Source organism: Haliotis rufescens, unplaced genomic scaffold, assembly GCF_023055435.1.
Source record: "Haliotis rufescens isolate VD_foot unplaced genomic scaffold, xgHalRufe1.0.p SCAF_12, whole genome shotgun sequence".
Classification (NCBI taxonomy): Eukaryota; Metazoa; Mollusca; class Gastropoda; order Lepetellida; family Haliotidae; genus Haliotis; species Haliotis rufescens.
In genome coordinates this window covers 5504002-5648180 of record NW_025963802.1, presented here as the reverse complement: position 1 = coordinate 5648180, position 144179 = coordinate 5504002, and the positions used below count along the sequence as shown (strand labels likewise).

Genomic DNA, 144179 nt, shown 5'->3' with positions numbered 1-144179 from the left:
GTTTCCCATTTCCCAAATAATTTCTTAAATGTCAATCAGATCTCTTCATTTTGATTTCATCCACTGATTCATATGAGCTTCGTTCCTGATAAATGATAGTTTGTCATTCTTTACATCTGCATATTTTTCCTGCCTGGAGAGAAACTATTCTCGAATATGAGATCATTCTTGTTCATCTGTCTCATCTTTCATAAGTTTATGTTTTTCAGGTTTTGTTGTAGGTTTTATTATTCATTCTGACGTCAGTGCCTAAACCTTTTCATATCGATCGCAACAACCGAATACTGTTTTTTTGTGAGTGAGCGATTGCCTTAAGAAAAATAGTTATAGCAATAATCCTGTATAATTGGTTTCAGAATTGGAAAGTATCTTATAACTCGTGCACCGCCTAAAATACTCATATCAATTTGTACTTTATCTTCCAATTGAGTCACCTGTACAGCAACGTTACTCAAACTGTATGATAATACCTTAGCTGTAAATCCGTTACTTGGGGCTAGAAGGCTATCGTTCAAATCTGTTGTAATGTTTACCAAATAATTATTTCAGATATTAGTTTTCTATTTCTGTAGCCATAACCGACATCGACTATTGCACGTTTACAAATTACACAATGAGGGTTCGTATTTTTTCCGATAAAATTTGAAATTTGAAATATTTCACTTAAGTGTCAAACAATAGAGTTCCGCCAATTCAAGTGTACATGAAGTGGAAAGTGGTTTAAAGATAAACGAATGCTTGACAACCATTGTTCAGCTGGAACAATAGGGTGACGTCACAGTGTTTGAAGTTCATGTGTTTGTCTGCACATATAGTACCCTGCAGGAAATTAAACTCGGGACTGAGGAAATCTAACGAAAACTCTCACAACCAACGCTCATAGTGTGTATAAAAAAGCAATTTACGTTACACGAACACGACCTGATTGCCCTTGGTATCTGGAGATATCAGCGACGCCACACACCCTTTGCGTGAGTGAAAGAGTACGGTTAAACGCCGTTTTAGTAATATTCCAGCCATAACAAGGCGGTTGACACCAGAATGGGCTTCTCATATGTAGGATCGAACCCGGGCTTACGGTGTGACGAATGAACCCTTTATCTACCTGGCTACCCCACCCCCCTTATTGTCCGTGATATCTGAACACATTGATTCATCCATGATTAATGTATCGAAGCGTATCCAGATATACAAGGATACAAGGACAGAGATACAATACATTCCATTATTGAATCCAAATAATCAGAAACAAACTAACATCAGCATCGCATAAAAGTACTGTCTAGCAAACATCCTTTTGTTTGTTTGGAATACACGTGTTATGGCATCTGTCCAAACTCTCTGCACCGTTAAATGCCACAAGCGGTGATAAGGCAAGCCTGTGTGATTCCCATCTTCAAGGGTCACGATGCACAGCATAATGTCATCACGAATGCGAGCAAGTTATGTTTTCAGCAACCACCTTTGAAGCCTAGGTTCAAGGCTGTGGCAAACTCATCTTTTCCTAATGTCTCAGAGGTAGCGATATGATATGCGGTGGACGCGACACTGACACTATGCGATCTTGTCCATTATTCACGTTCTGTTTCCATAAGGAATCAAGATTTGGACATAAACATGTACCAGATGGAGCTATTCACAAGAATCGTCAGCGAATATTACCATAACATGTTGCTTCCAGAGCTTTCTATGACTATACAAAGATCACGACAGTGTGTTTGTAGGCACGGTGCCAATTACCTGGCCTCCATTACTTCCTTCCGGCGTGGTGAAGGGAGGTTGCCATTTCGGAGCGGCCCTCAAGTAGAATGGCGCACTTGAGTGCCGTTACGGTGAGATATACTTCACTCGAAGAATGTGACGTCACGTTGATAAACACAACAGTCCGCGCATAACGTCATATACATCTGTGTACATCAGACAGCATCACCGCGCCAGATCTCACATGTCATTTGTAGGTGTAACGGGAGATGACGTCACCTTGCCCTCCTATATGACGTCAGATGGAATTATTTGATACGTAGCTCATGTGACGTCCTTCTGTGAAATATTTATAGAGGACTTTCAACTAATGGTTATTTGATGATACAGTGAGGATGAAGTCACAGCTGTCATTATTTATGAGACCAAACCTTTCTTGCGCTGCAACCCTACCTGTTATTATTTATTATTTCAAAACGCATGGTGTAATATCTGGTATGAACTTACTGAGGAAGAAAAACATGTTTCCTGTAACCAACTTTCTTAATTTACAGTGTCATCGCGGGATACGGAATTCCGTTCTCTACCGGGTGTTCCCATGCCAGGTGTGTGTGTGCGGCAGTACGTGATGTAACGAGTCGTGCCTTTATCGCTCCCTCCTCTAGACAGGGGTCTTAAGTCTGTCTTCCAAGACCCTAAAAAATAAAGAAAAATGAATCAAACTAAAGCTTTGAATGTTAAAGCGAGTCTGGATTGCCTCAGCTCTGAAATTGGAATAGGTCTTCAGAATCCTATGCTCAGGATCAGGTGGTCAGGCTATCTGAATGTCATCGCATCATGATGTCAATCGCTGGATTGTCTGGTCCAGACTCGGATTATTTACAAACCGCCGCCTTATAGCTCGAATATTGCTGAGTGCGGCGTTAAACAACAAACAAACAATAAAAAGGCTTCAAGGAGACGGAAACACAACAGCTGTGGATATTGCGATAACAGACAACTTTGAGAAGTTAATAAATGTTTCATTACCGTTATCATCACTAATTTATAAACCCGCGAAAATCCGGGTTTGAATAGGTCTTCAGCAACCCATGCTTGCCGTATGAGGCGACTAACGGGATCGGATGGTCAGGCTCGCCGACTTGATTGATGCATGTCATCGTATCTCATTTGCGTGGATCCAGACATGATTATTTACAGACCGCCATCATATAGCTGGAATATTGCTGAGTGCGGCGCTAAACAACAAACAAACAAACAAACAATGAAAAGGCTTCCAGGAGACGGAAACACAACAGCTGTGTATATTGCGATAACACCCAACTTTGAGAAGTTAATAAATGTTTCATTACCGTTATCATCACTAATTTATACGCGAAGATCCGGGTTTGAATAGGCGACTAACGGGATCAGGTGGTCAGGCTCGCTGACTTGATTGATGAATATCATCGTATCTCATTTGCGTGGATCCAGACACGATTATTTACAGACCGCCATCATATAGCTGGACTATTGCTGAGAGAGGCGTTAAACAACAAATAAATAAACACATGATTGTGATACAGTCGGAATGAGACAATGGACTCTGCTTGTAGCAGAGATTTCTTATTTTTATGGACAGGATATTTTCGCTTTAATTGACAAAGCTGCCATTGTACATTTTCTATTTAATGCATGTAAAACGCCAAGAAAATCCAACCTTTTTGCTTGGGTTGCCAGGGTTTTGAACTTGAATGGAAGCATTTACCATTTCTTTCTTATATCAGTCTGCACGTGAGACAAGCCTGTAGTAATAGGCACTTATTCTGTCTTAAAAAAGAGAGATTTAGCACTGGATTTGTTTTATGATACTCCAAAAATGTAGAACAAGCCAGCTTGAAGACTTAAAATATGAATAGATAATAATTAATAATAAATAATCTTAGACCACAATTTGTTTAGATTTACGGATATTTAGCTAATCTATTAGCTTGGGTCAACCAATATATATATATATACATATATACATACATAAATATCGTTTTGAGACATGACGTTGTTTTGGTCGATCGGTTTTGTGTGACGTATTCAAAATAATAATTTCTTAAAGACAAAACGGGAAAATAAAGAAAAATGCCTCGGGTTTAGGACATGACCTCTGGATCTGCTGCTTGACCTGAATACATGTGTTGTGAAAATAAAACTCAATTCTTGGACTCAGATTTCAGAGAAAACAATAAAACAATTGAAGCAAATATGAATTATACAACAACACACCTAATGTTAACGGTCACAAATAATTCAAGATTTTTTTATATTTGTGGCCGAGTGAGCGGAACTAGTTTAACGCCACAAGAAGTGTACATATATGTATGATGGAAGCAGGCCAAAGGTTGCAATCGAGGAGAATCTTGAATTCGGCAAGGGACTGGCACGGGAAAGGGGCACAGATCTGCACAACACCCTTTCCGGCGTCCTTAGTAAATCCGATGGGATCAAAGATTTGATCATGTTCAGTTATTTCCGAAAATCTCTAAAATCAGCCATTTGGACACATTTTAGCCTAACGAGAACATCTGTGTTGGTATAAGATCAACAGATATACGTGTTTCAATAAACAAAGTGTACATCTCATATATGAATTTATGAATACATCTGTTAATGTTAATAATTCTGTCAAACGTATTGCTCATTTCTTAAATTTCGCAGATGGTGTCAACCCAAAAGGGTCCTACAATTCTGTTCAGGCCTTGTTCTTTGTGCCATGGAATACAAGTGAATTAGGGCATTTAGTCATTTGAATGGGTGCATTAAGTCAGTGTGTTAGCGTCTGTGTGCTGCTGCGTCATGCTGTGTCGAGTATTTGTGACGGCTTTAGATTACACGGACCACGTCGTTCAACGCCGTCAATATGCATAGCAATAAGCAATGTACCAGTTACCACAGTGCGGCTCCGTTGAAGTCGATGTTGCGACAAGGATATAGATTAACCAGCGTCATCGATTATCGTATGTGTCAAGTGACCATATATTTGTGTTTTGTTTGTTGTTTGTTGTATTCAGCAACATTCCAGCTATATGACGGTGGTCTGTAAAAAATCGAGTCCGGACAAGACAAACCAGTGATCGATATAATGAGCATGACCATATGTCATGCCTTCAGTGCAGGTGAGGTCATGGTCTGGGTTGGGGCGGGGTGGGGTGGGGTGGGGTGGGGTGGGGTGGGGTTGGGTGGGGTGGAGGCAAGGATGGGGCTATGGGGCGGTAGTAGTATGACACATGTTTGATAGATTATCATTATGTGATAAGAGTTGATTTGTATTCCGTTTTTCTGCAGTGGATATTATGTTTGAAGCCATTAATTACCCCGATCAATGTATCAGTCTGCACAACGGACGTATCACGTCATACACAACTGTCTCAGACATAGTTGGTAAACCCCTACACGTATGCCTGGTCGTTGCTTGACGTAGCAGTCAGCTATAATCCAGCTATAATCCAGCAAATTCACCGAAGCATGTAAGCAATTGAATCTAGAACAAACGAACCGTAACTAAAAGCAAGCGCTGGTATCCACGCCGACGGGGTCCGATGAAAGCCTTGTATCGTCGTTTTTGATATAGCATGCATTAACCAATATGTATTTACTGCTTACTGTAAAAATACTAATACTAATTTAAAAGTGTGTATATAGTAAGTTTTACTCATCTTCGTCTCATATATCTCCGTATTGAGTGGTCCGTCTTCCATTTTTTTTTTGTAATTGGGATGAAAAATAAATAAACGATCTGACAGTTTGTCTGTAATCAGCCAAGTCACCTAGCTGAGGATCAATTCTTCCCGGAACCCCTATATCGTCACGAATTCAGCATTAATAATCTATAATAGACTCGTCACTGTAATACATTAATTATAAGATAACGTACAAACCATTCCTGACGCTAACTCACGAGTATTAAAGGAGCCCTCAAGTTTTATTTTCCTTGAATTGAAAAGGGGATAAGAATAAAGGCTGCTAGAGCTGAGAAAGGGATGAGAGTGAGATGGGGTGTGAATATACACTCCGCGGTCTGCAGGAGAGACTACTGCAAAGAAGCAATTCCATTAAATTTTCAAGAAAGACATGAGTGAGCGTGATGAGAATTTCCAAGATTTTAATCACAAATATTTGCATATACCAACTGAAACGAACCGCATAATGCACATTAAAAATAGATTCAGTTCTTCAATCCTTATATTATGCACTGTGCCATCGAGTTTACAGTAGACAAGTCAAAATCAATCACTAAGTTGTTGATTAATATACAACTGACGACTATCATCATTCTTACTTGGCTACAATCACATATAACATAATATCAGCTCTGTCTAGCATACGCGAAACATGCCACATCGATATGCGACTGAAGAAGTTTAACGATATTTTCATCTGAACTGCCGGATAAAAGAAAGTATACACTTGAACATTCACACTTCCCTCTGCTCATTACCGTGTACTGTGAATTAAGTACCCTCAGCTCGTGTGTAAAGTAAAGAAAAAACTGTGAATATTTTATACAGGAAACTATTTTGTAAATTTCCTCAGAAAAGGGTAGACGGGTAATGCCTTGAGGTCGTCGTATTTTTTATACCATCATCTCGATCTGTAATGTTATCCCACTAAAATTCGGAAACATATTTGACGAGAATTCGATTAAGCAACTACAGACCCCCCCCCCCCCCCCCCCCCCACCTCGCACGCGCACACACACACACACACACACACACACACACACACACACACACACACACACACACACACACACACACACACACACACACACACACACACACCAAGTAACACTTGTATCTTTGTGATGGTCGTGGCCATCATTAAGCTCCCAGACGTTGGTAAATCGTCACTGTCATTAATACTACCAGGAAGTTCGCGGTTCGCGGAAATCTCGTAGCTTCGATTCTCTGATCCCTAATATGTCCTGCCTGTTGTTGATAGTTACGCAATCGGCTTAACATGGTGATTTGAACACATAGCCATAATTACGATTCATTTACTCTTTGTATGTATCTGTGACCCTTTGAAACAAATGCTCGTACGCGTGAATAATGCATTTGATTAAATAAAAGCTACAAAATCTATTCCATTATCATAAGAAATCTCTGCTAGAAGCAGAGTTTAATAAACAATTTTGATTATATCATAAGCATGTGTTTATGAATCGCTGTCAATAAGTGATGATACCAGGTGTTCGCGAAAAGGAGAGCCTATCCTGCCCAACCAGTAGCACCCGTCACAAACACATGCAAAGGCAAGTTAATTGTTTACTTGAAAAAAAACCCATGGAAACATATAGTACAAGTCAAAATAGGGACTTGCATCATACATCTATTTTGTCACTGACGATTCAAATTTGGAAATGCCCTTCATATGCCCAAATTTGGAAATGCCTTATAAGTTGTAAGACTGATTAAACAACTTTTGAGCAACAGTCATATGACGCCCTAAGAAAGTTACATGGGTACAATGTGTGAAACCCATTTCTGGTGTCCCCCACCTTTATATTGCTGGAATATTGTTACAAAAGCGGCGTAAAACCATACTCACTCACTCACTCAGCCACCCACACACCCACACACCAACCCACCCACCCATCCACTCACTCACTCACTCACTTACTCAAAGAAAGAGAAAGAGTTGTAAATGTAGACACCAAAGGCTGGAGCTACTGGAATGTTGCTCCACATAAAGGGAAAATTGACTATCGAATGTCATACAGTCACAGGACAGATTTTGTCACTCTGTATCGTGAAGCATAGATCTAAATAAAAAACCGATGATGCGGTCTCACTGGTAGCTTTTATTTCTAGCTTAGGTGTGCGAATCAGAGGAAGAGAACCGTCCATTAGACCATTTTTGAACGATATCGGATCATCGATATACCTGTCATATATTTGCCAATCCGAGCAGACATTCTGACTAGTTTGCATAAAGGATTTGGGCACGATTACTGCCCAGAAGAATGCCTACTTCTTGCCAAAATGTCAAATTCCCAAATTTCACGAAGATGTAATTCAGCATTTTACAAATTGTTTGCTCATTAAACTTGAAATTTGCTTTCATTTTTAAGACATTGTCCTGAACTTTTGAAGATAGGGATACACGGTAATGTTCAGGAGTTCTTGATGATGATGACATCCGGGTTACAATAGGTCTTCAGCAACCCATGCTTGCCGTAAAAGGCGACTATGCTTGTCATAAGAGGCGACTAACGGGATCGGGTGGTCAGGATCGCTGACTTGGTTGAGGCATGTCATCATGTCTCAGTTACGATGCTCATCATATCAATCACTGGATTGTCTGGTCCAGACTCGATATTTACACACCGCCGTAATATAGCTGGAATGTTGCTGAGTGCGGCTTTAAACAACAAACGAACAAAGGTTCGTTGATGAAAAATTAATGACGTGATGATTACATATAATGGTAATGTTATTTGAATCCTTGTCAGTGAGAACATGTACAAACTTTCCATGTAGGGGAGCAAGACTTTAGATGACAGGTGGCTGGGTTTCTACCAATGACACCATTACACACTGACTCAATTCACTCTGAAAGACACCCAACAACAGTCTGAACAATGCATTCAAATTGAACAACAATCTGAACAATGCATTCAAGAACATTCTGAACAGTGCATTAAACACCTATCTGAAACAGGTATCCATCAAAACTACATTAAACATCAATTTATTCTCATTGGGAAAGATGCATAGGTGCACGTCCTAAATAATGCATCAGCCTCGAATCTCAAAAGAGCACATATAATGCACTTACAGGAACGAATGATCAGATTACACGGAGATCAGTGAAAGTTGTGCGAAAGTTCAGTTCTTTGAAGTGACTTTGTTGCTGTGTATAAACGAGAGAATAAACTAGTTGAATGTCTTCCTGAGTGGATCAAATCCATTCGTAACATGGCTATTATAAGGATCAAATCCATTCGTAACATGGCTATTATAAGGATCAAATCCATTCGTAACATGGCTATTATAAGGATCAAATCCATTCGTAACATGGCTATTATAAGGATCAAATCCATTCGTAACATGGCTATTATAAGGATCAAATCCATTCGTAACATGGTTATTAGATGAATGTTTTTACATTTCCTCCAGTCTTCACACAATTATCCATCAGATAAAATTGAAATAGAAATTACATTATCTAACCAACAGTGCCTTTGTTTCCAAGACAAATATAAGGAATTTAAGTTTAGCACATTATTAAAGGATGTGGTCAATTTGTTAAATCAGAAAGTAACTATACCTAGAAATATTCAGATACCCAAATGTGTGTTTCTGGACTTCCTGAACACCTAGGCAACTTATTGTGCAACTCTCCTAGCTTTTCTGTTTCTCTTACGAATCAGATTTTACTGCTTGTGTGGAAACGACATGTTGCCAAGACGTCTCAGATCAGTTTCAGCAGTAAAGCTGACCTCAGTGCCAACTTACTGAGTAAATTCAGCTCATCCTTCCATCTGAGATGGATGCAGCGAAACAACTAAGACACCGTGAACTAGCAGCGTCCATGGGATGGCGAACTCCGTACACAGCATCATATGGGACATCTTCCCGAGGCAAGTGAGTTAACTGACTATAAAAGTCCAGTTTCCACCCTCTCCGAACTAGGCTGGTATTATGGGTTTACATTTTGGCTGGACTAACGAGTCTATGCATAGTCCAATCAAAATTGCGTTATGAAATCGACAACCGGTTCGTAAACTGTCATGCAGATTTCGGTCGATTGCAGGATTTGCAAAGCATGTGCACCGCTAACTCGTTGTCAACAGATATTTTCTAAATCTTTTCATGTTTTAAATCAAGGTGCTCACTTGATTTGATGCACTTCGCGATGTAAGACTCGTTTTATCACAATATATAGATCTTGATTATCGATCAGATCGTCTGACTGGGCGCCGCAGTTTTGTTTGAAGCAAATTTAACGCAAGTGATACGAGAGGTGGAATCTGATTGGTCCATGGAAGAGGCATAGAAGGGACATAACTCGTTATAGCCACTGGTGGCGCTACGATGGAGCCCAGGAATTCCAGCACAGCTCCGCAAGGGTGGAAACTGGACTTTAAAGTCAGTTAACTCTCTTGCCTCGGGAAGATGCATATGGAATTATTTCGATTTTTAATGGTGTCATCACTTATTTTCAGTGATCCGTTCATATACTTTTGAAACGTCGTAACAAAAATGATTTCATAATAACTTCAAATATCAAATTACCTGTTTTCACGAAACTCTGAGATGAACGAAGGAAAATAATGTTCTTATTTCTACTCTAATTGCAAAACAGACCGTCACAAAGAATTTGATTGTGTAAATGAAAATACGGCTTTTGTGTACCCTGTTCTCTATACCGTATCCACGCAGGTATACTCAATCTCTAAGGTTGGTAGAACTCTTATTAAGTAGCATCGCGTGGAGCCATCGAAGGGAAGCTCTAGAAAAAGGCCCGTCAGCTGCAGGAAATAACCCTCACTTGCAATGTGTCATTTACGGTGAGTTATTTTGTGAGCTGGTGTCGTTTACATTTTAATGTAACCATCGAAGCAAGAAAACTAACTATGAAAACCTACCTCGAAGACATTAATTCCAATCAACAAGCACTCCTTGACTAAATAGCAGAAACAAATACATTTATACTATTCGATTAATTTATTACGCGTTGATGTGTTCTGTTGCTCACGTGTCGGTAAAACGTGACTACAACTCCCACATAAATGAAACGTTTCCAAATGTGTCAGCCTTATTGCCTCCTAGTCATTTTAAGTACATGGTAAACTAGTTCAAAGCCAATGCCAGTGACCGTGAATGCGATTGTATTTTTTGTTGTTTAACGCCGCACACAGCAATATTCCAGCTATATGACGGTGGTCTGTAAATAATCGAGTCTAGACCAGACAATCAAGTGACTGAGATGCGCATCGAACCACGCAACTAGGATACGATGACACAATTAGGATACGATACAGCGAGCATGGCCACCCGATCCCGTTAGTCGCGTCTTGCGACAAACATTGGTTGCTGAAGACAAATTCTAACCCGGATCTTCACAGGTTGATTATATTGTAAATAGGCTCCGGGGTTAAGGGAACGTCGCTATAGAAGAGCAATAATCTTGGACGCGACGTTAAACCCGATTTCACCTCACCCCCGGGGTTAAGGGGGACTTCTGCGTGAGTGCTGGGTTACACGTCACCTCGGATTGGGGGTGGGAGCGGGTGATGGGGATGGGAGCGAGTGATAACGTAAGCCGTCAGTGAAGGTCAAGGTCAAGGTCAAGGTGGCGGTGACCCAGAAAACAACTAAGAAAATGTCCCTAACAAGAAGAATTGTAGTGAGTGAGTGAGTGAGTATGGTTTTACGCCGCTTTTAGCAATATTCCAGCAATATCACGGCGGGGGACACCAGAAATGGGCTTCACACATTGTACCCATTTCGGGAATCGAACCTTGGTCTTCGGCGTGACGAGCGAACGCTTTAACCACTAGGCTACCCGACCGCCCCAAGAAGAATTTTAGAGTGTAACGTGTCATTAGGTTAATTTGACAGGTATCGCCTGTTGTCAAGTTTCGGCCTCGGCAGTTTAAGGTCTACGGGTACGCGGTCATAGGAGGTAACTCAGTTAAATTGAGATATCCGGTAATAAGAGTGAGTTCCAAGAAAATCAAACCCAAAGTGTCCGGATTAACGCGGTTTAACAGTACATATATATTGTGCGTCATCTATTTTCCCCAGTGACTTCATTTCAAAGCCGCATAATTAACTACAACTGTATTGAGAGTTTATGTTTTAAATTGACCGTGAATTGAAAGGTAGTTTGTCATAAACTGTTATGATTGCCTATTATTTAAGTGAATAGAAACAAAACATATTTTAGAAAATGTTGTATTTTTGAGTGTCTATATACTAGTACAAAACAACATATTTTTATAAATTGTTTATATCCATTATATATATATAAATTCCACGATCAGCCAATTACAATAATAGAATGTTCCCACTATACATCTCTTAAAGAAACACATTCAAGAACATCACGTGTCTTAGTCATCAGCCAACACGTGACAAAGCTTTTGCCTTTGATCAAGATTTTCGCCTGGGTAAGTCCTATTGAAACATGAACAAGCAATTGAATTAAGTCGCCTAAACTACCGAAGCTAGCCAAAACAACGCAATCTGAATAAAAGCTAAAACAAATAGTCCATAATCATAAGAAATATCTCCTAGAAACAGTCCATTGTATAATCCCTACTATGTCACGTGCATGACATTGTTTCTGAATCACTTTCAAATAGTGATGATACCAGGTTTCGCGAAAAGGTGAGCCTATCCTGTTCCAACGGTAGCACCCGTCACAAACACATGCAAACGCAACATATGATCAAAATAGAGAAATACATCGGACATCATTTTTGTCACTGATGGGTCACATTTACAAGTGTCCTCACGCGTCTGTACCATAAAAATGTTTGAAAGCTTTTCTGAGGCCTTTGATGACCTAACCCTGATCAAACAACTTCTTTGCAAGAAGCGTATGTGCTGTGTGAGCATGCTCGACTGTTCCTCATCAGGACATCAAAGGCTGGAGCTGCTATGAATATTGCTAATTGTCTTGACATACACGGACAGTTGACTACTGGAAAGTTGAAGTCATCCCTCTTGGCATACATTCATGTGAAGAGTTCCTTGTCACTCGGAATCGTTATGCATAGATCAAAATATGAAACAGATGAGGTGGTTCTAAGGGTCTGTTTTATTTCTAGTTCAGATGGGTAAATCAGTGGAATTGGCTAATTGACCATTATGCACCGATATCAGATCATTGATGTACTTGAAGCTTATTAACAAGTTGGCCAAATGTAAGACAATGCTTATTTCACCTGAAGCAGCACATTTTGAGAGATCACTTGTGCACATCAGTCAGTTTCATCATACATTGCTCTCACGGTTAATATGCCGACAACGAGTGCCCATCAAGATATACATGTATGTTGCTGTCCGACTGACATACTTTAACTGACATTATGCTCCAACACACACACCAACACACACGAGACAACCGGGCCAAACTCGTGTTGTGAAATTTAACCCAAGTTCGGGAGGCGTCTGACTATAAGAACCGAGCTGCCACGTGTCTTGTGATGTTATTCCAACAACCCACGTGTGCTGCAAGCTAACCAACTACATAGGGTCATTTTATATGAAACTAAGATGACTAAGAAATCCGACTGTGGAATGTCCACAAATACATTAAAGCAGTGAGGTGTTATGGAGTGCAACGTCGCGTTCAAGATTATTGCATTTTTTAACGACATGCATGCACGTGCGTGCGTGCGTGCGTGCGTGCGTGCGTGCGTGTGTGTGTGTGTGTGTGTGTGTGTGTGTGTGTGTGTGTGTGTGTGTGTGTGTGCGTGCGCGCGCGCGCGCGTGCGTGCGTGTGTGTGTGTATGTGCGCGCGGTTGTGTGTGTGTGTGTGCAGTAAATGGTAAGATGCTGGTTTCAGGTAAATGGTAAGGTGCTGGTTTCAGGTAAATGGTAAGGTGCTGGTTTCAGGTAAATGGTAAGATGGTGGCAAACTGTGCTGTGGAAGATTCCTCCTTTCAGAGAAATTAATATGTCAACTGAGGGACAAAGGAAATTGTACCTCTCAGTTGATTTTTATCATATGTTTGATTTTTAATTCGAAAATATCCTAAGTTAGCCATATCATATAAAAAAATTGAACTGTACTGCGCTTAGTCAGCACTTAAAGAATACTTCTATGTGGTTTTATTTTTTAATATATAATTTGATTTAAAAAAAGTAAAATAAAGAAAAAGATAAGTATAATACACAAATGTTGATGGGAACGTTGGACATATTGTCTTTGGAAATCTATAAAGTGTTTTTTCGGCACAAATTTACATTGTTTCAAACATGGCAGGGGTCATGTGGTTGCAAATTCATTTCTTAACTCAGTCTTCATTGAACCAGGTCATATTTAAACAACATTACCGAGTCACAGTACATTTTACCAACTGTTGCAGGAATGAGTGATGGTTGAACAGATATCGTCAAATTTAACAACAGTTCTTTCAAGTTTCTATTACTGTACATACAAATTAGGTGCACCCTTCTTTGGCCCCTATAACTGAACTCTATTCTGTCCCCACATCTTAAAGGGTGAATGACTACACATTGCTTGTCACATCCCCGGCATGTTGCCACACGACAGTTGGATTGCACTTTAAGTCACGATCTCACCAATCTGCCCCAAAAAGCAAATATAGACGTCAACGTCACATAAAAATCAATCTCTGAAAGCGATTCCATTGTGCGTTCAACATTATATGACGTTAGAGTAATGTTACTATCACTGTGTATAGAGATTATCACCTTATGTGTTTGCGGATGGTAAATGTCCTGTATTAGGAATAAACATTGATTGCCGATGCGGCGTTAAGTAATAATTATTCACTCATCTATTTAGCGAGGGGTGGGGTGGGGTGGGGTGGGGTGGGGTGGGGTGGGGTGGGGTGGGGGGGGGGGGGGGGGGGGGGGGCACGTGTGGTCCAGTCGTCTAAGGCGCCGCGATTCGCTGTGCAGAGTTGCGTCCCTTGGGCTCGCCAGAAACCTATGATTGTGGGTTCGAATCCCGGTTCGCCCCGATTATGTTTCTAGGTTTGTCAGCACTATACCCGTGCTCGTGGGTTTCGCCGAAGTGGTAAACATCTGAGACCTGCAACTTTGGACTTTCCTCCCACATTAAGCTGACACGCTGTGATTTAACTGGAATACTGTTAAAAGCGGTGTTAAACCCAACTCACTCATCTGTTTAGCGAGCCTTGGTTACCTTAATACATGGTGTTTATTCCTGATACAGGATATTTACAACCTCATATATATAAGCGTTATAACTTCTTTATAATATGTCATTCTTCAATTCCGTGCTCGAAAAAACTATTCTCTGGAATGTTCGCATTAATATATATTATGTCAGAAGGTACATGTAAGTGATGTGTCAGTCGGACACTGACCCTTGGCTAGCGTTCCCGCTCAATTGTTTCTCGCTTTTTATCTCCAAAAAGTTACCAATTCTTGTAAAAAGCCTCACGTGCGTCACAGCTAGACAATGATTTTCAGTGATCTTAGACTATTCCTTTGATAATTATAGCAATTATCCCAGTAGTTTCTCCAGATTCTCGATGGTTAATTCTGACTCTATCGCCGAATGACAAGAAGGACGCCATGTTTGTTTACGCTGAAAGTAGTCCCTACTTGACCTTTGATATTTGCATCTCTTTCCTTTATCCTGCCGAGAAACCTACCCTTTATATGATAAAATGATTAATTTCTTATAAGGGTTTTGAGAATATTATTTACCTTGGTGAGATGAAATGCATGAAATAAGGTTTAACGTCTCGTTCAAGATTAATTGACTCATATAGCGACGTGCGTGTGTATAGCGACGTGTCTGTGGTTCGTGTTCTAGCCTACTGAAATACCATGCCACAATATACTGACTCCGAGCCGACCAGTCCTTGTTTTATCCCCTTAATGCCGAGCGCCAAGCAGGGTTCCTTATTTTAACGTCTTTTAATATGACGTTGCCAGGGGATCAAACCACCGACATTCCGCTTTCCGGGCAGACGCTCTATCTACAACACCATGGAGGCGGTTCCTTCCTTCAAATCAGGTCATACCAGTATGCAGAATACCACCAGGGTGGAATTACAGAAGCATTTCACGACTCGACATTTCAACATTTGAGTCAGAGAGCAAATTGCGGTATTTGAATATAATCTCCAATTGTTCACGGATTTCGAGGCGAACCCGAAGCTCAAAAATATCCTGGCTTTAGCCTGTATCTCCCTGCTTTTCACAGGAAGGCGTAGTCAAGTCGGGGTCGTAGGGGTTTCGCGGTCACTTTTCCGAGTAGATATCGCCGGGGACTGAGAGTGCTGACGCAGCATTCTGAAATGTTCCGGCTGTATCACATCAGCCTGCAGACAATCGAACAGTTAAACCAGTTACTGAAGACATCCACATTATCGAGCACGGTGACACGCAATGATTGGCTGAAGCCAGATGAACAGTAAGGATAAGGATAAACAGGATTATGAGTCATGACGAGCTGATTCGATACTAATTACAAAAGTATATTGCTTGATTAGGTCTTCAATGGCTGACGAGATGTTATTTTCTTTCCTTGAAGTCCGGATTTTTGGTTGTGGGGATTTGAACTTTGTCAAACTGAAATTGATGGCTGGTGATTTTTTGCTGGTGGTCTAAGAAGGCAGATTTGCTGTCTGCTTTTGCTGTAGAAGTCTTATGTTCTACTGGGTGGGGCGTTTCACCAATGTACGAGTCGCCACAGTCACAGCCAATCTTATAGATGACTCCTCTGGGTCGTTGCTTGATGGAGGGAGGGTTGCGGCCATTAGCGGAGTACGGTGCTAAGGTATAACATCTCGACAGCATATGAAGAGCTGATTTAACGGATTATTATTAAAGTTTTATTTACCCATTAATCCTGCACTTAAGGACAAAGTCTATTAAACGTATAAACGGTCGTCAGAACAATTACTGAGATTTGAGAGATGTGTTGTCCAAAGCATAATCGCCCAGATGCTTCATGTTGTGTACACCAACTGAAGCACACATCCGACGATATGTCTGCTTTGAATAGAACTGCACTTGCTTCATGTGGGTGTAAAGAACAAAAGGGTGAATGCCATGGGCGTTAACTCCTTCGATAACAACAACCAAGCAAACCAATATAAGCCAACCAACGAGTATGCCCAACACCTAAATCACTACAGACCAAATAGACACCGTAGCAGGTCACGCTAGAAGAACCCCACTTCAGATTATTAAACAAACCACAACACCCCTTGCCAAATGAGCCGAAAACATATGTCCAAGAACATAATCTCACTTCAGAATAATATACACACCACAGCACCCCTCGCCAAATGAGCCGAAAACATGTGTTCAAGAACATAATCTCACTTCAGAATAATATACACACCACAGCACCCCTCGCCAAATGAGCCGAAAACATGTGTTCAAGAACATAATCTCACTTCAGAATAATATACACACCACAGCACCCCTCGCCAAATGAGCCGAAAACATGTGTTCAAGAACATAATCTCACTTCAGAATAATATACACACCACAGCACCCCTTGCCAAATGAGCCGAAAACATATGTCCAAGAACATAATCTCACTTCAGAATAATATACACACCACAGCACCCCTCGCCAAATGAGCCGAAAACATGTGTTCAAGAACATAATCTCACTTCAGAATAATATACACACCACAGCACCCCTCGCCAAATGAGCCGAAAACATGTGTTCAAGAACATAATCTCACTTCAGAATAATATACACACCACAGCACCCCTTGCCAAATGAGCCGAAAACATGTGTTCAAGAACATAATCTCACTTCAGAATAATATACACACCACAACACCCCTTGCCAAATGAGCCGAAAAAATATGTCCAAGAACATAATCTCACTTCAGAATAATATACACACCACAGCACCCCTCGGCAAATGAGCCGAAAACATATGTCCAAGAACATAATCTCACTTCAGAATAATATACACACCACAGCACCCCTCGGCAAATGAGCCGAAAACGTTTGTCCAAGAACATAATCCCACTTCAGAATAATAAACACACCACAGCACCCCTCGGCAAATGAGCCGAAAACGTATGTCCAAGAACATAACCCCATTTAAGGTCAAGGGGGCAGGGCACGTCTAAGGCGCCACGATTCGCTGTGCAGAGTTGCGTCCCTTTGGCACGCCAGAAATCAATGATTGTGGGTTCGAATTATGTTTCTAGGTTTGTCAGCACCATACCCGTGCTCGTGGGTTTCACCGAAGTGGTAAACGTCTAAGACCTGCATCACCTTGGGCTTTCCTCCCACATTAAGCTGACACGCCGTGATATAACTGGAATACTGTTAAAAACGGCGTTAAACCCAACTTACTCATTCACTGCAGAATAACATAGACACCATAGCACCCCTCGCCAGAAGAAACTAAACCGTATTTTTCAACAACAGAACCCCACTTCAGATTAACGTAGACAACATAACAGCCCACTAGAAGAACCCAAAGCGTATGCCCAACAACAGAAGTCAAACAAAGACCAATATTGGCATAATTGCAGTCCACGCCAGAATAGCCCCAGAGTATTCCAAAGCCAGTTTAACGGGGCATGGAAACAGTTTTGAGTCGTATTGCCACCATGCAAATGATAATACATCATACCACCTTTTACCATCCAGCATGAATATATCGATGTGACAAGTTACCATAGAGACCAAGGCGAATTATTTGCTATAGATCAACAAGGTCAAGTTTTACGTGTTTAACTTCATAACATCACTTCATCCATCACCATCTGACACCATCCCCCACGTCATCTTAAGTTTAATATCATCAAATTGTGACTGAAAAATATAACCTGCCCGAATTCAGTCTTCTTCATTCAACGATTTTGCCTCCCACTTGAACTTGAACTTGAAACATGATACTTGACAACCTTCCCAAGGGATGTACACATGACAGTCGTGATAATAAATAAAAATAAAGATGGTATAAGAACCCGACAGTCTTGCCCGGCCTGGGAGTGCTCGCCATCATAGCGGACAGCTGTGCGGGTGGGGGTGTAGACACTATTCTGGTCATATGAAGAGCATCAACTGCCCATAAGTTGTTTTCTCGCAACTGACAAACCCTCAACTGACGTATCTAAGTCAAGGCAATAAGATTTGTTTCCAACGTTTGGGGAATATTTTTAAAATATATTTCTGCATGACACGGAGGTTAACAAATGTGTTGTTATGAAGCGAATGGTCGGACCGGGGGCGGGATAATCTAATCTGTTCGCGAACAACTGGTATCACTATTTGATAGCGATTCATGTACACATGCTTATGATAGAGTCGAAATCGTACAATGGTCTCTGCTTCTGGATATCTTATGATTATGGAAACGTTTTATGTCGATTTTATTCAGATAAAACGTGTTTATTGGTTAGCTTCTGTATTTTACGCGACTGAATTCGCTTGCTGTTCATATTTCCACAGATTGCTGTCAGTGCGAGTTTAGAATTTTTGTATTTTTTTAATATTAACGAATTAAATTGGTATTATATGTGGTCTGAAAATATTACGTAAGTTGTTTCCTTCATTACACTGGGTTAAGCATGGAAACACCACCTGCATATATAGGAGACCGACATTTTCAATCTGTCATTGTAAAAACATTTCAGACAAATTGAAAATTTATAGAAAACAGCTGTTCGATTGAACTGAGGTCACCATTTGCTGTGTCACGTGTATTTCATTGCCTCGTAAACAACGTGCAGCCTTTTTCTTCGTGGTGGGATATTAGTGGAATCTGCCGCTCAGAAAATTATTTCAGAAATGTATATGTTATGCGATTCCGCGGGCGCAGAAATGATCCCGAAGTAGATCTTTGGCAGAAAAGTGCGAATCAGTGATGTAAAATGCGGTCGTATATTGAAAGTAATGGAAAGGCCTGTCGGTGATTATTTACCAGCCACAGAAATAGCGAACAGCTCCTGAGACAAATATCTGTTGAACCCATTCTTGACGTAAAAGGCGACTGTGCTTGTCGTAAGAGGTGACTAACGGGATCGGGTGGTCAGACTCGCTGACTTGGTTGATGCAAATCATCGTATCCCAAGATAGATGCTCATGATGTCAATCACTGTATTGTCAGGTCCAGCCTCGATTATTCTCAGACCGCCGTCATATAGATGGAATAAGTGCGGCGTTAAATAACAAAAACGCCACAATGATATATGGTAAACTGATGCACTGTGCTCGTGTTTTATATTGAGATCGTTGGTCCCATGTTTGCAGTGTTAACCTTTCCCTCCGATCACTCCAGGACCTGAAATATCAGTAGTTAATGGGTACCCGGTAGGATCTTGATGTCTGTTCAGTATTCAGTTTAGTTGCTATTAATATGTGTTCAGTTCTCACCTGGTCTACATTTGACAACATGTAACGTAAAATATCAGTAATAAATTGGTACCCGTTAGGATCTTTCAATTCTGTCAATTTTCCGTGACGTGTAATGGCTATTCAGTCTTTGTTGTAATGGTTATTTATGCGTCTCCAGTTTTCTCTCTCTGGTCCACACTAGGCAATACGCAATATGAAATCTCAGTAGTAAATGGGTACCAGGTTGGATTTGAATACGATATGATTATCACTCCTCGGTGCCGTGTAATGTGTCTGTGTCCATGGTAATGATATTAACTGTAAACAATACTGAAGTATCACTGGTGAATGTAACATACAGTGCTGTGCAGAGTTGCGTCCCTTGGGCTCGCCAGAAACCTATGATTGTGGGTTCGAATCCCGGTTCGCTCTGATTATGTTTATAGGTTTGTCAGCGCTCGTGTTTGTGGGTTTCACCAAAGTGGTAAACGTCTGACGCCTGCATCACTTTGGGCTTTTCTCCCACATTAAGCTGACATGCCGTGATATAACTGGAATAATGTTAAAAGCGGCGTTCAACCAAACTCACTCACTCACTCACAAATGGGATTCACATATTTTACGCATGTGAGAAATCAAACCCGGGCACTCCGCGTGACGAGCGAAAGTTTCAACCATTAAACTACCAAACCGCTTCCGGTATTCAAGAAAACATTACTTCTGATACAAAATCCAGGTGACCGCCTCCGTGGTCAAGTTGGATAGAGCGTCCGCCCGGAGAGTGGGAGGTCCTAGGTTCGATCCCCGACAGCCTCATACCAAAATGACGTTACAAGATGGTACTTGTTGTTACCCTGCCTTGCGCACAGCATTATGGGGCTAAAACAAGGACTGGTCGGCTTGGAGTCAGTATACTCTGTCTGAGTGGGTTTTTTATGTTAAGCTGCGGCATGGTCTCTCAACTATAAAATCGGCATCAGTCCGGATTAGTACAAGCAGCCGCACACGAGCAGGTGCATGCATGTCGCGATATAAGTGCAACAATCTTGGACGCGACCTCAAACCCAATTTCACATCACCTCAAATTATGATAAATAAATATGCACCCGAATTGATGAATGGATACCTAAGACGAAGCGTTCGCCCGTCAAGCTGAAGACCCGGGTTCGATTCCTAACATGGGTACAATGTGTGAAGCCCATTTCTTGTCTCCCCCGCCATGATATTGCTGGAATATTGCTAAAAGCGGCGTGAAACCAAACTCACTCACTCACTCTAACATAGACGTAATGACCGCCATTTACGGTTATCTCCTTTTACACTCGAAATAAAAAATAACAACAAAATTAGATGTTTTCACAATCTCATTAAAATCAGATCTAAGTTCTCGCTACCGCTAAGCAAAGATCTGAGGACATCCAATTACGGGTCACGTCAGACCGACCTTGCACGAATTTTGACCGACCAATGGAATGACCAAATAGAAGGGCAGCTTTCTCGTGCTTTACGGCACTAATTTCAAATTGGCGACTACGCTTCGAAACATATTTTGAAAAATTCTCGATTAAAAATTTGAAACCTGACCAAAAGAATATTAGATGGTCCAAATTGTATGGCTTCAGTCGCTAAACCCGTAATACCCCGTGTTAAAGTTTTCGAGGATGCATGAATAGAAATCACATTCCGACTGTCACTTTCTTGATCTGGTAAGCGACGCCGTGATTGGTCGGATGAAAGGTCGTTCTGGCGTGACCCGTAATGGGATGTCCTCGGATCTTTGTTTAGCGATAGCGAGAACTAAGATTTGATTTTAAAGAGATTGATGTTTTCAAAGTTAATAGGTCAGTAAGATGATGAATAAAAAAAAAAGAGATGACAATAAAATAATGAATAAAAAAAAAATCTCTTATTGTTTTCATATGTCATTGTTGTGAAACATGACACTTGTGTAAAGCCATGAATAGCTTTAGGGTAGCTGCATGGCCACATCTCGTCTTCATTACAGATACATTTACCTTAATCAACATTGACCTTTTTTAGCTCAATTCACAGCGAGTCAAGCATAGTTCAAATGATGCCTTGGAGCCATAAATTCAGTTTTGTTTCAGTTTTTGCAGTTAACTAAAAAATAAAATGTCATTAAGTAAACAATCCCTTCCAGAATCCAACTTAGAATCCTACCATAAGTAGCGAATGTTATATCAAGGATAACACTTTCTCAGTAAAGTACAGAATCTTGTACTTTTGAGGCTTAAGTCCCATCCGGGATTCGAACCCACACTCTCCGAGTGGAAGCCTGGATAGTTGAGTTGGTTCGCTAGCGATAAGGTGCCTCACTCTGATAGTGTACCCAACAAAAATAGACGAAAATAAAAAACAACAATAAAGTATCTATTCATAATGATTTCATTTGTCATTGTTGTGTCACGTGACAGTAATGTAAAAGCCATGAATGGTATTCATCGTTGCTACATGACACTCCACTTGTCAGGCAAGAGGTATTAAACCTAACGTTGGACGCGTGGTACAACGTATACCCCTCGTGATACTGCTTTTTCTTCTAATGTTTACTGGTTCTAGTTCAGTACTGGTAGTCACTGTCACCGACCAAGTACTATCTCGACAATACTGACAGTCGCTGTTCACTCGTCAAAGTACTATCTCGACAATACTGACAGTCGCTGTTCACCCGTCCAAGTACTATCTCGACAATACTGACAGTCGCTGTTCACTCGTCAAAGTACTATCTCGACAATACTGACAGTCGCTGTTCAGTCGTCCAAGTACTATCTCGACAATACTGGCAGTCGCTGTTCACTCGTCTAAGTACTATCTCGACAACACTGGCAGTCGCTGTTCGTCCGTCCAAGGAAGTACTATCTCGACAACACTGGCAGTCGCTGTTCGTCCGTCCAAGTAAGTACTATCTCGACAATACTGAAAGTCGCTTTATACCGATCCAACTACTATCGCGGTCCCGACCGCGTCATACCAAAAGACGTTAAAAGATGGTACTTGTTGTTACCCTGTCTGGCGCTCGGCATTAAGGGGCTAAAACAAGGACTGGTCGGCTCGGAGTCAGTATACTGTGTCTGAGTGGGGTATTCATGTTAAACTGCGGCATGGTATCTCAGTGAGCTAGCACTATAAATCGGCATCCGTCCGGACTAGTACAAGCAGCCACACAAACACACACACGTACATGCACGTCGCAATAATCTTGGACGCGACGTTAAACCCCATTTCACCTCACCTCACTATCGCGGTAATACTGGACAGTACTTATTCGGGGAGAATACTGAATGCAAACTCTCAACCAGCAGATGCTGGCACGGCTAAGGGGCACAACTCTATCAGTCTCAGCCAACTTACCAACAGGATCCTATAAATAGATCACCAGCACAGAATAACTATCCTATGTATTAATGGAAAGACGTTTTTTACATATATTTACAATTTTGTGAAAGTTTCAGAATTCTTTTCATTTTCGTTATGGATGTATATGACCTCACCTTATGTAGATTCTGATGTGAGTTCCAAGACGGATACTGCTGAAGGGAAGTCACCGAGAGATACACAAGGGCTACACAAAGTCATCACAAAGTAGACCTAACTATAGTCTGTCTAACACCCTGAAACAAATATATATCAAATACATCCCACGCAGGTCTATAATGTTTGGCAAGTCTAGATTACTGTAGTATCAGGAAATCTGAAAATGAAGAGAGTCACTGGGCTCCCTTTTATTATATTTTATTAAGATAACTGAACAACTGTTTTTTTCTGTACGATATATTCATTTCAGAGACGAGATGTTAGTCTAACCTAACTACGTCACAATTGAATTCCCGTTCTGCCAACAGCATCAGTTGAATGGCCACCAGAGACGGATAGAAAGGTAACACGATCTTCTAAATATAAAACGTCAAAACCATAGAAAAAACAGGTTTCTATTATCCGAGGAAACAGATTCCATTTGGCGTAAAGGGCAAAAAAGTTAACTTAACGGAAATTATACGAATGGCTCACCGAAGTCAGTGATAAGCCGAGCTTTTGGAATAAGCCGCACTTTGGATGAACGTTCGAGAGCTAACTTTAATGATATTGTGTTGTTCCTTGGTGAGGTGAGGTGAAATGGGGTTTAACGTTCAAGATTACTGCACTTAAACTGCGACGTACATGCACGTACTCCGATTTCCGCCATACAGACAGACGCTCTATCAACAACACCACGGAGGCGGTCTCCTTGGCCAGATACTGATGTAATCTTGTGAAAACAACTGAATCCCGCATCTGAATTCGAATAAGACAAACTGAGCCTAAACAACGAAATAGAGACCCACAATTAATATTCTTGGACGCGATTCTTATATAAGAAATATGACAATTTGTTCTGTCACTGTTTAAAAACACATTGCTTCTGTGATGTTTCAAGCGCCAAACGTTTAAAAGGAAATCCACACTATTTCTTTATCAGGGCATCAGTAGTGTCCAGGGAACCATTTCATACGGGAAGTTCAAATTTTTTTTTTAATTATTACATTTTTCCATTTTCTTTTATGGAATAAAATAGATTTTCTTTTATCAAAACTGCCGGGCGCCTCCAATCTCTGACCCCAAAATGTCAAATGATGGATCACCGAGCACTTTCATTCTACATATGGTGACTGAAAAACAAACCAGAATAGTTTGCAACTGGTGGCGTGTTTGTTTCAGTTGGTGTACACGTGCTGTGATGGTGAACTTGAACTTGTCACGATGTCAGCACCTGCTGAAGTTTCTCACACGATACATCATTGGCCAAATCTAACGTGTGGGCGTGGCGGCATGTGGGAAGATCGAAATATCGTGGCGAGATGTGTGAACTTGACATTGGCATTGAGAAAACCGGGGGCTAGATGCAAGAATACTTCAATTAGGAGCGTCTGCCTCGACTTCCATGGGCAAAGTTACGTGGTGTCAAGTTGTGCAGTCCAGTACCGGTCGTACTGTAGCAAAACGTGTTTTGCTAACACGTGTTAATCGAAGAAGCCTTTTTCTGACGTCACTTAATACAACTTGACATTGTTGTGTATTCTTATAATACACGTTGGTGAATTTGATTCTGAGAGAGAGAGAGAGAGAGAGAGAGAGAGAGAGAGAGAGAGAGAGAGAGAGAGAGAGAGAGAGAGAGAGAGAGAGACGTAACAGTTCGGATTAACAGGGTAGCTCTCTGTAATATATCAAGACCCAGTATACTTTCATCTCAGTTTAATCAAATATTGACAGCTGAAATCATTCAATAAATACAGATGTGTAAGAGAGAGAGGGTTTATCAATTTTCTACTGTCACTTCATCCGGACATATTTTCTGCTCTTTTCCTTGTCGATTGTTCATCACCCAGACTATTAGAAGGGAGGGAATGAGTTTATTATATTCCACAGTAGCTGTTTAATGTTACTGACCTAATAGTTTAAGATTGTGAGTTTGTTTGTTGTTTAATGCCGCACATCATGAGCATCGGTCTTCGCAATTGGGACACGATGACATACATCAATCAATTCAGCGAGCCTGACCACCCGTTCATCGCCTCTTACGACAAGCATAGACCCTCTTAAGACCAATGCCTACCGGGGACTTCACGGGTTAATATTTTGTGTTTGTTGTTTGTTGTTTAACGCCGCACTCACCAATATTTCACCTATATGACGGCGGTCTGTAAGTAATCGAGTCTGGATCAGATAATCCAGTGATTGACATCATGAGCATCGACCTACACAATTTGGATACAATGGCATGCATCAACCAAGTCAGCGAACCTATCCACCCGATCCCGTTAGTCGCCTCTTACCACAAGCATAGTCGCCTCTTACGTCAACATGGGTTGCTGAATATCTAAATTAACAAGGATCGTCACGGGTGTAGTGGACTAGTTGATAACGGGGTGGGTACACAGATTACATTATAACTAAGCCTCGACCAAGTCCTCGACGATGTGCGTTGAATAATACAAAATAAGAGCTATTAATCGCAAAGAACAATGAAGAACAAGGCGTGGTTACTTTTAAAGGGGTAGTGAGTTGCCCCCCTTACGTGCATCTTGGCAATGGAGAACAATCTGTATTGGGAGAAACGATACAGATAATCGACGTGAGGGTTGTGAAAATATTAACGTAACCCCCTGTTCATAAAATAGACTTGTCCGACATTCCCGAGATCGGATTGTATTCAGGGAGTCATCATTATTAAATACGGGTAAATATGTTAGAAGCGTGTACATTTTATTAACATCATAAGGGAGGTTTTAAATAATGTTGATATCTCGTATAAGAAAAAAACTCGTAGTCTTGCTTTTCGTACAATTAAACACTGCGCCCCTCTTGGTTTATTCTCGCTGCAGTGTTTTACTGTAAGATAAACAACACACACCCGTCGTCGTTTATTTCTTTGACAAAAAGAGAAGAACTTGTCAACACATGAAAAATAAACATATTCCACATGCATACGTGTGGTCATGTACATTTCAATGTTTGTAAAAGGTTGGTAAATATGTGTGACTTTGAACAGTGTGTTTGATTGAGCTGATTTATCATGTTCAACGAAACGTTGATATTTTATACGCACTAATGCAAAGAACCCAATGTGGGTGAGTGAATGCTGTTATACGCCGCTGCAGCATTCATCTTGCCTCAGCAACTGATTCATTTGGTCGCTTCAATCCTTTCAAAACCCAACGCTCAACACCTATACAGTTGGAGTCAACTAGGAAGATACCATTTATGGTTATGAGAAACGCGTTCATTTAATTCTTAAATGTACCATTATCTATTACATAGAAAAGTTCTGTTGAGAAATATGCATGTTCGTCCATAGGTGAGATACAATTTGAAATAATTAATTTTTTGCTGTGTTCATTGTAATTCCTGCATTCAGATTAGCTGAATTGGTCACGTGTAAAAAATTAAGCCACGCCCACCGCGGCGTACTACTTTCACTAATACGGAATGTCGAGAAATTCTCTTTCTGCCTACGTGTATCGTTATGGACGGGACATTTAGCCAAATTCATGCAAATACATTGTCCATACAACCCTTTGAGACCGAAAGCCGTGAAGGAAAAAACAGCAAACGTCCATGGACTCAGTCAATCCTTTAAGAGACGTATTTCAGTCATACTGCTAACAAGAATATTTAGTATAGAATATCAAGAATCCATCGACAAAGGGGATGAGGTGAGGGGAAATGTGTTTAACGTCGCGTTCAAGGCTAGTGCACTCATATAGTGACGGCATGCGTGCGTGTGCGTGTGCGCGTGTGCGTGTGCGTGTGTGTGCGTGTGTGTGTATGTTTGTACTAGTCCGGACTAATGCCGTTTTTATAGTGCTAGTCCATTGAGATACCATACCACAGTTCAATATGAATACCAGTCAGACAAAACTACTGACTCTGAGCCGACCAGTCCTTGTTTCAGCCCATCAGGGTAACAACAAGTACCATCTTTTACGTCATTTAGTATGACGCGGCCGGGGATCGAACCCAAGACCTTTGGGTCTCCGGGCAGACGCTCTATCCACTAGACCCCGGAGGCGGTGCCATCGACCAAAGAACAATAAGGTACATTACCCATTAACATATCACATTATTCAATTTAATTCATGACGTCAACGCCACAAAGTTATCAATTTCGAGTATCTGCCGAAGCAGATTCCATAGGGCGGAAAGGGCAAGAAAGTGGTGAAAATTATATGATGAAAAACAGGTTGACGCCAGGTGTTTCCGATAAGAGAAAGCATGGACTGCTCTTCCGACAGAGGGGGCACGGGTGGCCAAGTCGTCTAAGGCGCCGAGATTCGCTGTGCAGAGTTGCGTCCCTTGGGCACGCCAGAAACCTATGATTGTGGGTTCGAATCTCGGTTCGCCCTGATTATGTTTCTAGGTTTGTCAGCACCGTGCTCGTGGGTTTCACCGAAGTGATATCACTTCGAGCTTTCCTCCCACATTAAGCTGACACGCCGCGATGTAACTGGAATTCTGTTAAAAACGGCGTTAAACCCAGCTCACTCACTCACACTCACTCTTCCGACAGAACCTGCCACTCGCTCAATTTTCATAAATGTCAGTGTTTGTTTGTTGGCTAACGCCGCACCCCTCTCTCCTCCTGTCCTACAATGGCGGCCTGCAAAACATCCAGGCTGGGCCAGGCAATCCTGTGATAAGTATCATAAGCATTTGATCCCGGTCGTCGGTGTATGGTGCCACGCTGTCAACCAAGCCTGACCACCCGATCCATTAAACACACCAAAGTATCGAGCTAAAAAACAACAACACAAACTACAATATGTCTGTATATCGATCGCCGCCTCACTGTGGACATACAGCTGCAACCTGCGCGATACCAGAGCAGAAATACGGAAATTCGACCATCTCTCTTCAGTTGGTAAGGTTATGAAGAACGGGGAATGTAACAGTCGCAGTACTTAATTCCGTACTTAGAAATAAAGTCTAATCCGATTCCAAAAGACCAGAAATTTTCCTGTTAATACCAATCTCAACAAAGCTTTGCGGAAGCGAGAAGTAATATCTGATTTTAAAGAGTGTACAAACAAGTGTATATACTATTGCTTCTGTTGGTGGATTAGAAACGTATTATGTTTGTACCCAAAGAAAAGAAGGAGAAGGACCATTAAGCGCTGAGTCCTATTATTTATAAGCACAAAAATGTTCAAATCAAATCACGAAGAACTTCTTTGAGAGGCATTTAGAGTACTAAGTAAGGATAAGATATATAGATTACTTGCTTGATAACGGTGTTAGAACCTACACCGAAACGTCACGCCTAATTCTGATAAAAAAAAGTTGTTCATCCATATATCTTATCCTCACAAAATCATGAAGAAATCCACTTGGACGCGAGTCGAAGGCATTTATCCGGGTGGCGATACCAACGGGCACAGACAGCGGCGGGAAGACCAGGTGTCATATGCACTTTGGCGAGGTATAGGTTTGAGGGAGTCTATATGTGTTTAATATATTCCCTCAGTTAAGAAAGTTAAATATGTCTATTTAAATATCCACAGTACTGTCAATATAGATTAAGACAGCAGCTTGGGTATCATTACCATAGCCAGCAGCACGGAGTCATGTGCGGGTCAGCGGCTTGTAATTAAGGCTTGATCGATGAGAGAGGTCGGTTAGCCACTGAACTTAACATTGCGGGTGAGGTGCGGGAGACCAGTCTGTCATACAGACCCAGAAACAAATATATTCAATACAACTCATGCAAGTCTATAATGTTTGGCAAGTCTAGATTACTGCAGTATTAGGAAGAAAGTCTCTGGGCTCATTTTTATTATATTTCATAACTATAATTTAACAACTGTTTTTTTTCTGTAATATGTTCATTTCAGAGACTAGATGTAAGTCTAGCGGGAGACTAAAGGCTGACCATATATGTAACATAAATCGATACATGGCAGTCTGACAGTGATTCACCTTAGGGTTAAATATTGGGTGCTTTCTGTGAGTCGGGACTTGACCCTCGGACAGCGGCTAGGCAGGTTGGCGCTCTCACGCCTCCGAGATGCTAACTGGGGATTATTATCATAGATATGATATAACTGCCTAACATCATAGAATAAACGTAGTGGCCCCACAGACGGACTTGTGTTGTCACATGCAGAGTGAGATGGGTTTAACGCCGCTTTTAACATTATTCCAGCGGCGTGTCAGCTTAATAAGGGAGGAAAGCCCGAAGTGATGCAGGTCTCAGACGTTTATCACTACGGTGAAACCCACGAGCACGGGTATGGCGCTGACAAACCTGGAAACATTATCGGGGCGAACTGGGATTCCAACCCACAATCATAGGTTTCTGGCGAGCCCAAGGGACGCAACTCTGCACGGCGAATCGCGGCGCCTCAGACGACTGGGCCACCCGTGCCCCCTGTCACATGCAGAAGAATCCGGTAGAGCACCAACGTCTACCTTGGATACAAGGTTCATTATTCCCTTCAATATAGGATGTCATATTTTCAAAAGAAATTTGTTTAAATCTTGAATGTGTAAATAATTTGCGTCTTGTTTCAAAACAAATCAATATAATTTGTAGAGTTAACTTCTAGTCTGTTTATAATTCTGAAAATACCCTTTATGTCTACAAGAAAAAGACTTAATTTACATACAAATTTATGCACATTTATGCAAGTTATTACATTACATTTAGTATTAAGATATACATATGAAATGCATGTCATCATGATTCATCTCCGGGAAGTGTAAAATATAAGTCGCTGTCTGCAGTGCGACATCACACCTGAATTGACGTAAACACGAACTTCCTGTACTACACAGTAATTAAGGAACATGAATTCAGGAAGCGTGTTGGGCGCGCTCGACATGTTGATTACTTCCCGTTACGTGATTTATTAAAGCATTGTTAATCTGTATCCCTATATTGGAGTCCATAGGCCCATGTAAACGTGAAGCACAGAAGTGATTATTAGAGTTCAATAAGGAAGAGAATATATGGAACCTATCTGCATAATGCTTGGGACTTATTGCTTTGATCTTTGTCAGTTTGCCCCTTTGTCCATTCTTTCACCTATCAGTTCTAACTACCACCCCCCCCCCCCCCCCAACCCACTCCCCACCCCACCCCACACACCACACACCCACCCACGTTTGCCCAGTATCTACTACCAATTACTCACCTATGATAACTTAAGTGTTGGCTTCCATTGTCTATTGTTAATCACCTATCAGTGCAAATCATCTGTTGGCTTCCTTTGTTAGCTTCTACCCTTTGTTATTTTCCACCTTTTGTTATGTTATTAATTTTGTTGTCCTTACATGTACATAAATATGCTCTCTGCCTCTTGGCATTCATTCACCTGATGAAGGGGTAAGCATATTCTCCGAAACGTTGTGTTCCTCATTATAAAGAAGTTGACATCCATATATTGTCTTCCTTATGTGCATCACTTCTAAATGCCTTTCAAAGACCTGATACAATTTAATAGCCTTTTTTATAAGAAATATGACACTCTTCATGTAATGATGTATATTGGGGAACGTACATTTGCCTCATTGCATATATATGTGGAGGATATTATATGAGTGTTCATGTCATGCTTTCGGAATTTAGGTACGAGTGTCAGGATTCATGTATTACCCTCGCTCGGGAAAAACAAGAATTCCGACACTCTATTCCTAAAATCAGTGTGACACATATACTCGTATAATAATCTCTATTAACGCATGTCTCTGAAGGGCATGTCTCTGAATATTTGCTGAAGCTCGTGTGATGACAATGGATATTTCTTGTACACAAACCGGAAATAGTTTAAATAGTGGCCATGATATTGTTTTGGTAAGTTGGTCGAAATTTAGTTCGATTTCGATTTATCAACCACTTTTTTTCAACCTACATTCACAATTGTACTAAATGTACACCATCATCCCTCGTCAGAAAATGAAACCTTGATATCTTCTCATTCAATAAATAAAGCAAATATACTGCACTTCAACCTTGAGAGGGGCGGTCGGGTAGCCTAGTGGTTAAAGCGTTCGCTCGTCACGCCGAAGACCCGGGTTCGATTCCCGACATGGGTACAATGTGTGAAGCCCCTTTCTGGTGTCCCCCGCCGTGATATTGCTGGAATATTGCTAAAAGCGGCGTAAAACCATACTCACTCACTCACTCAACCTTGAGAACAATTCAAACTGAATTTTGCACGAAAACATACTTTTTATAAACTTCAGCGTTATTCCTAATTATAGTGTCTGTTGGTGATGTATACAAACACGATCTGTGTCCAATTACCTTCTTATATGAATGCTAGCGCTACGAAGGACGCGGTGTCCCCTCATTAACCTGACCTCGTTAGCGACACAATAATCTCGATTTGACGTCACAAGTGCACGAGATAAGCTTATCATCACACCTTCGTCTCGTTATCAGTGTGAATGTTTATGTGATTACGTAACGATGACGACAAATTCATTTGCAAACGCTGGCATTACTCGCGTTCGATTTCCAAACCCCGGAAGCTAGAGATAAATGTTGACATGTGTAAATTTCTAATATTCAATGGAAATAAGAAAGACTATGACAATATTTTTATCCTGTAAAACAAGAATCTTCAGAATGTTACAGAGTAGAAAAAACTTGGGGTAAGATTCCACAAGAAACGACTTTCACAACAACAAAATCACTGTTGATTGTTGAAGCTATGAATTTTATATCAAAATCTATATCTTACAGCTTGTCTATAAGTGTCCGATTGAAGCTATTTGATGCCATTGTAGATCCCATTTTGACATACGCTTCCGACATTTGGGCTTGAAAACGTAAGTATGATTGAAAATGTTCAGCTGACTTTCTTCAGAAAATTAGAGAAGCACACCTGAACCATATATGTCGTATGGTAAAAGTAGAAGAAGGTTACTTTTGAAAAATATAAATGATAAACTAGAAATATGCGCCTAAATTGTATTCAAAATATTCCCTTCCAAACAGGTAATAATTACACTTTGACTAGAAAAAACAAATGACCTGACACTGAAATAAAACAAGAGTCTTAAAGACCAATATATTCAAAAATTACGATCTGACATAGACGCCTCATCTAAAGGTACTTTATATACCATTGGAACTGAATTTTATTTTAGAGAATCTGCCCAATAAATATATTTTTACTTTAATAGAAATCAGACTTTCACACCATCGACTACCAGTTGAGCTTCGTCGCTGGCACCGTATACACTCTGATAGAGAGAAAATGAGTTTTATGCCAATCTAATGATATCTGAGACAAGTATTAATATTTATTTGTTTGTGAATAACGTGTACATTTAGATATAAGAGTATTGTCATTATACTGTCTGAAGAGACCTTCTATGTTCAATATGCTAAATGTATATAAAAGTAAACATAATAAGCAACTTTCTAGATTTTGCAGTTAAATAATCAGTATGTTTAAGAAATGAGAAATTTGTCGCCATATATTTCCATTTTGATCTCTGGTACGTCATCATGATATGTTATGCAGCCTTGAGTGAATCGACTTCTGTTCTGACAAAGGTAAAATCCATGTTAACCTTTGTTGACCAATGTAAACTCATTTTCGTCATACTTCGATTTTTTGCCCATTCCTAATTATCCCCTAGGGTGTGGTACCCTTGTTAGCAGCCTCCAAGTACCGTATAATAGAGCTAAATAGCTTCATGTATTGATCCAGTCATGAACAAAATCATTTTAATTAATATAATTACATTGGCACACATATATATATATATATATATATATATATATGTGTGTGTGTGTGTGTGTGTGTGTGTGTGTGTGTGTGTGTGTGTGTGTGTGTGTGTGTGTGTGTGTGTGTGTGTGTGTGTGTGTGTATTCTTATATGCCTCAGGAAAATGTTGCGTTCGATTGTTGATATAAATACTTCAGAATCAATAATACCAAGGCTTGCTAAATACAGTATTTCTTCCTAATAAAGATATGTACCATTCCTGCACATACTCGCGTGATAAACTCTATGTATTTTCAGGTTTGAGGGTTTTATTGCTTATTTGATACCCGGACATTTCATTTGGAACTTTCGGTGGTAGCTGTGGGTTTCAAACGTTATAATTGTACCAAACTTCAAAAAACCCATCTCAACAATAAAAACAACCCCATTAAGTAAAACGTCAAAAGAAGAGAAAAACAAAAACAAGAAAAACAACACCAGTTGCTTCATGTAGCTCGAGTCTATTCCAGCCAGAGAGCAAGTAATGTTCTTTCGCGCAATACCTATACACATCGATGCATTACACAGTGAGTCATATACATTTATCATGGTGTATTCTTGAGCGAGACTGTGTTACTAACTATTCATGATTTAAATAAGTGTAGTATATGTAACGTCAAAAATCCGTTCCGTGGTGGGACGAAGAGTAAATACACATCTACTGGTAAAATTTCTCAATTCTGAAATAGTTCACATTAAGAGTGAGTGAGTATGGTTTTACGCCGCTTTTAGCAATATTCCAGCAATATCACGGCGGGGGAGACCAGAATGGGCTTCACACATAGTACCCATGTCGGGAATCGAGCCCGGGTCTTCGGCGTGACGAGCGAACGCTTTAACCACTAGGCTACCCGACCGCCCCGAGACATAAAGAAATCAGCACTGGATTTAGGTTTAATAAGCATGAAATAATGACAGCGAAATAAGGAGGTGGGGGAGACGCAGAACTAATCACATCTATAATTGGGGGTGGGTTGAAAAAAAAATAATATAAAAAACATATGAAAACATATCATAATGAACAATCCCAGTATTGGAGACAAGTGGAATTACACCATGTGGATTCTCAAAAACTCAAATGATTTGCTTGATGTTTTTGCAGATAAAACATTTGATTTTTCAAATTTGTACACCAAAACCCAACTGTTGGTAAAACTGGCGCTGATGAAAGTTTGATAGTAAATGTACGTTTCGATCAAAATGTCACCTTTATCATTGCCTATGATATGATGTTGAATTATTATTTATATATTAGTGTAACTATTTTAGTCTGTGCCTGCCACCGTTATATCGTGTCGTATAGGGCACTCTGTCTGGTCAGCGTACATAAACAAACTTTACCCATGGTTTCATTTCTATAAAATAATCTGTTTCTTCTTTGTAACTTGACAGTTTGAAGTAACTGAAAGCTCTTTCAAAATGCTACCAAAATACAAACGGGGTTCCACTTTTAGGCGTCAGTTACAAGAGAGACTTTAAGTGTAACATTCTGTACTCACTGATTTATCTACATAAATTATAACGTTTATTTTAAATAAGATATAACAAGTTGTTCATTAAACAACGGAATACTTTAAGCAAACACTCACACAATTAATTGATTGACATATGCAGCTGATCCATTAACATTTATACCCCTCTTGCTATGAATTATGTCAAAAACTCCCCCACTCGTGTATGGCGAAATATAAAACCATACAACTCCTCTACAGGTGTGCACAATGCATGCCTAACACGTGTTAATTAACTTATCTTGATGTATAGGTTGTGCTGATGTCCTCAGTGGATGATGTATGGCACACTAGGGGCGTAAGCATTTTTTCAGCGCTTTAACCCAGCACTCAATCAGCCCACAGCAACATAACCAAAGGCTCATTAACAACGGCGAAACATCAAGTCTCCCTCCTGTACGTAAGCATATAAATGACAGTGCATTTTGATACTACCCTGTACAACCCTGTGCGCACCCCTCTTTTTATGACACCTTACATGTTAACTGCACCCTCGGCTAAGTCACGTGGCTGTAATATGCACACCCACCCCTCTTCTGACGTCTTCAGATCTCCCTTGAAAATAGGTTTGTTTGAAAAATACAATTGTTTTTTTTGTAGAGCCTTAAATACAAGGGATCAACTTTTGTCTGAGCAGGGCACTTAGTTTAACATACTATAATACTTTCCGCGAAAATGATCAATTTACAATTATTAAAATCCTATATCCGTACAAACCTGATACCTTATTGATCTGTAGTTGTGTAAGGGCCAGTGGCCTCGCGTACAGAATTGCTGTGGTTGCAATGTGGTGGTGGTGTGTTTGTGTGTGTGTGTGTGGGGGTGGGGGGGTGGGGTGGGGGGGGGGGGGGTGGGGGGGGGGGGGGGGGTAGTATGGTAGGTGGTGGTGCTTAGGGGTGGTGGTTAGGGGCGGTGGTTGTATGGTTGGCCCAGTCGTCTTAGGCGCCGCCATTCTCTTTGCACAGTTGATACCTTGGCTATACGAGAATCGTTTTATCTTGAGGTTGAATCTTAGGTTGGTCCTGGCTTTGATTATTGGTCTGTAAGCACCATATCTGTGGTTCCATCAAGGAGGTAAACGCCTACGACCAGCATCACCTCGGGTTTTCCTCCCACATTTAACTGACACGCAGTGATACGAATAATGTTCAGAGCGGCGTTAAACTCATTCACTGTGCAACTGAAGACTGTTCATGGTAGCTGAGTTTTACAAAGTTGCATACTTGTATCTATTTAAGATGGCGAGTATTTCAAATGAGTTACAATTATCCTACTGAAACTAGCACTCAGACACCCATTGAGTTTTAAAACGGATATTATCATTTTACATCGCAATTATTACTCTATATACAGTTACACGTCGCTATATAAGTGCAATAATCTTGGACGCGACGTTAAACCCCATTTCACCTCACCTATATACAGTTAATGTATGAAATAGTGAACATATTTAGATGTGAAAGTTGTTTATTATTTTCTTCACTAAACGCCAAAGGCCCGTGTGTGTGTGTGTGTGTGTGTGTGTGTGTGTGTGTGTGTGTGTGTGTGTGTGTGTGTGTGTGTGTGTGAGGCAGTGCTTCTTGTTTTAATTGTTTGATGTACAAAGGTCGCGAGGTTGTGACGGTATACCAAATTTATGAATTACGAGTTACCCATGATAATGAACAACTGTGCTTTAGGGGCCTCTTTAGCGACGTAATAGACGTAACCGTTGCCGTCACAAGTCCACAAGATAAGCTTATCATCACACATTCAGCTTGAATGTTGATGTGGTTATGTAACGATGACGATATATCCATTTGCAAACGCTAGCATGAGTTCCTAGGTTTGTATGTACATGTAGGTAGGTTATGGTATTACTACCATCCCACAATGTACATATAATTCTATCTTCAGTTAAAATACATCAGATCAGAGTAACCGCATCGACATTGCACAAATGATGTTCTTAATTTTCTGATATTTACAACCGTTGAATAATCTTCACACATAAAATGTTGAGACCGGCTCCGTGGTCTAGATGTTGAGCGTCCGCCCGGAGAGCGGAAGGTCGGAGTTCGTTCCCCGGCCGCGTCATACTAAAGAAGCCAAAAGATGGTACTTGTTGTTATCTTGTTGGTACCTGTCGGGCACTCGGCATTCAGGGAAGTCGGTCTGGTCAACTTGGACTCAGTATACTATGTCCGGGTGGGGTATTCATATTAAACTGCGGCATGTCATTGTGCTAGCACTATAAATCGGCATCAGTCCGGACTAGTACAAGCAGCAACACACACGCGTACATGCACGTCGCTATATAAGTGCAATAATCGTGTACGCGACGTTAAACCCCATTTCACCTCACCTCATAAGATGTTGATGGTACAATGACAAAGAGGGCGTACATTAGCTGTTTGGAAGAATTCCACCCTATTTGTTGAAAACAAACAACCTTTCCATATTCTTAAAGTCCTTCCAAAAGCAGAGTCGACTGTAGAATTCCGACCATATCATGAGCATGCTTCCATAAATCACTATCCAATAGGTGTTAGCGAAAAGGTGAACGTATCCTGCCCCAACAGTAGCACCCGTCACGAACACATACAAACATCAATTGTTCACCTGTAAAAACACGGGTACAAGTCAAAACAGGGAAGTGCATCGGACATCATTTTTGTCACTGATACCGAACATTTCGATACGTCCTCAACATGTCTGCCATAAAACGCTCTGAAAGTTTGACTGAGGCCTTGAATATTGCAACCTTGAACATCAAACAACTTTTTAACAAGATTCGTATGACCCTCTTTGAATCCTAGTGGAAAGAGTATGCTCGATTTTACTTCAAAACTTGAAATGTGGACACCAAAAGCTTGAGCTGCTGGAATATAACTCGGCATAAAGGGAAAGTTGACAGTTGGAAAGTTGAAGTCATCCTTCTTGTCATACAGTCGTGTGGAAAGTGTTTTGTCACTCTGACTCTATATGCACAGATCTAAATATGAAACTGGTCTCCTTTATTTCTAATTCAGGTGGGTAAATGAGTGGAAGGAGATCGTTATTTGTTGACTTTTGAAACAATCCTTACACCTTTGTTGTACAAGTGACAGAAACACTGAGACATCGCCAACCCCTCCCTCAATTTATCCATAACGTGGTTTAAACTGTGAAATCTTCACTGATGCTGTCCAGGTGTTCCTTTTTCTGGTATCACGTTATTTTCGGCGAGATAACATCGTATATGCTTTAACAATCGGCGTGGGCACATGGGTAGGAGGTTTAGCATACTTCTAATACAACGGTCTAATGCCAGAATATGTCAAGCATTCTCCGAGTGCAATTTCATTTTGCATTGAGCCGCGAACTCCAAGAAAACTCTTATAAGCTTTATTTGATTTTCTTCAATACATTCATATCTTTGAATGCCCTATACCTACAAATTATGTGATCGGAATTGTTGTGAGTTTTCTATTTTAATCTAAAACGTTAACGTACACATGTGATCTTTTAGGCTTTCAAAGCCATGTCATTATCTGATAATTGCCGGGTCTATCTACACTTAACCTGGAATCACAGGTGTCACTTTAATACAGTTATATCCATTTTCTTTTGGACTCCAATTACTGGATCACAAAACAGACCTACGTCATTAGAGAAACACTAAACAGAGTTACGTCATCAGAGAAACACAAAACAGAGCTACGTCATCAGAGAAACACAAAACAGAGCTACGTCATCAGAGAAACACTAAACAGAGCTACGTCATCAGAGAAACACAAAACAGAGCTACGTCATCAGAGAAACACAAAACAGAGCTACGTCATCAGAGAAACACTAAACAGAGCTACGTCATCAGAGAAACACAGAACGTCAAGGCCACTGACAAACAGCCCCGATCATCCGCCGGACCCCGTATATCGTTGAACAAGTTGAAGTAATTCATTTATTGATTCATGTTAAAACAAAAACGAAAAAAACAAACCACAATGTGTGTACGTGCGTGTTTGCGTGCGGGGGAAGTATTTTTTTCACTGGTTCAAGACATACCATATCTTTCTTTGAAAGAAGCCAAACATTTTTTTGGGAAACCCAAAAAAAATTCTTCAGAACATCTCGCTTTTTCCAGAGAATCAACAAGTTTTATTGAAGCCTGAGGCCAAATGACATGTTTCCAGCCCAGAATATCGAATTATTAGTATCAACCATATGAAAAGCTTCTTCCTTCGTAGCAAATACGTCACTTACACACAATGTTGTTGTCAAATGAACAAACATGTATGCATTGACAACTGACAATCCAAAACTGTATACAGTAAAGTACGGTTATAACGAACTCAAAGGGACTACTAATTTTAGTTCGTTAGAACCGTAGTTCGTTATAAGCATATATACAGCATAACTACAGCAAATAGTCGGGACCAAAAAAGTAAGTTCGTTATATCCGTCAGTTCGTTATAAGCGTGTTCGTTATAACCGTAGTTTACTGTATTTGTATCACTAAGGTCGTTATATTTAAGGCACACATTGGTACGCCAAGAGCAGACAAGCAATGTGGGCGCCGTCAGAGTACGAAGCCACACTATAACAGCCAGACCTGAATACAAGTTCTTTTATACCCACCTATGTCAGTTGCCATTTCCTATTTCAACAACCGGCAGCTCTGGGTACATGGTTGTCTGCTCTGTAATCCCCGACTTAAATGATTTTTTCAAAGGGGTCGAGCAGGGCTGATTATCTGGGGTATCTGTCCCTTAGTATTAATCTTGTCGATGGTTAATGATTGTTCAGGGGAACTGCAGACAAAACGAGTCCTGTCGTTAATTAGCCATGATAGAACGTGGGTGCCAGACCGGGGTGCTCCTATTTGCTTGAACCCCACATATTCCCAGATTATTGACCGGAAGCCATCAGTGTTTTAAAATCCGGACAGAACCCGCAGCTATGGGAGGCGGTGGTATCAGACTGCTTATAGCAATGTTGCAGAGTAGATGTGTCATCTGAGCGTGGGACAGATCACCCTCTAGCTGTGATCAGATGGCACATGTTCGACTTACATAACATAAATACTTCCATAGGTATTGGCTGTTACAAAATATAGAATTCTATTCCTAAGCCATGTCCCGTTGCATGAGGCGATTTGAGCTCCTCCAGATAAAGGAAAGTGTGTTCCGATATAGATGCATGAAATCTTCGTCCAAGGTCAGAGTAATGTTTATCACCTGAACTTTGTGATTCATGTTTGTAGAGATGATTTTGAAACTTCAACCATAATTCGTTACCTGGAAAGTCAAATATTCATAACCTTCTATTTTTATAACCCATCTCGTCAAAGGTCAAAGGGAATTCCAAATGCAAGCAAATTAAACTCTATTATATTAATTTTATTGTGGATATGTTATACACCCTCACGTTTCTGAGTGAATTACTCTCGAGGGTATATATGTGTGATCTGTGTGTATGGTCTTTTGGTAAGATCGAAATTTCCGAATTGAGGAAATGAAGTCGAATCGTTTTACATAGCCGAAATCTGATTGGCTCAAGAACCCAAGCGACCTTCATTAGACTGGGGGGTCAAACCTCGGCGGGTGTTCACCTGAGGCGACCTTCTGTCGTGGGTTGACAGATCTTCACAGAGAGTGGAGTGGAGCGGAGTGGAGCGGAGTGGAGTGGAGTGGAGTGGAGTGGAGTGGAGTGGAGTGGAGTGGAGTGGAGTGGAGTGGAGTGGAGTGGAGCGGAGCGGAGTGGAGTGGAGTGGAGTACTTTTACCTGTAATAAAGCGTTATTTCAGGATTTCTCACGAGGTCGCAAACATAACGATTAATTAATAACAAGTTTGAATAATATAGTTTCCGTTAGATATCGAATTAGTTTTGATTGGCAATGCAGATGACTCAGTGACTGAAACTGAATGTATATATAATGATGTTCAACTGTTTATCTATCATTTAAAATGATTCAATGGTTTGTAAGAACTTACATACGTCATATCTTTATTATTCTATTCGGCATAACTTCTTTCTGCCTATTGTGCATATTGTATTTGGATGTTGTAAAAATTATGGAGAGGATGTTCTAAGTTTTGTAGCCAGTTCATTTCACTATCGTGAATAAAATATGTTTCAAATGTTAGAAATGTGGAGGACATTTCCATTCGCATCAGTGACAAAAATGATGTCCGTTGCAATTCTCTATTCTGACTTGATATGTTCACGTGGATTTTTCAGTTTAACAATTGATTTGCCTTTGCATGTGTCTGTGATGGACGCCGCCAGTGAGGCCGGATACCCTCATCTTTTCGCGAATGCCTTGTCTCATCAGTAATTGATAGTGATTCTTTAACACATGATATAGTCGGATTCGTAAACAGGACTGCTTTTAGCGGGTATTTCTTATAATGAAGAAATCGACATTAGCCAATCAGAAGGCAGCTTTCTCGAGCTTTACGACACTAGTTTCAAACTGGCGACTACGCTTCGAACCATATTTTGACGTATTCTCGGTTAAATTTTTTAAAACAGATAAGAAGAACATTCCGGAATGGCTTATAGATGGCCTAGATTGTATGGATAAAATCATAAAAACCGTTACTGTCGTTTGGAATACCCTCTGTTAAATATTTCGAGGTTGCATGATAAGAAAACACATTCCGTCTGTCACTTTCATGATCTGGTAAACGACGCTCTGATTGGTTGGATGAAAGGTCGTTCTAACGTGACCTGTAATGGGATGTCCTCAGATCTTTGTTTAGCGATAGCGAGAACTAAGCTCTGATTTTAATGAGATTGCTTTAATTTTGACATCTGAATCTAAAAGGTTCACGACAACCTTTCCACGCCTCACTAAGAAGTAGTACAGTTACAACTTTGGTTAACGTTGTCGTATTTAATACATGTACATGCTTGACGAAAGAGGCGGGTGAGTGGATTGGGTGGTCAGGCTCGCTGACTCTGTCGATGCATGACATCAGATCCCAAATGCGTAGGTCGACGCTCATGATGTCAATCACTTGATTGTCTGATCCAGACTCGATTATTTACAGACCGCCTGTAACATAGCTTGATTATTGCTGAGTTAAACAACAAACAAACAAACATGCTATGTACAACCCGACCCAGGGACATAGGGTCAGACATACACAAATTATTTTTGCGGATAGTTTACGAGACTGTGATCCGGGAAAAATAACTATATTCATCTATTTCAGTTTGTTTTACCAGAGAGTGAGTATGCTTTTACACCGCTTTTAGCAATACTTCAGCATTATCACGGCGGGGGACACCAGAAATAGAGTTCACACATTATACCTATGTAGGGAATCGAACCCTACCCTTTGGCGAGAAAACATTTTAACCACTAGGCTTCCCCACCGCTTCCTTTTAAACCAGCGATTTTACAAGTAAATACATTGTCCTGATCATCAGTACCAACTTGGCAGTCGAAGGTCAACAGAGACAAATTCGTTTCAAAATGATTTGATAGTCAGGAATAATTGGCATCGGATCAGCTAGGGACCCCTGGTAAAGATGTAAATCTACATTAGCATCAAAACAAACCATCAATCTCAGGTACGACCAACAGATTAACAGCGCACCAACGTCAAACTGGGCAGAATGACGCTCACATATATATCGTGATACGTGTCATTGTTGTCAGTGTGTGGCTTATCTCGTAGAAACTTGCGTTCTAGAACAGGCGGGTTGAACCAGTCAATGGAAAGAAAGAACATCTGACATCTACGCAAATGACCGAATTTTGTAAAGTGATTACATATGTGCGTGTGAATTTGTACTTTGAAAACACCACTGTATAACATGTGTTTATCCGGAATACTCGTTTAGATTATACAATCACGCTATTGTTTTGTATGACGTACTGTGTTACGTGTCGATTCCCAAATTGAAACAATCTGTTAACCCAGAACTCTGGACGTAAAAGAACTTAGTGTGAAACCAACAAACAAACAACAAATGGTTTACAATAAACGAATGTATTTTAAAAAATCACTACTGGTCACCGACCAGTTATCGCCATTTTGTTCATGTTATTTCTGAAATATTCCGTGTACACAGTTAACTGGGTAAATGACTTCGAATTGCGTGAAACTATGAGAAAATACATGTTTATCTGTCCATGGAAAAAAAACATCAGTAGATATCGGTTATAACGCGAAGACAGGGAATTAAAACAGTGAAAATAGACATTACTCGTCGACCAACTAAAAACCAGTTATCGCCATAATTTGAACAGTACGTGCCCCGTGGCCACACATACCGCTTCACTCACACAAATTAAATTTTCCATTTGCTGGGATCGCAAGTTTTATATTCATTACAATAAATAAGAAATGTTTTTATCAATTTGTCGTCTGCAAACTGATGTACACGGTGTCCTCCCATTAGTTAGACAGCCAGTTGTTAGACACCTTGAAATAACAACTTTTCTGGTTGAGTGCACAACAAAGTGCAATGCTGTTACCTTGATTGAAAATGGAATGACCCATAGCTAAACATCAAGATATAACAAAACAAAAAGACGTGTTAAGTCAGATGTACTTATTTTATAAACGGTCAGATGTACTTATTTTATAAACGTTCATCTCAGATTTGGCTGTTACATCAGATGTATATACACATATATTAAATTTAGTCATGATATGTACACAACGTCATACTCGGTTCATCCTGTTGTCAGACTAAGGTCTTGAGGCAAGTTTCAGGAGGTGGCCCACAGCATCTAAAAACTAAACTGGAGTCTTCTGACCAAGGCATAGATGGTCTTTCAATCTGATGATCCGGTTGTCGATCTCGCGATACACTCGCTTGCGGCTGGGTGGTGCTGCTCCAAAGTTGACCTGGACGAGTTTGCTTCTTTCCGCATGTTCAATACGTCTGATGACCTCTATAAACCGGAAGATATTGAGATGGCGATGAGGCAGGGACTGGTTCAACCGGCAGTGAAAACCTTCCAGACTGTTGTTGGTGCGTGGCCCTTCAGTTTCATGGTGATTCCACAGGGGCAGCGGAAACCTTGCATCATCATCCAACCAGTTGATAACCATGTAGTTTGAAATCTTCAATGCGACGACCATCAGGGGAAGAGTTCATTACATCCAGCCATACATCTTGCACTCGGTTTGGGGGAATTAGAGCCAGGCCAGCCGCTCTCCTGATAAACTGTTGGACCCGAGGGTCTTCTTTGTAAGGCACTGCAAGTCCTAGGTCTTGCAGTTTTCTCCACAGGGCTTGGCAGTAGTGGAAGTAGCACCCTTTGATGATGGTCTGGGGAAACTCTTCTTCTACTGCACGGATTGCGGCCAGCTCGAAGTCTGTCTGAATTCTGGTTGGTGCAAGTGGTCTGTTCAGTCTCTGCTGCACTTCAGTCTTCAAGAGTCGAAACAGTCTGGCATAGGTGGCGGCTTGACGATCAGGCAACAGGGTGAAGACAAGTGGATAGGATGTAGAACCAGCTCGAGCATGAAGGATATATACTTGATCCCACAGGTCTGGGCAGGAGGTGAAGGTGCCGTGAAGGAAGGGCCGTCCATCAATGGTCTCAGTCCAGGAACCTAGGAGATCAACATCTGAGAGATTCCTGGGGAGAGCAGGCATGGTGTTGCGGCGCTGTCTGTAAAGGGCGCTGCTGACGCTGGAGAAGGAAGGGAGAAGGGGTATCTCGTTGTCATCTTCTTGTGCTAGCTGGTCATTGTGGAGGTAGTGCATCTTAGGTGTTTCTTCACGGGCGCGCTTTCGAAGTGTGCTGAGGAACTTGAGTTTGTTGACATGTTCTGGTGGATGGTTGTGCTCAGTCTGGTTCCGGAGGAAGTCGTCACTTGTTGTGCATCTACCAGTGCAGGTCTTGATAACACACCTCCAGTGGGTGCTGGTCTGTCTTTCTCGATTTCGGTTGTAGAGATATCCATCCAGAAGAATCTGAGGTGTGCCTCTCTGTGACATAATATATTCAACTTTCCTTAACCCAGCCATTCTGATAATGCTACCATGATCTGCCAGTAATAATATTTATATCACAGTTGGTTAAACTGAGTAGACTCTGACAAATTGATAGTAAAAGATTAATTGTTTTATATTAAGAATGTTATAATAACAAGCAGCTAAGTGCAAGTGTAACTTGAGTAGTAGTCTAGTTGAGAAGTTCTTCATTTTCCACAAGTTTTAAAGATCAAACACTACATATTGGATTAACATAATAACTTATAATCAGAGTACAACATGCAACTGGAGTAGCAACTGGAGTAGCAATCCAGTAAATAACTATAACAATAAATAAGTAGAAAATAAGTAGAGAAAGATCAAACAATGAACCTTGAGACATTCCTAATTAATCCCTCACTGAGTAGGACTGTACCATTGTTGTGGGTACTGCACTAATTAATACCCTACTTCAGTGTCTGACAACTGACTGTCTGACAACTGACTGTCTAACTAATGGGAGATAACCATGTACACCAATATTCCCCAAATTCGATTTACACATGCTTATCCTCAACACTATGTACTACGGATTGCGATATATATTCCGGTTTATGTATATTTGGAATAAAAGCTCGAATAGGTTTGTTTTTTTTTGTAATTTGGGGAAGACATGACAGACGGATAGTAAGCTATGATAGAACTGAATGTGCATCATCTGTTGTTGAATTTTTCTTTTCGCATAAATTAGTCACGTGACACCGCCCGCGTGTTTCTTCTTAAGTTGTAGTTGAGCAAGGTAAGTATATGTGTGTTATTTTAATATTTCTTCACAAGAAACGAGCAAAAGTAAAAGGAGATGCGATCACGGGGAGTTGGTGACAATTGGTCCTCGGCGATAACTGTTCGCTAGCCAAGAGGTTTACAAATCAATACCAATACAAATTACTGCACAGCAATTACAATGGCAGTACACTATAGAGTGGTAGTACAATATTCAATGTCAATACCGAATATGATGACATTGGTCAGTATCAAACACAAATAAAAACAGCGGTGATAGCAAAAGTCAGTGACAATGATATAATCACCCAGCGGCGACGGTGGGCAAACATCAGAGATGGGTCTAGGCATGGATTCCAGGGTGATGAGTGACCTTCACACGAAAGCTGGTCTTGATGCAATAAAATGTGTGAGAGAGATACGAGAGGCATGCTCTTGTCCCCCTATACATGTATCTCAACAGAACCCATGTAATTCAGTTACACTCCTTGTGTAACAAACTGAATAAAATACACTGCAATATAACAACTAAAGAATGTCAGCCAGGATTTTACAATGACAGACGTCCTAGTCGTGGTGAAACAAGGGGGAGCGCTTGGATGGGTTTTTATTTTATTTTATTTCAATGCAGTGTGTAATGTATGTTATATTCAATTTTATTTCAAGTTCTAATCCTTTTAACGTTAATGGAGAAATAGTAAACTTCAATAGAGATTACTGGTTTTGGGTAGAATTCTTAATTTCCCTCTAGTCTTTGTTCAAAACGAAAACCTGTAAGCATTTAACAAACAATCATTTTTGTCATGGTTGGCATAATGCATTTTAAGTCGGCGGGTGAGTCAGTGGGTGAGTCAGAGAGCTTGTTTTTACTTACATCACGGAGCGTCAGTTCAATGTTGGAAGAAGCCCAAAGAGTCGTGTGGTAATACCCATGAGCACAGGTTGTGTGTTAACACATTAATCACCATGGTCTTCAGCAGATCCTGATACGGCTAAGGGACACCACACCGCACAAGTGCATTACGGAGTTGTGATAGTAATCATGGCGACTAATAAAATATTGCGACTGACACCAACGAAATAAAACAAAAAACACATAAGCTTTGACTTTAATTGTTAGTTTGAATGCAGTTTCATGACAGCTAACAACATTATAATACCATAACGCTTACAGTATCTCAAGGAACGATTGAAAAGAAACAAAATATTAACAGTACAATTGGCCGGCGGTGTGATGTTTTAACAGTGTTATTCACGGCGAAGAGTTCAAAAGTTTTTCCTCTAGGCTTCTGCAGTGTATATATAGATATTTTGATAAGCCTAACAATTCAGTAAACTATTACATCGTTGCTGCGATTCCCCGAACCACTGATGCATGAAGATAAGCCTCAATTGCATAACATAACCGTTGGGATGTTGATGAGGATGCAGTGTCATTTACCTGTGTATTTACAATATTTGCAATGTTGCATAATTCTTTATCTTGCCTTACACATGAATGTCAGATTCTGATTAGCGGAGACCAATTCTATTTATTATTTTCATGGTACCCCGCTAACATGGAGGATACACTTCTTATGTTCGCCGCACGAATTGCCCAACTGTTGGCATGGCATTTGCAACATATCCAAACAAATTTCGAATATCTCGAATTAATTATGTAAAACGCCTTTCGACGGATATTTACGATGTTTTCCTAATGAAATAGATCGAGGGGAAATAACTCTAACTCTACTCGTCTTCTGTTTTTCGATGAATGTCAAAAATGAACGATTTATTTATTTATTTATTAATTACAATTTATCATTATCAATTGCATATGTTATTTATAATGCTTAATAATGGCATTGTCTGCTGAAAGCTAAAAACAAAATGGTTGCAATTTCCTGATTCGATTATTACAAAGCGCTATTCTCAAATACGATTTGTCAGACTGGACTGTCAAATGATAATTGCATCCTTAGTGAAACTGTTGTTTACGCTTAGCATATTTCTAATGGCTGGTGTAAATTACTACCAGGTGACATTTTCAACGCTGAGAGAAGCACTGAAGATAGTCAAGCAACGTAAATGCATATAAAGAGTCTGGTTTATATGATCAGATCATGTTATAAGTAGGGTTTTTAAACATCGCGTTATGTTCGTATTCCTTATTCAACTAATGTGTAAGTGAGTGAGTTGGGTTTAACGCCGCTTTTAACAGTATTCCAGTTATATCACGGCGTGTCAGCTTAATGTGGGAGGAAAGCCCCAAGTGATGCAGGTCTCAGACGTTTACCTATTCGGTGAAACCCACGAGCACGGGTATGGTGCTGACAAACCTAGAAACATAATCGGGGCGAACCGGGATTCGAACCCACAATTATAGGTTTCTGGCGTGCCCAAGGGACGCAACATCTGCACAGCAAATCGCGGCGCCTTCGACGACTGGGCCACCCGTGCCCCCTATTTAACTATGAATATAAATATACAGATGGTAGTGTGTTCAGGCCTGGTGGCATTCAGACAACGTATTGTTATCGATTACATGATTATTGATAAACTGGAACATCTGAAATGTAATATGTACTTGCAATTCGACTGTACAGTCCAATATATGTAAAAATTAAAACAACGCTACATAGATTGGCCGACGTGTTTCAATCGTATCACCAGGGAGAATGATGATTCTATTTCAGATTCCATTTGGTTTATATGGCATACAAGCGGTGAGCATTTTATAAATGTGGATAACTGAAAATCCGCGATAACACCAGGTGTTCATGAAAAGGGCCACAGCTGACAACTTTCAGAAAGAAATCTAAAAGTTTTGCATATTCTGTCATTATGCAGATTCTCTGCGGGCCGAAGGGGACCCTGATCGACAGGAGGGTCTGAAATTCAGCAGAGTAAACTGAAAGCCTTAAGGGCCAGCGTATTTTAAAAACTGCGGGCCTAGCGGAAAAACACTGTAGGCACAAACATTTAGCTGAAGCAGGGAGAGACACTTTTGCAATATGAATAACAAACCACAACCAGTCAACCAGACGTTATTACTGCTATCACATCGAGTTCCCAGAGATAGATGAAACCTACATTTATCAGGATATTTATCAGCTTGTAAAACTTCTTTTCGACTACATGTCATTTGAAAGGTCTAATCCTACTGTTTGTAAATATGAAAGTTATGTCGATCACATTACATAAATAATGCTAAATAAATCATTACTTAAGACTGAAGACCTTAATTGCCTGTTAAATTTAAAACTATCAGCCCGATAACAGATCTGTTGGCCTCGGGCCTTCGTGCCGATATCTATTGCGAACACTGCTCGACAATATAGATGTTGAATGTCCTATGACAGAAGTTCCCAGTGTGTACATATATATCCTTCCCCAATATGGTGTCATGTATAGGGTTAACGGCACCAAATGACCTACCGATTACCAACAACTATTATATCTTTCACTGTAAATAAATGAGACAATCGTACGGATTGTACGATTCCGACTTAATGACAGGCATTGTTTCTGATTCACTATCAAATAGTAATGACAATGTGCTGGCGAACAGGTGGGCGTATTCTGCCCCATCTGTGACATCCGTCACAAACACATGCAAAGGCAAGTAAAACATAACACGGTAACTTATAGTGCAAGGAATCATTTGATAGATGTATACATAAATGTACATGTACGTTACGAATTATCGTGAATTATGGGCTTCTCTTTGCTGAATACATCTTCAGTTGACAAGGCAAAATCACTTATTTCTTTTGGATATCGCAGCGGAAAGAAAATCGAGAACCGGTTCATTTGAGATGAACTTTGTTAAGCGAGCGTGGTTGAATCGTTATAGCGCAGACAGCAAGACATCGCATGGGAGGATTCTTTGTGCTATAAATATTGATCTTGAATATCCGTGAATCTCCAGAAGCCCGGGAGGAGGAGCCATTCCGAGCCATGGGTCCATGAGACTGCTTCTAATAAGGCGTATCATCTTATGGATAATGTCTTGCTCTGAAATATATACTTAATTGTGGGAATGGACTTTCCATTTCATATTTAGGTGTGGGGTGTGTATGTTTAATCAAATACCGAGTATACTGTAATTATTACAGTCAAACACCGTTTTGTCGAAGTTAAGGGACCTACGCAAATACTTCGAGTTATCGGAGGTTCGACACAACCGAAAATGATTAATTAAGAAAGCATACGCAGCGACCAAGCTTTTACTTCGAGACAAGCATCAGTTCGACACATCAAAGTACGAAACAACGAGGTTAAGCTTTGAAACACCCCCGTAATTGAAGTCGATATAACGATGTCCCTGCTCGGCCACCGAGACACATGAGTTCCGAGAGGGGAAGGTATTGTCCCTACCCTCCCGGGTAGCTTCTGGGGTTCATTTGTGGCACGACAAAGGTTAAGCAGATATTTGATTGCCAGGTGATTGTTCTACTGTGTCTGTTGGAGATTTTACGAGTACTTCCAGTAAGGGCTATTTTCGCTCTCGGACTTTTGACAATTTCAGCAAGAGTGAGTGAGTTAATATTTAAAGTCACATCGGCAGTATTTCAGCCATATCGTGACTTGAACAAGTTTTGCATTTAGATTATATATGAAAAGCTGTCATCGAAGGACAGTACAACAACCAGCAATATATCACAGATTAAGATTTTAAAACTAGTTTTAGAACAATAAAATAATCAGATACAATACAAACGATACAATTTAAAAACGGGCTGTATATCGCCAGCAACCAAAGTTAGGCCACCATACTAGGGACCATGGGGACTTACGGTACTTCTGCTACCTACATGGTACCCCAGCAGGATTTACACCATCCCTCTGGCCACTGGCGATTATCAGACAGATTAGCCAAAGAGTTAAAATCAACAAAAATACTACGATTAAAATCACAAAGAAATGAAATGATACGATGAATGATACCGGACTTACGTACCTTCCCAGGGGGACAATTGTTTTACGATACTTCAACCCCCTGTGAAGATACAGCCACTATTTCAGCAAGAAGGCGTTCAGTAAGCTGTCCATTTATCCTGACAACGGGGATCAGAAGCATAATACGTTTGTTATCTTGAGTTGCTCTAAGAAGTATTGGTCTGCATTGGTTTAGGGGCGGTCGGGTAGCTTAGTGGTTAAAGCGTTCGCTCGTCACGCCGAAGACCCGGGCTCGATTATTGTGTTATTGCTGGAATATTGCTTAAAGAGGTGTCAAATCAAACTCACTCACTCACTCACTCACTCACTCACTCGAACACAACGCTCCGCGCCGACCAGTCCTTGTTTTGTCCCCTTAGTGCAGAGCACCAGACAGGGTATCATAAAGTACCATTTTGAAACGTATGGATGATTTTAACATGTGACTGAGCTGATCTGCAACTATTCACAACCACTGTGCTTTCCCCAGACCGGATTATTTACAGGTCAACGTGTTATATAGCTGGAATTGTGTCTGCTCACTGAAACATTCTCTTTTTGAAATCATGCTAACAATTACTTTATAACTTTATACTCCCTTTATAACAAAAAAGATCTAACAGTCAAAGTATGGGACATATCATTGCTTTTGTATTTCCCCCATCTTCCTGAGGCAAGGGAGTTTACTGACTATAAAAATCCAGTTTCCACCTTTGCCGAATTGGCTTGAATTATGGAGTTATATTCTGGCTGGACAAACATGTTGAGTACACCTCTATTTAAAGTTAGAGGCCACGTGCACAGACCGAAAGAACATAACATTACACACATACAATTTCTGAAGAAGTAACCTATACAGTTGCATTAAATATGAATTTTGGTAACTGTACAATACAAGGTTTATGATTATGAGACATCAGGGGAACAAAGGATTCCAGTGACGGATTTACAAAATGTTTAGGATCAATGTATCGATTTCTTAAATCATTAAAAGCAGGGCATAGCAGTGCAAATGATATTCATTTCCCGCCAGACTAATGTTAAATCGAAGACAATATCTGCACAAGCGACATTCTGGATCGATGCCATTGCGTCTGTCCATTTCGATCATCAACTGATGACAGCCACATCTAAATCTTGACAGCGCTTGTTTCAATAGTGTAAGGAATACAGACTTGTGTAGGATATACTTCGGTCTGTAAAACTGATGTGTAGGTTAAATATGCCCTTAGCTTTGGATTGGTGAATGCCATCGTTGGATGTTGCAATCGGATACACGTTGTTTAAACTGAGATATAAAACGATAAACATTTCCAACATATTGTGTAACCCGGCGTAACCAAAGCCAAACTGGAATAAGATATGCTTTATTTTAGTAGCTCAGGAAGTTCTGTTTACATTATCTAATCCAATGGCTGGACGAATGGGTCTATGCATAGTCCAATCAAAATCGCGTAACGAGCAAGACATTCTGTTCATAAACAACATGGCGACTGTCGTGCAGATTTCGGTCGATTGCAGGATTTGGAGAGCATGTGTACCGTCAACTGGACGTCGAGATCTTTCTAAATATTTTCATGTCAGCCTAGTTTGGCCCAGCCTTGGGAAGATGGTATATCCCGCGCGCGCTTTAGATCAAGGAAAGATTTGAACAATGCGATACTGCCATCATTCACGTTTGATCGTCGACATACGGAGACGTAGAACCTTGTTAATCCGAACTAGAAAAGTTAGAGACGCCACATGTACAGAGGACGTTGACGCGTCCGGATTAACGGGGTGTTAATTTATATGATATATCGTGTTATTAATACTTTTGTTCACCTGGCAGAAATTTACATACAGTACATTAGATATGTTGCTCATCACATGAGCTGTTGTCGAAATGTCGAATACTTGTCACGGTATAGTGTTAGTAAGCATAATTAGGCGCCGTAAGTCGCTGTGCAGGGTTGCATACCTTGGTCGTGCACGGAACCCCTAATCGTTTATTTAAGTTACAGATTCGTACTGATAAGTACTTTTAGTTTTACAGCATCAGACCCCTGGGGTTTCACCAAAGTAGGCACGTCTAGAACACGTATCACTTAGGACTTTCCTCCCACTTTGAGCTGTGATGGACCAAGTCTTTGGTCGAGTGGAAGAATGTCCGCCCGGGGCGGAGAAGGTCGGGGTTCCCGGCCACGTCATACTCAAAAACGTTAAATGATGGTACTTGTTGTTGCCCTGCATGGCGCTTGGCATTGAGGGTCTAAAACAAGTCTGGTCGGCTCGGAGTCAGAGAAGTGTGTCTGTTTTGGGGTATTCATGTTAAACGTCTGCAAGGTATTTCAGTACTACAAAGTCGGCATTAGTTCGGACTAGTACAAATTGTCACACACACACGCACGCACGCACGCACGCACGCACGCACACACGCATGCACACACGCATGCACGTCGCTATATAAGTGTAATGATCTTGAACGTACCGTAAAGGAGCATTTCTCCTCACCCCACCATTAAGCCGTGATGGAACTGGAATACACCAAAGCGGCGTTAAACCCAACTCACTCATTCACATACTACCTTCACGTTCGGACGGTTGAATGGGCTTGTGGTTACACTACAGAGAAAATCTCCAATTCATCAATAACAAAACAATAATTGGTTTGATATGTCAAATGTAACTCTGCCATCAATAATTTGTGTTACTAACTTTGAGTTATTACCTCTTGGTTGAAACTCCTAATCCTAACTGACCAAGGGTCATAATCGGGATTAATCTTGTGTTCGAGCCCATGTTCATAGGATCCTATCACGCCAAGGAACGCAACTCTGCACAGTAAATTGACACACTACAGCCACGTGCGAGTTGAAACATTATGTTATGGAGTTATTTGCTTTTATTTTTCAAAATGTGTTTTTGTTTTTGCGCCGAGTTCCCGTCTGGAAAAACTGGACCGCAGACACAAGGGCATTGAGGTCAACACTTACCGTTTGTCTACCCAGAGGGGTCAGAGACGGTACAAAATAGCGTATCACGTGATCGGGCATTCGTCAGCTGATGTCCTTGTGATGCCCCGGGCCATGTAGCTGAGGGGAGGGGAGCGCTAATTGGGGAATACCTACGTCACTGATGTGAGGGGAGGTATAAATACAACACTAGTGGGGAACAATTCAGGCATTGTTTACCTGACTAGCGGTTCTGAATGGCATGGAGACCAACGGTGCCATTCACAGAACATTGCGAAATGTATTGGCACTATTTCAAGTTCATTAACAATTCTCTATCAGACTATGCCTCCAGTACCCCGTGCTTGTCTCCCCATGTGAATTCTGTAATAGTCTAGGCCTCCAGTACCCCGTGTGAATTCTGTGATAGTCTAGGCCTCCAGCACCCCATGCTTGTCTCCCCGTGTGGATTTTGTGATATTCTAGGCCTCCAATACCCAATGCTTGTCTCCCCGTGTGAATTCTGTGATAGTCTAGGCCTCCAGTACCCCATGCTTGTCTCCCCGTGTGAATTCTGTGATAGTCTAGGCCCCCAGTACCCCGTGCTTGTCTCCCTGTGTGAATTCTGTGATAGTCTAGGCTTCCAGTACCCCATGCTTGTCTCCCCGTGTGAATTCTGTGATAGTCTAGGCCTCCGGTACTCCATGCTTGTCTCCCCGTGTGAATTCTGTGATAGTCTAGGCCTCCAGTACTCCATGCTTGTCTCCCCGTGTGAATTCTGTGATAGTCTAGGCCTCCAGTACCCCATGCTTGTCTCCCCGTGTGAATTCTGTGATAGTCTAGGCCCCCAGTACCCCGTGCTTGTCTCCCTGTGTGAATTCTGTGATAGTCTAGGCTTCCAGTACCCCATGCTTGTCTCCCCGTGTGAATTCTGTGATAGTCTAGGCCTCCGGTACTCCATGCTTGTCTCCCCGTGTGAATTCTGTGATAGTCTAGGCCTCCAGTACTCCATGCTTGTCTCCCCGTGTGAATTCTGTGATAGTCTAGGCCTCCAGTACTCCTTGCTTGTCTCCCCGTGTGAATACTTGCGCATACTAGATTGCCAGTACTCAATGCTTGTCTCCCCGTGTGAATACTTGCGCAGAAAAGATCGCCAGTACTCTATGTTTGCCACTATAAGGTCGACTAAATAGAACATGTGATTACAAACACACCTTGCTGATAGTGTGTTAAAATATCACGCCTAGACGACGTTGGTTGTTGCTCATGCAGTCAACCACTGGTTTCCCTGACCCTATCCTATAAAACATTTACAGGTGGCTATGACATAGCTGGACTAGTTCTGACTGCTTTGTATAATACCACTCACTCACTCACTCGCTCACAGACCCACAGACCCTCTCACTCACTCGTTCACAGACCCACAGACCCTCTCACAAACTCACCCACTCTATGATGTACGGGGAAATCAACACACTAACACGAAAACATGTAGTGATTTCTCTTCACGCTGGCCACATTGTCATTTTACCAAGCATTAGCAAACTGCTAAGTGTGTAATGTGTGTCAATTCCAGCTGATAGATAGTTCACTCTTTCTAAGAGTAAACACGACAGAATGTGAAATACTGTGATTGCAAAACCTGAAGCGCCAAAGTGATACGTCTCCATGACAACAACGACAATGATTCTGGAAGTCGTACAATGGAATCAATGGTTTATTTTCGATTCTGCCTATAAATCGTGCTTGACACTGTATAGAATTGTCATCGGGAGTAACAAGATGTCCTCTTATCTTGCGAAAGGAGGCTTGAGATTCTACAGTTTACGTCAGTAGATCATTGCGAGCATTGCAACATCGGCAAGCATGTACATGAACTCTTTGGTATAAAGGAAGGAATGGGTGCATGATTCCTAGTTTATATGAAATGTCTTTGTTACATATTTGTATTTGCACGAGCAACAACACTAGCAATAAGGTGGTCACGAAGCCGTGTATTACAAACAATTGCCTGTCAGATCACAATCCAGGGTTGTTAAGCCGGGATCACCAATATTCGTATCCATTTCCGTATCCGTTCTAACCAAGATAATGGGGCGGTCGGGTAGCCTAGTGGTTAAAGCGTTCGGGTTCGATTCCCGACATGGGGACAATGTGTGAAGCCCATTTCTGGTGTCCCCCGCCGTGATATTGCTGGAATATTGCTAAAAGCGGCGTAAAACCATACTCACTCACTCACTCTAACCAAGTTAAATGTATGAAACTGCAAAACGACAACGACCATTGAACATATTCTAAGTAAACAACTACCTCGTTCACACATTTGACAGTTACTCACTTATACTTAACTGTTCTGCTCTGTTAGAGATATTAATACATGTTTATCCGTCTAAGATAACAGGTAAACCCCTGTATATTCTTTCCACTTTTTCAACAGATATAATATATATCTTTATTCAGTAAGTGGTTTAGGCCAAACCCCATGCTACATCAAGTGTATACCAAAATGAGAGAGATATATACATGTAACAAGACAAGTTTTTCATAACTTCCTTAATGGCAGTCAACAGAATAAACAAATAAACTGTATGTTGTATTTAGGACAACAGTGTTTAATGTTTTTAAGGAAGTGCTCTACTCAGTGCTAATAAGCGGTGCCGGTTGCTGTTTGCTGTTTGATTGGATTAAGGTGAGGATATTTATCATATATCTCGGCAGGATAAAGCCTATGGATAAAAACGATATCCTTTGGGGTCATATGCGGATGGAGATGCAAATATCAAAGGTCAAGTAGGGACTACTTTCAGTGTTTACAAACAAATATGTCCGAATTGTAACATTGTGTGGTTTTGTCACTGTGCGTACATCTGACTGCACTGTAACGTTATGACAGGACAGGCTGACTCTAATACAAACGTGAGGTCTGAAAGACTAGGGTAAGAGTAGCTTCCCTTTGATAAAGGACAGTTACTCCAGAGGACAGACCGATGGATGGCCGCGAAAGGTAAGGAGAAACAATTTGCGTTGGCAATTGTTGTTTTACCTATATGTAGTTACGTCGCTGTATAAGAAACAGGTTTCAGTTGGGAACTATATATATATATTGACTGTAGTCACTGTCCGACGTGTAATAGACCCGTGAAGATTCCGGGTTAGAATAGGTCTTCAGCAACCCATGCTTGGCGTAAAAGGTGACTATGCTTGTCGTAAAAGGCGACTAACGGGAGCGGGTGGTCAGGCTCGCTGACTTGGTTGATGCATGTCATCGATCCCAATTGCGTGGATCGATGCTCATGATATTAATCACTGGATTGTCTGGTCCAGACTGGATTATTTACAGACCGCCGTCATATTGCTGGAATATTGCTGAGTGCGGCGTTAAACAACCAACCAACCAACCAACCGACGCGTAATATATATCAATTCGCACCTTCCAGGTAAACTTGCAATGTTCAGATAATGTCTGTGAGATGTTTCGAGCACAGAATTGAAGAATGACATTATGTGATAAAGAGATTATCACTCTTGTGTGTTTGGGGATGGCAAGTATGCTGTATTAGGAATAAACACTATGGCTCGCTAAATACAATGTTTATTCCTAATACAGAATATTTACCATCCCCCAAACACCATCGCGTGACAACCTCTATGTATAATTCCTCTGGGGATGGGGTCGGGGGAGTCGCATTGATATTGAGTCACATTTATGGATAGGGGTCAGCAGTCGTATTAATTTGGAGACGCGTTAATTTCAAGATTTACACTATCTCCCTGCTTTCTTTATTTTACTGAATAAAGACCTATATGATATATGTTGAAATAGTGAAAAGATTATACAGAGGCTTACCTGTCATCTTAGACGGAAATATATAGGTCAACAAGTATTATGTCGAAAGATCGTAAAAAGTTGTTTTCATCTTATAATGACGCCATAGGTATTGCCATGGAGACGTTTCTTCGTGTGAAGCACAAGACGCAGTGCCGATGACTGATTAATAAAAATATATTAATCTTAAGGAATTACGTTAGACAGTGTCATGGCGCGCTGTCAACCTGAACACGTTCGATCTCAACTAAAATAAATAATGTCGCTATGTAATTAACTGATCAATTATTTTGGAGCCAGTTTTTTTTTAATTCAAATCTCAGAAAACGTTCTTTATATATGAAAAAAGTTCAAGTTTAGATTGTAAACACGTGGAAGTCGTCTTCAAACGGGTAACTAAACCTTCGCCAACAACTTTTGATTTTGTTCTACATTGTTCAGTGACATTGTGCAAGGTGTGCGTCATTATTACGTCTTTTGTCATTGTAGCATTGGAACTTTACAACTCAAGAATCTTTCACAATCACAAGTGGGTCATTATGTAAATATACTAACATAAGTGAACATTTTAATTATTCGGTTTCTTTGTGTTTGTCATTCTTAAATTGACATCAATATTCTGTAGTTTGTCGACATTGATGGATGAGACTGAAATTGTTGGTCGATTTACAGAAAAATTGTTGGTCGATGCTACTTAAGTGATGGTCGATGCCATTGAGGTGTTGGTTGATGCTTTTACAGTTGTTGGTTGATTCAACAGAAAGTGTTGGTCGGTGCCATTGAAGGTGTTGGTTGATGCTTTTACAGTTGTTGGTTGATTCAACAGAAGGTGTTGGTCGGTGCTACTGAATGTTTTGGTCATTGAAGGTGTTGGTTGATGGTACTAAAGGTGTTGGCTCATGCCATTGGAGGTGTTGGTTCATGCTATTACACTTGTTGGTTCATTCAACAGAAGGTGTTGTTCGATGCTACTGAAGGTGTTGGTTGACGGTGCTAAAGGATTTGGTTGATGTATGAACTTCTGTGTCAGTGTTGGGAAGAGGGTGTGGCACCCATGTACATGATAGACTGTGATATCGTCACCTTGTTCAAGAACGCAGATGACTCGACTGTGGCCACCCACTTAACACAGACAAGAGAAGAGAAGACAGGCAAGATGATGAACGGCACTGAGCAGCCAACAAGGACCTCCATCAACGTCAACGAGCTGGTGGAGGTGAATTAGTTCACCTATATTGGCTCCCCCATCACAGACAACCTGTCTTGGGATGCTGAAACCAACAGGCAGATCGGCATAGCGCCCACCTCCACCAGATTAGGAGTGTGGGAGAACAGCAATCTGACAACCCACACCAAGGTAGTTCTTCAGTACATTGCTGTACGACAGCGAGTCTTGGATCCTCTCCTCTGGACAAGAAAAGAAACTCAACGGCTTACACATGCGCAGACTGAGGCACATCCGTGGCATTAGATGGAGTGACCGAGTCACCAACACTGAACTTAAGAAGTGACAAATTCAGAGTGACAAAACACTCCCCATAGGACTGTATGACAAGAGGGATGACTTCAACTTTCCCTTCATGTCGAGCAATATTCCAGCAGCTCCAGCCTTTTGTGTTTACATTTCGCAACTTTTGAGATACAATCGAGCGTGCACTTTCTACCAAGATTTCAAAGAGCGTCATACGACTCTTGTTCAGAAGTTGTTTGATCAAGGTTACAACATTCAGGGCCTCAGTAAAGCTTTCAAAGCGTTTTATGGTAGACATGTGGAGGACATTTTCAAATTTGACGCATCAGTGACAAAAATGATATCCGATGTAATTCCATATTTTGACTTGTACCATATGTTTCTATGGGTTTTTTTCAGGTGAACAATTGACTTGCCTTTGCATGTGTTTGTGACGGGTGCTACCGGTGGGACAGGCTCTCCCTTTAGCGAACACCTGGTTTCATTACTGTTTATTAGTGATTCATAAACACATGCTCATGATACTGTCGGAATCGTACAATAGATTTCTTTTGGATATGGAGGGGCGGTGGGGTAGCCTAGTGGTTAAAGCGTTCGCTTGTCACGCCGAAGACCCGGGTTCGATTCCCCACATGGGGACAATGTGTGAAGCCCATTTCTGGTGTCCTCTGCCGTGATATTGCTGGAATATTGCTAAAAGCGGCGTAAAACCATACTCACTCACTATTGGATATGGAAAGGGTTTTGTTTACATGCTTTATTTACATGTCAAGTCTCTTCTTCCTGCCCCAACAGCGCCGACTTCACTGGCTCAGCCACGTCCGACGAATGGAGGAGGGACAACACCGAAGGGCCTCCTGTATGTCGAGCTAACATCCAGCAAATAGGCTCCTTCACATACGTCTGCAAGTGGAACTTGATGTCACTGGACGATGAGAGGTGGGAAGAACTCGCCGAATAAAAAAAACGAACGGCATTTAAAAATTACAGTTCGATGTTTTTATTGATTGAAAAAACAATTGAGCACCTGTTTATGTTACAAAGTAGAGCTTCTATACATTAAGAAGAAAATTGTTGATCTCGTGAAAAACATATGAACATCAAAATATGTCGTTTATACACTGTTTTACTGTCAGCCAACCTGAGTGAGAGAGTTTGATTTTACGCCGCTTTTAGCAATATTGCAGCAATATCACGGCGGGGTACACCAGAAATCGGCTTCACACATTGTACCCATTTCGGGAATCGAACCCGGGTCTTCGGCGTGACGAGCCAACGCTTTAACCACCAGGCTACCCGACCGCCCCTCAGCCAACCTGAACCAGCTGTGTAATTTGGATATATTTATGACTTAATCCGTGTCAGATGACCTGAACTATATCATCCTTTGTCCACAGACGAAGAGAGGACGGCCACATCCTTAGTTCGTTGGTTGTTTAACGCCGCAAAATATTCCAACTATATGACGGCGGGCTCTAAATAATCGAGCCCGGACCAGACAATCCAGTGATTGACATCATAAGCATCGATCCGTGAAATTAGGATACGATGCCATGCATCAACCAAGTCAGCGAGCCTGACCACCCAATCCCGTTAGTCGCCTCTCGACAAGCATAGTCTCCTTTTACGGCAAGATCTATTTTACCCCGGATCTTCACGGGTCGCCACACCTTTAGCCCAGCTCTGGTTAGGTTGGGTAATCTGGTCTACCGCCACCAATATGTGCTGACCTTTGTCTTTTATAAATATCTACCTGTATAACACAAACTTATATACCGACAGCCATCGACTCGATGTTGTCACTTCCTTCCGAGAACAGTACACCGACCTCTGCCCATAATAAACGCCACGTGTGTGCAACTAGAAGCAACAAAATCCTTTCCATATTTACATGAAATCTCTGCTAAGAGCAGTCAATTGTACTATTCCGACTATGTCATAAGCATGTGTTTATGAATCACTTTTAGATGGTGACGATACCAGGTGTTCGCGAAAAGGTGTGTATCCTGCCCCGCCGGTGGCACCCATCACAAACACATGCAGGCAACGCTGTTGAATGAAACAGCCCACGGCCCACAGAGTAGCATAAGATCGGTGCATTCTCCAGCAGTAAGCATTGTGAATGTAGTATTGTACCCCTCAAGTTCCAAGTTCATTTATTCTCAAAAAACACGTTTGGTGGTACAAGAGAATATACAGTACACACAGACAAATGAAAAATTAATTAATACACAATGATGAAATGCAGAATTAATAAATACAAGATATTATACAAGATGGCTGGAGTTAAGATTCTACTGTTCTTGTAAGAGATAATACCTTCGAGAGGTATTTTGATAGATTAATAATTTCTTTGGCGCCTCTGGTTGTAAATAATTTAACAAAGTTTGGCATACTTGGATAATACAGCAGTGAATGCTCGAATAAGTAAGTGTGCTCAGTTTATCATACTGTTTTCATTATTGTGTATTCAATAGAGCTGCATATCTTCAGTGAGATCCGTATGCTCAATACAACAGTGTAATATGTATGCTCAATATACAATGCATATTGATAGGGATATTTTACACTCAAGAAATCATGCTCAGTACAATACTGTATGTTCAATACAACATGATCAGTGTAATATTGTGTGTTTAATACAACGTGCTCAGTGTCATATTGTATGTTAATACAACACGCTCAGTATAAAATTGTATGTTCAATACAACATGCTCAGTGTAATAATGTATGTTCAATACAACATGCTCAGTGTAATATTGTTTGTTCAATACAACATGCTTAGTGTAATATTGTATGTTCAATACAACATGCTCAGTGCAATATTGTATGTTCAATACAACATGCTCAGTGTATTATTGTATGTTCAATACAACATTCTCAGTGTAATATTGTATGTTCAATACAACATGCTCAGTGTAATATTGTATGTTCAATACAACATGTTCAGTGTATTATTGTATGTTCAATACAACATTCTCAGTGTAATATTGTATGTTCAATACAACATGCTCAGTGTATTATTGTATGTTCAATACAACATTCTCAGTGTAATATTGTATGTTCAATACAACATGCTCAGTGTATTATTGTATGTTCAGTAAAACATGCTTTGTGTAATATTGTTTGTTCAGCACAACATGCTTAGTGTAATACTGTATGTTCAAACAACATGCTCAGTGTAATATTGTTTGTTCAAACAACATGCTCAGTGTAATATTGTATGTTCAATACAACATGCTCAGTGTAATATTGTATGTTCAGTAAAACATGCTCAGTGTAATATTGTTTGTTCAAACAACATGCTCAGTGTAATATTGTATGTTCAATACAACATGCTCAGTGTAATATTGTATGTTCAGTAAAACATGCTCAGTGTAATATTGTTTGTTCAAACAACATGCTTAGTGTAATATTGTATGTTCAATACAACATGCTCAGTGTAAAATTGTATGTTCAGTAAAACATGCTCAGTGTAATATTGTATGTTCAAACAACATGCTTAGTGTAATATTGTATGTTCAATACAACATGCTCAGTGTAATATTGTATGTTCAAACAACATGCTCAGTGTAATATTGTATGTTCAGTAAAACATGCTTTGTGTAATATTGTCTGCCAAACACAATAATGTATAGTGTGCTCTGTGGTGCATGCTGTTTGCAGTACGTATGCTCAATACAGTAATGTGTGGTGTGTGTAAGGATGTGTGCGCTAAATCCATTATCCATGTTTCCTCGGCTCAAGCAGACATACCCCGTGGAGACCCGGGTCAGAATTGGTCTCCAGAAACCGTTGCTTGTTCTAAGAGACGACTAACGGGATCGGGTGGTCAGACTCGCTGACCTGGTTGATGAATGTCATCGAAACTCAGTTGCGCGGATCTTTTTTTACATGATGCCAATAAATTGATTGTCTGATTCAGACTCGATTATTTACCAACCGCCGTCATAATACTGGAATATTGCTGAGTGAGGCGTTTAACAACAAACAAACAATCAAAAAGCGAAACGAAGTCAACAAGCTAAGGTCAAACTGAGTTATTGAAGTCTGCAGTGCGCATAAGGTTGGTGCATGTGCTCTGTGATGACAGCATTGTGCTGCCAACATGCCTGACCACCACAACAACTGTAAACACACCACAGCCCCGGGTCACAGCGTGAGTGTTTGACACAGATACAAGGTGTTCGTCCTTCAAACTGTGACATGGATAACGAACACAACACTATTTCAATTTTCATAAATATCACGTTATTAGAGCAATATTATTACCCAAGGTCAATACGTTATGCACAGGCACACAGGTACTCTTTAACTTACATGTTTTAAATAAATAACAATATGAATTCACGAATGCGACGTTATCTTTTAATGAGGCATGTTAAAAAGAATAAAATTTTAATATACACGATATGGGCAATAAATTTACAGCCCTTTACAGGGAGTAATTTGTCTTCCACCATCAGTGGAGGTGAACGACTCAAGAGAAACAGCTGACAGAGGCTATTTTAGGCGTTGAACGACCGGAGACGTTGGCAAGGTAACGTTTGCGATCACAAGAAGGTTAGATGGCGGCATGGACGTCAGAAACGCGTCCAGCCTCAAGGCTTGGGCTACTTTTGTTTCAGCAGCGCAGAGGACAGGCACGACCCACGTTGTCCAGACTCTATTGTGAGAACGACGACAGCAGCGACGGCAATAACCGACCACGTCACGACATCGTTTAGCTACACAAACCTATGCTAGTAACCTGCTTGTTTGACGTTTCATGGCTTAAGCTAACGCAATGGTAATCGAATGGGTCATTAGGCGTTTGAAAACATCTTGCGTTGATAGCTTTGGATTGGTTGAATAAATTGTTTGACGTGAAGACAATACATTTGACACACTGCTCTAAGGAAGCATATAAGATTATGATGTCGTGAGTTAACATGAACGAATGGATATCTTTTAATGAGGTCAGATTGGGGATGGTGCATTGGCAGTATTGTGTCAGCATAAGCTGTAAAGCTAGGTGACATTTGTCCTGGTCATACAACCAGTCCTACAGAGTGCCATATTAGCTTGGTAGTTGGGAAACAATCATAACTTGCGTCATTGACACGCTTTGCGACTGGGTATTGGCAACCGGAATATTGTGTTGTGGTTGTAATCTAATTCTGATGTTTGGAAAATTGTGAAATTTGTATTGTCTTCAAGGAACCGTAGTTATTGACGAAACAGTTACAATCCAATATACTGACCAAAGAACAATGTTTCTATGCGACCAAAAAGAACATTATTTCAATGTTTTAGAGCGTCATATAACTCTTGTTCAAATGTTGCATGATAAAAGTGAATGAATACATTCATGGCCTCTGTAAAGCATTGAAAACATTTGATGGTAGCTTTGTGGAGGACATTTCCAAAATTGACGCATCAGTGACAATAATGATGTCCAATGTAATTCCCCATTTTGTTCCCGTGTTTTCTTCAGGTGGACAATTGACTTGCCTTTGCATGTGTTTGTGACGGGGACCACAATTTGATACTATACACATGTTTATGATACAATCGGAAACGTACAATGGATATTTCATGTGGCTGTGGAAAGAGCTCTGTCGCTGTTTTACAAAATTGTGCTAACCTAGCTTTGAAAACATCAAGTCATTTTAGGTTTTGTCTTTACCAAACTGAACATATTATCAAGCATTGCATGTGCCTAAACGTGTTAGTCGACCCTAAAAATATAGAATAAAATTGATTGACAATGTAAGGGAAATTTCATTACTGCTTGAAACATACTTAAGCAACTGGATAAGGTCTTTTTAAGTGAACACGTTCTTGGCAGACAGTGTACCAGTCTCCGCATCGTGGGCAGCGAAGACCTTCATATATACTGACCTACAGTGCATTACCCAGACCAAGAAACACCAAGTGACCTTAACCCAATTATTCTTAGTAGTTTTACAATACTCAGAACATATAATCAAATACCTGAGCTACAGACATCACCTGCGTGCAAATTCAGCAAGTTTTAATCAAAGTGTCGACAGAATCAAAGACGCAGAGAAGAAGCGCATTCAAGATAGACCCCTCTCCGTCTGTGCGTGGCGCATGGAGGCCAATTACCTGCCTCGGACACTAATGGGGACAGATGATTCTCAGGACCAAAGTCTGGATCTTACTTCATCCTGACTGGGAAATTGTGGGTAATTGGACCAAACCGGAAATGAGCTCTACGCCGTGTAAACCGATATGCGCAGCCATTGGAAGATTAGGATGTGTCGAATGACCTAATTTCTTGTTTCAAAGGCGGGTTGATGTCTGCAGTCGGGTTGACGACAGGTCACGTTAGTAAGGCACTAAGTGATGAGACAGTGGAAAGATGCAATGGTGCAGCTTGAAATTTATTGTTTTGCTTTTGACATTCCTTTTGTTCACTCGTTAGCCATGTTTCCAATGTCTCTGAACTCGGTTATTCAGACGTTCAAAGATTCCACATGAGCTGCAGTAAATTGTTTCTGTGGCCGTTACTGACTCATGTTACGTTTCGAGCTAAGGTCAAAGACAGCCACCACATCATAAACATGTGAGGGTGCTCCAAGCGGAAAGACACACCTGCGTCCTGTGTAGAAAAAGTGAGTAAGTGAATGTTGTTTTACGTTTCGAGCTAAGGTCAAAGACAGCCAACACATCATAAACATGTGAGGGTGCTCCAAGCGGAAAGACACCTGCGTCCTGTGTAGAAAAAGTGAGTAGGTGAATGTTGTTTTACGTTTCGAGCTACGATCAAAGACAGCCACCAGATCATAAACATGTCACGGTGCTCCAAGCGGAAAGAACCTGCCTCCGTATTAACCCTTCGCAACCACTGGTTGCTTTTCCGTAACACTGCTCCCTCACGGATGGACACGAGTGGTCACGAATGCACATGAACACATTGAACAGCATGAGAGTGGGTGAGTGTGTACGGCTTAACGCCGCTTTTAGCAATATTCCAGTAATATCACGGCGGGGGACACAAGAAATGGGCTTCACACATTGTACCCATGTCGGGAATCGAACCCGGGTCTTCGGCGTGACGAGCGAACGCTTTAACCACTAGGCTACCCGACCGCCCCGAACAGCATTAGAGGCATAAGAACGAATGTATGTGGCGATATAAATATACACTGACATTATATTTTAACACTAGGTAGAGGTTACTGCAAAGTATAATTTTGTTGCATTTTTTTCATCTGTTCTTAAAAACTCATTGGATGTTCATTGAAAAATGTGGCAATATCTTTCATAAAACTGTGTTCCAATTCCGGCGCAGACCTGCTCCTGGACACTAGTGCACCATTGGGGATCATTTATTATGCGGCGTTAGGAAAAAAATGCACACCTTTTTTTTAACAAACTGTGGGAATGGCAGGTGCTACATGTAGGTCAGCCTTGCTGGAATATGTTTCGCCGGATAATCGAGACTGTTTATTTTCTAACATGGATGTTTTATATTTAACATTAGATTTCTCGGCCATAATCCATCATATACAGGCCGCCAGGACAAGCTCTACAATATTCCTAACCTATTCCCAAACAATTTTAGTTTCCTGGTAAGAATATTTGACCATGTACATTAGAAGCTACTAGGTCGTGGGTTCGAATCCCATATTCGACCCGAGTATGATCCTGGGATTGAGAGCACCATAATCGTTTAGATGGATTTCGCAATTGTTTAACTAGTGTTAACGTTACTATGGTGTTTAATCCCGCATTACTTTAAGGCAGGCTAACCCCACATATGATTGCTCAGTATTCATCTGATGAAGGGGGCACGGGTGGCCCAGTAGTCTAAGGCGCCGCGATTCGCTGTGCAGAGTTGCGTCCCTTGGGCACGCCAGAAACCTATGATTGTGGGTTCGAATCACGGTTCGCCCCAATTATGTTTCTAGGTTTGTCAGCACCAAACCCGTGGTCGTGGGTTTCACCGAAGTGGTAAACGTCTGACACCTGCATCACTTCGGGCTTTCCTCCCACATTAAGCTGACCCGCCGAGATATAACTGGAATACTGTTAAAAGCGGCGTTAAACCCAACTCACTCACTCATCTGATGAAGGGGCAAGAAGTTGCTACCCATAAAAGTTGCACGCTTTTCCAACTTCAAAATGCAAAGCAAAGACTTAAATATCGTGTATTATGTCCTAAATGTATTCTAGTCTGAGTGATGAATATATGCCTCAATACTATCTGAATAAACCATCTCGAGCAAAAAATTAAAAAAACGTTATACTTCAAACCGATGATGTGGATCTGTTATCTGTTCTGTTTTGCCATATATCTCTCTAGAGGGTAAGACGTTGATACACAAACTATAGGTCGCTGTAAACACGTTCTCGTACAGTAATTGTTCAATGTCAAGGTTGTGCTGCAACTGCGCGTTTCATCATCACTGTAAACATGTTGTACCTCTGGCTGATGGGACAAGTGTACTAATAAACTGTCTGTCTGTCAGTCTGTCTGCCTGTCTATCTGACAACGCAGGTCTCGTCATTGCTATTGTGTCCTTCAATAAACCTTGTCCCCGGTGGACTCTGCATAAGGTACAACATAGACGCTCATAGTATTACGCACTTAATGAGGGATGTTGTGTCAGGATGGTTTTAGACATCAAAATATACAAACAAATCACTGCCGGTAAATTTATTGCATCAATATGTCTACGAACTTTAGAGGCGAGCTCGGAGAGTACATACGCGTGTAGCCTGAATTGCAAGTTCTGAGCCTAACAACGAAGGATCTATATTACACCGTTAACAGTTTGCATGTATTAAGGACAACATTTTCAATACCTACAAATTGCAGTTGAAACTTGGACGCAGCCAGGCGTCGTATTTTCGGAAATTGGTCAAACTTAGCTTCCGCGCAGTCATCCCGTAATCTCTATTTGGCAGTGCTGACTTCACCAGTCATCCGGGGGCACGGGTGGCCCAGTCGCCGCGATATTCGCTGTGCAGAGTTGCGTCCCTTGGGCACGCCAGAAACCTATGATTTTGGGTTCGAATCCCGGTTCGCCCCGATTATGTTTCTAGATTTGTCAGCACCATACCCGTGCTCGTTGGTTTCACCGAAGTGGTAAACGTCTGAGACCTGCATCACTTCGAGCTTTCCTCCCACATTAAGCTGACATGCCGCGATATAACTGTAATACTGTTAAAGGTAGGGTGAGGTGAAATGGGGTTTAACGTCGCGTCCAAGATTATTGCACTTATATAGCGACGTGCATGTACGTGTGTGTGTTTGTGTGGCTGCTTGTACTAGTCCGGACTGATGCCGATTTATAGTGCTAGCTCTCTGAGATACCATGCCGCAGTTTAACATGAATAGCCCACTCAGACACAGTATACTGACTCCGTGCCGACCAGTCCTTGTTTTAGCCACTTAATGCCGAGCGCCAGACAGACTAACAACAAGTACCATCGTTTTAACGTCTTTTGGTATGACGCGGCCGGGGATCGAACCCCAGACCTTCCGCTCTCCGGACGGACGCTCTACCACTAGACCACAGAGGCGGTCGTGATACTCTTAAAAGCTGCGTTAAACCCAACTCACTCATTCACCAGTCATCCATGCAGGACATGGTGTCCACTTAAGGGGGTGATGCTCCTTTCTTTGCCTCTGTTAAGAGGTGGACAGCGAGTTCAAGAGCCTTGTCAACTGATGGTTCGAAGTTTTCGTTCATGCCTGGTTATAGCCTGTCGGCTGTGCTGAAGTATCGATAAAGGATCTATCTATCATGCTGTCATTCACTCACTCACTCTCATTCTCTCTTCCTCAGTCAATACTCTGTTCGGCCCAAGCTTCCATCTGTCCTCCCTCCCAACACCACACCCTTTGGAAAAAGACTGAGTGCTTCATTTAAAGGAAAGCTCCTTGTTCGTCAAACAAATAATCACAGTGCACACGATACAGTTGTTGCAAGTAATCTAATAACTGACATCAGTACGTTACCTGTGGCATCACATATCAGCGCACGGATTAAGTACATTTGTTGTTGAACGCCGCACTCAGCAATATTCCAGCTATATGACGGCGGTCTGTAAATAATCGAGTCTGGACCAGACAATCCAGTGATTGGTATCACGAACATCGATCTACACAATTGGGATATGATGACACATATCAACCAAGTCAGCGAGCCTGACCACCCGATCCCGTTAGCCGCCTCTTACGACACGCTTAGTCGCCTTTTACGGAAAGCATGGGTTGCTGAAGACCTATTCTCTTCCCGGATCTTCACGGGTCGATCAAGTACATGTTCCGGTGAGTTGATGTTATTTGTTGTGATGGCCCCAGTTGTGTGATAGACACTTTGGGATCGTATAGATCTCTGTAATGGAAGAGAGGTCGGCCTTGTACAAATTAATAGAAAATATATATACAGGTTGGGTAACTCTGACATAAGAGATGGATTTCGATACATTTACTGATTTGAACAGATAAAGGTTACGTTACGGCGTGTCAGCGTAATGCGACAGAGTGGGGTTGTGCGGAGGCTATGGGTTTCTCAGATGATACCGGTCCCAGGAAACCCACGAGATGGGTTTGCTTCTGACAGACAAAGGACCATGAACAGGACAGGTAGAAACATTCGAACCAACAGGAAAATGTCCCCGGCAGCTTTGCAGAGAAGTAAAGATTCAGGATCAAACCCGAGACAATAAATCACTAATTCACCTGTATATATGTGCATCCACCTTGTTGACTTCAAGGCAGGTATTCACATGACTTCAAAAGAAGTATTCACAAGACTACAAGACAAGTATTCACAAGGCTACAAGACAAGTATTCACAAGGCTATAAGACAAGTATTCAGATGACTTCAAGACATGTGTTCACAAGATTACAAGACAAGTGTTCACATGACTTCAAGGCAAGTGTTCACAAGACTACAAGACAAGTGTTCACATTACTTCAAGGCAAGTATTCACATGACTTCAAGACAAGTGTTCACAAGGCTACAAGACAAGTATTCAGATGACTTCAAGACAAGTGTTCACAAGACTACAAGACAAGTGTTCACATGACTTGAAGGCAAGTATTCACATGACTTCAAGGCAAGTATTCACATGACTTCAAGACAAGTATTCACAAGGCTACAAGACAAGTATTCACAAGGCTACAAGACAAGTATTCAGATGACTTCAAGACATGTGTTCACAGCAAACGGAACACCCAACCAGTCTAAACACACACCTACCAACGGAACACCCACCCGTCTTAAACTACCATCAAACGGAACAGCCAACCAGTCTAAACTACCTCACACCTACCAACGGAACACCCAACCGTTTTAAACTACCATCAAACGAAACACCCAACCAGGCTAAACTACCACACACCTACCAACGGAACACCCAACCGTTTTAAACTACCATCAAACGGAATACCCAACCAGTAAACTATCACCCACCTACTAGCGGAACACCCACCCGTTTTAAACTACCATCCACGGAACACCCACCCATTTTCAAGTACCACCCGCCTACTAACGGAACACCCACCCGTTTTAAACTACCACCCACCTACCAACGGAACACCCACCCGTTTTAAACTACCATCCACGGAACACCCACCCAGCATAAACTACCACCCACACAACCCCAGACATTTTAGACGAGTAGGATTTTACCTAAAACATATAGAAGTAATAACTTTTTTAAAATATAAGTATTACTTATGTATTTTACCAAGAAAAACACACAACAATACGTCTGCAACCTATACTATACACTGGCTATAGTGCAGCGTGTATCGATGCTCTGATATGAGACGAGGTCCGATTCAGTCAGCCTAACAATGATGAAACCAGGTGCCCATCCCCAGCTCCTCTGAATCCTGAATACCATCTTATGTTTCACTCAGGGCCTCATTTACTCACCCTGAATCCCCAAACACTACTGTTATAAAACACAAATCTCAAAAGCATTGAGAAAAGGGGTAATATATACACCATTATTGTTTTAAAATGTTGAATCTGCATACCAAGTACAATTTTATTTGCGTCCGCATACCACACTGCTGATCCCCGAATACCTCAAAATGAACCCCGAAACTCGCGTACAAACACGGTGTTGGCAGTCTCAATGATCGTACCATAAGCAGCGTCCTCATGCAATTTTGCAAGGAATGCTGACGGAGATGGCGACACATACGTCTGAGGCAGGGTGAGATTCTGCCCGCAATGCGACTCTCGCTGCTCCAGATATGTCACTCCAAATAAACGCCAGGATAAATTTCAGCTCCAAAACGAGGCTCTTCCCTGCACATGTTTGATAGTGTGCGAATACTAGTAATTGCAACGTGGGCAGAATTTGAAACAAACATCAAATTATTTTGAAACCTGTAAACATACTACTTCCTACCTTAATTGCCGATCAATATCGTGTTATTCAGTCAGATCATGTTACAGAACACGCGACGGGTCCAGACAGGTAATTTACCAGCGCATCAAACGCTGAACGGGGCATGCGGTACGGAAGTAATAAAAAAACCTATACTTTTAAGAACCGGATAAGATGTCATGTTTTGGGGCCTGATTCAAATGTCACCTCCTGTCCATGTGATCTCATGCGTCTTTATAATGTTGTCGAACGATTCTTGTTAATGCCATCAGTCGATACATATGCACTGCATTAGGGTAGGGTCATTTCATTTCTTATAGGGTGGGGGGTTAGGCTCGCTGACTTTGTTTATGCATGTTATCGTATCCAAATTGTGGGGATCAAAACTCATGATATCAATCACTGGATTGTCTGGTCAAGACTCGATTATTTACGTCTCATATAGCCGGATCATAGAGTTGACGAGGGCCACAAAAAACAAACAAACAAAATATGTCATATATCAGCGCATCAATAAAAGCAGAATAGAGTTAAGCTGGCATGCCATATACAGGGGAACACTTGTGTTATCTACTCAGCGAAAACAAATATGCACAACACCAACTCGAATAAAAACACATTAACAAACAAATACAAATTTACTGTAACAAAAGTAATAGGTTATGATAACATGAACGTGTCTGTATATATACACAATATAAAATATAACGCCAGAGAATAACCATCCTCGATTATCCGCCGAAACAGATTCCACTGGGTGGAAAATTCAAATTAAATGACCAATCCCAAAAATATACTCAAAATTCGTTTCTTCCCGTTGAATCTGTTAACGTATTCCCATTGTCGACAAACATATTTCAGTAAAGCCGAAATACAGTCTGGATTTTCTTTTTCTTTTATAATTCACCCGACCTACAAAAACTAATTTCTTTCGGAAATCATTAAAAAAAAATTTAAATTATGTTTTTTGGGTTTTTTTTGTCTTCGTTCGAACACGGAGGCCACGGTTTCGGAACAAGTCCAAAACCCACTGAAAACACCTGAAACCGAGTATTGCAAGGAAATATGAATATTACCATGTCTTCATCATGTTTCATTCGCGTGAAGGTCCGGGTAGAGAATAGGTCTTCAGCAACCCATTCTTGCCGTAAGAGGGTACTATGCTTGTCGTAAGAGGCGACTAATGGGATCGGGTGGTCAGGTTCGTTGACTTGGTTGATGCATGTCGTATCCCAATTGCGTAGATCGATGCTCATGATGAAAACTACTGGATTGTCTGGTCCAGACTCGATTATTTACAGACCGCCGTCATATAGCTGGAATATTCCCGAAATGGGTACAATGTGTGAAGCCCATTCCTGGTGTCACCCGCCGTGATATTGCTGGAATATTGCTAAAAGCGGCATAAAACCATACTCACTCACTCTAACTTCTAACAAAAGGTATCTATACTCTTCATTTTGAGAGTAATATCGATTAGATCGGACTGCAGGAGACACCAGACTAATCAGTGCAACACAGGAGATATATGACGCATGAAGACACACGGTGTATTGTGTGTCTTTAGTCAATATTGGAGAGAGCTAAGTTTTCTTTTAGATGTTAAGGATACAAGTTGTGAAACCCGATCTTCTTCCTTGTCATCCCTCGCTGTTGCCAGGGTTACGGTTATGTTTAAACATGCTAGAGCAATGTTGTACGTTTATGGTCATTGTTTAGATTGAGCAATATTTAAAGGGCATGTTCACACGAAAATGAAGCTGCTTTTCTTGTACGTTTTCAACATGAAAAGTATTTACCGAGTAGTCTCATAGCCCAAGTATATATCATTCTTTAATATAATTGATTTATATTTTCACATTTCCTGTCGGAAATATTCTCGTCAATTGTCTTTTCTAATTTACAACCATTCTCATTCACGAGCAGGAACAATTGTAATACCTATGGATGTTCTACCATGTTCTGGACCAGACAATCCTGACATCATGAGCATGGATCCACGCAATTGGAATACGATGACATGCATCAACCAAGTCAGCAAACCTGACCACCCGATCCCGTTAGTCGCCTATTACGACAAGCATAGTCGCCTTTTACGGCAAGAACGGGTTGCTGAAGACCTATTCTACCCCGGATCTTCACGGGTCGAACTACGTCGTCCACTACTCACACACACGTCCAGTTAATAGGACAAGGGAAGCTGAAACCAACACAAACCATCTTATTTCGGTGATCATATTTCAGAAATGAGTATTTATTTGCTTAGAACAGTTAGACATGTTGACATGTTAAATGCCTAAAGAGAATGATGGAGTTTACTCAAAATAGGTTTTGGCTTGTAATATAAAATCCTTTTTCGGACAATAAAAAGTGTCATGTTTTTTGGTCATTTATTTTCTCTGAATATATTTGAGAGCTGTTACGGGAAATTTCTAACCTCCAAACAGATTATCCAAGTCGTGTCCTCGCCAACTACTCCCTTAGTGAGCATCGGCCAGCCTGTATATATATAAACCATTGTTATGGAAGTTATTAAAAAAAATTGTTTTAGTATTAACATCTTAGGATTTACCTTTTCCTAGTAAGACCTGATGAGTTGAGTGGGAGATGAAACTTGGACTTGTGTTTCGAACGTCTACTGTTCTAAAATCAAAGACTTGAATTGCATCTTGTTCATTGTGGACGACGGGAATCGAACCCACAGCCTCCCGATCAGTAGTTGGGCACTCTTAACCCTAAGACCACAGAACTGGTTGAAGATAGATGGTTCATTAGAAGGTGCCATGATTAGCATATATAGTTTCTAGCCAGATACATTTAACGAGCGGTTCATTAGAATGTCGTAACGCACTTCTAAACATAATATTAAATAAAAATTAATAAACTCCTCAGTTTTGCTTGATAGCGAAACCTTCGGGCAGCAGTGACCTGGATAGTAAAACTTCGGCGTTATCCCTTACAGAAACTTGTTGAAAGAAACAGGCAGAGTAGATTGTTGTCAGAAACCATAAAACATAATTTCAGTATAAAATAGTTTATTTTTGTGAGCATAGAGAAAAACAGTTTATATATCAAGAGGAAATGCTTCACAAATCGCACAACACAAGGAGGAACTACTTTCCTGTGACTCTTCTCAATGTCTGCTAAATTCAATAAGTAAACCTCTTGTGAGGCAGATGTCGTTAGAGTGAGTGAGTGAGTGAGATGGATTTAACGCCGATTTGAACAGTTCTCCAGTAATATCACGGCGTGTCATCTTAATGTGGGAAAAACCCCGCTGTGGTGCAGATCTCAGACGTTTACCACTTTGGTGAAACCCACGAACACGGGTATGGTGCTGACATACCGAGAAACATATCAGGGCGAACCGGGATTCGAACCCACAATCTTTGGTTTCTAGCGTGCCCAAGGGGTGCAACTCTGCACGGCTAATTTCGGCGCCTTAGACAACTGGGCCACATTTGTCACTTGTTCTAATAACAATCAAACAATAACTTAATGAATGACACAAGTATTGACAGTTCCCCTTATAGAAATGAATACTTACAGAAATGTTATGGACACGTTTCAATATCAATTACGTACTTCACCTTACAAGTTACATATGTTTATATAACTTGTCCTGTATATAAACATTCATTGGTATGGAGGTTTATTTGTTTATTTTGCATGACATAATAAAATTAGAGAACATGTTGACTCAGTTTAAAATAACCAATTAAATATTTCTGTTTTTGGAAAAATATCAGGTATTTTGACAAAATTGTTTCAAGTGGATATTTCCCTAATCTACATACATGAACTTTTTTAAAATGACGGTACAAGGAACAACACCTGTTTAGACCGGAAACACCATTTTCCAGACGATTCCAACTATGATCAATTTACAGGAAGGGATATTACGATTTACCCATTCCGGGATTATGCGCACGTGTTTCCAAGATTACTAGTCTAAATTTTTAATAGGAGATGACTGATCTGCATGGGTGAGGTTGGGATAGAGTGTGGATAGAATACATAAAATAAACTATTAAAAAAAAGAAACGCACATGTAGTGTGTACCTCACTGAACCTTACTTCACAAAAAATCCGGTATATAAATTGGATATAAGTTATTGGAAAATGTTGGTGGCCCGATATTCGACAAACGGTGCGTCAAAACGCAGCCATTGTCGATTTGCAATGTCTTAAACGGCATTGTTTTCACACTTGTTCAAAAATGTCATGGAGGAAAACAGTAAAGCAACATGCACGTGCAAGTTATGGCATTCGTAACTCGTGGTAGTGGCTATAAAAAGGCAAGCATAAGCCAATAATTTGTCATTCAATTGTCAACATTTTTCAAGTTCCGAAATGCTGAGACTCAGCGCTGCCGATCGGGACATCGCCATAGGACGTATGCAAAGAGGGGAATCGCAGTCTTCTGTTGCACGCAATTTCAACTTACACCACAGCACCATTTGCCGCCTTTGAGACCGATGCACCCAGTTCAATTCCACTGCAGACCGTCCGAGAACCCGCCGACCAAGAGTTACCACCCCTGCACAGGATCGCTACATTCGACTGTTCCAACTACGTCATCCCAATGGTACAATGTGTGAAGCCCATTTCTGGTGTCCCCCGCCGTCATATTGCTGGAATATCGCTAAAAGCGGCGTAAAATCATACTCACTCACTCACTCCTGATCAACGGCCTAATGGTCTTTCGAAATATCCAGCCTCGCTCTTCTTAAAGACTCGAACGATGACGCCATGGCAGCTGTTGGGATTTTGTGGACAACCAAGAGAAATGCCTCTTCGAAACTATGATATAATCCTTCCAACATCGTTGGCAAAAGTGTATCAACGTAGACGGGAGTTAAGTTGAAGAATATGTAATTTTTAAATGATTCAAGACTTACAAATCAACCTTGTATAGACCATGTTGTAAATAAATGTGACCTGTTTGATATCTAAGCAACGTATTTTATTTTCATAACTCGTCTTATTTATATCACAATGCGACTGCCTCCGTGGTCTAGTGGTAGAGCGTCCACCCGGAGAGCGGAAGAAGCTGGGTTCGATCCCCGGCCGCCTCATACCAAAAGATGCCAAAGACTGGTCAGTTAGGAGTCAGTATACTGTGTCTGAGTGGGGTATCCATGTTAAACTGCGGCGTGGTATCTCAGAGTGCAAGCACTACCAAAGCATTAGACATACATGCACGTCGATATAAAAGTGCAATAATCTTGGACGCCACGTTAAAACTCCAGTTCACCTCATCACCTAACCTTATATCATAATGCACTATTAATACGTATTTGTATGTTATAAGTTGTCGAATGAACGTTTGGGCTACAAATACATGCCATTTTACATCTTAGCATAAGATTTGTTTACCAATGCAGCTAACAATTTGTCATATTTACCGCCCGATTGGAGTGAGTGGGTTGGGTTTAACGCCGCTTTGAACAATATTCCAGTTATGTCATTGCGTGTCAGCTTAATGTGGGAGGAAAGCCCTAAGCGATGCTGGTCTCAGACGTTTACCACTTTAGTGAAACTAAACTGAAACCCATGAGCACGGGTTTGGTGCTGACTAACCTAGAGACATGATCGGGGCGAACCGGGATTCGAACCAAGGGACGCAACTCTGCACAGCGAATTGTGGCGCCTTAGAGGACTGGGCCACCCGTGGCCGACAGGATCATAAATCCTGAACCTATAACAGGATCATGGATAGGCAAACAATAAGGATATTGGGGAAAACAGACCGGCCGTACTCCCTATCACAGTCGAGCAGTAACTGGATTATGAACGATCTGTTCATGGTACCGTGAAGAGTGATCGGGTGAGTGATTTATCGCCATTTGTATAGTATTTCAGCTCAAGCACAGCCTGTCAGTTTCATTTCGAGGAAAGCCCACATGATGGGTCTAAGGTGTAAGACGTTTGCAGATTCCATGAAACCCAAAAGCAAGCACGGGTGCTGACAAAAAACGCTTCCACACTCCTGGCGTATCTGGCATTCGAACTGACGAGCGCTGTCTCGTACTCCTATGGAACGCAACTAGACAGAGTAAATAGCGGCGCCTTAGACGAATTGGTCACCTGTGTCCCCGATACCATTAAAAAATATTATATTATTGTCTGTTCGTTTGGTTGCTGTCCCTTAGCCGTACCAGGATCCTATGCGCATGGGTTTAAATTCAATTAGATTCAGTCCGATTATGATGCTTGGTTTGTTTTGACTTAATGCGTGGTCGTGGGTTTCACAAAGGTTAAACATCCAAGAGCGAAGCCTCTATACTTAAGTGCCGGAAACATTCTTCCAATCACAGAATCATCAACACTTAGGCTTCAAAGAGTTATTTCCCTTTAATCATGAAATGAAGTTTTCTATGAGACTATCAATTTTTTACTCAACTATAGAAGTGAAGAGCATTGCAGCAATGTCAGGCCATTTTTCAACACTATGATTCTTTTTCTCAACTCCTAATGGTGGGTTCAAAGAATGACTGTATAATACCAGTGCTACTAAATAAAATAACCAGGATTCTTCAATTTTACAATCAAAGAGTTTACTAACAGAAAAGTATGGTCTCATTTGTTCTACCATTGGGAGGGGGTTATGATCAGTTACTGACTTTGGTCGCTACCCTATTTGGAACAATCTACCCCTCACTATCACAGAATCTTTCATCACTAAGTAACCTTTCATCAGTCATCTGCATTACCTGCTTGTCTCCTGAACTGTAGGGATGAGTAGCGGAACACTTCTGATTAAAATACTACTACTGTGTCAATGTCTTGCCTGTAAGTGTATGTAGCATGTTAAAATGACCTTATTTTGAGTTAATGAATACATAACCGCATCGGACAATAAATGAACAAATACAGATAAAGCATACAATCATTTTCTGACAATATCAAGAAGAGCAAAAAACAACAACATATTTTGGTTGCGTTGATAAAATAGTTTATGGTACTAGATACATACTTAAAACAATGAGAAAAGGTGATATAACATAACAAAATAAATTTATGGTATATACAATGAGTATGAATGCATTAAGTTGTTGATGGGGAAACACTATACACAGTGCTCACAATAAATGTATCAATAAGTAAAATCACTGTCAACATTGCACAGAATCCTGAGAATATATTTGAATCAAGTTAGGTGGACTCAATATTCTACCATGAATTTGGAAAATACCCGATTCTGATTGATCAGGGGTTTCAAATCACAATAACCACCTCTGATGGAAAGAGCTGCATCACCACAGCTTACATTTACAGGAAGGTGCTTTCAATCATTGTCTGATGGCATTTTGAAATGTTTATGTGCACAATTGTAGGTCTCAAACTGCCAGGCCAGGTGAGCTATAAATATATACCTTAGCATATTTATATGATATGGACACGCATGATAACAATATGTGTATTCGTGGTCATATTTAAACTTTCATGAATATGTACTATTCAAAATAAGTTAAGGAACACCTGATTCTTTCACATTACTATAGTTAATCTGTTATGCCATGACTAATTAACAATAGCAACTTCTTTGAGAGGCATTTAGAAGTTGGAGTACTAAGTGAGTGAGTGAGTGAGTTGGGTTTAACGCCGCTTTTAACATTATTCCAATTATATCACAGCGTGTCAGCTTAATGTGGGAGGAAAGCCCGAAGTGATGCAGGTCTCAGACGTTTACCACTTCGGTGAAACCCACAAGCACGGGTATGGTGCTGACAAATCTAGAAACATAATCGGGGTGAACCGGGATTCGAACCCACAATCATAGGTTTCTGGCGTGTCCAGGGGACGCAACTCTGCACAGCGAATCGCGGCGCCTTAGACGACTGGGCCACCCGTGCCCCCCGGAGTACTAAGTAATGATAAGATATATGGATGAACAACTTTTTTATCACAGTTAGGAGTGACCTTTCGGTGTAAGTTCTAAATATAGCAACATGAAAGAATTGGGTGTTCTTCAACTTATTTTGAGTAGTATATATTACTGAATGAATGAAAAAATCATTTAAAACATACTGAATATAGTCAACAGTAAACTATTGTGGAGAAACCATCAATGAAATATCTGTAGGTGAATGTCATGACAAACTGTGGTTACACTAATGCTATGACATTATTAATAGATTGAACAATGATCAGTTCTTATTCAGAGCCAAATCATGTTGGGTGTCATCACGAAGACAGGAAGTGGGAGGTCAAAGACAGTAAACTGTAAACAGGCAGGCTTGGGGAGTAATCATTATTATGCAATTTTAGGCTTCTGTAACAGTATGGACACAAAGGAACATAATAAAACGGGCCAGATCTCATTAAAATCAAATCTTAGTTCTCGCTACCGCTAAACCAGTTCTGACCAATCAGAAGGCAGCTTTCTCGTGCTTTACGGCACAAATTTCAAATTGGCGACTACGCTTCGAAGCATATTTTGGCAAATTCTCCATTACAAATTTGAAACCTGAACAAAAAAACATTCTGGAATGACTAATAGATGGTCTAGATTGTAAGGATTCAGTCGTTAAACCCGTAACTATCGTTCGGAATACCCCATGTTAAAGTTTTCGAGATTGCATGATTAGAAATCACATTCCGACTGTCACTTTCATAAATCAGGTAAGCGATGCACTGATTGGTCGGATGAAAGGTCGTTCTGATGTGACCCTTAATGGGATGTCTTCAGATCTTTGTTTAGTGGTAGCAAGAACTAAGATCTGATTTTAATAAGATTGAAAACGGGCCTTACTTAGCGTAATGCATTAAACCACATGAGAACCTTAATCAAAAACATGAAAAGATTTGGAAAGTATCTGTTGATTCTAAGTTGACGGTAGACATGCTTTGCAAATCCTGCAGTCGACCGAAATCTGCACTGCAGTTTACAAACTGGATGTTGATTTCGTTACGCGATTTTCAAGGGACTATGCACAGACTTGTTAGTCCAGCCAAAATATAACTCCATAATTCCTCTTGCCTCACTAAGATGGGTCATTCCAAATAAACACAAATCCACAAAACACAGTTTTTATGAGCTATCTGGACAACTCATTACATATAAAAAATCAGGGTCACAACTGAAATAATAATGAGTCTGTGAGGTTACCATGGTTACCAGAAATAATGCGCAAACATGATTTGCTGCCTTGAACCACAGAAGTGTTTCTCATGCTCTCAAAATTACAAACATCACAGGATACTTTGAAATATAATGTTTTAAAGAAAAGGACTAATATAAATTTCATTTAGGTTCCTGTCAATCAACTCCTATCTTGACAACAGCTTGAAGTAAAACATATCACATTACGTGAAGCTAAAAAACATATACAGGTAACTGAAAATGTTAAAATTATCACACATTTTCTAATCAGGTCAGCCCTTACAGCTGTTCTACAAAATCATGATCTTGATCATAACCGTATTTCCTACAAAACACATATAAACGTGCATGTAGTAGGATTGTGAAGTTCCAAATGTATGATAGTTCCTATTACCCATCAAGTTTGTGTCCACCCTGTAAGTTATCGGACTAGTTTATGTGTCATATTTATAATTATCATACTAAATATATTAACAATTCAAAAACATATACCAATGACTATGCAAGAAAGCATGACAAAACTAAATCACTGAGTTTGTATACACCTCTATAGTTCAAACACAGAAAATCATAATAGAAATGAATTGAAAATAAATTACAAAATACATACAGGTCGACATTTAAATGACAAATAATGCAATAGCTATTTTACAAGTGAAGGCTTTTTTCATTTTTTTATTATAAATGTTTTCCAGTTTTACATTCATTTAAACTGTTGAAAAAATAAATAAATGAATTTTGCGATTCAAAATTATACACTACAGTATATTATCCATTAAAATGAAAAAATATATAAAACAAATATATCTTTTCAAGAGATTTTCGGTAATTATACATGACCATCTTCTTATCAATACATTGTTTTCATAAATACAGTTATAAGTTAGCATATGTAGAAATATTCTAAACAACCATTTTTGCAAGGGTGATAAAATTTTCAATAAAACCTTTCCAATATTTTGTTTTTTAATAAATCATTTTTAAAATACAGCCATTCACAATCACAAACCTCGGTGGACCATAAATCTCCATTGTGTCCGAAAACTTGTGTGCAATATCCAGTGGATATACGTTCAGTGAGGTCCAAGGTCACACAACCTACTTCATAATTTCTGGACATGAGGTATCCTTATTATTAAGATGGCTACCAGTAATCAAATGATCAAATTCATTACATTGCACTTATTTATTATACATTATTCACAAATATGTTCAATGAAATTCTTTTCAATTCTTGCATGCAGACAGAATACAACAGCTTCTTTCAATACAAACCCTGCCTATATCCAGTTTCAGTGCTGTAACTGATACACTGCAAGATGTGTCAGGGTGTGCTAGTGGTCTCTCTCTTCTGGGGGTCGGACAGGCACCCCCAGGACCTTGAACACAGACTCCTCCGTGGGGGTAGGGATTGTTGTGCCCTCACAGATCTTCTCCCCTCCCTAGAAAAGTTGTTTTCATTAAATATTGTGTCATAAACTATGTAATGTGAAGAATAAAAACTATACTTTTACATGATTGTTTGTTTTTGTTTAACGCCACACTCAGCAATATTCCAGCGATATGACGAGGTCTGTAAATAATCGAGTCTGGACCAGACAATCCAGTGATTGACATCATCATGGGCATCGATCCATGCAATTGGAATATGATGACATGCATCAAACCAAGCCAGCGAGCCTGACCACCCGCCTTTTACGACAAGCATGGGTTGCTGAAGACCTATTCTACCCCAAATCTTCACGGGTCATCTTGTGATGATGCAAGAGAGTAGGACAAATATAAATCATGACGTCATGTGATGACTAATTTGTATTCTACCTTGCACTGTAACACTTTGTCTCGATCTGTATCTAAAAAATAGGGTGGAACAAAAATACATGACACGAAGCACGGAATCGTGACGTGACTGTCAAGTAGGATGATCATCAATAGTATTGTGATAGTTAAAACGCTATCATGACTATTGCCAAGTCTCAGAGCCTGACAACCAGATTTCCAGTCGCTGCTTACAACAGGCGAGATGAAATCGGGTTTAATGTCACGTTCAAGATTATTGCACTTATAAAGAGACTTGTGTTTGCTGGTGCTAGTCCGGACTAAAGCCAGTTTTACATTGCTTGTCCACTGAGATACCATGCTGCAGTTCAAAATGAATACCCAACTCAGACACAGTATACTGACTCCAAATTGACCATTCCTTGTTTTATCCCATTAATGCCGAGTGCCAGGCTGGATAACAACAAGTACCATCTTTAAACATCTTTTGGTTTGACACAGACAGGGATCGAAAGACTGACCTTCTGCTCTTTGGGCAGACGCTCAAGACACAGAATCCACACAGGGTTATAGATAAAATAGGAAAATGCATGTCGATTAAAACATTGTGCTGGGGTCATTACTAACAAAACCCAAATAATTTCTTCAATCTAACCAACTTATTGAAGAAAAAAACTGTATCGCATGCTTGCCTTCCGGACCACCCCAGTCTTAAGGGCGTGTTCGTTGAGGGACATGTGCATCTTCTTACACAGATGGCGCAGGGAGCGGTTAAAGTGGGCGGAGCCAGTGAAGTAGACAAGGGCACAGCCATACTCGTCATACGGCACGACAATGATGTCCAGCCGTCGATGCTGCAACATCGACAAATTTCTTGGATTAACATTTTAAACTTAGTAAATAATATAGAAGTTGTCATTAATAATTTCTTGTCTTTCAGGCTTTAATCTGCTTCATATCCGTCTTAACAAATTCCTGTATTTTCTTCAACATTGTTCAAATAACGATCTGTCTAAACAGTTGTGTTTTTAATGACTGACTTCAGGCTTCTGCAAATGATAGCGGTCTGAAAAATGATGAAACAGTGTAATAATCGGGTATTCGTAATAAACGTCACTACTTACCGCACAGCTTATTCTATTCAGCAAACAATGACTGCGTTTCAAAATAGAGAGTCCACGGTCCCATGCGACAAAGTGATCCTAGCGCTAAGACTATTGTAACAATCCATACTTTAACATCGTAACTCGTATCGCCACGATTGCTTTGTAGAACGGGGCTCTGGGGTACTCAAAGTTAGCTGCTGTGGTACTTGAATCAGAGAGCACTAAGTTTTCAACTTTTAACAAAAGGGTTACGACATGCCGAAAACCCTTGACTTTCATGCTTATTTTAAACAATGAATAAAGTTATTACATGTACCTATCCCAAGCCGCGTTACACGATTACAAGTATTCAGGATTTCATGGTGAATGACTGTCCCTTTAATAAAATAACGATCTCAGAATTAAGTGGCAACTTCTCCCATCTCTCGCGACATCAGCTGCATCTGGTGTGTATCTACCTTTCTATTCTCCCCAGGGAGTCTACACACACCCAGGTATTTCTTCTGGTTGCCATTATCCTCTGCTGACACAAGGTCGTCTGTGAGGAACTCTGCATGGAAACAACAAACATGGCTACATTAGCAAAGTGGCTATTCCAGGGACCGAAAATAGTGTCCAGCATCACAGGATCAAATAGAGTGGCAGAAATGAATCAATTGTGTCATATAGAATATCCAGCGCATTATATCCCCATTCAAGAATGCTATATTACCCTGGACTCATATGTCACCTTAGCCTCATTTTGACACTGGTTTAAGCGACAAAATAAATGTCCAATCAAATTACAATAATTAGGATTATGTTTATTTTATACACTTATCCTGCAATACATATTGCACATTGCTCTTACTAACGAGCCTAACTAGAAATGAATGACGATCTGTCAGCGTCTTCAGTAACCCTTTTGCCCAAATGATTTCCATGACCCTCGTGACATCTGGCGTCAACCAATCAAATGAAAGTAGTGCCATGCTGAAAGTAGTGCCATGTGTGGGTAAGTGTAACCTACTTTCCTCCTTGAGTTTGGCGATGAGTTTCCCGTACACTCCCTGGTGTGATTTCCCATCTGGGTGGGTGACGAGGATATCCACGTCGCCACACGTCACCTTGCCCCGTCGGTACGACCCACATGCTTGAGCTATGATGCCAGGCTGGATGGACTCGGCTGCTTTTCTCACCTGCGACAGTGATAACTTTGTATAAAACAGTAACTGACTGCGGCTTGAGGTTACCATGGCTACCATTTCAGGTAACTGTTTATTCTGTGACCAACTATACAACTAATTTCTTTATTAAGTGGCTTGTTGAAGTTGGTTTGATGAATAAGGGTGATAAATTCTAACATCGATCGTTATCAAGCATGTGATGTGATACCAACACCGTTATCAACCAAGTGACGTGATACCAACACAGTTATCAACCAAGTGACGTGATACCAACACAGTTATCAACCATGTGTTGATACTAGCACTGCTATGAAGTGACATCACCTGCGTGATCACAGTGTCAGTATCTACACCAAAACATTGCATTCATTGCAACAAAGCAGTTGTATTTCCACAGAATGATCTCCCGTGTTCAACAATAGATGGTAGCGATATGACACATACTGGTAAGCCGGTAGCGATATGACACATACTGGTAAGCTGGTAGCGATATGACACATACTGGTAAGCTGGTAGCGATATGACACATACTGGTAAGCCAGTAGCGATATGACACATACTTGTCAGCCGGTAGCGATATGACATATACTGGTAAGCCGGTACTAAATGACACATACTGGTAAGCAGGTAGCGATATGACACATACTTGTAAGCGGGTAGCGATATGACACATACTGGTAAGCTGGTAGCGATATGACACATACTTGTAAGCTGGTAGCGATATGACACATACTGGTAAGCTGGTAGCGATATGACACATACTGGTAAGCTGGTAGCGATATGACACATACTGGTAAGCCAGTAGCGATATGACACATACTTGTCAGCCGGTAGCGATATGACATATACTGGTAAGCCGGTACTATATGACACATACTGGTAAGCAGGTAGCGATATGACACATACTTGTAAGCGGGTATCGATATGACACATACTGGTAAGCGGGTAGCGATATGACACATACTGGTCAGCCGGTAGCGATATGACGCAAACTGGTAAGTGGGTAGCGATATGACACATACTGGTCAGCCGGTAGCGATATGACACATACTGGTCAGACGTAGCGATATGACACATACTGGTAAGCCGGGATAAGTTGAGTAGTTCATGGCAGACTTTCCTTACTCAGTAAATGTTTCACATGTTTCAATTTCATAAAGTCATTAAAAAAATATTATCATCATGATCATAAAGGACTGGTCATTTATAACAGCAGGGTGTTGCTGTGGAATTAGTTTTATGATTATAGGGATTGGTCATATTTTGACACACACCCCACACCCCATGTAACATTTTTTGTGCCCAAACCTTCCATACATGTATCAGTTTATGAGACAACCCCAACCTCCCTATATTAAATGACCAGTCCCTAAATAATTTTCAAACTTATACCGTTTTCAAAACACAACTAAATCATTTTGTCATGGGCCTCATTTTATAGGTGTAATAAATTTTGGCGAGAACTTTCTCCAAATATTTTGAAAGCATAATCTGGAATGGAAGTCGCCAGTTTGAAATTGGTAAAGCACGAGAAAGCTGATTTCTGAATGGCTAATGTTTTGTTGGTCGGTCAAAGTTACGTGAACTATAATGGGGTGCCCTCAGTTGTTTGTGTTGTTGTAGAAAGCATTAGGATCGGATCGTAATAAGATTTGGCAGAAAAAGAACAACGCTAGGGGTTGTATTTTCAGAGATGATGGGACAATATGGACACTAAAATAAATAAAAAAATCGTTTAAAGGCGTTAGCATGATCACATGGTGACTTACCACTTGCTCTATCTCCCCCGCCTCCTCCCGCGGCATGCGGTCCAGCAGGTCGTCATAGAGACGGAGCCCCACCTTCTGTTGGTGGGTCAGGTTGGCCTTGGTGCGCAAGTCCTCCAGGCTTCGAAAACCCTACACAGAAATGCAAACCCAAAATTGAGGCATTTAGGAACAAAGATAATATGGATCTAAAAATAATTTTAAAATAATGCGAGTAATATGATTCATCATATTCCTATTCTGTCTATATTTTTAAGAACCTATGTTTGCTGCTCAGCTTTAGATCCCATATATGCCTTTAAACTGAATAATCATCAAATAAATCATAAATTCTTAGAATGAGCACACTTGAAAACAAACATAAATGGACAGTTCCTAATGCAAACTATAAAGATGTACAAAAGTCAAGCTAATGTATTGTGGATATTTCATAAACACGGTCTTTCAGAGTGCCATGGCATCTACACCCAAAAGGTGGTCCCATCAAGCATATATTTGCGCTCTGTGCAATTTTTATTTCTTTTGGTAAAAATGAAGCTGAAATGTTGAAAGCTGACATGTGACTGTTCACCTGTTGGTACCAGACCCTGGCTGTGTGAGGTCCGGCGCCCCACAGGTCTGTGAACATGTTGAGTATCTGCAGCTCCTCGTTGGACTTGAACTCTTCCAGTTTACGCAGGCCCCCGCTCTCGACGATCTCCCATACCTTGTCCGCCAGCTTGGCCCCCACACCGGTCAGCGCCCGCGCCTCCTGTCACCATGTCCAACATCAGCTCATCATCACAAACACATGACAGTGGTTAAAAAGTGACTGAGCTTGAAGCTGATTTACATATTTTCTATGATTGTCAATACATCTTTCATAACACATGCATAAGGCCATGTGGGCATGCTTGACCCAGTCATCTAAGGCACCACAATTTGCAGTGTAGGGTCCCTTGGGCACGACAGAAACCTATGATCGTGAGTTCAAATCATGGTTCGCTCTGATAGTGTTTCCAGGTGTGTCAGCACCATACCCATGCTTATGGGTTTCACCAAAGTGGTAAACGTCTAAGACCTGCATCATTTCTGGCTTTCCTCTCATATTAAGCTGATTAAAATTTGATATTTAATTTATTTGGTCAATCACTATTGTGTGTATCTATGAAGAAAGGCATATCGTATTCACTGTAATAAGCGCTCAATACGATAATAATATATCCCTGTTATGGTAAGCATTTTTTATATTCTGTAAATTGTTTTATCAATACCTATGTGTGAGATTCCCTAGTATGATATCCTGGACTAGCAATCACACTGAACATGCCTTACTTCTGCCCCCCATGCACTACTGGGCCCACTTGCACAAAGCAATCTTAGTGCTAAGACTATCGTAAGCCTATGTTAAAATATGGGAGTTACGATCATCTTAGCTCTAGGAAAGCTTTGTGCAGTGGGCCCTGGTGACTCAGTAACTAATGACCAACATCATCCCTGGAAACTACTTGTTTAGCTTCTGTAACCATGGTAACCCTTTTTGTATCTCTCAACATTCTAGCTACTGTTTTTGTGATATGAACAACAAGACAAAATGTTTACTATATTTACATATTCTGTTGGTATGGTCAGTTTTGTTCAGTTCAAATTTGCAGCAAAATTGAAGCATTGAGAACTGGTTTGGAACGTTATTCGTCATTGAGTCAACTTCAACCATATCCATGTCATAGCCACTCTCCATAAAGTCTCCTACTAATACATGCACAGGATGCTGGGTACAATTGTAAGCTGGAATTTCCATGGTCAGTGTAAATATGCTTATTTTTACACTTTTTGTTGTTGTTTAACGCAACACTCAGCAATATTCCAGCTATATCATAGCAGTCTGTAAATGATCAAGTCTGGACCAGACAATCCAGTGACAGACATTATGAAAATTGATCCACACAACTGGGATACCATGACATGCATCAACCAAGTCAGCGAGCCTGACCACCCGATCCCGTTAGTCGCCTCTTACGACAAGCATAGTCGCCTCTTGCGGCAAGCATGGGTTGCTGAAGACCTATTCTAACCTGGATCTTGCAGTGACTGACAGAGAACGATCAACCCCATTGGGTTACAACGATGACAGTATCAATCAAGTCCGCGAGCCTGACCATGTCGCCTCTCACGACACTCCCACAAATTATCGCGGTTGTAAGTACATCATGATCATAATCTGACTGCTCCCTGGTCTTACCTCCCACGTTGTGATCTGTTTGGGGTGTCGTCTCAAAGCCTGTATCGCTTTCTGATAACCAAATGCTCTCCACTTGTCATTTGTGCTCTCATAGTTCTTCACCATTTCCTGGAAAGAAAGCGAAACTAATCAAGGTCATGTAACCATGGTAACCCGACATTCCTAACAAATTATTCAACACAATCTATAACTCATGTTCATTCACAAAATTATGCCACTGATTGTGTGTGTGTTTTGTTTGTTGTTTAAAACCACAATTCATATATTTATATATATTACATTTCAACTATATGACAGCAGTCTGTAAATAAAATATATCAAGTCTGGACCAGACAAACCAGTGATTGGTTGATTGGGACAGAGGACAAAGTAGCACAATTTATGGATAACAACTTCTTTATTTTACCGGAATGACTACGTATTGGTTCTCTGACCATCATTTTGTAACAGTATTATCCTTCTGTCATTATTTAACCTACTCATCTTAATCTCTCTCATGTATGCAATTGTTGTTACTGTTAATCCTCCAACTACCATATATACTTTGTACCATGTACATTCTTCAGCCATGTTTGACAACAGTATAAGGATCTATATCGAAATGTCACCATAAAAATGAAGTTGTTAACCAATTGTGTCTACTTTGTCATTCGTCAACTTCTGAGAAATGTCTATCAAACAATGAGTGAGTTCGGTTTAACGCCACTTTGAACAGTGTGTCAGCTTAATGCGGGAGGAAAGCCAACCAATGATCATAGGTTTCTGGCATGTCCAAGGGTTGCAATTCTGCACGGCGAATTCCGGAGCCTTAGACGACTGGGCCACCTGTGCCCTCTTGGGGCCTGGATCCACACAGGTGAAATCAATAAAACAAACTAGATAGTTTGGTTCAAACTAGATACATAATCTAATTTTTTGTCATTGTATCTACATGATGTGAAACATGTCAATTACAATTTGCTTGTTTGTTTGTTGCTGAACATCGCACTCAGCAATATTCCAGCTATATGATGGTGTTCTGTAAATAATCAAGTCTGGACCAGACAATCCAGCGACTGATATCATGAGAATTCATCTACACATTTGGAACATGATGTCATGCATCAACCAAGTCAGCAAGCCTGATCATCCCATTGGTCACCACTTACGACAAGAATAGTCGCCCTTAACGATCTATTTTAACCCGGATCTATACATGTTCACGGGTCGTCAATTACAAATGCTAATTATCATCATCATGGTACAATGGGAAATTCTTATGGTGTTGTTCAACTTACAAACCTCCAATTTGTCTGTAATATGTTTATTCAGATTTGGCTTTGGGTTTTTTGATGACTGAGCACAAATCCACTTGTCAACCTGAAACATATATGAAAAAATCATTTATATCATTAATCATCATGTTCTTCTTTACTGATTTACATAATGATGCCATAATAATCATTCAGAGGTAGATCCAGGATTTTTTAAACTCATAACTTCAGCGTGTGTGTATGTTCAAATCTATCAGAGTGATTTTTTATGTATGCTCCCCTCACCCACCACCCCATCAATGGACCTGCCACAGTCAATTGTGTATATGAAATACTTGATGCTACAGATGTGCAAAATCTTTATGATTATACTGATTATCATGGTAATTAATGTACATGATGGAGATGCAACTTCAACAGGTACAACTCTTCTGTTTCTACAGTTTCACTGCAAGTATTGCCTGCTCATCATGCTAATTGTGATATCTTTAGCTGTTGGCCATGCTGAGTTAATTTAAATGAATTGAAACAAAAATATTCAATCACATACCATCTCGTAATCATTTATCAGGGTCATGTAGCTAAGTACTTAGAAAGTTTAGTTTCATGATCATTGTTATCTTACCATGCGTAACCATGTAAACTGATGTTGGTTAATTGTTAGTGTCCTTTATTGTGTTTATGTCAAATGTGAGTGAATGAGTTGGGTTTAACGCTGCTTTTAACAGTATTCCAGTTATATCGAGGCGTGTCAGCTTAATGTGGGAGGAAAGCTCGAAGTGATGCAGGTATCAGACGTTTACCACTTCGGTGAAACCCACGAGCACGGGTCTGGTGTTGACAAACCTAGAAACATAATCGGGGTGAACCGGGATTCGAACCCACAATCATAGGTTTCTGGCGTGCCCAAGGGATGCAACTCTGCACAGCGTATCACGGCGCCTTAGACGACTGGGCCACCCGTGCCTCCTTATGTCAAATGTCCACCATTCATGTACATATAGCATTGTCATGTTACACATGAACACACTTATCAGTAATGTACAACCAGTGAGGCGTCCATTTGAAGAATAAGATTTTGAAAACTTCAAATCAGGATAAAAGGTAGTTTAACCATTGTAACAAATGTTAATTCTGGGATAATTTTTACACTTTCTGAGTAAAGTACAGATTCTCGTACTTCTTAGGGTTGAGTCCCATCCGGGATTGAACCCACACTGCCAGAGTGAGGCACCTAATCGCCAGCACATCTATATAGTTTAACATTGTTTAACACTGTTGATACTGTAAATCTTTAAATTAATGATCTCCAAATTAATTCGACTGCTGACCCTAGCCATCCACCTATCCCCAGTGGAATGATAGAAATCTATCCAAACAAACATCGGCATATGGAAGTCAGCATTACAGAAGTGTTCCAGGTTATATCTTGTGACGAATATCAGGATTCGCTCATCATTCACTTGGTTGGAAATTGTATAAACTTCTCATATATTCAAAACAAGTGCTCTACTTCCAAAACTTCCACACTCCAAATATTAGCAATGTTCGTCCATACTCCAACCATATTTCTCCACACATTTAGTTAATTAATTCACTTACAGTTCCTAAATGAAAAAAAATATGTATTTAAAATGTATCTCATTACTAAATGTTTGAATACATTTAGGAGACATATGCGAACAAAGACTACTCGCACTTTTTGCATTTAATTCACGCTTGCGTTAATTTCAAGATCCATACAATGCAGTGTTGTACAACTTATCAACATTAATAATCATCTGATCATGATAATCTAATGACTGGGTGTTGTCTATTGAGTCTGAAGTTACTTGATCATGGTGATTTTTATACTGTAGGATGCTCAGTGAATTTGACAAACCCTTTTTCTGACACCAAAAATAATGATAATACATGTGAAGTCATTGACAAGATTTGGATATAATAAGGATAGGGATGATAAGGATGAATATGCATGATTTATTACCCATAGGGTTAGACATAACTGAGTTCATAAAAAATGGAAGTGCACTTGTGCAAATATCACTTCATGTGCTGCAATGTATTGCGTCTGCGCATTGTTGACGTCATTTGAATCTTATTGTGACATTACATAGTGGTCGGAATGATGTCACACTAGAAATGATGTCATAGCTGAAGATTGTTGACGTCATTCAACAATACTTGTGGTTCATTAAGACAACGGTTGTGATCTGTGCATTTTTCTAAAGGGGAGCGCAAAAGGATTCTGAAATAATCATGATAATGGGTAATAAAGAAATTACACTCGCATGTGTGTCATACTGATTATAAGAACCTTGTGTAAGAATTGATGTATTACTCTTGCTAGGGAAATACAAGAATTCTGATGCTTGTTTCATAAAAGCAGTAGACTCATGACACATATGCTCGTATAATGACTTCTATATGTCATGCAGATAAACCTTTTCAAAGTGCAAATAAAATGTAAATGTGCCCATAACTGCCTAACTGTAAAACATTGCAATAATTGTAGTGTGCTGGAGAATATCACACAGCTCACTGGCAGTTGCTTCATGGGAGACGTATTTGGTGTTGTATCAGCGGAGCTGGTGCTGGCTGAGGTAACTCCACTGTCTGAAAACAGGCTAATATGACCAACCATATCACTCTCTTCTTCGCCATCACTTGCCACATAGTCACTATCCGCATCTGATAACTGGTCCTCATTCTTCGCTTTCCTAAATGCATTGAACATAACTCCTGCTTTTGCATATTCTGGTTTTGCCGAAGTTTCGCCTTTTTCTTCCGACTTATTTGTGTATGTTTTTTCTTCTGTGTCAGAATTGTTTGGGGATTCATCTTTCCTAAAAAGACATGATATATCTAATTTGTGATCTTCAGATTCAATTTTCGTTTTACTCCGAAAACAACCACTTAACCATGAAGTTTTGACAACAGTGGCTGACGGGGCTTTTTCAAGTTTGAGAAGCTTACATAGTCTTTCTGGCTCCATTTTATCATCAACCACGAGGTAGCTGGTCGTTGTCGTCATCTCTTTGTCAATGACACCCCCATATTTTTCTACATTGTTCCTAAATATTTGCATCCTTGCTTTTTCTATACTTGCTGGTAATATAAATACACTGATGCCTTTAAAGAATTGAGAACTTTCATCAGGCACTGGAGACAAAGTATCTGGCAATTTCCTCTTTTTAGAACCATCTTTTGTGTTGTCTTGGTCGTTTTTCCTTTTCTTCGGGGGCATTTTGCCTATTCAAATATCTTAACTGGCAGTGACAATATAAATATTTAATCTCAGCTCGTATTTTGTCGGTTTTACCCCGCTGAACAACAAGCATCAAAACGAGGAAATGACAACAGTTACAAACAGGAAGTGGCGCCGAGCTGCTTATTGAAATATCTCATTGGTTAATAATATACGCGTAGCCTACAATACGGCAAATTTCATTGGACAAAGCTCCCGGAAGGGAGACTGAGTTACCCGCGAAATTTGAGGAAGTGAGAAAATCATCAGCTGACAGCTTTGATTGAGCTATCAAGCAGCAGGTGCATTGTTGATCAGATACCGTAAGGCTATTGTTCGCTAAGCTTCTCACAAACTGAAGAGTGCCTTTAACTGTTAGAGTTACAGACACTGACTGACAGTTCTGTGATAGCGGAACCGTGTGCTCTGTCAATGTGTTTTCACTGCTATGTATGTGTTTGTCGTTATCATCTGGTTATAATTCACTTGCAGTATTTATTCAGAAAGTAATCGTTTTCAGTAATATCAGATATAATATATGCAAATATATATATTTCTTATTATACCGTCCAACAAAGAATAATACAAATTTATATACTAGTACCTTAATTGCACTGTACTGTTGTACAGTGTAATAATCATGTTTGAAATGTAATATTTTCAAAAAGTAAAAGTGAAAAATAGTAAAATATTCCAAATTGATTGTTCTTTTACGAAAGAGACCCATGCAAACTGGAAAAGGCTTCACATATCTCATGTTTTTCAGATTTCATGAGAGGAATTTAAGGCCTATGTATATGGTGAATGATGGAAAAGAAAATAATAGGATTCAATGATGCAGGCAAGACGGATCAACTGTCAGCGGCGCTTGATGACCTGCAACCATCCCAGGTACAGAACATGTGGACAAAGGTCTACAACACTAAAGGCCTAAAGCACTGAATAATAAGGATCGATAATAAACATGATAATTAGAATTACTCACTTTTAACTAATGCAAATTGTTTTTATGTTTTTGTAGGATATCTGTCATGATAAAATATATCCGAGAAATTTCCTTTGCTGTACTGTTTCAACTCATTCTCAGTCTTACAGTCATAATTAGTCCATCTGTGAGTTATTGGATGGCATGAGTGAGTGAGTGAGTTTGGTTTTATGCTGCTTTTAGCAATATTCCAGCAATATCACGGCGGGGGACACCAGAAATGGGCTTCACACTTTGTACCATGTCGGTAATCAAACCCTGGTCTTCGGTGTGACGAGCAACGCTTTAACCACTAGGCTACCTGACTGCCCCGGATGGCATGATGTTATGATTGTTTAGATTGTGTGTAAGTAAGACAGTTATAACAAAACATAACCTCCCAGCAGGTTGAAATATTACAAATTATGTTATTGTTAACACATTCTTAAATAACATTCTTTCTTCCTTTGTTGTTCCTTCGCGGTCTGCGTATAATCGAGTCTGGACCAGACAATCCAGTGATTGATATCATGCGCTTTGACATGCATCAACCAAGTCAGCAAGCCTGACCACCTGATCCCCTTAGAATTTTAACATGTTCTTTAGATGCGTAAATAAATATTTATTTAGTTATAGAGTGAAGTTGACTATTGTATTATTGCTTACCAAAATTGCATGTCTGTGTGTTTATACTAGTGATCTCCAGAGTCACTTCAACATGTACAATAAGCTGTTCCACCTTCGGATAAGTTTATCATTAAAATGCTTGCCTGCAGAATTTTTATTATTTATTTGCCGCGGAATACAGCAGGGACATGTACTATAAGATTTGACCACATTTTGATTTTAAGCCGGTACTTTTTTGCTTTGTATTGGATGCTGATTTCCAATGTGTTTGAATGAACAGCTGACAGACATGCTGAACAACTTAATTCTCAAAGGACGAGGGGATCCACTGGCCTTTCTGCAGGCAGTTTTCCAAGGTAAGAACTGCAGCAAGTGAGTGAGTTAGCAATATTCCAGCAATATCATGACACCAGAAATCTGCTTCACACATTGTACCCACTAGGCAACCCCGCTGCCCCAAGAATTGTCGTAATGATTGTCAATCATAAGAAGCATCCTCTTAGTCCTAATATCAGGTGGCCTTGAACATGTTAAATGTGACAGCCCAAACCACTGTTTTATTCTTCAGTTGTTTTTCCTTCAGTAAATCAAGGTCTTACGAAAAGGTGATGTGGTTCTGATTACCCGACCAACCCTTATTAAAGGTGGCGCCCCTGATTATGTTCATGACAAAACAAAGAGCAAATATGTCATGAATGAATTACAGCAAAACTATAAGGAAAGACCACACAATGCCATTTAGAAAGTGGTCAGATGTAACAAATGTTATATTTGGGATAACACTTTCTTAGTAAAGTACAGATTCTAGTACTTTTGGGGGGTTGAGTCCCATCCAGGATTAGAACCCACACTGCCAGAGTGAGGCACCTAATCACAAGCACACAAAGTCAGTGATCTAACCCACTCAGCCGACGTGGCTGAGTGGATAAATAAGTACAAAATTCCCCAAATTGCCAGCCCAACCAAGCATACCTAAAAGTCCAATTACATTTCATCAGCACTGAGAAGTGATTGCCCTGTGGGGATTATGAGTAAGAGCGGGTCCCCAGCACACTGTTGGTTGTACAATGTTGTAAGAGGCAGGCAAATGGATCAGATCGTCGGACAAGGTGACTTGGTGGATAGCGAGTCATGAACCTCAATGTCGTGGAGCGTTGCTCACAATATCCTATGTCCAGATTATAAACAACAAACACACACACACACACACAAACTGACAGACATACACACTGGTGTGCGCGCATGCACACAGACTGACAGACACACAAACTATGTACATGAGTTGTGAAAACAGTTTTAAACAAATATGAATATAACAGTGGATTAAAGACTCCATTCAGAATGTTGTTAATGTGTCTGCATGCTGTGATAGAGACTGTATGATGACAGGGTCTCCATCAACGGAGACGTCTGGTGTGGAGCGTCTCCTCCTGGTGTATCAGCACCTTCTCAAGATTCTACACAAGAACGAAATCAACACCAAGATGGCATCAAACTTGGTTGGCCTCATGATGCTTGAGGTAGAACTGGTTTTAACTGTCTTTTGTAGGAAGTGCTTCAAGCAATTATAATTACCAAATACTCCTCGTTTTAATACATCAATGTTTCAAAGTACTAGTACCTTATCCAAGGAAATGCAGGGTGAAATAATTCCTTATATTTTGGTGCCAATGGCATGATTAAAATTTATAGCTGACCCAGATAGACCTGATAGAAGAGTACTGGATACATGCATATGTGTAACCATGGTAACATGCAAAGAAACACATTTAACCAAAAATAATTAAATCTGAAAAGTCCCGCTGTACAAACTGATACATTAAGTAACATGAATTTTCTTTCATTTATTCTTCCCATAATATGAATGGATAAGTTTATTTTGTTTATAAAATACCAAACTGTCTGTGTTAGTGCTGGGACACGTAACTTGGGTACTCAGGTCCGGTGGGTACTGAGTAGGACCCGGGTACCCACATGACTACATGAACCCGTGCTTAGTCACGTGATTATATTGTTTAATGGCATAAATTATCTAGAACTCTATAGTTAAACTATAAGTGACAAATGTTCACATTTCTTTCTGACCATACACACATTCCTTCTGACTTTATATTTTTGCATAATGATATAACTTCAGTCAACTTCAGTGAATGCATGACCAGATCGGTTTTGTCAAACATTTCCCATTCAGACTTTTGTACCTATCTCTTGAGACCTACAGCGAGTACCGGTGTAGTGTCAGGTAATAGAGGGGTGGGTACCCGGGTAGTAAACTTGGACTGGTCCCAGCCCTAGTCTGTGACAATTTTAAAGATGTTAAAGTTGAGTTTCAACATGTAGGACTGTGGTAACATGGCGTGTCTGTGTGCAGGCTGACTCCCTCCCCGGCACGGTGTTGGTGGAGCTGGCTAGTAGGTTTGTGGAGTCCATCAAGGAGGGGACGCTGCAAGGAGGAAAGTAAGGAACCGACATTCAGGGGGAGCGGGATATTTGTGGGACATGTCAGAGCAAGGATAGTGTTTCTGTCACCACTTCAAAACATACTGTGGTATTAGCTCAACCCTAAATGGGCCTCAGCCAAAGACAGGATAGGGGAGGTAACTCTCACGAGCATGCTGCTGGCTGCAAGCACATGGCATTAGGCACACTCTTGTACATAGCTATACTTACAGTGATTAAACACAGGTAACGAACAAAGACATCTTTGTCGTATCGCCACAATACACTGTCTCTGTGTCAATCAATTTTGATTTTACGACACCGGATTTTCAGGGCATTCATCATGTCCAAAGAACATGTTTTTATCTCCCGCCACAAAGTGGAAGGAGTGAGTGAGTATGGTTTTAAGCCGCTTTTAGCAATATTCCAGCAATATCACGGCGGGGGAGACCTGAAATGGGCTTCACACATTGTACCCATATCGGGAATTGAACCCGGGTCTTTGGCGTGATGAGCGAACGCTTTAACCACTAGGCTACCCGACTGCCCCCAAAGTGGAAGGAGGATACACAAATGGGTGCTGTCCGTCCGTCTGTCCGACATCTTTCATTTCCGGAGCAGAATTAAAAAACCATGAGAGTTATCTTGACCAAACTTGGCACATATATATAGGTCTGGTGGTGAACTGGCACTTTTTGATAGTTTGGGATTTAAAAAAAAATTATTTTTCGAGTTCCCATGGTAACAAATTTCACTTACTCTAAAAATGGTGGTAGTGCTCCAACCAACCAGACATGTTATGTTAGCAGGGGATAGGAGTATTTCATGCTTGTTAATTTGTATTTTGTAGAAACTGGGTCAAATTATACTTTTGTAAATAATGCCAGGTCCATCTCTCCTCTTCCCTCTAGACACAGAATATCACATGGTCAGTTCCTAAGCACCATTACATGTTGATGTGACCCGTGAAGATCCGGGGTAGAATAAGTCTTCAGAAACCCATGCTTGCTGTAGAAGGCGACTATGCTTGTCGTAAGAGGCAACTAACGGGATCGTGTGGTCGGACTTGCTGACTGAGTTGATGCATGTCATCGATCCTAATTACGTGGATTGATGCTCATTAATCACTGGATTGTCTGGTCCAGACTCAATTATTTACAGACTGCTGTCATTTAGCTGGAATATTGCTGAGTGTGGTGTTAAACAACCAAACAACCAACCAACATGTTGATGTGAATACTTATGGTCGTGCATTTGTGAAAGATTTGGAAACTAGACTATCCCTAATTTTAATATCATATAGCCAACTTCTTTCCTAGGTCTTTTGTACCTAATATATTGATTAAAGTTTACTTTGCAGATTTTTGTGCATAAAACATTTATTTTAACTAGAGCTGTGTAACATATTCTGTTCTGATATTTATCTCACATTCTGTTTCAGAGCACTGGAGCTATTTCCTAAGTTGCTGTCGGTGTTGTCTGTGCAGGAGACAGTCGTGCACGGGGAGAACTCCATGAAGGGGTCGGAGTACAAGAGCCATGTCCTCAACAAGGTCTGCTCCTGCAAGTAGGTGGAAGTGGGACTTGGATTAACATTCTGGGGCACCCAAAGCTTGTAAGAGCCTATCTAACCAACCGTGAAGATCCGGAATAGAATAGGTCTTCAGCAACCCATTCTTGCTGTAAAAGGCGACTATGCTTGTCGTAAGAGGCGACTAAGGGGATCAGTGGTCAGGTTGCTGACTTGGTTGATGTATGTCATTGTATTCCAATTGTGTGGTACGATGCTCATGATGTTAATCACTGGATCGTCTGGTCCAGACTCAATTATTTACAGAATATTGCTGAGTGCGGCGTTCAACAACAAGTAAACAAATGTAGGAACCTGTCAGACGGTTAGATGATTGTATATCATCAAGTCCTGACAGTGTTTCTCTTGCCCACAACCACTGGGTGACCTGACCCATATACAGGCTGTTAGTCTGTTTCTTCTGTTTATTGTATAATGCCACACTCAGGAGTATTCCAGATATACAACGTCTGCCTCTACCTAACTGAGTAAAGGCTGACTCGCACAGTTGGCCCATCGAATCAATATGATTTGACCGAGTCATATCTTTAAAGTGATTAATCAAATTCAACAAAAGGGACAATCGGCCACTCGGACCTGAGTCAAAATTGTGTCACAAGTGTGAAGAGTCTGTTCTAGCTGTTCGGAAAGTTGGATGAAGCATGGCCAATCAAATTATGTGTTGGTGTCACGTGATATTTGGTTACACAGAAGCGTGAAACGTGGCTTCATCCGCTGCGGAGAATCCACGCCTTGACTCTTCAAGAGAGGACACTGAGCATTTCGTGGATCACTATCTGAGTCACAAAACCCTGTGGAATGTCTCAAGCAAAGATTATTCCAAGGAGAGGAATGCTTGACCTTGGCACAATGCAACAATCACTGTTACTACTGTGTTACAATGCTGACCTGCTACATTACAAAGCATGACAGCTTTTTATTTCTTCTTAAACAAACAATAACATGATGACATTGACACTTTTTATAGATATCACTTCAAAAGTAATGCTTTAATTAGAACAGAATCACTTGAAAGGATTTTTGAATATTTCATATTAATAAGTAGAATATTTATAGATGTTCAAAACCATTGAGGATCAATACTGCAACATGTCCCTGATTATGTTTCAAATCCGATTATTGTCAGCAGCATACCTGTGCTCATGGGTTTCACCAAAGTGGTAACCTTGCATCATTTTGGGGTATCCTCCCATTATTTAAGCTGACACGGCGTGATATAACTGGAATACTGTTCAAAGCAGTGATAAACACAACTTACTCACTTTTTTCATGAATGAGTTGACTAGAGGTTATCACGCGAGTGTGTTTGGGGATGGTAAATATCCTGTATTAGGAATAAACATTGTATTTAGAGAGCCTTGGTGAGGTAAATACATAGTGTTTATTCCTAATACAGGTTATTTACCATCCCCAAACACAAGCGTGATAATCTCTTTATCATATAATGTCATTCTTCAATTCTGTACACCAAATCTCTTCACTGCTCTCACAAACATCACCTAAACATTGCAAGTTTTCCTGGAATGTGCGCATTAATATCTATTGCGTCTCAGACCTGGATGGGGCACAGGTGGCCCAGTCGTCTAAGGTACCCCGATTCGCTGTGCAAAGTTGTGTCCCTTGGGCACGCCAGAAACCTATGATTGTGGGTTTCGCCAAAGTGGTAACCTTGCATCATTTTGGGCTATACTCCCACATTAAGCTGACACGCTGCGATATAACTGGAATACAGTTAAAAGCGGCATTAAACCCAACTCACTCACTCACTCACCGAGACCTGGATGACTTTGGACTTTCCTCCTCAATCACTGCAACACACAAGAACATACTCATACCATTCCACTGTCTATCCTTGTGTTTTGTAGATGGAACCCTCAGAGTGTCCTTCACCTTGCTGCCATGTTCCGGGACGTCCCCCTCACACAGGACGAACTCAAGTTTGTCCTTGAGAAGGTCCTACGTGGGATGCGTGACCTTGACCTTCAGGACCTCCCTGCACTGGTCTATCAGCTGTTGTTACTGGCCGCTAAGGTGGGCATTGAAAGCACCGGGGAACGACTGATTAAATGTGGCAGAATTATGTGAAACTGCAGAAAAAATGTCGTTAATTTCATCGAGCAATTGATAATAGTTAATTTTGCTCCAAACTGTAACAATGCATTATATAAAGAGTTGCCAGCTTGGAATGTGAGTAAACAATTGAACAGTAATGTTAAGAGTTTGTTGTGATCCAATTGATTATCCCCTTGTCACGTCTCCACACAGGGTCATAAGAGGCTGGTCCTGGAGGGGATCACTGACTTCTTCATAGACCAGGACAACCTTCACCGGAGCCGGGGAAACCAGGAAAGGTAAGTAAACATGCTTCCCACCGCGGGTATTGCTCAGTTTGTCTATCAGATGGGGTATAGAGCAATCTCATTTCAATCAGATCTTTTGCTCCTGATATCTCTGTGTGAGAAGATCTGAGTGAGTGAGTATGGTTTTGCGCCACCTTTAGCAATCTTTCAGTAATATCATGGCAGGAGACACCAGAAATGGGCTTCACACATTGTATATGTGAGGAATCAAACCCGAGTCTTTGACATGACGAGTGAACACTTTAACAACTAGGCTACTCAACCGCCCAACCTCATAAAGTCAAAGTAAGAAAAATGTTTAGGAAACTGATATTTGATGCATCTCTGTAAAGTTGCTTAAATATGAGCAGATCACATCAGTGGCATATAATGAAATCATTTTATGATGAGAATCAAGTACAAATGATTACAATAAATTAATGATGGATTTGCGAGCTCTGATTGTCAATTGTTTGTTTGTTGTATTTGTTGTTTAACGCCACACTCAGCAATATTCAAGCTATATATGATGACGGTCTATAAATAATTGAGTCTGGACCAGATAATCCAGTGACTGACATCATGAGCATCGATCAATGTGATGACATGCATCAACCCAATCAGCAATCCTGACCACCTGATCCCGTGAGTCGCCTCTTATGACAAGCATAGTTGCCTTTTACGGCAAGCATGAGTTGCTGAAGACCTATTCTACTATTCTTCACTGGTCAATTGTCAATGGGATATTGAGACTCATTTCTAGAGTGTGGTAAACAGAGGATCTGCATCTTCATTATTTTCCAGGATACTTAAGACTTCAGTTCCGTGTCTTTTGCCTTCATAGAGTTATGAAGAAAACACGGATCACAGATTTACCCACTATGCTCCACAGGTTTTACGTTTTTACGTTTTTACATCTATAAATGCAAAAATATATTGAGTCAACAATAATAACTTAAACAGGCTTATTTTATCATTAACTCAAAAAATTAACAATATGAAATCAGTGACTGTTCTGCGCAATAATGCAGCATAAGTCCCACCCACTATATCAGCCAATAAGATACAGTCGTTCTCTAGTGGGTGTGGCCTGTTTTGTTTTTTAGATTTATGGAACAAACCCCAAAATAACTGCTTGGTTAGCCAATCAAATGCTGTGGAATCACAGGCAATCTATTAACTAGAAAATAAGTTAATCACGGACAAGGCTAAAGTGAATATTCAGGAAGCTCTGAGCATGCCGAGTTGGGACAATTTCACTTTGGATGAAATCCTTGAAGATGGGTGTACAATTCTCATGGACGTGAACCTACATGACCTATGCATCTCAGTTTCAAAGTCTGAGACAGCAATGACTTCTGCAGTGTCTGATACCAACTATTATACAAGTAATTACTTTTGACGAGGTCAAGATGCGAAAACATTGACCCTCAGACCCGACCCCTAAGGTGGTCTGACCGAACAAGGCTGCATGACGAGGCCCAGTCAGACTACCGAAGGGGTCAGGTCCGAGGGTCCTTGTTTTCGTATATTGACCTCGTCAAGAGTAATCATTCGTTTTGTTACACCGAAATTCACTTTAAAGTTTATGAAGCCTTCAACCTGTCCTCTGTTTCATAACAGTAGCATAGCTGCGAAACTAAAATTTTGGTATACCAGACACCATCTTGTTTTCTAGCAGACGAGTCAATATTCATCACGTGACAGGTCAATACTGATCATATGACATATCAGTACTCGAGGTCAGTGTCAGTCACATGATTTGGGGGTCCACATTGAAATGTATTGTTTTGACACGTGGTACGGATTAACCAATTGTGAGATTCTGTAGAGGTATAAGAGTTGCCTATGTTTACACAGTGAGGATCTGATGTGCGAGTACAGCGGTGTGGAGACGTTGCGGCACACGGAGGGTACCAGCATCCTCCATATTGTCGTCTCCGTCAAACAAGATCAGGAGCTGGGCAGAGAGTTTGTCAAATATCTGAAGGTTTGGGCAGACACATTTCTCCATTCTTTTATCATGATAACACCACAGTCGAATGCATGTGTTTACTGTGAAACCTGTTCATCTAGTTGTAGCTTTCCATCTGAACTTGCTGTGACAAAAGTCAGGATTAATGAATGGGTATATACGTATTGATTAATGAATATATTAATTAATGAGTCATGGGTATATATTAATGAATTATGGGTCTGCAGGCCTCAAAATAATGACTAAAACGGTCGCCAATGCAACCTAAATTTCAGTTTGTTTACTGTCTAAAATTCAGTGGTAGCCAAATGACTACCTTGAAAAATATCTTGTGGCAACTAAATTCTATTGCTACACATCTGTAGACACAAAAATAAATTACAGGTGATCTGCCAAAAATCATACTCACAAATAATTCCTCCTATAAAGTTGACAATGAACCGTAATACATAAATATTAATGTAATTAGTACTTTATTTTAGTTGACAATGCTCATTAGATAAGCAAGAATATACCTATATAATCTGGTAACATAAATTGCATCATTGTTTGTCATGTTCGAGTCACAAGTATCAAAACCCAAGTACAGTTTAATATACAATTCCAAGACTAGTGCTATAACTTGTACCTATAATAGTTATTTGATAAAAGATGATTTCAAATGCTTTTGGCTTCCTACAATGTTGGCTTGACTTCTTGATTTTTACCCCTCGCTACCTGGAAAAAAAAATACTTGTAGCCAATGTAAATGTATCATGTGTAAATCTGGATTAATGAATCATATATTTATTGGGATTAATGAATCGTTGCTACATCTGGAATAATGAATAAATTATATTTCTTAAAGCTTCCATTTATGTAACCTTTTATAGTGATGTACACTTTCCTGTACATGTGAACATTGACAGCTTTTATAAATTGCTATACAACTCTTGTAACACGATGAATAGTTTTGTTCGTTGGCTGGATATATATGAACATATATTACAGGCCAGCCAGTTGTCCTGTCCAACGAGAGCTCTTGCCCCTTTCAACCTTGCCCTTGCCTTGTCCACAGCCCAGCTGCACAGATTCGAGGATCAGGTAATGTATGTTGCAGGAGACATCAACTTCCTGAATCATCCTAGTGTTGATGCATGTTGTAGGTTCATGTATGGTATTGTTGGAGTTTGGATGTGTCATCAATATTGTGATAACTTTTCTACATGTTCATGCAGGCTTGATAGGCCTTGAATTTGGTGGTCCTGCCTGACAAAAAGCCTTAAATTTGAAAGTGCCTTGAGAAAACCGTATCATCGATCAAATACCTTGAAAAATCTAAGTGGGCAACCATTGTTAACTATGCTGTTTTATAGATATGTTAAATTATGTTTTTCACAAATCATGCTTGATGACATGTGTCAAAAGATTGTCAGTGGATGGATAAATAATATTCATGTGTGAACCTTTCATTCTTGTTATAATGTGTATACGTGAATGGGTCCTGAGTATTGGTCATAACAGATGTGATAAACTTATATTAACTGAGAAATAAACGACTCGTGGTCGTTGTTTATCGTACAATAAAACTCTGCAGGGAGAATAAACCACGAGGGGCATGAGTCGTTTATTTCTTTAACAATGTTGATAAAATGTACAAGCTTCTTTCTCCTTATACTGATTGTGATATCTCTCCCGTTCAGCCACTGTGTTTATCTGTGAAGCCCAGCTACATCTATGGGGAACAACTTACAAGACACTTCCCTCTAAAAAATAAGGTCATCTAATATATGACTGCATCAAGTTAAGAGCGCTTATTCGAATCTCCAGAAATGATGGCAAGATAGAACAGTGTTTTATATAGTGAAATAAACCACGCTTTGTTTTTCATTGTTCGTTGCGATTTATCTTGTAGCTATCTTATATTCGAGGCTATTCAAGTCTGTGGTAGCACAAGCACATGTTAAGCTGGGCAGTGGATTTCACATGGATAGGATTGTCTTCTTACTGCAGTGACAGCACATGTATTCCTTCTTGAGCAAGTGTAGTGATTTCTTGTTTTTGTACTACCTCCTTAGTGTAGTGGATAGAGTGTCTGCCTTGAGAACATAAAGTCGGTGGTTTGATCCCCGGCCATGTCACACCAAAAGACATTAAGGGATGGTACTTGTTGTTACCCTGCCTGGCGCTCGGCATTAACAGGCTAAAACAAGGACTGGTCGGTTCGGAGTCAGTATGTTGTGTCTGTGTGAGGTGTTCATGTTAAAGGGGGCACGGGTGGTCCAGTTGTCTAAGGCGCCGGGAGTTGCATCCCTTGGGCACGCCAGAAACCTATGATTGTGTTTTACCGAAGTGGTAAACGTTTCAGACCTGCATCACTTCGGGCTTTCCTCCCACATTAAGCTGACACGCCGTGATATAACTGGAATAATGTTAAAAGCGGCGTTAAACGCAACTCACTCACTCACTATTCATGTTAAAACTGCGGCATGGTATCTCAGTGGGCTGGCACTATAAAACTAGCATTAATCTGAACCAGTACAGGCATGAGTGTCGCTTTATAAATACAGTAATATTGAAAGCGATGTTAAACCCAATTTCACCTCACCCCATGCTTTGTTTTCAGATATTTGATTTTCTAAAAAGTACAATACTGAGATGTTTTAAAGACACTGACAGGCAGCAGCAGTCTTACCTGGTGAGGGAGATCACACAGGAGAGACTGAACATAGAGCACATGGTGCTGGAGACTGTCAGTAACAGGTGAGATACAACATCACCATCTTGTAATCATCATCCCGAGGCAAGGGAGATAACTGACTATTAATGTCCAGTTTCCATCCTAGCCGAACTTGGCTGGAATTATGGAGTAACATTTTGGTTGGACAAATGAGTCTATGCATAGTCCAATCCAAATCGTGTAACGAACTAGACATCCAGTTTCGTAAACAACATGGTTTTCAACGTGCAGATTTCGGTCGACTGCAGGATTTGCAAAGCATGTGTACTGCCAACTGGGCATCGATAGATATTTTGCAAAGTCTTTCATGTTTTTAATCAAGGTGCTCATTTGATTTGATGCACTTCACAGGGTTAGAACCATTTTATTACAAGATAGATCTTGATTATCAACCAGATTATCTTGACAGGGTGCCGCCATTTTGTTTGAAGGAAATGCAAGTGATATGCAAGATAGAACCTGATTGGTCAGTAGGAGGAACATAGAAAGGGACATAACTCGTAGTAGCCACTGGTGGCACTACAATTGAGCCTGGAAATTCCATCCTAGTTGGGCAAGGGTGGAAACTGGACTTTTATAGTCATTTTTTTAGTCAGTTGCCTCGGAAAGATGGTTGTAATGGGAGTTGAAAACTCAAATTGCAAATGGAAAAGTGCGAGAAGCTGTGTTCCATAAAACTAGAGACTTTCCCAAAACATGTATAGTAAACAAACAATGCCATGTGTATTATATCAATATATTATTTATAAATTCATTTTCATATCACATTTATGATATTTTACCATGTTCTGGGGCAAGCTCCAACTGGCCAGACCTGTGAAGACCCGGGGTAGAATGGATCTTTAGCAACCCAGTCTTGCCGTAAAAGGCGACTATGCTTGTCGTGAGAGGCGACTAACCTGATCAGGTGGTCAGACTCGCTGACTTGGTAAATGCATGTCATCGTATCACAGTTGCGTGGGACCCGTGTAGACCAGGGGTAGAATAGGTCTTCAGCAACCCATGCTTGCCGGAAAAGGTGACTATGCTTGTCGTAAGAGGCGATTAACGGGATCAGGTGGTCAGGATTGCTGACTTGGTTGATGCATGACATCGTGTCCCAATGGCGTGGATCGATGCTCAAGATATCAATAACAGGATTGTCTGGTCCAGACTCAATTGTTTACAGCCCGCCATCATATAGCTGGATTAATTTATTTTTTAAATATTTTTATTTCAATTAAGTAGACATAAATGTAACATTGGTACATGAGGTATATAAGTGAGGCAATTCAAAGAATCTTAAAACATGATCAGATATGGGTATATACATTTATTGGATTGACTGATGAATTATAGCTGGAATATTGCTGAGTGCGGTGTTAAATAACAAACAAACAGACAAATGGCCAAAGCAGCCTGGAACCCCATTCCCTCTATGCAGTTTCCTCCTGTTCTACCCCCAGTGTGTACGGCTGGGACCATGTGATACAGAGCCTGGTCCAACTCGGCTTCACGCTGATGGACAGTTTTGGCCCCAAGGCCGTGTTTGGGAGGATTGAACCCACCAGCCCCACCACACAACTGACTCCAGCCCGGCAAAGCTGTAGACTTGGTGCAAGGCTCCTTATCAACACATTCAAGGTAAAGACACGTGAAGGACCTGAGCATTTAATGGCAACTACAAAAGAATTGGTTCTCAGGCAACGATTTCTGAAAATATAGTGCAGGCGGGAGGTGGTTTTTTGTTGTTGCTTGTTCAAACTAGTATGTAACCAAATAGACAATTGTGTACCATCAACCTGGAAAAAGGCCTCCCCACATAACACTGTCCATGTAAAGGGAAGCAACTAAGTATTTGATTTTCTTTATACATTTTTTTGAAAATGGAAATTAAAAACAAAGCGTGTGTCAGACTTTATGATGATGCGGGCAGTGCCTGAGAACCAAGACTATTATTTTTCTTAGCCTAAGTAACAGGTATAAGTTACTGTAAAACCTTATTAACCTGAAGTCCAGAGGAGCAGTGTAACAATAATACCAGGCATGTGTGAACAGTATTCCAGTTATATCATGGCATGTCAGCTTAATGTGGGAGGAAAGCCCTAAGTGATGCAGATATGCAACTTTGGTGAAACCAAATGCACAGGTATGGTGCTGACAAAGCTAGAAACATAATCAGGGAAAACCGGGATTCAAACCACAATCATAGATTTTTGTCATGCCCAAGGGATGCAACTCTGCACAGCGAATTCCAACTGGGCCACCTGTGCCCCCTTTATGAAGAGAGCACTGCGTATTGAGTATAATATCATCAGGTGTAATGCCTCACTAGGCCAGTGAGTCGTGACATCCCTAGTGGCTATAGATGGAGGCCTGACTTTTATTGTCACATTGTCCGGACCAAGGTGAGCTTACGCCATACCTTGGCGTCCGTCGTACTTCCGTCGTCCGTACATCAACAATTTTTTCAAACGACTTCTTCTTCTGAACCACTTATTGGACATTAACAAAATTTGACTGGAAGCATCCCTAGGTGGTGGAGATTCAAAATTGTGCAAATGGTGGGGCTGATCCCGCAAGGGGCTGAGGGGCAGAGCCAAATAGGGGTAATTTGGCTATAATGCTTTAAACGACTTCTTCTCTGGAACTAAGGATAGATATCAACCATATTTGGTTGGAAGCATTCTCCGGTGGTGAGGATTCAAAATTGTATAAATGGAGGGGCTGATCAACCCCCAAGGGGCTGAGGGTGGGGCCAAGTAGGGGTAATTTGGCATTATTGCATTTAATGGCTTCTTCTCTGGAACTAAGGATAGATATCAACCATATATGGTTGGAAGCATTTTCCGGTGGTGAGAATTCAAAATTGTACAAATGGAGGGGCTGAGGGTGGGGAGAAATAGGGGTAATTTGGCGTTTTTGCTTTAAACGACTTGTTCTCTGCAACTAAGAGATGGACATCAACCATATTTGGTTTGAAGTATTCTCAGGTGATTGGAATTCACAATTGTACAAATGGAGCAGCTGACCCCCCAGGGGCTAAAGGGCGGGGCCAAAAAGAGTTTATGACGTGGACACAGTATAATGAGATGATGCACATATGCTACAAGGACTGGCCCTTCTGTTCATCTGTACGGCACTCCAAAAGGAGTTAGAACCTTGACCATAACATGCATCCCAATCCTATAATAAACAGATACATTGTATACATTTGTTTGTTATGAAGAGAATAATACATTTATGCCAATAGGAATCGCCCTGGGGTCCAGCCTTGCCTCTGGAAACTTAGATCCTGGATCATAACATGGATCAAATCTTTATGCTACATTTGTATCTAGAGAAGTACACATTCATGCTGTCAGATTTGCCATCCACCCCTTTTAAATTACAAAATATTTGCAGTATTATATACATGTACAATGTAAATGTATATTTTGTCATGATGGCGTAAATATCAAGGTGAACGACACAGGCCCTATGGGCCTCTTGTATAAACATATAATGAAAGGTATCACTGTCCCTGCTGGCTTTTGAATCTGCCAGTCCTGGTGGAATGGCAAGTCTAAAAATTACCAGCCCCCCCCCCCCCCCTCCTAATTTTGTCAGTCCCGACGACTTTCAACAAATGAAAAAACATGAAAATTAACTGGTTTTAATTCTTTCAACATCATGTTTAGTGCAATGATGTCATCTCTGAAGTAACTTAGTTAGGTCTACACGTCATTCACACAAAGCACAGTTACAATTTTGAGACAAGTATATATTTTACCTCGAAGCAAAGTAAAATGTAATGTCCTTGCACCAGAAATGGATAAGGGGAAACCCTGATAGTAACAGACAAGTTCGAAAAATATTCTTATGTGAATAATGTCAATGTTTTGTTCATCAACAAAGATTTATAAGGTACTTTATTTGCTAGTCCACGGGGACTGGCAGGCACATGAATTACCGGTCCAAGCCTAATTTTACCGGTTAAAAACTGGTAAATACCAGTGAACGGGAACACTGGGTATTTCAGTGCCTGAACAGTGACAGTGTGTGACATCTTGTTTTCATGCCTTTGCTTGTTCTCCTTCAGGCTCATGAAGTTGTGAGACATGAGATTCTGGACCAGATCTTCAACAGAGTCACCATCAAGGCCACTTCACCAGTGTCTCATTACTTGGGTAAGGATGACAAGAAACATAACAGGTGTCTCATTACTTGGGTAAGAATAACAATACATCGCTGGTGTCTCATTACTTTTGTAGGAATAACAACAAAGGTCACCAGTGTCTCATTACTTCGGTAGGAATAACAACAAAGGTCGCTGGTGTCTCATTACTTGGGTGGGGATAACATCAAAGGTAGCTGGTGTCTCATTACTTGGGTAGGGATAACAACAAAGGTCGCTGGTGTCTCATTACTTCGGTAGGAATAACAACAAAGGTCGCTGGTGTCTCATTACTTGGGTGGGGATAACATCAAAGGTCGCTGGTGTCTCATTACTTGGGTAGGGATAACAACAAAGGTCGCTGGTGTCTCATAACTTGGGTAGGGATAACAACAAAGGTCGCTGGTGTCTCATTACTTGGGTGGGGATAACATCAAATGTCGCTGGTGTCTCATTACTTGGGTAGGGATAACAACAAAGGTCGCTGGTGTCTCATTACTTGGGTAACAATGACGATAAGAGGGTACTTCCAGAATTCAGAACGATACTTTCAGGCAGGGCCTAGTGTCATGAGGACTAGTTACGTCTACATCTGGGTATTGTCACTAAAATGACTGTTGCTTGCAGAGCTGCTGGCAGACACGGTTAAGTCTGCCCCTCAGCTTCTCCTGGAGTCTGTTCCCAAGGTGAGAGAAGCGTTTGACTACCTGTCATTCCTGCCGCCATCATCGGCCGAGGGACTTCTGAAGGCCATACAGCCGCTACTCAAACTCAGCATGTCTCTCAAAGACTCGCTCATACTCGTGCTGCGTAAGGCCATGTTTTCCAAGTGAGTACACCGGGACTGTGAGAACAGTTCACAAAGAATATTGTAGATCTGATACGAATATATAACTGAAAATACTGCAGTGCTTATTTACATCTGGTGATTGAATATGTCCCTTGCTGGAGATGAAGATCAGGTGATGACATTGTTTGACCTGGCTCCATGTGTCAACATGCCCACAGTTTTGTTTGTTGCTAAGGGGCGGTCGGGTAGCCTAGTGGTTTAAGCGTTCGCTCGTCACGCCGAAAAACCCTGGTTCGATTCTCGACATGGGTACAATGTGTGAAGCCCGTTTCTTGTGTCCCCCGACGTGATGTTGCTGGAATATTGCGAAAAGCGGTGTAAAACCAAACCTACTCACTCACTGTTTGTTGCTCATGCTGTCAACCAATGCTTTGTCTGTCCCAGGCTTGGTTATTGATATGATGCTACATAGCTCTATAGTTTGATACTGTAATCGATACAAACTTATGAATATTGATACTAAACTGAAAGAAAAATTTACATTTATTAACATTACCATAGTTAAGATAAACAATGATCTTTGAACACAGTCGATACCTCTAAGCTTTATGGGGCGGAGGGGTAGCCTCGTGGTTAAACCGTTCACTCGTCCCGCTGAAGACCCTGGTTCTATTCCCCACATGGATACAATGATATGTCTGAAGCCAATTTCTGGTGTTTCCTGCCGTGATATTACTGGAATATTGCTGGAAAATTGCTAAAAGTGATGCAAAACAATTCTCACTTTCTTGGGTTTAACGTCATCATACTGTAGAAACTTCAAGATTATGTGCACATGTTCCTTTTTGGTTTTACAGCAATACATCATTAATTTATGCAAAATCATTACAGTTATCAGGGATCTGAGAGTTTATTTTATTTAGACAAGTTTATTTTTTATAAACTTATGGGACCATGGTGCTGCTTGGTTTTGTCTGGAGCAACGAGGTTTTATTGTCCACATGCACCTGGTGCAAGTAAAATCAAGTTCCATAAATCGAGCCCTGCATTTGTGCATACTGTACACACATTTCTGCACTATGTGCAACCCTGTGACACGATGCAGTGTATCTTGTTCCCAGACAGTTAGACTCACGGAAGATCGGTGTGATGGGGTTCCTGATGATACTGAAGCACTTCAAGGTCCTGGGAGGCCTGGTGGCCAGTCAGTCTAGTCAGACTTTCTCCCTCAGCCAGGTGAAACATCTATGTCCTCTTGTCTATTAATGGACTGACCATTTGAAAATAATAATAATCTACATGAAAATTGTCAATACCAAACTTACACACATATTATCCGACGTTGCAGAGTTCAGATTGTATTCAGGGAACATGCAGTGTTTTATTGTATGATAAACAACTCCCACTCAATGTTTATTTCTTAATTAACCATAGTTTGTTTATATCATTTTCGACTGTCAGACATCTTGGATCAAGACAGAATATATCCCTTCAAAGGCTATAGTCTAATCACTGTTTTACTGTTGTCAATTGAGGACAAGGTGTCAGTGCTTGATCCAGTTGATGACTTGCCTACAGTCGTTTATTGCTGCTTGAACAGGATGTTTTGATAGGCTAATTGGTGACCCTTGAGTAGCTTCGAGATTAACAGTTAATCATCAGCATAAACACTGAGTAAGCACAGGACTACAAAGTGAGTTCATTATTTCTTTATACGATGTTCATTATATCCATCAGAGCTCCAGATAAGCTTCGTATCTGCGTGAAATACGCATCAGAAATGCAGAAATACACAGTAAAATATAATCTAAGCGTATCAAATACGCAACGAACATTACAGATACGCTACAAAAATCAAACTTGTGCGTATCATCAAAATATTGTGAAGTAACCCTGCGTATTGGATTAGCAAATCAGCAACTTATTTTAAAATTATGACGGGCATTCCGTCAACCTTGCCAAACTCCACGATGACAGTTACATCATGATCATTTGCCATCACACTTTCTTGTAGAAGTATTGTGGTATTTTTTAGTCCTATAAAGCTCTCGAACCCACACGACACCAGTTTGTAGGGACTAGATGAATGGTGTTTTTAAATATTTAACTTAAATACCCACATGTTTAAAATCTATTTTAAACTGCATGGGTAAAATACCCACAACACCAAAAGCTTATCTGGAGCTCTGTCCATCAATTCTGTATAATAAAATATACACCAAATGCCCAGGACCGAAACACACTTTGTTATATCCATCCGTTTGTTGTATGCGTGTTCGTTACAAATGTAATTCACTGTATTCCAGATCCAGGTGGACGTCCATAAGCCATACAATGCAGCAAGTAACGAGGCTCTGTGCCTGGAGATCCTGGGCAACCTGCGACGATGCTGCACCCAGCAGGCAGACGTCCGCCTCCAGCTGTACGAGGTAAGATGTCGCAACTTGTGTTACCACACCACTTCAACTCTTTGTGAGCATCCTTTACCTTGATGATGCACGTCTGTCATGAAAATTTGCTTATTGGCTGAAAACTAGAAGTATTCAACCTACACTGATTCAGTCTAACTGGTGGGTTGAATCAGTGTCTCATTATAAGATCTCATCCAAATTTTGTTGTACACATGCACCTTAAGTCATTTCGTTTAATATGTGAAGATGTTACAAGTATTTTACATTAAATATCATGAAATTCTCATATGAATTTTTTTTTTTTTAAATTCTGTCCAGTAGGGGTGACTTTTACGATAACTATTGATATTGAAAGAAACTATTGTGATAACTATTGATATTGCAAGCAACTATTGCGATAAATATCGATAGTTGTCAGTGTATCATTTTAGATGAATTTTAGAGTCGAATTAAACCATTGAACTGAAGTTTCCTTTGAATGTGATAACCATAACAACAAATAAAAAGTAAAGTTTGAGATATGACTGATTTGTTTTTTCTCTACCCTAATAAGTTAAGAAAAAGAAACTTCCACATTACCATGTGTAAATTACTACCACTCATGATCAACAGAAAAATTAAATTTGAACAGCATTGCATGTATTTTATTGATATGGTAAATACAATCAAAACTATCAATATTCCTAACTGAAATCAATACTATTGATCGGAAACTGATTTAACAATCGATTTATCGACTTTAAGTGCTTATCAATAGCAATATATCGATATTTTGATTTATCGTGACACCCCTACTATCCAGTATGTTCTTTTAGGGCCATGTTTGTTTTTATTTTGTTCTTGAAATTTTAAGATGCTATATCGAAAATTCAAGATGCTGTGTTGAAATTTCAAGATATCTACAAAGTTGAAATTTCAAGATAATAAGTTGAAATTTTAATATTTATAATTTCAATGTTTGTATCTTGAAATTTCAACATAGCATTTTAACAATTCAACTCACTATCTTGAAATTTCAACATCAAAATTGAAAAAACAAATGGCCCTGTAAGGCTTCTGTAAATATTTGAGCAAAGTATTTCCTGTGAAATAGTCCTGAAATTGTCACACTTTCCTACTTGTACAGGGTCTGTACGAAGTGCTGTGCCACAACTCCAAACTCCAGGCCCCGGTCCTCGATATGCTGCTTAATCAGGTAGAACATGTCAGTTTGTGTGTTGTTTAATGCTGCACTCAGCAATATTACAGCTGTATGAACGTGGCCTGTAAATAATAAAGTCTGGACCAGGCAAACCAGTAGTAATTGATATTAGTAACGATCCATGCCATCGATGACATGCAAGCAACCAATTCACAGTGCTGGACCACCCAATCCCTTAAATGTCTCTTACAACCAGCCTAGTTTGGTAGGGGTGGTAGGACCTGTATAACCACAGGGATAGAAATATATTTATTTATTACTCTTTTTCTTTTTACTTAATTCCTAAGTCTGCCATAGGACACTCATACAGGTGTTTGGGTGTGCCCTTTGAATGCAGGTTTTACCATGTGTTTTTCCAATGTATTCATTTGCCATCCCCCCATTTTTCAAAAAGGGGAGATGTTATGATCAATGTGTCCGTCTGTCCTCCGTCTGGTTCCTGAGGAAATCTCCTAAACTGTTGAATATTTCTTGCCGAAAGCGACTTTTGATGACTTGGGATTTATATTCTTTTTTATTTTTATGTTTTCATGATGACAAGTTGGGCTTATACTGAAAATGAGTGTAGTTCTTGTTTCCAGAGCAGAATTCCAAAACCCTTACATATTAAAGATGAAACTTGCTTTACAGATCAGTCTAGCGGTAAACTGGTGCCTGTTAATGTTTTGGGAATTTTAAAAATACTGAACAGCATTATTTTCTCCTTCACTGAACTGAACGTATCCAATGGCAATGAGCTAAAAGTTGGATAAAAGTAGATAAACTCCAGGTTGCTCCTGATGACTCTTGCATTTATCATTGGTTTCATTGAATAAAATGAAATTTAAATTGTTAACTCACTCACTACATGACTGATAATGTGTAATATTCCTTTCTTAGATCAAGCGTTACTACGAGTCAGACAGCGACATGACGCCTCCATTAAAGCTGGACCCCTGTATCCTGGCCCAGGGGGAGTCTGTGTATCTGGCAGAACCCATGGTAGGTTGGATATGCAGGGATGTGGATCAGTACGGACAAAACTTACATTACATTAAAAAAGTTCTCCTCGAATACGAAACTGCCTACTCTGCTTTGGGAATGACTTTACGGCGGCCATCTTGGCTTGCTTTAGGCTGCTAAGTGACATCAGTGCAGGAGGTGTATTGTGTTGGCTGACGAATACAAGTGTATATGAAGTCCTGGTGTCTGTCTATTTTAACATTATCCCGGGAAACAGGATACAATATAGTCTGTACATTTGTTCGACTTCTACTTACAATCAGCAGATCAGCTGACAATAAGATACAGACACACACGATGGGCTCAGCCCTCTGGAACAGCCATCCGTCTCACACTCGTTACCCAAATCCATCCACCCCACCACATAACCCACTTGCCATCACAATCTCATAGAATATAAATATAAATACAAAACACAGAATGTAAAGAATCCATACTACGAAACCCTGAACATTAAAGACCCTGGAAGTAATATCCTGGGAATGCAAAGGGAGGTAACCCTGTAATTGTGTAGACCACTAGCAAATGTGGCCAAACATATAACTAAAATACCAAATACCGTTTTCCTCCACAATGGATAGCAACACAAACAGTGGATAATTGCATCAGTACAGGGTAACCAAACATCATCTGTTATAATTAATAAACTGATTACCACTACAAATTATTTTTGAGACAGGTCTATTTTTATTGAATCATAAAGTACCTACAACCATACCATGGACCTAGAATGTGTTTTCCACACTTTGTGGGGTTAACTTTAAGATGACACTGTGAGAATTCTTTGGTTCATTTGCACAAAGTTATTGTTAAAAGCGACTATGTTAAGGCACTGGAGTTATAAAACTGGAGCGGTAAGATCACTTGGTGCATGTGGGCCCCCACATGATTATGTCCCCGCTACTCTATAGGGTATTCATGTCTGCTTACTGGAGGGACCGCCTCCGTAGTCTTGTGGTAGAGCGTCTGCATGGAGAGCGGAAGGTCCGGGGTTCGATTCCCGGCCACGTCATTCCAAAAGACATTAAAAGATGGTACTTGTTGTTACCCTGTCTGGCGCACAGGATTAAGGGGCTAAAACAAGGACTGGTCGGCTTGGAGTCAAATCAAAAGATCTCAATTTTAGCTCACCTGACTGAAGATGAACCTGTGTCATGGTGCACTGTCTATCATCTGTTAATGACCGCCTCCGTGGTCTAGTGGCAAAGCGTCCGCCCGGAGAGCAGAAGGTCCTGGGCTCGAACCCAGGCCGCGTCATACCAAAAGACATAAAGAGGTGTAAATTGTTGTTACGCTGCCTGCCTGGCCATTAAGGGGATAAGACAAGGACTGGTCGGCTTGGAGTCAGTATACTGTGTCTGAATAGGGTATTCATGTCAAACTATGGCGTGGTATCTCATTTGGCAAGCACTATAAATCAGCATTAGTCCGGACAAGTACAAGCAGCCATCCCTCCTTACACACAAATGCATGCTCGCGCTATATAAGTGCAATAATCCTTAACACGACGTTAAACCCCAATTCACCTCACCTCACCTCACCTCACCTCACCTCACCTCACCTCACCTCATCTGTTAACTTGTACATGTGTTACATGTCCTCTGAAACCACTAGTCTTCTGAATCGGAACCGTATTGCAGGGGCACCTGCTCGGCTGCATCCAGCAGTGTGTTGTGAAGACCAGAGAGTTCCAGAACCAGGCAGGTGGGGAGGATGACGATGAGGATGAGGACTGTGTGACAGCCTTGACTGAGCTGGAGGAGTTGCTGACGTCCCTGACGACCAGGATGATTGCATGTGAGATGGAAGACTTCGAACTGGTATGTGCAACAATCTGTAACTTCATTAGGTAAAAGCCTCAAACAGTGAGATATGTACTGTTTCCTCTTGTGGTGATTTAATTGATTGGGTGGTCAGGCTTAATGACTTGGCTGATTGCGTGGCATCATACCCCAACAGTGTGAGCCGTTACTCATACTATCAATAATATCCAGACTATTTACAACCAGCCGTCATGTATGTGATATTGCTGAGTGTAGAAATATACAACAAACAAACAATCAAACAAACCCAACAAATACCTATGTCCAGTGAGAGTATCAACTGTTGGATCTGTGTAATGTGTGCAGATAAACTTATTTATACTTCCTAATCAGATAAATCAAACTAAATCATGTTCATTATCATTAAGATAGGTGCTTCAATCCTTGGGGATTTGGAAGCGCAAAATATTTTCTTTCTTCTTACTCAAAGATCCGGGGTAGAATAGGTCTTCAGTAACCCATGCTTGCTGTGAAAGGCGACTATGCTTGTCGTAAGAGGCGACTAACGGGATCGGGTGGTCAGGCTCGCTGACTTGGTTGATGCATGTCATCAATCCCAGTTGTTAGGATCGATGCTCATGATACTAATCACTGGATTGTCTGGTCCAGACTCGATTATTTACAGACTGCCTTCATATAGCTGGAATATTGCTGAGTGTGGCGTTAAACAACAAACCAACCAACTTTTACTCAAAACATCCACCATGTCCCAGGATTTTACATTAACTTACAAAAGTGGGGGTCCAAGGGACCCCCCAATAATTACTTTTAAGGGTCCTTGCAGGCATCACAGCGTGATATGCCAAAGGTGAGGATGTCTTTGCCTATAAGATCAACACGAGAGTGGATGAAATGGTCGAGGGTGTCCTGGTGCCAGTGGGCTACTGAGCTGCTAGTTGAGTTGCTACTGTTGCCATGGTGATTTGCAACTGGCCTAAAGCAACTGCCGCTGCCAGGCTCTCGCAGCATGCTTAACTACAAGAAAAGCTATCGTTGCTTGGCAACTACCCTGCTGACAAAAGCAGCTACCGCTGATAGCATAAGGCAACTACATCAGCCAGTCCATATGTCAACTACTGCTGACATGACCACTGCCGCCACCGGGCCAATATACGTGGCAGTTGGTAGCCCAACGTAGGCAATTCCACTGCTGAATGTACATGTACAGGTTTATTTACATATAAACATGCTGCTCTGCTGGTACCTGAAAAAAACACTTGCTGAAGAATAGAAGGAATTAAAATTGAAAATGAAAATGCACAAAACAGGTTGAAATATGGAGAGAGCAGGGGTGAGATACTTGGCAGGGTGGTAAAGCAATTAGATACGGCGAAAAAGTTGTGTACTTGAATAACAGGTGTGTACTTGAATAACAGGTGTGTACTTGAATAACAGGTGTGTACTTGAATAACAGGTGTGTACTTGAATAACAGGTGTGTACTTGAATAACAGGTGTGTACTTGAATAACAGGTGTGTACTTGAATAACAGGTTTGTACTTGAATAACAGGTGTGTACTTGAATAACAGGTGTGTACTTGAATAACAGATGTGTACTTGAATAACAGGTGTGTACTTGAATAACAGGTGTGTACTTGAATAACAGGTGTGTACTTGAATAACAGGTGTGTACTTGAATAACAGGTGTGTACTTGAATAACAGGTGTGTACTTGAAAAGGACCAGTGCACAAATGAGTGACTGATGGATGATGCTTGTGGCCCCAGAATATCGAATGATCGGCCCGTTAGTAGGGTCTTTGTGAATGTTGACGAATCCTGTCTTCATTGTATACAACAATAATGGTGTCTTCCTTCTGTGTGAACTCAGGACAAATCAGCGGACTTCTCGCTGGCGTCCAGTGTGGGGGTCAAGAACAACATCTACGCCATCCTGGTGCTGGGGGCCTACGAGGTGCTGATGGAGTACACGTTTACCGCCGGGCAGTTCAGGTCAGTCACACAACATGCCCGTGGAATGGAAAAACAGTGTTAGAAAACATTTGGAAAGACTAATTTGTGGTCCGTTTTTGTTGCCACATGATGTCAATTAAGACTTCTTCAAAATTGAGTAAAATAAGATATGTTCTCACAGTTCATTTGAGCAAAGGTAGTTTAAAAAAAACACACCAAAAAACCATGGTTCAGGCGACACTTTTTTTATTTCTTGCTTTACTGATTTCAAACTCATTTCAAAAGTGAGGTAGGCCAAATAAAAAATTAAAAAAAGCCTCAGAGATACATTTTACTTAAATTTTGTCCTAAAAAGTTAGGTAGGTATAAAAAAAAAAATTCTAGAGTTAGAAAAGTAAAACTCAATTTTTCAAGACAATTTTATCATATCCCTTTAACTCAGCTTGTGCACAAATGGCAATATAACACCAATAACACCAATAACACCAGCCAACCAGAAGATTACCGCTGTGACACCAAGTTCCCAGAGACTCTTGTGTGATAGATGAAGCCAACATTTATCAAGGAAATTATCTGCTTGTAAAACATCTTTGCTACTACATGTTTGGCTATACACAATTTGAAAGGTATAATTAATCCTATTGTTTATAAATATGAAAGTTATGTGTATTACATTATTTAAATAATTCATTAACAACTTAATTAAGTTCATTTTAAATTAAACTAATGTAAGCTAAAACATTCATAACGTCAAGATTTAAGTACTAATGAAGCGAAAATTTGACTATTTTCGGCAAATATAAGATTTAATAAAATCCACTTACCTATTTCTTTTTTTATTGTCATTTGTTTACGTAGTTGGAACGTTATTCTTAAAAGAATTTTAGATAATATCTGTCATCACTCATTTCCCGATGATAGTGGCTGTCCGCTCACTAACATGAGGAAATAACTCTGTTTTTGAAGCTTCGTATGAATAACACGTACGTCGAAGGCTGTCATGTCATTAAAAAAACTTATATTGTTTCACCGACATAATCTGCTACAAAGTTTGTAATTGGTCAAATTTAAGCATGTGACCTAAGGCAGCCAATCAAATTACAGCAACGGTACTGTCCTCGTGTGTGATAATTTGGACTTTGCGAAAGGCTTGGGTTAAATCATGTTATTCTGAGCGTTTTAAGCATGAAATCACAATCTATATTTAAAATATGGAAGTTCATGGATGTATTGTGCTGGGTTATGAGCTGTGACAAAGATTTCTTATGCATATATCTTGGCATTTAAGTCACCGTGTCCGAGCCGAGAAATCGAGGCGACGAAAGCCGAGATGTCACTTGACTTACATTAAACGCGTTCACATGAAAAGATGGAAATAATAACTTAGATGTCAGTTTGGCAATTTTGACATATATTTTTATTGATTTTATTACTTTGTATAATATATTTAAAGATTTGCTTGAAACATCTTCATCTTTCTGTTTGACATGTTCGATGAGGACACGTCGAAGTGTGTCTGAGAATATTTTTTTTTAAAAGTGAATAATTTTTTAATCTATTGATAAAAAATGATAAAATCAAATGGAATACGTATTTCAGACATTGCGAAATGTGATAGATTTAATAATTGAATGATATGACAGGTAGGTTAATAAAATTATTAACTATTTTGACGTGACTTGGCCGGTCAACCCTGCGGTGTCTGGTTACTCTTGGCTTCATGGCTGGTGTACCGGCCAACAGTGTTGAAAGGGTTAAACTGGTCACCGCTGCGCTTTGTGTTGACAAGCTTTGATGGTACAAGAGAAGGATCCCTGCGAGAAATATCAGAGTGACTTCCTTTTGCATTACACTAGTGGAGCAAATAAAATCATTTTGTTTGTTTGAACTTTTTATGCATTTTATAAAGTGAAGATCTGCAATAATAATCTGCAATTTTTTTTTCATCATTTGGACTTTGAAAGAGCGGCGCATCCATAAACCAAGTAATAACAAAAATGTCGCCTTAGGGATCTGCTGTTAAGTTTTACAAATGTGCAAAGATAGTAAAGTCGCTCAGATTCTTTCTTTGTTACCACCAAGAATGTTAACTAATTCCGATTGTGAAAATTTGGCAAATAGAGGAAGGGAATTGACACTTTGACCTCTTGATGCCCCAAAACATTTAATTTTTTATGTATTTTCCATATTTATAATTGAGTTCCATCACATGGTTTGATAAAAATATCTGTAAAACAAATAATTAAATAAAATAGCCCTATGAAGACACCATCAGGCCAGTTTTGCAACTTCTAAATATAGTATTTTTAGACTGTAAGAACTTTCTCAAGGTACATGTTTAGGATTGTCTTGTTTCTGTAGTGTGAGCAGCTGTGAACAAGTTCTGAAGCTGTATGACAACTACCACAAGCTGAGCGATGTTCTGAAGGAGAAGACGACTGCAGGTGCTGGGAAGAAAGTTCGCCCTGCAGCTGGGAAGTCCCCCCACAGTCTGCTGTCTCTCCCCTTCGTAGTCAACATCTTGAAGGCACTGATCAGGTCAGTTGAAGGCACTACTGAGGTCAGTTGAAGGGACTACTGGGGTCAGTTGAAAGCACTGCTCAGGTCAATTGAAAGCACTACTCAGGTCAGTTGTAGGCACTGCTCAGGTCAGCTGAAGGCACTGCTCAGGTCAGTTGAAGGCACTGCTCAGGTCAGTTAAAGGCACTACTGGGGTCAGTTGAAGGCACTGCTCAGGTCAATTGAAAGCACTACTCAGGTCAGTTGTAGGCACTGCTCAGGTCAGTTGAAGGCACTGCTCAGGTCAGTTGAAGGCACTGCTCAGGTCAGTTGAAGGTACTGCTCAGGTCAGTTGAAGGCACTGCTCAGGTCAGTTGAAGGGACTACTGGGGTCAGTTGAAAGCACTGCTCAGGTCAATTGAAAGCACTACTCAGGTCAGTTGTAGGCACTGCTCAGGTCAGTTGAAGGCACTGCTCAGGTCCGTTGAAGGCACTGCTCAGGTCCGTTGAAGGCACTGCTCAGGTCAGTTGAAAGCACTACTGGGGTCAGTTGAAGGCAGTACTCAGGTCAGTTGAAGGTACTGCTCAGGTCAGTTGAAGGCACTGCTCAGGTCATTTAAAGGCACTACTGGGGTCAGTTGAAGGCACTACTGGGGTCAGTTGAAGGCACTGCTCAGGTCAGTTGAAGGTACTACTGGGGTCAGTTGAAGGCACTACTCAGGTCAGTTGAAGGCACTGCTCAGGTCAGTTGAAAGCACTACTGGGGTCAGTTGAAAGCACTGCTCGGGTCAGTTGAAGGTACTGCTCAGGTCAGTTGAAGGCGCTGCTCAGGTCAGTTGAAGGCACTACTGGGGTCAGTTGAAGGCACTACTGGGGTCAGTTGAAGGGACTACTGGGGTCAGTTGAAGGCACTACTGGGGTCAGTTGAAGGCACTACTCAGGTCAGTTGAAGGCACTGCTCAGGTCAGTTGAAGGCACTACTCAGGTCAGTTGAGGGCACTACTCGGGTCAGTTGAAGGCACTACTCAGGTCAGTTGAAGGCACTACTCAGGTCAGTTGAAGGCACCACTGGGGTCAGTTGAAGGGACTACTGGGGTCAGTTGAAGGCACTACTGGGGTCAGTCGAAGGCACTACTCAGGTCAGTTGAAGGCACTGCTCAGGTCAGTTGAAGGCACTACTGGGGTCAGTTGAAGGCACTACTGGGGTCAGTTGAAGGCACTGCTCAGGTCAGTCGAAGGCACTACTGGGGTCAGTTGAAGGCACTACTGGGGTCAGTTGAAGGCACTGCTCAGGTCAGTTGAAGGCACTACTGGGGTCAGTTGAAGGCACTACTGGGGTCAGTTGAAGGCACTACTCAGGTCAGTCGAAGGCACTACTGGGGTCAGTTAAAGGCACTACTCGGGTCAGTTGAAGGCACTACTGGGGTCAGTTGAAGGCACTGCTCAGGTCAGTTGAAGGCACTGCTCAGGTCAGTTGAAGGCACTACTCAGGTCAGTTGAAGGCACTACTTGGGTCAGTTGAAGGTACTGCTCAGGTCAGTTGAAGGTACTGCTCAGGTCAGTTGTAGGCACTGCTCAGGTCAGTTGAAGGCACTACTCAGGTCAGTTGAAGGCACTACTGGGGTCAGTTGAAGGCACTACTGGGGTCAGTTGAAGGCACTACTCAGGTCAGTTGAAGGCACTACTCAGGTCAGTTGAAGACACTGCTCAGGCCAGTTGAAGGCACTGCTCAGGTCAGTTGAAGGCACTGTTCAGGTCAGTTGAAGGCACTGCTCAGGTCAGTTGAAGGCACTACTGGGGTCAGTTGAAGGCACTACTGGGGTCAGTTGAAGGCACTGCTGGGGTCAGTTGAAGGCACTGCTCAGGTCAGTTGAAGGCACTGTTCAGGTCAGTTGAAGGCATTTATAGGGTAATAAATGCACAATGCATTCACAATGGCAAATCATGACATACCTAAGCAAATCATGAGGCTATTACTTTGAAAGATTTGTTTTCAATTGGACACTGATGCTATAATCCTTATAATGTTGCAGTGACACCAGCACAGTTCATGGGGACAGCCTGGCTGTGCTTCGTGGGTGTCCGGAGTTCCTGCAGTACATCACGTCCGTCGCACTCCAGAAGGTGCAGCAGATTGCAGACAAGGGCACGTGTGACGGCGCTGCTGGCATTGGCAAGGAGAGACTGCTCTCACACTGCTACTCTCTAGCCAGGTGAGGAGGGAGAAGGCATTGGTTTCAGGTCTGACACCCTGTGGGCTACCACTTTTACCATCATGTAGTTTTCAACTATATAGCAGATCTTTTTTGCTGTCTGGTGAAAATATAAATTAATTTCTAACCATGATAGAGGTGAGGGGGTGGCATTATTTTACCTCATGTGGTCTACAGATCAGAGCATCGTTGCATTTGAAATTATTTTCCAACACATATATTTGTATTGGAAATTGGATATAATAGTGCCCTTAGGCGTGTTGTGACAATAGGGTTAAATAGGTACTATACAGGGGTCCGGAAAATTTAAAATCCCAATCGGACATTTGCATTTAGGCCACGCCCCCTTCGAATAGCGTATTTTAGTACGACTTTTCACACACATTACAAGTTTACGTATTCATAATATGATGAATTATGTTTCAATTTAAATTGTTTAATTCACCGGACAATTAATAACAAATAATATCATTTTAGATTTACATGGAAAACAAACGTTTGTTTCTGTTATAATATCGATCTGTTAACGTAGTGAACGGTCTAATTAATATTCATGAGTTATATTCATGAGTCTGCTCAAGTGTACGCGTTGTAACATTTGGATCGAGACTATTATCCCATATTTGGTTATCACGTGACCTCACGGGAAAAGTTTTTTTTTAAACTAAAGATTTTTTTAAAGACAAGACAGATAGTTTAATCACAAATACTAAAATATCGTTGATAGCAATAGTTATTTGAATACTTTTTTCATCTGTACTTAATTATTGACCATAAAAAATTGGATATCGATCGTCCGAGAAAGCAAAATGGCGGTCAATCAAGATTCAATATATGACTAGCTACTGAAAACAATAAAATCTGCAAATCCTCATTGTATGTCAACCAAGTGAAAGTCGTTAGCAAAATGATCGTCCAGACTTTGAGGGTTTGGCAGATCCGGTCGACTGGCTGTCGTCACGCTTTCGCTTCTTGTCTGAGGTTACGTATCGTAGCATTGTGAGGATAATGAGGTACATCGATGATGCAAGGTATTAATGTACAGTTGTAAACACCTTTCACTCAAATTAACAAGATGTTCTCAGTAATGAATCCTCGATTAATCAGTGTCAACTCAGTTTATTGCCTATTACAGTGATTGACCGATTGGACTATCATGTAGGTACGATGTATTTACAGCAATCAAAACAAACAAAGCTTGTCATTGTAGTTAATCTTCATTGTGTTGCAACTGCAGACAGAAACTGCTCAGTCCTAACTGTTGATCATGTCCGGTCAAAATTTAAGAATGTCCGGACAATACTTTTTAAAATGTCCGGTAAGCAATATTTTAAAACGGACATTTGAGATTCCCAATCGGACATGTCCGGCGCATATGACGGTTTCCGGACCCCTGGTACTATAGCATGGTTTTCAGTTATGAAGCCTATTGTTTTTGCAGGGAAATTTCTTCAGTAGGGTTTCTTGGAGAACATTAGATCTTAGGAGTTGGCTAACAGGGGCTGAATGGTTACAGTGTGTGACCTGTCTGATTGTGCGTTATCTTTAGCGACATAGAATTTGCTCATGATATTTCAGCTATGTTGGTTGTTGTCTGTCGTTGCCATATTACTTCATGGCTGTTTTGCATACTTGTGTAAACAAACATGGCGTCTGACTGTATCAATACTTCTCTGTTGGGAGACTGAGCAAATGCCTGACGAATGGACTGATGATATGGGTCAATGATTATCACATCTTCCTGAGGCAAGGGAGTTAACTGACTATAAAAGTCCAGTTACCCTTGCTGATCTAGGCTACAATTTCATGGCAGGATTGTATCGCCACTGGTGGCGATTATGAGTTATGTCCCTTCTATGCCCCGTCCATTGACCAATCAGATTCCTCCTCTCATATCACTTGCATTTGATTCAAACAAAATGGCTGTGTCCAGTCAAGACAATCATATCGATTATCAAGATCTTTATTGTAATAAAATGGGTCTTACCTTGCGAAGTACATCGAATCGCTTGAGCACGTTAATAAAAAACATGAAAAGATTTGATAAAAACATCTGGTGGTGCCAATTTGAAGGTACACATGATCAGCAAATCCCTCAATCGACTGAAATCTGCAAGGGAGTCATGTTTTTTAATTGAATGTTAATTTCGTTTTGTGAGTTGGATTGGACTTTGGACTCGTTAGTCCAGACAATATGTAACCGGAATGCCAGGCTAGTTCGGCAAGAGTGGTAACTGGACTTTTATATTCAGGTACCTTCCTTGCCTCGGGAAGATGTGATTATCGTTGAGCAGTTAATGGCAAACCTCAGACTTCTTCAAGTGATATAACAATGGTTATCTAACTCTCTGTTGTTTTCAGACTGTTGATGACGTACTACACAGAGAATCAGATTCTGACAGAGGAGCACAAGAAAGAGAGGAAGAAGAATGTCTGCAGCCAGAGTCTGGAGGGGCTGGTCGGCATCATGTCCTATGTCGGTAGTCTGGGTCAGACACCCCTCTGTCAGTGTCTGTGTAATATAGGTTAGTTCAGACATGGATCTGGTTCAAACAGTACCAAGGTCAATACAGACAATGATTGGTGAGTTCAGACTATGAACTTGTAGGTTCTAACAGTGGTCTGGTGAGTTCAGACAATGAACCAGTAGGTTCAGACAGTGGTCTGGTGAGTTCACACAGTGGTCTGGTGAGATCTAACAGTGGTATGGTGAGTTCAGACAATGAACCAGTAGGTTCAGACAGTGGTCTGGTGAGTTCAAACAGTGGTCTGGTGAGTTCAGACAATGAACCAGTAGGTTCAGACAGTGGTCTGGTGAGTTCACACAGTGGTCTGGTGAGATCTAACAGTGGTCTGGTGAGTTCAGACAATGAACCAGTAGGTTCAGACAGGGATCAGTGTCAGTTCCAACTGTTGACACAAACAGTGACCAGGTGTCACACAGCTCTCAACCAGTCTCTCTGCTGGGATCTGGTCCGTTCAATTTTGGTCTGCTAAAAGATGCTTGACAGACAATGCTAGTTGTTCCTTTCATGCATTTTTGTTGTTTCCTTCCTCTTGTATTATTGTTTCTCTGAATGTATCCTGATGATTCCAGAGAAGGACTGTGAGGGGGAGGAGGTGCGTGTCTCCAACAAGCCAGACAAGATTCACACTCACATCAAGGCCCTCCAGGTGAGTCACAGAATCTTCCCCTGTCAGTCAGGGTGCCAGTCTCGTCTTCCTGGAGACAGACTCAGTGGTCTAGTGGTAGAGCGTCCACCCGGAGAGCAGAAGGTCCGGGGTTTGATTCCCGGCCGCGTCATACCAACAGACATTGAAAGATTGTTGGTGTATTTGTTGTTACCCTGTCTGGCGCTTGGCATTAAGGGGCTAAAACAAGGACTGGTCAGCTCGGAGTCAGTATACTGTGTCTGAGTGGGGTATTCATGTTAAACTGTGGCATAGTATCAGTGGGCTAGCGCTATAAAATCGGCATTTAGTCCGGACTAGTACAAGCAGCCACACACACACCCATGCTATATAAGTGCAATAATCTTGAATGCGACGTTAAACCCCATTTTACCTCACCTCACCACCTTTTTCCTGGAATCTCATTATAAGCTAATAGTGATCATACAATAACATTATTTCATCAACTGAGAGTGAGTGTGTGAATGATATCAGTGCAACAGTAGCCTCTAGTCTTGTGACAGCAGCCTTAGTCTGAAGCAGAGACACCAGTGACTGAAAGCTTGAGCACAATGACCCACAAACCAGGGCATGATGAATGCAGTCAACCAAGTAACCGAGTCTAACCATCCGTTGAATTACTGAATGTCACTGAATAATTCTGTGAAGTTATTCCACTGACTATCATTTATCACATTCTAGAACTAATTCTTTTACTTTGCACCACGTAACATGACTGTCGTGTTGCAGCGACTGATCGCCAACATCCTGGCGGCGGAGGACGAGGCCCAGAGCTGGAAGGAGCTGATCTCCTTACTGACCATCATCACCCAGCTGACCAAACACCTCCCCACTAACAGCCCCAACTACGAGCAGGTCCACTCCTGGGTCAACAAGATCTGCACAGATCAGTCAATAGGTACGATATTGGAGTGTCAGTTGTCTAAACACAGATTACCTTTGGCTGTGCTGGAAGCTAGTGGTTTGTCATTGGTTGTCATGCTAAGCAACCAGGGATGGATTTCCTCCATTTGTACAATATATGAAGACTAATTTTGATGACACTGTGATACCCGTGAAGATATGGGTTAGAATAGGTCTTCAGCAACCCATGTCATGCTGGATAAGGCGACTATGCTTGTCGTAAGAGGCGATTAACGGGTTTGGGTGGTCAGCCTTGCTGACTTGGTTGATGAATGTCATTATATCTTAATTGCATGGATCGATGCTCATGATATCGATCACTGGATTGTCTAGTCCAGACTCAATTATTTACACTCTGCTGTCATATAGCTGGAATATTGCTGAGTGTGGCATTAAACAAAAACAAACAAACAAACAAACAAATCATTAAAGCAGTGTAAAACCATGAGTGTTCATGCCCTCATCTATTCCTCACTGTTGATGGTTTGTTTGTTGTTTACCGCCACACTCAGCAATATTCCAGCTATATGATGGCTGTCTGTAAATAATTGAGTCTGGACTAGACAATCCAGTGAGCATCGATCCACACAATTGGGATTCGATGACATGCATCAATCAAGCTAGCAAGCCTGACCACCCGATCTGCCCGACCACCAGTGCCCATCACATGTTGGTATTTGTCCTGAAAGTCAATGTCCTGTCTTGTAGATGACATGGCCGCCTGCAAGCATCTCCTAGGGACACTCCTGTCCCTCACCCAGCAGATGAAGAACCTACCCCTGCTGCTTCGTGACCTGGCCCAGGACATCCACAGTCAGCTGGGGGACACAGACCAGGTAGGAGTGAGTGGGGATATCCACAGTCAGCTGGGGGACAGAGACCAGGTAGGAGGGGGGTTGGGACATGTACAGTCAGCTGGGGGACACAGACCAGGTAGGAGGGGGTAGGGACATCCAGTCAGCTGGGGGACACAGGCCAGGTAGGTGGGGGGACATGCACAGTCAGCTGGGAGACACAGACCAGGTGGGGGTGGGGATCTCTACAGTCAGCTGGGGGACACAGACCAGGTAGGAGGGGGTGGGGACATGCACTGTCAGCTGGGAGACACAGACTAGGTAGGTGGAGGGACATGCACAGTCAGCGGGGGGCATAGACCAGGTAGGTGGGGGATGGGAACATCCAGTCAGCTGGGGGACACAGACTAGGTAGGAGGGGGATGGGAACATCCAGTCAGCTGGGGGACACAGACCAGGTAGGTGGGGGATGGGAACATCCAGTCAGCTGGGGGACACAGACTTGGTAGGTGGGGGATGGGAACATTCAGTCAGCTGGGGGACACAGACCAGGTAGGAGGGGGATGGGAACATCCAGTCAGCTGGGGGACACAGAACAGGTAGGTGGAGGGACATGCACAGTCAGCTGGGGGACACAGACCAGGTAGGAGGGGGATGGGACATCCAGTCAGCTGGGAGACACAGACCAGGTAGGTGGGGGATGGGAACATCCAGTCAGCTGGGGGACACAGACCAGGTAGGTGGAGGGACATGCACTGTCAGCTGGGGGACACAGGCCAGGTAGGAGGGGGATGGGAACATCCAGTCAGCTGGGGGACACAGACTAGGTAGGTGGGGGATGGGAACATCCAGTCAGCTGGGGGACACAGACCAGGTAGGTGGAGGGACATGCACTGTCAGCTGGGGGACACAGACCAGGTAGGTGGGGGATGGGAACATTCAGTCAGCTGGGGGACACAGACTAGGTAGGAGGGGGATGGGACATCCAGTCAGCTGGGAGACACAGACTAGGTAGGTGGAGGGACATGCACTGTCAGCTGGGGGACAAAGACCAGGTAGGAGGGGGTAGGGACATCCAGTCAGCTGGGAGACACAGACCAGGTAGGTGGAGGGACATGCACTGTCAGCTGGGGGACACAGACCAGGTAGGAGGGGGTAGGGACATCCAGTCAGCTGGGAGACACAGACCAGGTAGGAGGGGGTAGGGACATCCAGTCAGCTGGGGGACACAGACCAGGTAGGTGGAGGGACATGCACTGTCAGCTGGGGGACACAGACTAGGTAGGAGGGGGGTGGGACATCCAGTCAGCTGGGAGACACAGACTAGGTAGGTGGAGGGACATGCACTGTCAGCTGGGGGACACAGACTAGGTAGGAGGGGGATGGGAACATCCAGTCAGCTGGAGGACCAACCTGGTAGGTGGGGGATGGGAACATCCAGTCAGCTGGGGGACACAGACCAGGTAGGTGGAGGGACATGCACTGCCAGCTGGGGGACACAGACCAGGTAGGAGGGGGATGGGACATCCAGTCAGCTGGGAGACACAGACCAGGTAGGTGGGGGATGGGAACATCCAGACAGCTGGGGGACACAGACCAGGTAGGTGGAGGGACATGCACTGTCAGCTGGGGGACACAGACTAGGTAGGAGGGGGGTGGGACATCCAGTCAGCTGGGAGACACAGACTAGGTAGGTGGAGGGACATGCACTGTCAGCTGGGGGACACAGACCAGGTATGAGGGGGTAGGGACATCCAGTCAGCTGGGAGACACAGACCAGGTAGGAGGGGGTAGGGACATCCAGTCAGCTGGGAGACACAGACCAGGTAGGTGGAGGGACATGCACAGTCAGCTGGGGGACACAGACCAGGTAGGAGGGGGATGGGAACATCCAGTCAGCTGGGGGACACAGACTAGGTAGGAGGGGGATGGGAACATCCAGTCAGCTGGGGGACACAGACCAGGTAGGTGGAGGGACATGCACTGTCAGCTGGGGGACACAGGCCAGGTAGGAGGGGGATGGGAACATCTAGTCAGCTGGGGGACACAGACTAGGTAGGTGGGGGATGGGAACATCCAGTCAGCTGGGAGACACAGACCAGGTAGGTGGGGGATGGGAACATCCAGTCAGCTGGGGGACACAGACCAGGTAGGTGGAGGGACATGCACTGTCAGCTGGGGGACACAGGCCAGGTAGGAGGGGGATGGGAACATCCAGTCAGCTGGGGGACACAGACTAGGTAGGTGGGGGATGGGAACATCCAGTCAGCTGGGGGACACAGACCAGGTAGGTGGAGGGACATGCACTGTCAGCTGGGGGACACAGACCAGGTAGGTGGGGGATGGGAACATTCAGTCAGCTGGGGGACACAGACTAGGTAGGAGGGGGATGGGACATCCAGTCAGCTGGGAGACACAGACTAGGTAGGTGGAGGGACATGCACTGTCAGCTGGGGGACACAGACCAGGTAGGAGGGGGTAGGGACATCCAGTCAGCTGGGAGACACAGACCAGGTAGGAGGGGGTAGGGACATCCAGTCAGCTGGGAGACACAGACCAGGTAGGAGGGGGTAGGGACATCCAGTCAGCTGGGAGACACAGACCAGGTAGGAGGGGGTAGGGACATCCAGTCAGCTGGGAGACACAGACCAGGTAGGCGGAGGGACATGCACAGTCAGCTGGGGGACACAGACCAGGTAGGAGGGGGTAGGGACATCCAGTCAGCTGGGAGACACAGACCAGGTAGGTGGAGGGACATGCACAGTCAGCTGGGGGACACAGACCAGGTAGGTGGGGGATGGGAACATCCAGTCAGCTGGGGGACACAGACTAGGTAGGAGGGGGATGGGAACATCCAGTCAGCTGGGGGACACAGACCAGGTAGGTGGAGGGACATGCACTGTCAGCTGGGGGACACAGGCCAGGTAGGAGGGTGATGGGAACATCCAGTCAGCTGGGGGACACAGACTAGGTAGGTGGGGGATGGGAACATCCAGTCAGCTGGGGGACACAGACCAGGTAGGTGGGGGATGGGAACATTCAGTCAGCTGGAGGACACAGACCAGGTAGGTGGAGGGACATGCACTGTCAGCTGGGGGACACAGACCAGGAAGGTGGGGGATGGGAACATTCAGTCAGCTGGGGGACACAGACTAGGTAGGTGGAGGGACATGCACTGTCAGCTGGGGGACACAGACCAGGTAGGAGGGGGATGGGACATCCAGTCAGCTGGGGGACACAGACCAGGTAGGTGGAGGGACATGCACAGTCAGCTGGGGGACACAGACCAGGTAGGAGGGGGATGGGAACATTCAGTCAGCTGGGGGACACAGACTAGGTAGGAGGGGGATGGGACATCCAGTCAGCTGGGAGACACAGACTAGGTAGGTGGAGGGACATGCACTGTCAGCTGGGGGACACAGACCAGGTAGGAGGGGGTAGGGACATCCAGTGAGCTGGGAGACACAGACCAGGTAGGAGGGGGTAGGGACATCCAGTCAGCTGGGGGACACAGACCAGGTAGGTGGAGGGACATGCACAGTCAGCTGGGGGACACAGACCAGGTGGGGGTGGGGATCTCTACAGTCAGCTGAGGGACACAGACCAGGTAGGAGGGGTGTTTGGACATGCACTGTCAGCTGGGGGACACAGACTAGGTAGGAGGGGGATGGGAACATCCAGTCAGCTCGGGGACACAGACCAGGTAGGTGGGGGATGGGAACATCCAGTCAGCTGGGGGACACAGACTAGGTAGGAGGGGGATGGGAACATCCAGTCAGCTGGGGGACACAGACCAGGTAGGTGGAGGGACATGCACAGTCAGCTGGGGGACACAGACCAGGTAGGAGGGGGTAGGGACATCCAGTCAGCTGGGGGACACAGACCAGGTAGGTGGAGGGACATGCACAGTATGCAGGGGAAACAACCCAAATAGGGAGGGGCTAGAGTCAGTGTACAGTCAGGAGGACATGGACCAGGTTTGAGAGAAGGGACATGTTCAACCAGTTGTCACAAAACAAAATCACAATTACCGTGACAAAGTTCTAAATTTAAATAAAAAAGTGTGATACTGTTGATACTACTGGTAATCAAGCCAAGAACTTGTAAGATTACATGTTAAATATTAGTCCAGAACTAGCTCAACAACGTCCCTCACAAAAAACTTGTATCATTAATGGCAACAACAAAAATAATATGGCAACTTGTAAGACTCCATAGGGTTATACACAAATTATTACATCAAAGAATTGACTCTGAATTCAGATTTCATTTTCAGCCCACCTGTGAAGATCCGGGGTATAATGGATGTCCTCAGCAACCCATGCTTGCTGTTAAAGGCAACTGGTGGGGTCGGGTTGTCAGGCTCGCTGACTTGGTTGATGTATGTCATCGTATCCCAATTGCGTGGATCGATGCTTATGATGTCAATCACTGGATTGTCTGGTCCATACTCGATTATTTACAGACCGCCCTCATATAGCTGGGATAATGCTATAGTGCGGTGTTAAACAACAAACAAACATTCTCAGCCCCCTTGAGGGATTGATGCTAAACACATGTACTGTTTGTGCAGGAGGTGGAGGTGGAGGACAAGACACACATGGCCCTGGTGACACACCGCACGGCACCCACGGTGTTGTTGATGGTGTTGTCCAGCACTGACCGGGAGCTGGACGATATTGACTGGTGTCTCACCTGGATGAAAGCAGACATTCTCTCGAAGCACAGACAAGAGGATGGTGAGAAAGTGGTGGATTTGTTTGTTTTTTGTTTTGTGCCTCTTTCGGTGACATTCCAGCTACATAAGTAATTGAGCCTTGACCAGACAACCCAGTGGTTGATATTACGAGCACAATACAATGGCAAAGAGGTGTTATGACAAACCAAAGACACATATCTAGAGGTGTGCGGCGCGCGGTATAACCGGTATACAGTTTCAATATCGCAATAAATTGCGGCCATTTAAAAAAAGTATTTCTTTTCATGTTTTAATTTGTTGTTTCAAAGGCGATCGATAAAGCTGATGTCATGTTCGATTAGAGTTACATCCCTTCCTATATTATAACGCGATATGCTACAAGATCTCGCCATATCCGTGGTAACAAAATGGCGGATCACGACTGGGAAATCGTGAGAAATACTCGCGGTAAATCCGATGTGTGGCAGTATTTAGGGAAAAAGCGTAACATCGATCAAACCATCGAAGAAAATGTTGCTGTTTGTAGAAAATGTGAATCGTTTGTGAAATACGCCGGCGGAATAACAAACTTAACCACACATCTTCGAAGACACCATCCAACCTCTGGCAGGAAAGATAGATTCAGATGAATATCACAAAGTTCTTGTGCAATGTGCATTTTTATTTGATTTTTAATTGGATTGTTGTTTTTAATATTACTTCATTCATTATGTCATAAATTGTCAATTCAATTGACACACATAGACTATTATTACTCAATTTGCATTTGACTAGTCACACAGAAATATATCATTTTGACTTTTGGAGCTAAATAATAACACTTCCATTAGTTATTCTGACCTGGGATGAGGTAAATGTGGAAATAACAGATTCTAACAAACATTTACAATCAGTGGCAATTAACTAGACATTTAGAAAGGAACATCTCTTTGACCTGATCCAGCTAAGGTGAACTTTGACCTTTTAGTTTCTATTAGGTCATGCACAGAAAACTTGTATTGTGGGTGTACAAGATGATGGGCTCTGACTGCCAACACAAGCTCCTGCCATGTTAATTAAAAAAAGAGAGTAAATTTAGAAATATGTTGTTTTATCAGCCACCTGTACTGAAAAGCACTATTACAAATCATATGTCGCATCATGTAGTTAAAGGGACAAGAATTGTGAAGTTTTATGATTTCTGAGAAAGAATGTAGAAACATTTGGTGCTGTGTTCCAGACAACATGTCCCAGGCTTTGACCCAGCGGGAGAACCATGAGAAGACAACGTGTATTCGACTCGGGCATCTTGTCACTGGCTACCATGAACTTGTGCAGACAGCAGTGCCGTACGGGGCATGTGTGGAGGCCATTTTGAAAACTCTGACCCGATACTACACTACTATCACAAACTACGTCAAATATGTGAGTGATGCTTTAATGAGCTGAAATGGGTTGATCTTAATGATCACTCTATAAAAGTTTTAGCAGATCTTGAATTACTACACATGATATATGACTTCTTTGAGAGGCATTTAGAAGTTGGAGCACTAAGTATTCATCAAAGACCCCAATCAGTCATAATCCTTTTGTTGTTTATAATACTGGCTTCACCCTTTTGTTTATATTACAGCCTTCACCGGCCAATATGTTTTACCCTTCCGTGTACATAACGGGCTTCTCCACTCCAGCAGTGTAACTGCATCTTAAACCTACTCAACTGTATAAACACTGCCTCCTATCCTGTATATATACTTGTCAAACATACTCTGTACATCCCGTGTGCGAAATACGCTACAGTCGGAAAGCGCACGTTAAATCTCCTATATCAGTCAGTCAGACTCTGTACATCACTTGCTTGATAACAGTGTTAGAACCTACACCAAAACGTCTCTCCTAATTGTAATAAAGAAGTTGTTCATCCATACATCTCATTTTACATGATATATGAGTTTGGCATATTTTTGTCAGTATTTCATGACTACATGACTACAAGTTATAACGTGTTAGTGGTCACTTTGTCAATGTTTTACAGCAAGTCATTACATTTCTTCATTCACAACACGTGACTGTATGAAAAGAAAGAAAACAATCATCTTTTCTGTGGTATCCATGGTAACTCATAAACCAGCTTTTGATAGTGTTTTCTTTTTCCGCCTGTTTTTCTTCAAGCCTGTTTAAGCCATCACACCAACCTGGGCTTAAAATATTACTATAATCGACTGCTTAACATTGCAGTATCTGTCCCTGTATGCCAACAAGATTGGCCATTTGACTGCTCGGTTTGAGAAACTAGTGAAGCTGGTTGGGCGAGAGCTGACACAGAATGTCTACCCCTTCATAACCTACATACAGGTGAGTCTTAGCATACCTACGAACCATCTCTGTGGTCTATTGGATAGAGTGTCCGACCAGAAAGATGAAGGCTCAATCTCATTAAAATCAGATCTAAACAAAGATCTGAGGACATCCCATTAAGGGTCACGTCAGAATGACCTTTATCCAACCAATCAGACCGTCGCTTACCAGATCATGAAAGTGACAGTCGGAATGTGTTTTTTAATCATATGCAACCACAAAATATTTAACACTGGGTATTCCGAACGACAGTTACGGGTTTTATGATTATATCCATACAATCCAGGCCATCTATAAGCCATTCCAGAATGTTCTTCTTATCAGTTTTAATTTTTTTAATCGAGAACATGTCAAAATATGTTTTGAAAGCCTAGTCGCCAGATTGAAACTAGTGTCGTAAAGCTCGAGAAAGCTGCCTTCTGATTGGCTAATGTTGATTTCTTGTCAGTCATTTCATTGGTCGGTCAAAATTCGCGAAAAGGTCGTTCTGACGTGCCCCGTCATAGGATGTCCTCAGATCTTTGTTTAGCGGTAGCGAAAACTAAGATCTGATTTTAATGAGATTGGCTGGTGCTTTGATTTCTGTCTGTGTCATACTACAAAACATTAGAGGTGCCTATTCTTACCCTGTCTGGGTTCAGCATAAAGGGGATAAAACAAGGAGTAAGCGTACTGTGTCTGAGTGGGGTATCCATGATAGACTGCGGCATGGCATCTCGGTCATCTAGCACTATAAAACTGCCTTTGAAATCCAATTCCTTACCTGGACACACATTAGTGAGTGATTCATTTCATTTTGTTGTCAGCAATATGCCGGCAGCATCACGCATCTTGAAGACTTTTATTTTGTCTGTGCTAGATGACTTGAATCCCATGCCGTATTCTTAAAAATATTTCATTCTTTACGATTTTTTCAACGTATTAACATTCCCTGAATTACACTGAAGATGCATGAGCCTGTGTACAGAGTGGTCAGATTGACTGTGGTTGTTGTAGACGTGTGAGCACGAGCACATGCAGCAGGCTGTCGACAAGGTGAAGAAGGACAAGAAGAAGACTGGGGCGGCCGTCCAGGCAGGGAAGGTGAGGAACAGACCACGCCCATGTTTTCCATCTTCCTGAGGCAAGGGAGTTAACAGACTGTACAAGTCCAGTTTCCACCCTTGCCGAACTATGCTGGAATAGTTATGTCCCTTCTGTTGACCAATCAGATTCCACCTCTCATATCACTTGCATTTGCTTCAAATAATATGGCGTCGCCCAGTGAAGACAACCTGATCAATACTTCGAGAAGGGCATGAAATCATGTGAGCACCTTGATTAAAAACATGACAAGATTTGGAAATTATTGACGGTACACATACTTTGCAAATCCTACAATCGACCGAAATCTGCATGGCAGTTTATGAACTGGATGTCAATTTCACTACTTGGTTTTCATTGGACTAATCAGCCCAGCCAAAATATAACTCCATAATTCCAGCCTAGTTCGGCCCTGGGAACATGATGTATACTGACAGCAGACTTTTCTATACTTTCTTGGTTTGCAGACTTGTTTGAATGTTTATTGCTGGTAGGTAGGAAAAAAAATAAATATGGAAACTACATTTCTACTTTGTTCAAGAAGTTATATGAATATGCTGTCATGTATCAGTGTGTATGAAGCTAGTCCTGTCTAGTCTTAGCCAATATTTAAATACTTGTGATTTGATAGACCTTTTCTTGATGTCACCATACATGCCAATCTCATTAAAATCAGACCTCAGTTCTCGCTACCGCTAAACAAAGATCTGAGGACATCCCATTAGGGGTCATGTCAGAACAACCTTTCATCCGACCAATCAGAGCATGGCTTACCAGATTATGAAAGTGACAGTCGGAATGTGATTTCTAATCATGCAACTTCGAAAAATTTAACTCTGAACGATAGTTACGGGTTTAACAACTGAATCCATACAATCTAGACCATCTATTAGCCATTCCAGAATGTTCTTTTGTTCAGGTTTCAAATTTGTAATGGAGAATTTGTCAAAATATGTTTTGAAGCGTAGTCGCCAATTTGAAATTAGTGCCATAAAGCACGAGAAAGCTGCCTTCTGATTAGTCATTTCATTGACCAGTCAAAGTTTGCGCAAGGTCGGTCTGACATGACCCATAATGGGATGTCCTCAGATCTTTGGTTAGCTGTAGCGAGAACTGAGATCTGATTTTAATGAGATTGCCATACATGCCATAAACTATAACATCCAAAAGACATTTTCATGTGGAATCCGAAATTTTACAAATGGCTTCTTACCAGTAGAGTCTGCAAGCTGGAGTGACTTTGTTGAAGGAAATGGTCAACTTTGATTCCAGGTCTCATTAATACCTCTTTGATAATCAGCCAGCTACACATACTTTGTCCCACTACAGGGATATCTCTAGACCTGCTAAGACTGACATTTGGCCCCAAGTCTGAAGGAGTTACAAGTAAAAATTTCCAAATTGGAATAACAAATTGCCAAGTTATTGAAATGTCCCTCAAATTAAGAAATTAAGGACTTTTGAGCAAATCCCAATTTGAACAAGATTATGTATTTTCCCATTTTGTCACTGAATGAACAACTGCATCAGAAGTTTGTGGAGAAGTTCATGAAGGGAAACATGAAGATATGATGCTGGGTTTAGTCTATTTATGATTTGCTGTCAGTATCGTCCTGTGTGTATGTCCATGTGTCATGTTTCAGAATCGGGCCATGAAACAGACCAAGACAATTCCAAACTTGATCTATGCTATTGAGCAGTTTGAGAGGTTCATTATACAGCTGGGCAAGAAGTCCAAGGTGAGAGGCTGGCTGCATGGGAGTGAGTGAGTTGGTTGGGATTAAAGCTCTTAATAGTAACACAGGGTGCTCATTTCATGTGTGGGGTAAGTTGCAGCTTCAAGATATTTCTCAATTGCTGGAACCCATAAGAATGGTATGCTGGAAAACACCCCAATTATCCTGATTATTATTGACTCAGAATACAAGATAGCTACGCAGTAAATTGCAAAGAACTACGAAGAACGAAGCGTGGTTTATGTCATGATAAAACAATTGTTCAATCATGGCATCATTTCTGGAGATTCGAACATGCGCTTACAACTTGATGTTGTAATTTGGAAGACACTATTTTTGAGGGGGAAGTGTTCCTCATAGATGTAGCTGGACAGTGCAGATGAACGCAATGGCTGAAAGATCGCACCCAAAAGTGGGAGAGATATGACAATCAGTATTAGGAGAAACGGTGCAGATAATTGACATGAAAATTGTGACAATACCAAACTTAACCCCCCTGTACATCAAATGGTGTTGTCCTACATTGTTGAGGTCGGATTGTATCCAGTGAGTCATCATTATTTAAATACGGGTAAATGTTTATAAGCTTGTACAATTTATTGACATCATTAACAACGCTGTACAAAATATTGATATCACACATAAGAAATAAACGACTTGTGGTCGTTGTTTATCATACAAGAAAACACTTCAGGGAGTATAAACCACACAGGGCAGCGCCCCTCATGGTTTATTCTCCCTGCAGTGTTTTATTGTACGATTAACAACTTCACCTTGTAGATTATTTCTTAAATGTGACGTCAAATGTGATCTAGTTCCTTCCAGAGATTCAAGCGGTGTTTTTAGCTGAAACAATTAGAATAATGGACACACATCATTTGAAAGTAGATTTTGCACAGGCTGTTAAAACTAGTTCATGGCCTAATGTGCTTTGATCAATGTTAAATGGACCCCAGATTTTCCAATGGCAATTTGAAAACCTTTTGCATTTCTAAAGGTGAACTTGATGGACTACATGAAAGTAAGCACATCACGCGACTTCCGCATCAACGTCGCAGCGGTACAGGCAGTGATGGAGGATGAGTCTGACGAGGACGAGGAAGAGATGGAGCAGGAGGGAGAGGCTGGCGGGGAACAAGAGGAGGGGGGCCAAAATGGGGAGGTGAGACAAAACTCTGAGACAGGAGATTGAACATGACATTGTTTCAAGATTCGGGTTAACATGGAGCTACCTGAATAGTTTGTTGTGTTTGTAGTTTAACGTCACACTCAGCAGTGTTCCAGTTAAATGATGGCAGCCTGTAGATAATTGTGTCTGGACCAGACAATCCCCTGATTCATATTGTGAGCATCAGTCCATGCCGTCACGGTATAATGACACACAATTCATCGAGTCTGACCACCTGATCCATTAAGTCACCACATACAACAAGCTTAGTTTGCTGAGGACAAATTCTAATCCAAAATAGGACAAGTCAGAAGAAACATTGTTTTATTTTCATTTACCAGAGGACACCAAAATTCAGTAATCATGATAATTGTACTAAAACTGTAGATAGGTACTGTGAGCAAATTAAAATTTAACGTGGCATCAGCATTATAGGTGAGGTGAAATTGGGTTTAACGTAAGATTATTGCACTTATATAGTGACGTGCATGCATGTGTGTGCGTGTGTGCGTGTGCGTGCGTGGGCAGGCGCTAGTCTGGACTCATACTGATTTATAGTTCTAGCACACTGAGATATCATGTCGCAGTTTAACATGAATACCCCACTCAGACACAGTATAGTGACTCCGAGCTGACCTGCCCTTGTTTTAGCCCATTTATGCCGAGCGCCAGACAGGGTAACAACAAGTTCCATCTTTTAACATCTTTTGGTATGACGTGGCCGGGGATGGAACCCCGGACCTTCAGCTCTCCAGACAGATGCTCTACCACTAGACCACAGAGGCGGTCCTGAGCAATATATAGCAATGTGGACACTGTGATAAGCAACATTCACTCTCGAAAAAATAAATAAAAATTCATTTGTCTTTTAAAAGAATTGTGAATAAGTAGTTATGAGATTTAGCATTTATATTTTACTTGCCCCCGTGGGGATTCTGGGTTAGAATTGGTCCCCAGCATATACTGGTCGTAAGTTGACCTAATGGACCAGGTTGGTTAGACTCAGTGACATGGTCAATTGCATGTCATCGTACCCTGATGGTGTGGATCGTTGTTTCCAATAACAATCACTGGATTGTCTGGCCCACGCTTGATTATATACAGGCCACTGTCATATAGCTGGAATATTGCCGAGAGCCACATTAAACAACAAACATATTTTGCTTCATAAAGTGGAAGATGTTTACTATTATAACAGTAACAAGTATTCGAATGCATGAGTTTTGATCAGTTACTAGTAACTTATTAGAATTGCTTCTACAGTCGCATCTTTTCTAATCTATATAATCGTCATGGGTATTCTGGAAGCAACCTAGGCTTCTCGTACTAGGTGACTTAACATATCGGGTAGCCAAGCTCAGTGACTTGGTTGATATGTCTCATTTTAGCCCAGCAGCGAGGGATTCTGCTCACTATCAATCACTGGCTTGTCTAGTCCAGAGTTGATTGTTTACTGGCTGCTGACACAGCTGCAATATTGCAGAATGTGACATTAAACGACAAACCAAATAAATCCAGATTATCTTAGTTTGTAGCTTTCAGGTGGATCAGGTCGGTAATTCTTTGTTCTTGATCCCAGCAGGCTTCAGAAAGTGAAGGCAGTGACGAGGAGAACCACGCTCCACACAACACAAACCCTGCTGATGAGGATGAAGCGGCGCCTCCTACCAAGAAGAGTAAGCTTGGCCGTGCAGCAGGCCGGGGGAAACGCAAGACAGCCAACTGAAGGGGATCTATATATCTCAACGGAAATAATTGGGGTGAAATAATTAATGTGACATAGAGCAAAGTAGGAAGGAAGTTAAAGCTGTCAACAATTTTGGGATCATTGGCATTATTGATGAAAGTGCCTTTATAACTTTGATGGAAACATCCTCCTGGTTCAAAAAAAGAGTGTCATAATACCAATTCTGGTCATATGCTTTTCTGAACTGGTGAGGTGAGGTGAAATTGGGTTTAACGTCGCGTCCAAGATTATTGCACTTATATAGCGACGTGCATGCACGTGTATGTATGTGTGTGTGTGGCTGCTTGTACTAGTCCGGACTGATGCCGATTTATAGTGCTAGCTCACTGAGATACCATGCCGCAGTTTAACATGAATACCCCACTCAGACACAGTATACTGACTCCGAGCCGACCAGTCCTTGTTTTAGCCCCTTAATGCCAAGTGCCAGACAGGGTAACAACGAGTACAATCTTTTAACGTCTTTTTGTATGACGCGGCCTGTGATCGAACCCTGGACCTTCCCCTCTCTGGGCGGACGCTCTACTTTTTTCTGAACTGGCATCAGCTGGTCTGTGGAGGGAGTTGTGATTGTGTGTTCTATCTGGATGTGGTGGACACCAGCTCACACTATCCACCACCAGTTGTCTTCTCCAAGCTCTACTTGTAGGCTGTCAAGTTATACTGGTATGTTATCGGTAAATAATTTATTACCTTGATCCCCAATTGTCCATATTGGTTTGAAAATGATAGGTCCTTTCCAATCAAATTTCTTTAATAACTGCTGTTATTGCTTAATTGTTCAGCTGTGGTGTGCCATCGTCATGACTATTAGTGTGCACCAATGATATGTATTAACATGATTATGCTTCCCAAAATAGTGCTGTTATCACTTTTATTATCTATTGTAAAATATGTAAATATATTGTACACACGATAAACTTTTTATCCTGCTTACAGGGCTTTTGTTGATCTTGTATATTGTTGTCCAACTTGTATATTTTTAAGTCAACTTGGAACACGTGTAAAGACATTTGTTTTCTTACTTTCTTACAAATTACGCAATGTTCCCAACCTTCTATTGCTTGTTGTAAGCGGCAGCTAATCAGGTGACCTCGTCACTTGATGTCACTCATGATATCAACCACCGGTTTGGTATCAACTTGATTGTGCTCACAGACACTAAATACTGGAGAGAGAAAATTTATCTCGCTTTGTCCGATCTTTGCAACATATAACAGAAACTTCCAAATATTGCTTGTTGATGTGGTATGAACCATTGGTGCAATTGTCCGTGTTTGGACTCAACTTGATTTTGCTTACTGCAACACCAAATAATGGGAAAAAATTATGTAAGAGGTGACTAACGTGATCAAGTGATCAGGCTCGCTGACTAGGTTGATGCATGTCATTGTATCCCAATTGCATGGATCGATGCTCATGATGTCCATCACTGGATTTGTCTGGTCCAGACTGGATAATTTACAGACCACCGTCATATAGCTGGAATATTGCCGAGTGTGGCATTAAACAACAAACTGAAGCTTATTTCGTCAGATTTTCGCAACATGAAACTCCTAAATATTGCTCTTGATTTGGTATGAACGATGGGTGGAATTTCTGTCAGCTGAACTAGTCTCGGCACTCACAACTCAACACACAAGAATGTGTCAAACAAATGGTTTATTTCACCATAACAAAATAACCATCAGTTCAACTGATAACTGTCAATATTTGTTTTGAGCAATAATTATTATGGAAAATACAGGCAGCCCATGGAATGGTAATTTGGTAAGCACAGAAACAAGTAGGGAAGTTTCAATGAAATGAATTGAAATGGAAACCTTTGTTTAACTTGTGTGTTACCCACAATAAATGAATAAAGAACCAGATTGTACTGCAGGAAATGCATATCCTACAAAAGAAATATGTAACATTACTGAGCAATGAATTTAATTTAAACTAAACAGTTTGTTTCCATGTTTAGCTGGAGACAGCAGTTAAAGAAAATTAAACACATTTATTTTGCATAACATAATTTAACAGTATACTTTGTGGCAAGACTTTTGTTGCATGTTATGAAGAAAGAATTAACTTGCAACCCTCAATCATAATTATGAATGCTCTAAAGATTTTCTGACATATACTAGCATACTGAGGAAATCATGCATGCATTGAAAATGAAAAATTACACATTATCTTTTAAGGAACCCATATTCTAAATATACAGGAAATTAAGATTCATTTTTGATGATTCAACAGTGTTCACAAATCATAGTTTAGCCATACTTTCACATTTTGTTTATCATTATGAAAAAATTTTGGAAGAGAAGATGAAGGATAAAAATCTACCTGTGTCCAAGTTCATGGGTTCAATAAACTTGTCCGTGTGTCTATGAAACATGGTCTCATTTTTAGTGAATCATAACAGACAAAAATGATCACCATACAAATGACGAGAGGAGCATGGATTGACTAGGTTGAGTTCACAGACTAGTCTAAAAAGAAAAATTGCATAAATAATAAATATAGAACATATTTTGAGAATTTTATAAAAACAGAACTTAGATGGAATGTTCAGTTCCAATTCTCATACACATTTAAAGGTAGTCTTCAAGCAGCCATTTCACAAACACCTTTGGTGTAGACCTGTGTTACAAAAATACAAGCAAATGTTTACTCAGTTAGTTTTGTGAGATACACACAATCAGGTACTGCTGGCAAGATACGACCAATCACATACTGCTGGCAAGATACGACCAATCACATACTGCTGGCAATACGCACAATCACGTACTGCTGGCAAGATACGACCAATCACATACTGCTAGCAAGATACGACCAATCACATACTGCTGGTGAGTTACGCACAATCACGTACTGCTGGCGAGATACGACCAATCACATACTGCTGGCGAGATACGCACAATCACGTACTGCTGGCAAGATACGTACAATCACGTACTGCTGGCGAGATACGCACAATCACGTACTGCTGGCGAGATACGCACAATCACGTACTGCTGGCGAGATACGACCAATCACATACTGCTGGCGAGTACGCACAATCACGTACTGCTGGCGAGATACGCACAATCACGTACTGCTGGCGAGATACGCACAATCACGTACTGCTGGCGAGATACGACCAATCACATACTGCTGGCGAGTACGCACAATCACGTACTGCTGGCGAGATACGCACAATCACGTACTGCTGGCGAGATACGCACAATCACGTACTGCTGGCGAGATACGCACAATCACGTACTGCTGGCGAGATACGCACAATCACGTACTGCTGGCGAGATACGCACAATCACGTACTGCTGGCGAGATACGACCAATCACATACTGCTGGCGAGTACGCACAATCACGTACTGCTGGCGAGATACGCACAATCACGTACTGCTGGCGAGATACGCACAATCACGTACTGCTGGCGAGATACGCACAATCACGTACTGCTGGCGAGATACGCACAATCACGTACTGCTGGCGAGATACGCACAATCACGTACTGCTGGC

The 144179-nt window shown here is 41.3% G+C and overlaps 2 protein-coding genes across 4 annotated transcripts; one reads left to right on the top strand and one right to left on the bottom strand.

Annotated features, from left to right (window-relative positions):
• Positions 1-79347: 79347 nt before the first annotated feature.
• LOC124141261 (DNA polymerase lambda-like) lies at positions 79348-92495 on the bottom strand. The gene is made up of 9 exons (XM_046509229.2): positions 91670-92495; positions 89156-89233; positions 87875-87982; positions 86225-86404; positions 85657-85785; positions 83731-83899; positions 83180-83271; positions 82308-82469; positions 79348-81278 (listed from the first exon to the last, which is right to left on the bottom strand). The coding sequence occupies exons 1-9, from the start codon at positions 92372-92374 to the stop codon at positions 81171-81173; spliced, it is 1731 nt and encodes a 576-aa protein (XP_046365185.2). The 5' UTR covers positions 92375-92495; the 3' UTR covers positions 79348-81170.
• A 96-nt stretch (positions 92496-92591) lies between these two features.
• On the top strand, positions 92592-140975 carry LOC124141262 (Fanconi anemia group I protein-like). Of its 3 annotated transcripts, none has more exons than XM_048393293.1 (33): positions 92592-92697; positions 93141-93265; positions 94246-94321; positions 95355-95485; positions 96337-96422; positions 97846-97971; positions 99861-100026; positions 100261-100346; positions 102195-102324; positions 103300-103392; positions 104915-105051; positions 106474-106651; positions 109089-109176; positions 109791-109992; positions 111075-111189; positions 112260-112382; positions 113491-113559; positions 114445-114546; positions 116208-116387; positions 118218-118339; positions 120662-120838; positions 122833-123012; positions 125374-125537; positions 126110-126186; positions 126934-127102; positions 127816-127943; positions 132475-132640; positions 133820-134004; positions 134818-134934; positions 135934-136020; positions 137664-137759; positions 138754-138918; positions 140504-140975. In XM_048393293.1, the coding sequence occupies exons 2-33, from the start codon at positions 93179-93181 to the stop codon at positions 140648-140650; spliced, it is 4155 nt and encodes a 1384-aa protein (XP_048249250.1). In that variant the 5' UTR covers positions 92592-92697; positions 93141-93178; the 3' UTR covers positions 140651-140975. The 3 variants fall into 3 exon arrangements, with proteins under 3 accessions (XP_048249250.1, XP_048249251.1, XP_048249249.1); XM_048393294.1 differs by having other exon boundaries at positions 92598-92676; positions 140507-140975; XM_048393292.1 differs by having other exon boundaries at positions 92598-92676.
• Positions 140976-144179: the final 3204 nt, after the last annotated feature.

Excerpts from the sequence above, each read along its gene's own strand:
- LOC124141262 (XM_048393293.1), top strand. The coding sequence starts at position 93,179 with ATGATGGAAAAGAAAATAATAGGATTCAATGATGCAGGCAAGACGGAT. Across the intron at positions 120,839-122,832 it reads ATCTTGAAGGCACTGATCAG|TGACACCAGCACAGTTCATG; the intron begins GTCAGTTGAAGG and ends ATAATGTTGCAG. Across the intron at positions 125,538-126,109 it reads TCAGTGTCTGTGTAATATAG|AGAAGGACTGTGAGGGGGAG; the intron begins GTTAGTTCAGAC and ends TGATGATTCCAG.
- LOC124141261 (XM_046509229.2), bottom strand. The coding sequence starts at position 92,374 with ATGCCCCCGAAGAAAAGGAAAAACGACCAAGACAACACAAAAGATGGT. Across the intron at positions 83,900-85,656 it reads CGGGGGAGATAGAGCAAGTG|GTGAGAAAAGCAGCCGAGTC; the intron begins GTAAGTCACCAT and ends TCACTGTCGCAG. Across the intron at positions 83,272-83,730 it reads CGCCAAACTCAAGGAGGAAA|AGTTCCTCACAGACGACCTT; the intron begins GTAGGTTACACT and ends GTTTCCATGCAG.